Source organism: Miniopterus schreibersii, assembly GCF_964146895.1.
Source record: "Miniopterus schreibersii genome assembly, chromosome: 4".
NCBI classification, from domain to species: Eukaryota; Metazoa; Chordata; class Mammalia; order Chiroptera; family Miniopteridae; genus Miniopterus; species Miniopterus schreibersii.
The window spans coordinates 56,324,246-56,468,424 of record NC_138105.1 but is presented as its reverse complement, the minus strand read 5'-3'; the positions used below and the strand labels follow the sequence as shown (position 1 = coordinate 56,468,424).

At 37.9% G+C, this 144,179-nt stretch overlaps 2 protein-coding genes across 8 annotated transcripts; one reads left to right on the top strand and one right to left on the bottom strand.

Moving 5' to 3' along the window:
• The first annotated feature begins 50,944 nt into the window (after positions 1 to 50,944).
• HPF1 (histone PARylation factor 1) lies at positions 50,945 to 72,186 on the top strand. The gene is made up of 8 exons (XM_081134560.1): positions 50,945 to 51,080; positions 54,374 to 54,533; positions 56,455 to 56,644; positions 58,009 to 58,107; positions 63,614 to 63,764; positions 67,358 to 67,445; positions 70,212 to 70,384; positions 71,913 to 72,186. The coding sequence occupies exons 1-8, from the start codon at positions 51,033 to 51,035 to the stop codon at positions 72,042 to 72,044; spliced, it is 1,041 nt and encodes a 346-aa protein (XP_080990686.1). The 5' UTR covers positions 50,945 to 51,032; the 3' UTR covers positions 72,045 to 72,186.
• A 4,085-nt stretch (positions 72,187 to 76,271) lies between these two features.
• CLCN3 (chloride voltage-gated channel 3) lies at positions 76,272 to 141,861 on the bottom strand. Of its 7 annotated transcripts, none has more exons than XM_081134553.1 (14): positions 141,255 to 141,805; positions 131,331 to 131,506; positions 108,990 to 109,147; positions 103,409 to 103,508; positions 101,623 to 101,810; positions 100,661 to 100,783; positions 99,337 to 99,543; positions 96,071 to 96,151; positions 94,630 to 95,175; positions 91,838 to 92,024; positions 88,257 to 88,655; positions 85,632 to 85,848; positions 80,869 to 80,944; positions 76,278 to 79,185 (listed from the first exon to the last, which is right to left on the bottom strand). In XM_081134553.1, exons 2-14 carry the CDS (start codon positions 131,488 to 131,490, stop codon positions 79,030 to 79,032), a joined length of 2,598 nt encoding a protein of 865 aa, XP_080990679.1. In that variant the 5' UTR covers positions 131,491 to 131,506; positions 141,255 to 141,805; the 3' UTR covers positions 76,278 to 79,029. The 7 variants fall into 7 exon arrangements, with proteins under 7 accessions (XP_080990683.1, XP_080990684.1, XP_080990679.1 ...); XM_081134554.1 differs by lacking the exon at positions 141,255 to 141,805 and adding an exon at positions 139,466 to 139,556; XM_081134557.1 differs by lacking the exon at positions 80,869 to 80,944 and having other exon boundaries at positions 76,272 to 79,185; positions 141,255 to 141,861.
• Between the last annotated feature and the right edge of the window lie 2,318 nt (positions 141,862 to 144,179).

Sequence of the window (144,179 nt, the reverse complement as noted above, 5' to 3'; positions counted from 1 at the left end):
ATTTATGAGAACACTGTCTCTTAACATAACGAATTCTTAATATGCACACAATATCTTTCACAGGCTTCAGGAACATAATGAGATGAGTCACTGAAGTATAAAAAGGACTGCAGTTTATAAATGACCTATAGCACAGGGGCAATGAGAAGTAGTGCAAAGAGGCCATAGGTTAGGGACAGAACAGAGAACAAGCCAAAAATCGTAAGAGAAAAATTAAGATTTCAGGAAAGTGAATAAGAATCTTTTTTTTTTTTTTAAGAACTAAATTTTTAAAAGCAAGGGATTTACCTCAATGAGCATCTTAAGATGGACAGACTTGACCTGTTAGTGATTTTTATCAGCCCCTGGAATCCTAATGTAAACTCCTTAAAAATGCAATCTTGTGAGAGGAAAGAAGAATATCACTTCGGGGTATTCAGTAAATTGCATGTGATTTCCCAAGGACAATGGACTTGGGAAAGTTGTGTTCTGAGCTATGGAGGTGGAGCTGTGTTGCCAGGGAAACGAGGTGGTATCAGGGATGAGTCCCTCATAATCAGCCTCCATAAAAGCCTCTTGTGATGAGGAGCTGCCCTGCCAGCACCAGCTATTCCAGGAAGGCAATCTGGGTATAAATCACTCTGGTTGAGGATTTTTCATAGCAAATTTTTAAGCTGGCTAGTCCCTCTTACATATAAGGAAGCACCTGCCATCTATAATCAGCACTGCTAAGGGGAAATATTTTGCCCTCTCCTGGTCTTCACAGGAGAGATTTTCCCCAAGCCTCTCTCCACGAAACTGGGCCATATGGTCAAGGACATGATGATGAAGTTCCTGGAGGAGATCTCTCTTGTTTCCTTCCTTGATTTCTTCCTGGGGCCATTTCTTGAGGATAAGGTATTCAAGATGACACCCTTTCAGAGACAAAAAAGGGGAGACCGGCATACCAGTTCTAAGGTATCCTTGGCTAGTGGGGATCACAATAACTCATTGATCTAGGTGTTGAATGTTCCAAGGAAGTGGCAGCTTCCTTCATGGGTGTCATCATCATCAGGGCAAGGCATCCATTATGAGCCAAGACTACTTAGGAAACAAATCAGCAGACTCTAGTCTCTCCTGGCAAGGTGGCTGAGCACTGTGACTCTGAGATTGTGCAACTGATCCCTTCCTCCCACAGTGGCAATTTCTCTGCCCATCTTCCCAACAGGCTTCTGCTAATCAATGGCATTTTGCCACCACTCTGGGTAACTTGGCTAAAGCCATCTTTAATGCCATCTCCAAAGCACAGCCCAATATTTTCACTCTGACCTGGGAAGAGACAGCACCCAGTCTCCTGACCAGGAATTCCTTGATTCTCTTAAAAATCCACACCTGGTGTCATTGCAGAGCACTTGGGATTCTGCTATGGCCACCAAAATGCTTTTTATACCAGCAAAATAAAATGAGTTAAATCTAAGGGGGGGGGGGGGAACTACATATACCAGGGAAGTGTTAAACAACATAGACTTTTGGGGGAATAAACCAGCTGGAAAGGAAAGATTAATAACAATAATAAAAAGGAAAACTTCACCAAGAAGGTGAAACAGTCCCGAACCTGTATGCGCCTAAGATAAAGTCTCAAATTTTTCAAAGCGAATATTGACAGAATTACAAAGAAAAACTGACAAACCTAGCCTCATAGAAATTTTATACACCTGTCAGCAATAGACAATATAAACAGTCAGTAAAATAAATAATATATAAGAATTGAAAAACATTAAACTAGCAACTCTCAAATAATCCCCTATGGAGAATAGATTAAGTCCTCTCCCTTCCTTATGAGGAATTGTCCTGAGAGAGAACTGAAAAAACCACAAGACTCCACAAGGACCAGCCAAATGAGGCCAGTTTCCCCTTGTGCCCAGGAAAAAGTCAGGACTATAAACCCTATTGTGGTTTAAGAAACAGCCCTAAAAGGAAAGCTAAGAGCTCAGCTTGACACGGTAGAGAAAAAAACAGCGACCACAGCACTTAAAAGGGGGGTAGGGGGTGTCTCAAGCTAGGTACCCACAGACTCCAGGGAACTAAGTTTCCAGACTCTCTGCGGAACAGACAGCTGCAGGTAAAGGCAATGGGCCTCAGGTTGACCAGCTGCATCTGGCAGAAGTTTGATTAGGCCCTATTGAGTGATTTCTTCACTCAAGCTAGTCCTGTTTGGTCATCTGAGTAAAGGAGATACTTCTGAAAAAGGAGAGTCTTGAACTTCTGAAGATCAGACTGAAGATTCCCTTCCCATTTCTTTTCCCTAACCAGGCCTACAGGAAACGACAGACTTTGGCAAGGCAGAGACTTCAGTTCTTAACACAGCATAGCCTCCCTCTTTCCTGGTTCACCCCAACTAACTTCCTAGAATATCTCACTTTATATCCAGGAAGAAGCTGATATGCTTTTAGAACATTCTCTAAATAGATGTTGAAATTAATAATTCAACTGGGTTAATTCTGTTGTTAAGAGTCCCAAAGATATGGGGAGTTACAATGGGTTTTTCAGACAGAAGGCAGATTGGAGTAAAGCTTGAAGGTCCTAGTCCCTTCACAAGTTGTGTGTCTCCAAACTCAAGTTATAGGAAATAAAGGCAGAGAGAGATTAAAGGTCTGGTTTAGCCAGTGAGCTGCACAGCCAAGATTAGAACTCCAGGCTCCCCGAGCCACTTCCTCTGTGTCACGATGTTGCCTTATTTCCTGTTTTTCCACTCAAGCTAAACATTGCATGAAATTTGAAAACTAGTCACCAGGCTGAGAAAGGTAAGTTTTTGGATAATTAAGGATTTTGTTTATAAAGAGTCAAGAAAATGTAATTATTAAATATTAAAATATCTCTCCATGTATCAAATAAATGTGAACTCCAACTATTAGACTCAATATTCTCCTTCATTTTGCATTGGGCTGTTAGTTTCATCAAAACTAGACATGTTTTGAGTGGGGCACATTGAAGGTGGGTTTTTTAAATCTGTTTGGGGGTTTTAACTTTTCAACAAAGTTAACAACTTGGAATGGCAAGAAAGGAGTCCATCAACAAACAAACCCATCCAGCAACTATGTGTTTTTTCCAGGATCTTAAAATATGTATTTATTTATAACTTTAATAACATCTCATGAAAAGAAGATACCTTTTGTAAGAACTAAGGCATTCATTCTTTAAGGCTAAACATTCTCTAAGGCTAAACTAAAGACATATTCATTATAGCAGATGGCTTGTTCTGTTGTATACTCATTTATTATACGTTCATTTCTGCTATTTGTCCATTTTATGCTCTACAACAGAGACAGGTAAACTTCTTCTGTAAAGGGCCAGATAGTAAATATTTCCAGCTTGATGAACCACATAATCAACTCTGTTGCAATTACTCACCTCTGCCACTGTAACAGGAGAGCAGCCATGGAAGGTGTGTAAATAAATGAGCATAGAGATTTGGCCTCAGTCTGTAGTTAGCCAGAGCTCTGCTCTCTAGTACAAACCATATTGTGTGGCAGGATAGGATAGTTTGCCAAGTGAACTATATAGTCTAAGCCACTTGACATTTTTGTGTTTAATTAAACTTACTTGATCTCTTCTCCTTATAATTTATTTGTATGACTTGTTTCACCCAGGAAATTACAAGTTTTGATGACAATAACAATATTTTATTAATTTAATATTCTCCTTGAATTTCACATCAGACACATGTCCCAGATAAAGATAATTGGCTTAACTGTCAAACCAATCAGAATTCAAATCCTGGTCTTGCCATCAATTTGCTATATAACATTGGGCAGGTTATTGACTCTGAGCCTCCATTTCTTCATCTGTGAAAATGGAGATTAGATCTACTTTATACTGAGGGTTTGTTTAATATGATATAGACTAAACATGTTTATAAAATTTCAAAATATCAAGAATCATCAAACCAGTGACTCAACCAATGGAAGGCCTTATGCTTTTCTCCGCAAGGCTCTCCTTAGGATGATGCTTGAGAAAGAACACCAGAACCTAGTCATAGACGAATGGCAGTACAAGCTCCCCTGGCTCCTTCAGTTTAGGATATGATACCATATATGGTGGTGGTAACTGTTTCTACTCACATCCATACATGGCAATTGTTTGCTATGTAAGATGATGCAATAGGTACCACTTGCCATTTTTGTGAAAATATTTATTCAACATGGGCTGGAAGGGCTAATATGAACTTAAAACCAATTAATTTTGGGTGCAACTGCTTAACAATCCAGTGATGGGGAAAGTTTGTTCAATGGTAAATACTGTGATTTACAGGGCATCTCAAGTGTACAGTATTGTAGAGTTTACGACCTAGTATTATAAAGTCAGAAACAAACAATGGACAGTGTCAAGGCAGTGTTCTTGGCTCTGTTTGCTTGCTGATTATTAGACATTAAGATTAAAAGGAATTATGTAGCTAGTATTCCTTTCAATTAAAATGAAAATAAACTAGGTTCCTTTAATATCTAAAGCACTGCTAGTTTGGTTAGCACAATGATGACTGAAACCCTGAGGGCCACGTGGCCGAGATCAGAGATCACATCTCTATGAAGCAAAAAGGAAGACATAAAAAGGATGCTTGATCGATGAGAACACTCTGCCATGGTTTTATTTTCCCCCTGAATGTTATAGATGAGATAAAGTGAAATCTGAGAAAATGAATCTCCTGGTGTCGATGGGAAAGATACAATATGCTATATAACATCAAAGACAAAATCATATTGCAATTTGTGAGCAGTCAGAGGGAGAAAATTCATTTTGGTCCTGCTAAGATTACAGAGCACATGAGAAGTAAGGGAAAGACTAAAAATAAGCAATGCACACCTAAGGGAAAAAGTTCCAAAGGATTTCTTCCTTATAGATAATCAATTGGGGTGTGGGGATGAGATCACTCTCACCGAAGCTAAGTTCCCTGAACACATTTGTTCCCAAACTCCTCAGAAAGCTTCTGGGCCACTGTCCCTACCAAATAAGCCATCAGAGATTGCTGAGAAAAGCAAGCTAATTCCAATATTAGCCAGAGTGGCAGGTAATTGGCAAGGTACATAGGCTTGAGGGAAGATATGCAATGCATCCTACATCCACTATAAATGATTTTTAGAATATCCATGCCCTGTTTCCTTTTGCTAGATCTAGGCAGAAAGCTTCAATCTATATATAAAAATATTGTTCCTGTCAGAGATCTGCTCACTGATAACAGTACCTACTGTTTATTGAACACCTTGCACTTCTGCTCATCTCATTTTATCTCTGTCACAATTGCTCAAGGTAGATTGTATGTCCGTTTAAAAAATGAAGAAAGTGAGCCTCTGAGAGATTTGTTTGTTTTTTAAGAAAAATCAGGACAATAACCTGATTTCCTTCCCAGTCATCTTCCATCACTTCCTCCACCCAGAGCAGAGCCTTCTCCCACCGTCTGGTCACAGAAGAGTCTCCAGCCCAGGTTGACCAGCTGCCTTCATAAAACCAGTTTTACTGAGTTTATGTAAGTCCTCAGTGTTCCCAGAATTTCCTCACCCCATGTCTGGGGCAGGATTTTTATTCCTAAAGGGCTTATCTGAAAGAGACAGTTGAACCTCCAACATTACAGCACTCTATATAAATGGGAAAAGTGTCATTGTCTATATCACAAAGGACAGTTAACAACCCCCAGACGTCCTTCGTGGGAAGGCCTCAGCTCTCATCTCTGCTCAGTTCCTTCACTTGTACCTTCCTATCCTCCACTTGGACCTGGACCTTGTTTTTCTTGTTCAACTATTTACATTCCCAGACTTGTTAAGATGTCGAAAGAAAATGAGGGCAAATTTTATATAGCAGGCTCCAGGTCCCGCCCTAACCCCAGCTTTCTGTTTTTTCTCAAGAACAGCTAGCTAGCTCAGCCGGCAGTGATTTACAAAACCTAAAGAAAGGGTCAGTCCTCGCTTTGCTTCTCCTACAACTCTGCAGGGTTATTTTAAATTTTGACTATCGCTGATCTGCATATTTTATTATCAGACAGTTATTTGCACAGACTAAGGCCATGGAGACTGTTCTCCCAGATCAATGTGTTAAAAGACCAAAGTCATCTTCTCTTCCGGCCACCACCACCCTCACCGTCTGCCATCTCTCTCCAGCTTATGCATGATAAGGTAAAGGGCTGTGATTCAGGACTCCCCTCCACCATACATACTACAGGGCTGAGTGTGGGGCTCTGCAGCCAGCCTGTCTGCTTAGCAGCCATGCGACCTTGTAAAAGCTCCTGAACTTCTCTAGGCCTCAGTGGCTCTACCCATCAAATGAGAATATTAATAGTACCCATCTCATAGAGGTGTTGTGAGGATGACATTAAAGTATCCATGTAAGTTGCTTAGCTCAGTAACTGCATTTGTATGTGCTCAATAAATGCTGTATCCTTACTTCCAAATGTCCTTTTCTTAAAGTCTCTGCTTGTAAGAGGCCTGAGAGTCATGGTATTTTGATTTTAATAAATGTTCAGTAATAACATAACTTCTATGAAAGAGTTCGAGCATTAGCTTGGTTCCAATACAATGCTGCTTTCTACTGCTGGCTTTTGCTGGGACCCCACAGAGATATGCTCTCCTCCAGAGTCAGTCTCACACATAGATGAATGCCATTAACTCTTTCAAGATTGCCCAGCTCTGTGAAGGAAACCTTCCACCTACTTTGATCCCAGAAATCCGCTTATATGAGGGCAAAGTTCTCCACCACTTAAGTGAAGATAATGCGTAAATTGTAAAAATTCCCTTTTTATGCACACCCTCTGCCCTGGCACTAGGACCACTATGAACACAGGTGATCCTCTGTTTCCTTTTAAAATTCATCTCAGTACCACTGTAGTAAATGAAGAGGAGGCAGAAGCTTAAAGGGGAAAAAGATTATATACTAACATTCTTTTTTGTTATTACTATTTCAGAGTGAGGAAGGGAGAGGGAGAAAGAGAGACAGAAACATCGATGAGAGAGAGTCACTGATCGGCTGCCTCCTGCATGCCCCCCACTGGGAATCGAGCCTGAAACACCAGGCATGTGCCCTGACCAGGAATCGAACCTGGATCTCCTGGATCACAGGTCAATGCTCAACTACTGACGCCAGCCAGACTATACTACACATTTTTATCTGACTATTTAGACAAAGATGGTAGCATCTCTCTTCCCTGTTGCCCCTTCCACAAGTAAGAGTGGTGGGGAAAGGTCCTTCTCTTCTCCTTCTCATGGTTAAACCCCAATAAACAGAAACAAGGAGAACCAGCCAAGTCTGCTCTTAAGAGAAAGCTCAGAGGAGAGACTGACAATTCTATGCAGGCAGTACAAGGAGGAAGCACTGTCTCTGTAAAAGTTCTGAGATACTCTCCAGGCCAGCCCTGTGTGAGTGAGCCATTATTGATCAAAGCAGAAAGAGCCCGAGGCTGACAGATGGAGTGAGCAGGCCAGGGCAGGCAGGCTGGATGGGGCAACTAAGGACAGAGGAAACACGAGGGAAATGGGAGAAAGAGACTGCTGGGACTAGATGAACTCTGCACCATTTGGCTTGTCACATAATCCAATTCATGTGAGTACACAAGATTTACAAGTATTTCCAACTTTTGACAGGACACCTTCATGGGGTCTAAAGAAGCTCCTCATAAAAGTAGCTCAACTATAGAATCTTAATTTCCCCAGAGAAGCCAAGGAAGCTGGAGACTAGGAGTGAACAGTTTAAAGACATTTGCCAAACAGAACAACTGAGGAAAATATGTATTTTTCTGAAATGTGTTGGATGAGGGTTTTTCCCAGTGGTATAACTCTAGATGCCATCTGGATAGAGCAATGAGGCTATAAAGAAATGCATCCTGCACAGATGGAGGAATGTCCAATGTTAAATAACAGGAAAAAGTAACAATTCAGGAGCATTTACAGGTACAGTACAAATTTAATTACCAGGCCCTAGAACAGTACAACCTCTAATTTTAGCTACTTCCTTTGGTTCCTTTCCTGCTGCCCCTTGCCCTGCCCTTTACCAATTTTTTCCCCATAATAAAGATTGTAAGTCACAGCTGTTTTGGAATTAGAAACCCTCTACTCTACTTATTAGATCTACTTTGCCATTGGTTAAGAATAATACATGTGACACCAAGGTTTATCTTTTAATAAAAAGTACATTTAAATTCACTTTTTCTTCAGGTTTTAATAATACCCTTTGAGGTGACTTCTGTTCAACAAAGCCGTATTGGGAATCGCTGACGGAGTGTACATTTGTTGGATATCTTTCTAAATTTCTTCTTCTGGAGGAAATTCTTTCAGAGGAACATTGCTACAGTTCAACCATCCCTTATCTACCATTCCAAAACCCCAAAAGCCCTGAAAATGGAAAGTTTTTCGTAACACAGTTGCCAGCAAAACTCCATCTGACCTGAACTCATTTGATGTCAAAATATGACCTGAACTGGCATAACCTGTTTACAGTTTTCATTTATTTCACAATGTATTATAAATATATTTTTCTGCAGAAATATTAATGTGCTTTATTACCTAATGCTGCCCTAGACCCCATGTTACATACTATATGGTATATCACCATTCTAAGATCTGAAAAAAATCTGAATTCTGAAACACATTTGGCCTTGCAAGTTTCAGATTAGAAATCTTGATTCAATAAATATTTGTCAAATCAATACATGAATGAACTAAGGACTTCATGAGTGCATGTTTCACTGTGCTAAACAGCTTTTGAGCAATGGCTATGAGCCCCTTTGCCATCTCATTAGACAGTTTTCTAAGAGAGAGGAGCTCTGCGTCTTTGGCATGGCCAACGGCTCCCTCGGTTTTGGGGTGTGTGTTTTTTGTCATATATAGTGATGGATGAAGGTTGAGGCCTGGCATCCATTGGATTGTTATACCTCATTGTCCACTTAACCACTCACTTCTTCATTCATCCACCAAATATCTATTAAGTGTTACCGCAGGCACTATGCTAGCATAAGAAATACAAAGATAAATGAGACTTACTTCCTGCCCTCTATTTGTGTACAGAGAATAGATTGGTGGTTGCCGGGGGTGGGGGTGGGTGAAATGGGTAAAGGGGTTCAAAATGTACAAACGTCCATTATAAAATAAATAAGTCTTGGGGATGTAACGTATAGCATGGTGACTATAGTTAATACTGTATTGCATATTTGAAAGCTGCTAAGAGTAGATCTTAAAAATTCTCATCATGCCTGGCCAGGCGTGGCTCAGCGGTTGAGCATCGACCTAGGATCCAGGCGATCGGGGTTCGATTCCCAGTCAGGGTACATGCCCGGGTTGCGGGCTGCAGCCCATCAATGACTCTCTCATCACTGATGTTTCTACCTCTCTCTCTCCCTCTCCTTTCTTGTCTCTGAAATCAATAAAGATATCTTTAAAAAAAAAAAAAGTTCTCATCACAAGAAAAAAAATTTGTAAGTATGTATGGTGACAGATGTTAACTAGACCTACTGTGGTGATTATTTCACAATTATACAAATCAAATCATTTTGTTATACACCTGAAACTAATAGAATATTACATGTCAATTATACCTCAATAAAACAAATTAAAAATTTTTAAGTGGAACTAAAATCATGAGAAAAAAATAAAAACTCCTATTTGTAATATTAATACTATAAAAGATGTTAGAAATCTAAAATTATCTTCTCTTATATAAAATAGTCATCCATTGTTTCTAAAAAATATATATATATATTAAATTCTACACTGTGCCAGTCTTAAGGATACAAAAGAGAACAGACTTTGTTGGGGGCAGTAAGGGTAGTGGGGAAGGCTGACACTTAGGAAAATTTGTCCTTTTGCAGCCGTCCTTACATAGGGGGCCGGGGAATGCCAATCTCTAAGAAGGTCAAATGCTTTCCCAAAGGTGGTGATACCTGAGCCAGAGTGGGTGCTTATTTAAGGTATTTGTATAGCCAGAGGAAAGATATTCTCAGGAGAAGGTGCAGCATATGCAAAGGCATTGCGTCTAGAAAAAGCTCGGCCCATAGAGCTAGAATCTGTTTGGAATGGATGTGGTTCAAGATGCATGTGGAAACAGAACATTTTTTACAGTGAAGGAGAGACAGATCATGAGAGGACTATGTTTGAAGCTAAAGAGTATCTGCCAGTTCCTCTAGGCAATGAGGAACACCTGAAGGATTTTAAAGACGCCGAATGACATGATCAGATCCGCACATGAGGATGATTCCTCAGATAGGGAATAGTTTGGAAAAGAACAAAGATAATGAATCTGTTTCTAGCAAGATGCCCTTAGAATATTAAAGTAAGAAATATTTGTCTTGCAGGACTGTCCCTAAGTAAAAGCTATGAGGCCCTAGGTGAAATCACAAAGAAAGTGGATTTTCACCACCCTTTGCCACTCTCCTTCCCTGTGTCTCACTTCCTCATGGGAGACCTCAGGGACACTGTCATGCCCAAGCTGACCAAGCTGCATTAAGAAAAAACGTGACTGCATTTCTTTTAAATAGAAGGGTAATGGACTTTCTCCTTAAAATAGTTTTTGCAGCAAGGAAAGAGTAGATAACTTACACAATAAAAACATCACTTTCTCCTTTCTTTTTCTTGAGTGCTACATTTTACACACTTTAAAAATAACAGGGCATCCCAAGAACAAAAAAACCCTACGGATTGTTCACACGCAGCCCTCAGCTGTGAATTCTGGTTCAATTTTAAAAATCTAAGTAAAGGCAATATGGCAACCACTCAACCAATTACCTGTCAATTCCTTTTCATAAATATGGAACAAATGAATATTATTAATTCTTGGGTAGAACTCAGAAGCACTGAGAAGGAAATGTATATTTGCACCTTTGATAGGACAGTACTTAACAACAACTACTTTTATTTCTCAATCTGAAAACTCTCTAGCCTGTTAATTGGCTTCAAAAAGATGGGATGTGATTGACAAGGCCTCTCATGTCTCTTAGTGTGGCTACAGTCACATGGGTCTAAACAAGGTAAGGACAGGGATATAGTTTGATCTAACATGGTCTTCTGAATTAGCTCCTTCATCCATGTACCTTTTGGCGCCACCAAAAATAAAGTTAGAATGTTGCCTTCTTTAGGTGCCCTCTTTTAAAATTAAGATACCTTGGAATGAATCCCATGTGAAGCCTCATCCAGTTAGTGACTTTGATTCACATAGATAACTTGGAAGAGACTAGAATCTAAACCTTGATTTCTGATTTTCTATTCATCTGCACACTTCCTATTGCCTGATTATAATCTCATCAAGAAGCCTGAATAGGAAGGTGCTTCAAAACGAAGTTATACAAAAATGCTCAGATGAGAAAATGTTTATTGAGTGCCTTGTTGAATGATAAGCACTACTTGACATGGCCCTCACCCTCACAGACCTTAAAGGAAAAAAAATATATCAATGGCATGAACATAATTCTTTATCTGAGCTCCAGTTGGAAATCACTCACTACTCCATGGGTAACGTGAAAAGCTCATGCAGCTCACCAAACCTCAGTCCCCTTATCTGCAAAAACAAAACAATAAAATAAACTCTTCCTCATTAACTTTTCAGGATGATTGCACAGTTTAAACCAGGGTTGGCTCACCTGATCTGGCCCACAACCTGATTTTGTAAATAAAGCTTTATTGGAACACCACCTAACTCATTTGTTTATGTACTGCCTATGGCTGCTTTCATGAAGAATCAAGATCAGATATCCAGTAAAGCATAAAATATTCACTATCTGCTCCTCTATAGAAAAAGTTTGCCAACATCTCATTTAGATAATTGCTATATATGTGCAGAAATTTGCAGTATTGGTCATATATTTTATATCTGGTGCAGGAATAGACCTCAGGCTTGGTAGAGGACCTGCCCTACTAGAATATGAAACACCTAGAATATTAACCTTAGATTGGCCCAGTTGCATGATTAAACACTCAGGCACAGTCAGTGTCATTACCCTCTACCTGCTGAGTCTCCAAATCATCTGAGAGGGACCAAGAAGGCATCATAAGTAAATAGTTAAGTTGGAAACAGTAGGGTATTATAGAATCTGATGAGACCTTTCCCATAGGCTGTGTATCCTATGGGACCAAAGGGGCAAATACTTTAGATTAGACTGAGAACATGCTTCTAAGGTGTTTGTCCTGAGAAGTCCTCTGTGTGCATCTATGTCCAGATAAATGTTTTCTTTTAAAACTGAGATATAATAAAGTACACAATTTTAAGTATATACCTCAGTACATGTTTATCTATGTATATAACTGAGTAACAAATACCTAGATCCAGGTATAGAGCATTTCCGACACCCAGAAGGCTGCTTGGAGCCTCATTCCGTTGATAACTCCCCCCAAAAAAACAAACATTCTGATATTCTGTATCATCATAAATTAGTTATGTATGGTTTTTGAACATCATATAAATGGAATCAGACAGTATATACCCTGGTTTATTTTGCTGTGGACAAGGCACATGAATTAAAGATCAGTCATCCCTTTTCTTGGCTGGGAAGGCAGTCAAAACAACACAAGAACAGAACAAGAGTTGGGGTAGCCATCCCATGCCTACCTAGACCTGGTACGTATTGGTTAAAGGTAGAATCCCACCAGCGCTCCTAAGCCCATGTAAAGATCAGCTAGTCGCAGTTTTCAAAGGGCAAATATTGTTTTGCTCCCTCATAGCTAAAGGCCATAGGAGAAGACTCTCCCCTATAATCCAATGTTTGCAGCACCCTAAGCAGTCTGCCCTCTAAGATCCCCACAGATTTGCCAAAGGCCTGCGCCTCAGCTTAGACCCTGGTGCCTGCACCTCTGCCTCTAGAAAAACATAATCACCTGTATAAAAGCAGCTTCTTGCCTATGGACAAAGATGCCAAAAGTTGCAGCAGCTCACCAACAATGAAAATTGAGCATGTTTAGTATCTTGCACAGAATCACCCCCACTAAAGGCTCCTGTCAGGCCAGAACCTCAAGCCTCACTCTCACAAGCTGCACTTCTTGTTAACGTCCTAAGACTAAACCCATTGGCTCAGGGATGTGTGGGTCTATAAGGTGGTCTGATAACTGGAACCCTCCTCCACACTGAGTTCTAAACCAATTGGGAAATGAGACGAAAGAGTTCGCTGAAGGAGAGCCAAAATATCCTGTATTCCTGATAAGGTCTAGGTTGATGGACATAGATCACATCTGCAGGCAAATAGACTTCATAATACCAAACCCCAGAAAGAGACATTCACCAATCCAGTCACACAAAACTTCATCATCTCCAGCCTGTCCTGACAGCACAGAAAAGCTGAGGAGAATCTTGGCTCCCTGTGGGCAGCTTTCTTCCCTGAGGCAGGGGAGAGGAAGAAGCTGAGTTACACGTGCCCCATTTCTCCTTCCAAATGCCCAAAGAGATTAAATCATTCTTCTTCCCTGGGAGAAGTGAATAAGAGAGTGGAAAGAAGCTACAAGTTTTATAATGAGTGGAGTTTCCTCCACAGAGCAGGAAACATCAGAAAAGGGAAATAAGTATTCCTTCAACAGAAATGTGAACTATCAAGCAATAAGATAATACACTATTAATAAATATTAACAGTTTAGAATATTGACCCATACTTAAAACATAGAGTAAATATTAATCAGAATATTTTACTAACTAATTGAAAACCCCTTTTACTGACCATAAGCAATAAGAAGTTTTTAATTTTTACAAATGGCTTTAGGGGTCAGAACAACAATATAGCTTACAAACGGCGTCTGTATTTTAAATAGGATAAACTCATTTTCTGGATCCACTTTAAAAACAAGTATTTTTTTTTAAAGAAACTAACTACTATAAAACAGTAGGTAGAGATCTCTTCATGGGAGAAGTCAAAGAGTCAAACTTTACTATTTAAATCTTTTCATCACCAACTATTATTTATTACCTTCTCTTTAGATATTTTCATCACCAATTATTATGGGCCACAAATAGAACAAGCTATATCTAATCAAAATGTCCTTTGGGCTTTGGCCAGTGTTCTCAGTGGTTAGAGCATCAGCCCTTGCACTGAAGGGTCCAGAGTCAATTCCTGGTCAAGTGCTTGTACCTGGGTTGCAGCCTCTATCCTGGCCCCAGGTCAGGGCACATGCCTGAGGCAAACAATGGACGTGTCTCTCTCATATCAATGTTTCTCTCTCTCTCTCTCCAACCCTCACTTCCACGCTCTCTAAAAAATCATGGAAAAAATATCCCTGGGTGAGAATTAACAACAACAACAACAAAAATATCCTTTGGAGCAGAGAGCTATTTCGACAAGTCTGCACTCTTTATTACAGTCTAGCCAAAGCAGATTTAACCGTCCCTAGCCGTGATTATACAGTCCCTAGGACATTACTTCACATCATGGATAATGATTATTCAAACGATATTTATAAGACACAAATTACCTTTGTTCAAGAGCAATCTCAAAAAGCAGATTTTTAAGAACAAACAAGAGGGGAAAAAATGCCAAAATATTTTAAATGATGAATAAAATATGTTGTTGTTTTTTTCAAAACTGAAAACTAGAAAATTGCTTTCTCCATGTGAGGTACTACATAAAAATGATATAATGATCACATTTTAAATTTCACAGCTAAGTTAGCAAAGTCAATTAAATCTTGCATGTTATAAACTGCATTTTCTAAACTAGGAGCAAAAATATAAATAGCAGTTGTGGTGAAGTTTTGTTCTACCACCATGAACAAAATAAGCCAGTCAGAGAAAGACAAGTATCACATGATCTCACTCATATGTGGAATCTAATGAACAAAATAAACTAATGAACAAAATAGACCCAGAGACATAGAAGCATGGAATAGACTGAGGGATCTCAGAGGGAAGGGGAGGGGAGTGGGTGGGGAGAGATTAACCAAATTTATATGCCTATATGCATAACCCATGGACACGGACAATAGTGTGGGGAAGGCCTGGGGCAGGGGTGGGGTGGAGGGGAGCAATGGGAGAAAAAAGGGGGAAATCTGTAACACTTTCAACAATAAAAATAAATTTAAAAAACAAAAGAATCTTAAAAGGTATTATAACTCACTACCAACAGAGAAACTGGAAGTGGCTCTTCACCTCTCCTCAAGTAAACCGCAGAGGCTCCCACAGGGTTGATGTCTCACTTGCTGTCGGTGAACAAGGCGCCCCTCTAGCTGGGGCCCAGATTTATAGCTGGGCACCAGGGCATTAGCGAGATTATCACAACACCTTTCTAGTGTTCTGCCCACAGCCGTCTCGCAGATGCTCTTGGGTTTAATTCATTGCAGGGTTCCTGGGGGGTACAAACCACCATGTTTCAGAATCTAAAATCTCTTAAGGCCAGGCTATGCTGGTTCAAACCTGGCTTTGCTCAGGTGTCTCAGGAGCATTATTTAATTTATCTTTGCCTCAGTTGTTTGTTTTTTTGTGTGTGTTTTTTTTAATCTGTAATAGGCAGGTGGTGCCAACTGCGGCAGCCTCAGGCTCCCCCCCACACACACACCATTTACCTGCAGTTTCAAAAATACTAAATGGAAATTCCAGAAATAAACATCTCAAGTTTTAAATTGTTGGCCATTCTGAGCAGCGTGATGAAATCTCTCGAGTGCTGCTCCTTCCCGCAGCGGTGACTCATCCCCTTGCAAGCCTCTTTACGCTCTATAGCTCCCCAACCCACAGTCACTTAGTAGTCGCCTTGGTTACCAGACCCATGCAGGGTATCTCAGTGCCTGTGTTCAAGTCACCCTTAAAGTAGCCTAACACAGTCACAATGCCCACGTCATTCGCCCCGCTCCGTCTCATCCGAAGGCGGTGAGTCATCACAAGAAGAAAGGTGGGCACAGCACAGCACGGTAAGATATTTTGAGAGACCACATTCACAGAACTTTCATTACAGTATATTGTTATAATTGTGAATCTCTTTTTATTATTAGTTATTTTTAATATCTTACTATACTTAATTTATAAATTAAATTTCATCATAGGTAGGCATGCATAGGAAAAAATATAATATATTTAGGGTTCTGTATTATCCACAGTTCCAGGCATCCACTGGGGTCTTGGAACGTATCCCCCACAGATAAAGGGGGACTACTGTACCAAAAACATCTCATTAGTCCATCCCTTTTACCTTTGCCCTATGCCACTACCTTAGGGCATGCCCTCGTCATGTCTTAGCTATTTTCTCCTCTCAAGTTCGTTCTATACACCATGCTAGAGAGATATTTCTAAAATGTAAATCTGCCCGCAATTTCTTTGCTGCTAATACTTCAGTAAATACAACGTGGGGTATTTTCCCACATCATTTCTGGCCTCCAAATTACCATTTCCTTAGTTCTTGACCCATTCAATTTTGTGAGACATTAATGTTCCATGGTCAGGAGACCGCAAACTCTGGCTCCAACTCTGCCACTAACCAGCTGTGTGTGACTCAGAGTGGCGTCACAGTCCCCCTGGCCCCAGGGTCCTCCTCAGTAACATGAAGTCATGCGATTAAGTCATCTTCAAATCCCTTTCAGCTCTTTGACTTGGCAGAACCAGTAGAGCAGAGAACGTCAGATTTAGTTTTGAGTCCTGGCTTTGCCAATTCTCAGCTGTGTGGCTTTGTGTCTGTGATTAAACCTCTCTGTACCATTAGTGTCGTCACAAATAATATGGTGGTATATAACCATATTTATATAAAATATGGAGAAATATAATGGAGTTCTTCCAGTATAGAATGTGGAAAGATAACAATATCTTCTAAATTGAGTTCTTTAACAAAATAAACTGGTGAACAAAAGAGATCCAGAGACATAGAAGCATGGAACAAGCTGACAAATCTCAGAGGGAAGGTGGGGGTGGGAAGAGATTAATCAAAGAACTTATATGTATACAGTATATGCATAACCCATGGACACGGACAATACTGTGGGGAAGGCCTGGCTTGGGGGGTTAGGGGGGGCAGAAGGGGTCAGTGGGGGGAAAAAGAGGACATCTGTAATACTTTTAGCAATAAAGATAACATTTTAAAATATATAAATAAATAAATAGAGTTCTTTAGAAGATGAAATTAGTTATATGATAATAATTATTTATACTCTGATTTCTCTTTTCAGTCAAACCTTGTTTGCTGTAAAATTGATTTTCTGCCTTGTGGATTATCTGAGAAAATTCGGGGCTTTATAGTCATTCCTACCACACAATTAAGCATCAGTTACCAGCAGAAATATTAAGTTAATAACATAGTGTGGAAAACATGAAGTGCTGTGAAAGAGTATATGCTTATTTGTGGGGGTGGTACTCTTACTAATTCCCTAAACCTGATAAAAATCATTTTTGATTTTCTGTTATTTTAGATTACCCATGCCTTTATCTCTTTATTTTGTTGTAAACAATTAAATGTTGACTAGCATGTCTAATTGCCAAAGTTACTATATCAGGAATGATTCATGCTTCCAGCATTTATTGTGGGTGCCAAGCTTCATTCTGGGCATGTAAAATAAATAAGTCTGTGCCCTCAGAGAGCTCATAGCCTAGAATGATGGCAGTCATGGTATATAATTATGAAAAGCATAGTTCTTTTCAAAGACTTGAAAATGGTATTAAAAGCTGAAAATACAATTTTCATATCTATGGGAAAGATGCACAAGGGAGTTTGAACTAAGTAATATCAAAATCCCTTCTAACTTTAAATTTTCATTTTGTAATTCACCCTACCTATCAAAGGTCAAAAAATAACCTCAAAATCTGGAGCAGAGTAAACTGATCTTAAAAGTCACTAACAGGCTTTCCTGAAAGCTGCTATTGGAGAAATACATTTTATTAGCTCTTCTGGGGGAACAAGGAGAGAAAGATATTATGCACATACAACAGGCTTCTAAGCAGAAATGGCCTTCATTTGGAAGGATTGCATTTATTGATTGACATTGGGAGGTTTAAGAGCACTCTGAAGGGCCCATCAACACCTTTCTCCTTGACCTATGTTAATCACAAACTCCAGGGCCTTCTTGAATGCAAGCTTGATTCTTAATTGTTCTTATCCTGCAGGGTTAACACTTTAGGAGGAGGTAACTTTTTTTATGTGGGTTCTGTAAATTTACCTTATTAATACCACTTAGCAAGAAATTAAGTAAGACTGATAAGGACTCTGTTTCATGATAGAAAATTATCCCTTAAGGAATTGAGAGTTTAGTCATTCTGAGCAATAATACATATGTGTGTATGCATATCCATATCTCTATTTATATCTACATATATATACTATCTATATATAGATATCTACACATAGATATGTATACATGTATTTATTATTTGCTATAATGCTATGTTATTCATAAGTTATAAATACAAATTCTTCTAATATCAGTTAAACTTGAATTCTAAAAATGTTACTGAAAAATTCTAGCAGCAGGGATAATTATTACTATTTTACAGATCACAAAACTGAGGTCAGAAAGGATAGAAAATTTGTCCAAGGTCACCACCTTACAGAGTAAAGTCTCATAACTTAAGTCTGTCTAGCTCCAGAGCTCCTCCCTTCTCCACTCTACCAAACTGCTCTGCCCACAGAGAGTACAGATTACATAACATGTCATTCTATCTGTTTGCATAAAAAGCCAGGCCCTGGTGCAAAGGTCATGCATAGAGTGGGCCAATCATTCATTCATTTATTCATTCATTGAAAATTAGTTTTAATGAGTGCCTGCCATAAGCTAGGCACTAGGTAAAAGGGTGAATAAAAGAGAAAGAAAGACCTTATCCTCTGGAGTGTACATTGCAGAGGGGTCGTTAGGCACTGAACCAGAAAACAGTGAACACAATATTTTCAATTAGTGGTGAGTGCCTTGAAGAAACCCGAAGGAGATGATGTGATGGAAATTACTTAGGTTGGTCAGGAAAGGCCTTTCTGAGAGGGTGGCATCTGAGCTAACACCTAAATAATGAGTCAAACACTTGAAGATGTGAGGGACAGAAAACTGACAGTGTAAAAACCCCAAGGTTGGAGATGGCCTGGTCTGGCCCATGTGGCAGGACTGTAGTGACCTGGAGGGAGAGAGAGGGAGTAGATGTAATCAGAGGAGGGTCAGGGGCCTGCCTTGTAGGCATAGTAAGGAGTTTACGATGGGAAGCCACTGGAGAGTTGGGAGGGAAGCCATGGAAGCCATGATCTGATTTCTATGTTTAAAAGATCACTCTTTTATTAGAGAATGAATTGTGGGGCAAGAGTGAAAACACAAGAGCAGTTAGTAGGTTGTTGCAAAAATCTAAGCTGGAGCTGACAGTGTACAGATGTGAAATGTATTTTGAAGATGGAACTAATAGGGCTTGATTGACACTGAGGAATGGGAGAGAGAGAACAAGGACTCCTTGGTTTGAGGCTAAAGTAATTGGATGGACGGTGGGGCCATCTGAAGTGGGGTAGAGTGGGGGTGGGGAAGCAGAGATTCTATATAGGAAATACTAAGTTTGAAATGTCTTTTAGCTCTCCAAGCAGACATGTTAAAAGCTCAGTGAAGGGGTTCCACTAAGAGGTCTTGACGTCATTGGCTTTTAATGGGTTTTTTAATTGCAAAATTTCTTGGAGTGTGTACAGAGAGAAGAGATGAGAGAATCAGGCCCAAGATCTTCAGGTTTTGTTAGGTTTACCACCTTCCTCAAGGAATTTCCTGTTTGTTTCTGACTCATACTAAGTTCTTCACATTTGAAAGCCACAGAGCATACCATTTGTCATTTAACATTAAACACGTTTCTTCTACATCTCGATCCAATAATAGCATAGAATTCCATTGCAATTCCAATGCCTCAGTGTTTTCACCATTTCACATTCTTTAAATAATTCTGTAACATTATATTAGTTGAGGAAAAGTAAAACCCATACCTGAAAGTGTATTCCTCCTAGTTTTCTCTTCTCAAGTAAGTGAGCTCATCATCTGTCAAACACACTGTCTTTATCTCTGTATGTGCTCTATTTACATTTTGTGGCCGAGCCTCCTGGCCAGATGCTAGCGCCTCTCACCTCTTTCTCCACATTCAGATGCAAACATGAAGAAGCATGATGTCATTTTGAGTATACGGGTGTAGTAAAATAAATTAGACTTATGGTAGCTATGCCATTTTCTTGGAAGATGTGTTGTGATCAAGAGGAAATTTAGAATGTGCATTCAACACACTTTGGGATTTTTAAAAATAACTAGATGGTAATAGGCAAAGGATTTTATATTATACTCTGGACAACTATGTACACTAGGACTTATCTCCTTGATACTGTCCTTTACTTCACCATTATATTATAAGCAACTTGAGATCAGGGCAGGGACATACCTGTCTTTTTATCCCTTGCTTTCATTCATTCATTCTTTCATTTACTATACTGACAACTACTGAAGACCTACCATGTGATGGATACATAAGACTGGTCCCTGAGGAGTTTACTGTCTAATGTGGAGCCCAGGGAAATGAAAAGATCTTGTGTTCAATGCCATCTGATAGGTGTTGTGATGGTGCCGTGGCCAGGGTATTGTGAAGCTCTTAGACAGGGAGGTCAAGGCAGACTCACAGATGCAGCTTAAGCTGCAGGGCTCCTCAACTGTACCAAACACTTCCAAGCCTGTGGTAATGTGTTCACATGGTCATAAGTCTTTGTAAATTGGGGGGGGGGGGGCCGTAACAGATACTTTTGTATTCTTTGTCATAAAGAGGAGTGCTAACATTGCATATGTTTCATGCCCCACAAAACCTGAATCTTCCCCAAAGAACAGCTCATGGAACTCTTCTAGAAGGAATGACGCAAGGCTGGATCATGATGAAGATGGGTCCCAGAGAGGAGGAGTCAGGGTGGATGGAGGCAAAGTAGGGAGGGGCATTGACATATGGAGGAATTCCTGGCATAGGAATATTCCTGGTGTAGAATACAGCATATGCAAAGGCCTGGAGATGAGAGCACAAGATCAGAGAGCTGATATATGCCAGTATTTGACTGTGGCTGTGGCATAGGCTTCAGGATGACAACTTGATGTAAGGCTACAAAGGTAAGGGCTTAGATGGTGAAGGGCTTTGCATACTAAGGAGTTTGGATTTTATTCTGAGGCTTCAGTGAAGATCTTAAACAGGAGAGGAACATAATTATGCTATGTGTTAGAAGGATGACTCTGGCAGCAGATTGGAAATAGGTTGAAAGGGAGTAAAAATGGAGAGCTGTCGTGAATTGAAGGAGAAGGTTTTTGAGTTAGACTGAAAGGAATGACACAGTTCTCTGTTTGGACTAAGTCGTGAGAGAGTGATTCATTGTGAATTTTTAAAAATTATACATGTTGTTTTCTTGATGGGTGTGAGGGAGACAGATATGTGTTCCAAACTAAAAATGGGGGTTTCCAAATTCAGATATCTAGTAAGAAGCAGTACATAGAATTGTGGAGGTTAGAAGATAACTGTGCTAGGGGAAATATAATATGGGAGCCATGGTCACATGGATGGCTTTGAAATCATAGGAGTAGATATCTTAGCAAGGGGACAGTGTAAATCTGGGGCCATCAAACTTGGACCTTCAGATCAGGTCTCGCTCACTGCCTGTTTTGTGAATAAAGTTTTATAAGAACACAGCCATGCCTGTTTGTTTACATAGTGTCTCTGATTGCTTTCATACTACAACAACAAAGTTGAGTTGTCACAACAGAGACCCAAAAGACCCTGGGTTTGATCCCCAATCAGGGCGCATGTGGGGAGCAGCCAATAGATGTATCTCTGAAAGGGAAAGTTACATCAGCTTCTTGAGCAGTTGTTGCTAAAATAGCTTTCCCATTACATTCACTTACATGTTAAACACTAGTGCTTAATAGTGACCCAGGGAACTTTACTTTCTGTTGCTGAAAGTTCTTTCAACTCTGTAGGTTTCCAGCACTTGGGCTGAAATGAAATATGTTTTAATGTAGCCAAAAAACATAAACAAAGTTTAAAACAATTTAAACTGAAGTGTGACCCAGAGAAATGAGTCTTTTACTATTCCCAAAGATCTGACACAAGATATAAACTATTTCTAGAACATCGTTTCCTATAAAGCAGCCCACTCAAAAACACATACTATTAGCAGAAGTGTTAAATAAAGTTCTTGTGGCAAGAGGGAAACATGAAGTGTGGCCTTCCTATGTCACTAGAACAAAGGTTCTATTACTAGAACCTAGTAAATATGTGGAAAAGTTATCAGTCAATGTATTCATTCATACCTTGATCTGAGTTGCCCAAAATATAATGTGTCAGGGTATGGGTTTTTAATTTGTTTCTATTGTGGCATAAAACACATAAAATAAAACTTACCATCTTAACCATTTTTAAGTGTTCAATAGAACTTTTTCATCTTGCAAAACGGAAACTCTATTCACATTAAACAACAACTGCCCATTTTCCCCTCCCCTACTCCTTGGCAACCACCACTTTACTCTGTTACCTTGTCTTTGACTGCATTAGATACCCCATGAAAGTGGAATCATATATTTGTCTTTTTGTAACTGGCTTATTTCACTTAGCATATGTCCTTAAGGTTCATTCAGGGTATAGTATGTCAGAATTTTCTTCCTTTTTAAGGCTGAATAATATTAATGCTTATGCTTTGGTGGACATTTAGGTTTCCATATCTTGACTATTGTGAATAGAGCTGCAATGAATATGGGAAGTGCTAATATTTTTTCAAAATCCTGCTTTCAATTCTCTTAGTTAAATACCCAGGAATGGGATTGCTGGATCATGTTAGTTCTATTTTTAATCTTTTAAGGAACTTCCACACTGTCTTCCATAGGGTATGGGTTTTAATACTTTTTTCCAATCATCCCTCTAAAGAACTGAGATCTACAATTTTCATTGAATGAAGAAGAATTAGATCCAATTCTGAAAGGAAACATGGTAAGAGAACCAAAAAAATAAATCTAAGAAAGTGACCCTCAAATTCCTAGCCCCACTCCCAAAGATTCTGATTCATGATATTCATGACTCTGATGCAGACCAGGTTTGGGAACCATGGGTCTAGGATGTTACTAAGACCTTTGTCACAGCAGACAGTTTCACAGCTACAACAGGCACAGGCCAGGTGAGGCAGAGGTTAGGCAAGGTGAGGTCAGGAATAGGTCTGACATGCAGAACAGGATTTTGTTCAAAGGTAGTAGTCATTGGCTCGTTTTTTGACAAAATGGCAAGCAGAGCAGCAAAACCACTAGGATCAGATCTACGTGGTCAGCAAGTCCAGCACCCTGGATAGCTCCCTGTTGGCAAAATTGATTGGAGCCCAAGGTCTTTTTTCAGAATAAGAGAATTTACAAAATAGCCTCCACCTGGTAAAAGTCCCCCACACAATGCCAGATACAGTTCCTGTAGCAAGAGAGAATTGTGCTTACTCCACTGCCACTGTAGATCTCTCTACGAAACGGGAAGGACTCATAGGATCCCCGTGGGTGGCCATGCCTCTGGGAATTAAACGGGCTAGTTTAGGTGGCAGAGTGCATGGGAAATTTATCTTCGCAGGGTGTATCGGTCCTAGGTGAATGCCAGATTCTGCCAGGTTGTCCCTCTGATTACTTTTAACACTGTCAGTAATATTGAAAACAGCTGCTAACTGAAGAATGAGTATAGATAAATTGATACCTAGATACTTCAACTGAAGATAGCGATTGATTATGTCCAAAGAAAACTTCATTTTAAAGGCAGGCCTCTAACTAAATGAAGGCGACCGTGGTGTTGAAAAGACTCAATGAAATATAAAGGCTATTTCACTATCCTTTCACACACACACACACGCACACACACACACACACACACGTTACTATTTTAAAGGGTCATTGATACAAAAATCCAAGAAGCAGCAATGGTTTTCTAAACAAATGGGTTATCTCAGAATCCAAAGCCTTAAATACAAATGTGTTATAGAGCAAAGATATTCACAATAATGAGTCAGACATGACTTTTTGTGTCATTTTTGTTCTTCTGACAAATTTTAACTCAACCTGCAACCAGCAGGCTCTGTGTTAAGTCCTGGAATGGGATCATTCGTAGTAAGCGCTGATAAACCTGGAAGTTTTCATGAAGTCTCTCAAGTAATAATTGCTATATAGACTTTAACTTGGGGAGAGTGAATTGATCCCTTTAAGGGTGTTTAGTTTAAACAGAGTGGCAACTTTCCCAGATAATTACGGTGTAAAACAAGTCTCAAAAAGACGTGGGAGAAAAAGATGCATTTCTTTCATCTCTAACAAAAAATGTGATGAATAGACGGACCAGTCAGAAGCAGCTTATTCTTAGTCATGCCTTCATGTTCTTCCCCTTCCCTTGTCCCATTAAAGCAAAAGCCCGGAGTATCCAATTGCCTTGGGGTTTGCTCCAAGTGGAACAAATTAAAATAAACAGGGGAAAACATAATCTTTTGCCTCTGTTTTTTTGTTTGTTTGTTTATATTGACCCAGAATGACCATCACCTGGTGTGATTAGATGAAACTGAGTGGTCATACTGGTGGGAACTGTCCCCACCCTGCCTGAAACACACACCGATATACATGCCAACAGTGACAGTAGAGGCGCTGAGCTACAGTTGCCAAGGAGAACCACGTCTTTCTCTGCTGCCCAGGAAGTTGTGGGCGAGGGGTGGAAAGGACTCAGGTTTGCTGTAAAGGAATAACTTGGAAAAGGTCGTCTTTTGTCATCATAACTGATTCATATATTCTATCATATATATCAGCACTCATTGATTTACTCACTCGAACAGCATTGGGGCCGTTGGTTTATTTACTATTTAGATATGGCATTTAAAGCCAATTTTATAATTAACTTCCTCAATTACTTACACATCTCAATGACTACTCAGTGATGAGACTTATTTTTAAATGTTCTTTAGGGTTGCAAAGCTGTTTCCAAGGTAGTTATGTTGAATTTGATCACCGTATCCAAACCGTTTCCATGAATGCGGTTGTTAACATAACTATGGGCTGGTTTTAAGCGAAAACCATCATCTCACAGCAGAGTGGTCCTCGAACACTTGCATCAAAATCACCCAGGATGCTCATTACACATGCAGACTCATGGCTGTAGCTCCAAATGTAAGAAATCAGTGTTCCTGAGGATGGAGCCTGAGAAGCCGCATATTTGGAGAGCTCCCCAGGTGATGATATGCACAGTAATGTTTGAGACCCACAGGTATGCAGGCTGGAATCCACTGTGCTCCTCCTCATTTCACTACTTGACCGATTCAATAGCGCTAACTGAAGAAAAATGTTTTTATTTAAATTTAAAGTTATGGTAGACTTGATTCTTTCTTTACTTATTCAACACTTAGGTCATTGCACAAACACTATGAACAAGGCACTCGACTGGTCTCTGGAGAAACATCGGTGCACAAGACAGAACTGTTCCCTCAAAGCATGGAGCTGATTCCATCAGGGAAGACAACTGACAAATAATTTCATAAGTAATTGCTCAGTTACAATTTTGACAGGTGCTACTAAGGAGAAATGAAAGCTATTAATACCAAGGTAAGCTGACTCAGTCTGAGGGCTCAGAGTGGTCGCCTTGGGGAAGGGATGCTCAAACAGGGGTCTGAAGGCTCAGTGGCGCAGAGTGGTCTAGAAGGAGCATCCCAGGTGCAGGAACCGTGTCGGGGCTCTAAGGAAGGAAGGACTAGAGGGAAGAACTAGAGCAGTAACAGTGCAGCTGCCAGAGCAGGCAAGGGCCAGGTGAGTCCAGCCTTTTTAGTCCTGTTGAGGATTTGGGATTTTAATCTAAGATCAATAGGAGAATTTTTTTTTGGTAATCTTCACCTGAGGATATTTTTTCCATTGATTTTTTTAGAGCAAATGGAAGGGGGGGAGAGAGAGAGACATTGATGTGAGAGAGACACATCTATTGGTTGCCTCCCACATGTGCCCTGACCCAGGTTGGGGTTCGAACCTGCAACACAGGTATGTGCCCTTGACAGTGAATTGAAAGCATGACCTTTCAGTGATCAGGAGGATGCTCTAACCACTGAACCACACCAGCCAGGGCGAGAATTTTAACTACTCCTGATTTATCGGTGAATCCTGCAGCTGTATACTGAGGAAGGAGAACTGTAACAACACGGTATTAAAACACGGTGAAGGCTCAGGCAGGGTTTCGCCCAGTGACAATGGGGCAGGAATAGAAGCTATGCAGAGGAAATAAAGCTTACAAATGAAGGTGTTCAAATTATGTCCAGGGAAGGCAGGGCCCTGGAACATGATAAGGACCTTAAAATCTTGGCAACCTAATTTTACTAACTTTAAAATAGCTCTGGCAACATAAAATTGCCCTTTATAACCAGTGATAGTCATTCATGAGGAAAAAAAAAAACTGAAAACACAAATGGGCATCCAACTTGTTCATTCCATCCCATGTCCCTGGACCTTATGTGGTTTGTAGCTGTAGTCCTTTGTCTCTGAAAGAGAAGTTAGATTTGGTTGGGGCGCTTTCCCTGGCTGGGAGCACAACCCCTGTTAACACGCAAACTGTCATCACCGTGGAGTTGAGGAAGACAGCACTCAAATCCTAGAAGCTATTATTCTGCAAAGTTAAACACAGGTTTAAGTTAAAAGAAATTGTGTTATTTTAAAAGAATCATCAACCACTATTTTAGTCAAAAGCACACAGTGAGTTGTTGGAGTAACTAGAAAGAAGCTTCAAAGGAAACATGGAATGAAATCATTTTGAAACTTCTAATCTGTAATGGGTCAGTCTCTCTTTTTATCCTGGGCTATAATAAACAACAAAGCCCTTTACTCCCCTCCCTCAGCACAGCAATAATGTGGTTTGAAACTTTGATTTGGATTACATGCTGTACTAGTTGTACTCTGAAAACCCGGCCAGCTATTATTGAGATTCTCTACTGTGTGAAAAGTATTTACAGAAATCAGACTTCAGAAACAAACTTTATTTATTTGAACACCACTAAATCAAAATCTGTGAGATCAATCTGATCTGAGATTTACATTTAATGTGAGGATAATCAAAAGTTTAGTGAGCAAATTTCTAACATAAACAAGATTAAAAGAAAAAAATGTGCAAAAAATTTCTTAAAACATAGACAGGTTCAAGAGAAGTCACTGTAAAAACAGTTAATATACTATTTGTGCCCAGCTAGAATGGCTCACTTGGTTGAGCGTCAACCTATGATCCAGGAGATCACAGGTTCAATTCCCGGTCAGGGCACATGCCCAGGTTTCGGACTCGATTCCCAGTAGGGGGTGTGCAGGAGGCAGTCAATCAATGACTCTCTCTCATTATTGATGTTTCTATCTCTCTCTCCCTCTCCTTTCCTCTCTCTGAAATAAAAAAAAAACAGATTTTAAAAATATATATATACATATACTATTCATGAGTGTCATCTATTTACAATAGGGCCAATGAAACCTCTAATCAAGTTCCTCAGTATATAGCAAGTTTTTTTCTGAGAAAATATAGCAAGTTTATCTTATAGCCATAGTTAGGTAATTAATTATTCTGATTAATTAAATATATATTAATTAGTATGTAAATATACATTGCTGTATATGTATTAACTATATAAAATATATTGCTATATAAAAATTATTTACATATTAATTATATGTTACTATATAATTAATTGTGTATTAATTAAATACATCTGTATAGACCTGCTATGTATTCTACAAATTGCCAGTTCTTAAAAACTGGATAGCAGAAATATATTATTTCCAGAAAACTAGCTAAATATAATTGAACCTTTTTTTGGTTTATGTTTTAAATTTACATGCAGTACAATTTTTGATGTTCATTTATTTCCATGAGCTATAACATGCATAGATTCTTGTAATCACCATCACACACAGGATGCAGAACCACTCCAACGCCTCAAAGAATTCCTTCCTGTTGACCCTTTGCAGTCAGGCAGTCTCCCTACCCCCAACTTCTGGTGACTATTGATCTGTTCCATACCTGAATAGCCTTGCCTTTTTTCAGAATGTTATATAAATGTTATATAAATATAGTATATAATCTTTTGAACCTGGCTTTTTTCACTTAGCACAATTCCTTTGTGACTCATCCTTCTTTTGATGATTGGTTCAAATGCCTTCTTTTGACGATTCCCTAAGGAGTACTTCACAGCCCTCATGCCATTGATGCAAACAACATTCTTATATACAAAGAGACAAACATGTAGAAACTGCAGGATATTGTGTAGTTAGTCGTGCGGTACAACTTTCGTGTTCTTTATGTGAATAACATCTCCATATCAACTAGCTTGTTTACTATTTGTTTCTTTCTAATAAAAGTGCCACACAGAAAAACAATGGTAGTTATTTGACTGGGTATCACTCCTCTGCTCAACAATCTTCAAGGCTTTTCCATTGCCTATCAACTTAAGTCCAAACTCCTCCTGAACCAAGGCTCTCTCAGGGCATTTTTTCCATCTTATCTCCACCAACGCCCTCAAGTCACTTACTTTCCAGCCAGTCTGGGCTCTTCATCCATCTCTGATACACTCCTCAGGTTTGCAACATTGTGCCTACTCACCCTTCAAGGGCAAGTTCAAATGCCACTTGCCATGCAGTCTTTCCTAATTCCTCTCTTTCTTTCCTCAAGTATCACCCCAAAGGGTGTTTAATCTCCCTTTCATACAGCATGTTTGAATACCTCTCTACATCCTGCCTTGGGGTGAAGGAATCCGTACCTGTCTTATCCCTTCCTACTTCCTTTCCCTCGCCTGCCCACTGGACTGTGTGCTCCGTCAGGGAAAGACACATCTTTCTCATCTTTGTAAAAACATAGGGCGCCCAGCACAACATCTTCAACTCTTACTAAAGGGTCATATAGCAAATAAAAGTCTGGCCTTGGAAGACACAAGAGAGAAAAGAGCAGACGTCTGAGAACTGACTGAAAAAGTGACAGTGTGACTATCCTGCCACTGGAAAAACAGTCTGCAGCATATTCCCAATGCAAACATGTGACGGCAATTTCTGGACAAAAATTTTACACTTGTAAAAATTTGTTTGTAGCCTACTGTTATTATATCTTATATTGAATAGGAGGATTGTATATTTAAGATTCCTAATCTCCTTACAAGCCACCTGTGCCATATTAATGAAACAAAACAGTTTTTCTCACCTGAGAATCAAAACAATGGGCTACACTTTAGCTTCAAAAACATCACTTAAGAGTTGGTTGCCTATAAGGCAGTGAGTCATCACCCTCTCATGGTTACTCATGTGATTGCTCTGCCTCCCTGAAGTGGTTTATAAATACTGTGTGTATAAGCAGGAATCGAGTCTTAGGCATATATATACACACACATATATACACATATATACATATACAAAAATATACACATACACAGACACATACACATACATATACATATTCTATGGTGTCCATCAAAACCTTTCCTGTCCCACCCTCCTATCATGCCCATCACCCACACATATACACTTCCTACAGGAGATAAACTAAATGTAAAAACCACCCTGACTCTTAAAACATCTGGGCATTTGAAATGAATCCCAACCATTTCCCACTCCCTAAAGTTACATAGCCTGGCAAGGGTGCCGCGTCCTTCCTCCAGCTTCTCTTCCCTAACAGGTTCACGCTACAGCGCATACCAGCTTGGCACTTGTGAAGGATGGCAGGAGTCATCTCACAGAATGAACGGCCAGAGAGAGGAAAGAAGTAGGTTCTGATTCTGTTCCACCACCAACTGGATATATGGACTCGTGGAAGCCTCCAGTTGAGTATTTACTTGATTATCAAGTGCTTTGATGCATTAATTCATTTAATCCTGACAACAGAACTCTGAAGTAGGGGATACCATTATGATCCCCATTTTACAGATGAGAAAACTAAGTACAGAGAAGCTAAGTAATTTGCTGAAGTTTACATAAGTACAAATCATCCCAGTCGTCTTATTGCAGGGCCTGTACTCTTAAACACTAAGCTCCACTGATAAGGGAGTCAGGGAGAAAAAAAGTAGGGCTGTCATACTTAGCAAAAACAAATACAAGACACCCAGTGAAATATAAATTTCAGGTAAGCAATGAATAATTTTTAATACAAATATCTCCCATGTAATATTTGGGATATACTTATGCTAAAAAAATTATTCCTTGTTTATTCAAAATTCTAATTTAACTGAATAGCCTATATTTAAACTGGCAGCTCTGTGGGGAAGGAATGCCTGAGACTTGAGCCTAAGCCTGTCTATTTCCCAAAGAACCTTCTCATATCTGCTGCCATACTTGAATACAAGTTTCTAAGGTCAAAATCATGCCCCAGTTCCAGTCAAGCAAGCTTGACCCTGCATTAACAGCAGAAAGAAGCATTTTTACCCAGAGGCCCAATGATTTTACTCACAATTGGATAGGACAAATGAGTAGAATCCTATTTAGGGAGACTTACCCTGAAAAGGGATTTAAACTGTGGCTCCCCAACCGAACAGCTTTGTGATCTTATACAAGTCACTTAACTTTTCTCTCTAAGCCTGCTCTCTCCCTCTAAAGTGGAAACAGTGATAATGGCTTAGCTCACGGGGTTGTGAGCTATTAACGAGCTAGTCCACGGGAAATGCTTTGCACAGTGCCTGACCTATATTAACACCATGTGAATGTTACAGTGTTGTTACTACTACTGGGTGTCTGACTCCAAACAGTGCACCCGTGGGCCCTCTCACGAGACTCTCAGTAGAAAAACATACTTCTGCCCAGGGTCAGGTCCCTTCCCAAAATTCAACTATCTCCTCAGGGTGACCAGGAAGGCTGGCAGGTGTAAGCTACTGTATAACTGAATTCTTGGTATGTAAGTATGTCTATAATTAAATCTCAGTGTTCTTATAAAATAAGTTCTCAAGCCACAATTTATACATTTCTTTTAAAAATCTGGTGCTTACCCAGCCAGGTATGGCTCAGAGATTGAGCATCAACCTAGGATCCAGGAGATTGCAGTTCAATTCCCCGTGAGGGCACACGCCCAGGCTGTGGGCTCGATTCCCAGTAGGGGATGTGCAGGAGGCAGCCGGTCAATGATGACTCGCTCATCATTGATGTTTCTACCTCTCTTTCCTTCTCCCTTCCTCTCTGAAATCAATAAAGATATATTTTTAAAATAATAATAATTAAATAAATAAATAAATAAATAAATAAAAATAAAAATCTGGTGCTCTCCACAAATAAATATTTAAAATCTTCTAGACTAATTATTGAAAGAAACAGTAATTTTTAAAAGAAAAGCTATTTCCTTCCTGGTGCTGATTAACTGTTTAGAAAATAGAGTAATTTTGGAAGTGATTTTTATCTCCTTTGTCACTTAGTCAAATGCTTATACTTTTTCACACTAGTTAAGTTAGACTTAAAATTAGATTTTAAGGCAAAAACAATTCTCTGCCTTTAATAACACTATTTTAAATGCAAATTCGATTGCAGATGAAAAGAATTCGAATTTTTGTAGCTTAAAAATAAATGGAATTCCAAAGTCAATATCATATAAATAGGTGTCCATCTGGCCAACCTTAAGATAGCCAGATTTCTTCTCTTTCAATTGTTTGTATTTAACAAGAATTTAAACAGCTCCCTCTTGTGGCCTAAAGAGGCCTTGGCAATCCAGAGTTTGGTCAACTTACGTCATTTTAGTCACTGCACATTCTCTTAATAAATTACATATTGTCTGTTTGCTGCGGTGATGGAGGAGAGCAGAAACAGGGGGCTGGGATGAATGCTGGTGCCTGAAGATGTAGCTTGTATGGTATAGTCAGCTTTATTTATTTATTTAGAATTTTTTTTAATTTTTTAAGTTGATTTGACAGAGAGAGAGAGATGAAGGGGGAGAGAGAGAGACCAACAGAGAGATTTGTGGTTCCACTTATTTATGCATTCATTGTTTGATTCTTGTATGTGCTCTGACCCAAGACTGAACCCAAAACCTTCGCATTTGGGGACAATGCTCTAGGCAACTGAGCTGCCTGGCCAGAGCAGATGTAGTCAGCTTTAAAATTTCAAATTGGAATCCTGGAGTAGTGTTTGTGCTACTTCTAATTCAGAGGCTGTATTTCCCTAAAGTGCAGGATTGAGCTTTGACCAGAGTGGCTTATTGAGTGAATGGCTGCCTACATTGACTGGCTGAACTGCAAGGAGCTCAGAAATCCTGATATCCAATTTACCTATTTTCAGCTGAACAGCTTCAGATCCAAAAGGTGTAAATCAAAAGTACCATTAATACATTTTCTGTTAAACTTTTCTATAATCCCTGAAACTCCACTTTAACCAGTTGTTCATACCGGAAATATTTGGGGGCTACCATTTTGTTCCAGACACTGTGCTAGACACTGCAGACACAACAGTAAACAAAACAGATATGGTTCAATGGTGCCCACAGGCTAGTGAGAGACAAGCTTTAAACAGTCACACTGTGCCCAGCTGGGCATGGCTCAGTAGTTGAGCATCAACCTAGGATCCAGGAGATCTCGGTTCGATTCCCAGTCAGGGCACATGCCTGGGTTGTGGGCTCAATCCCCAGGGGGTATGTGCAGGAGGCAGCCGATCAGTGATGACTCTCTCATCATTGATGTTTCTACCTCTCTCTCTCCCTCTCCCTTCCTCTCTCTGAAATCAATAAAGATATTTTAAAAAACAAACAAACAGTCACACTATAACATATTGGTTGTGGCAATCACTGCAAAGGAAAATAACAGGGAGTGCCAGCAGGGGGTGGGGGATGGATAGAAAAGGTGAAGGGATTGAGAAGTACAGATTGGTAGTTACAAAATAGTCATGAGGATGTGAAATACAGCAAACAATATATAGTCAGTTAGATTGTATTAACTGTATGGTGCCAGGCGGGTACTGGTAATATCAGGGCGAACACTTTGTAAAGTATGTGATTGGCCACTATGCTGTATACCTGAAATACTGAATGTAAACTGTAATTGAAAAATAAATAAATAAAATTTTAAATAGAAAAAAAAATGACAGGGAGATTGAATATAGGAGGGTATCTCGGAGAAGGCGGCCTCTCTGAGAAATGACTGAGTAGGAGTTTGCCAGATTAAGGAAGGGTGAAAAATTAGTTCAAGTAGGAAAAAGAACATATGCCAAAGTTGAGGACAGGGAAGAGTTTGACTCTTTGGAGGAACTAGAAGCACCTAATGGGCTGGAAAGGGTGGTAGGAGAGGGTAGGAGGAGGTGTTAGGCAGAAGCCAGTTCACAAAAGGCCCTACAGGACACATGTGGGCTTTGGGCATTATCCTGAATGCACTGGGACTCCAGGAAATGTTTCAGGTGACTAATAAGCATTAATCTGCTTTTGTTTAAAAGTCACATAGCATGCATGTGAGACAGGATTGGAGAGAAGCAGGAATGGACAATTGCCATATATAAATGTCTAATCACTGTGTTATACACTTGAAACTAATATTATATTGTATGACAACTATAATTTAAACATAATTTTTTTAAAAAAAGACAATTGCAGCAATCAAGCAAGAAGTACTGCTGGCTGGAACCTGGATGGTGTTTGAGGGGACGGCAGGAGGGGACAGGATTTTAGATATATTTGAAGATTACATTTGACAGGATTTGGTGATGAAATAAAAAGGAGGGCATGAGAATAAAGGAGGTTTAAAGATGACCCCTGATTCAGCAAAGACAATGAATGATCTACAACAATCTGCAAAAATATTAATGAATCTCACATATATTGTAAAGCCAGGCCAAAAAACAAAAAACAAAAAACAACACAGAAGAATAGTTCCCTGCACCTCCCACCACCTCCCTTCTCTGAGGCTGCTGGGTACCCACCAGAGCCTGCTCAGGTCATCTGCCTTCTAAAGTCACGTGGAGAGAACCAACATGGAAAAACCAAAGCCTAAGATTTAAATAGTAGGAGACAACCAACCAATAAAGAAATTTATGTTAAACACCTTAGATGTTGAAGAAACTGCTTATTAAGCTCTGAGTAAGACACAAATGGGACATGCATTTTTGAGCATTATGTTCAATAATGTAACATAATCTGAACATTCTAGTGGACAAATTAAGGGAAGTAAAAACAGACTTCATTTCTTTTTCTGTAAGGATAAAAATGCTTAGTGTGAATATATGGTAAAAGACGCCCTATGCCACGGAAAACTGTGAGCAATATTACTTTGAATTTTCTGCTTATTTTTATGCCATTTGTCTCACAAATTTTTCAGTTGTTGGTATGAAGCTAAAATAGATTTTTCTAGCCCCAAAGTAGAAAGCTTCTCCTAGTCAAGAAAAGAAAACAGCAGCCTTTCCAATTGTCTGAGAGAATTAGCTTGACTAAAGAGCCCAAGTGTTTCAGCTGAGGAATTTGAATGTGGGGGATCATCTGAGGACAGTATTTAAGAATTTCTGATAGAAGTATCTGACAAGAAGCGGGGCGAAAACAAAATTTCCATTTAAAACAAGAAACAAAATATGATGTGAAGAGAACAAGGAGCTGAGTGTGTACTTTAGAGGCTTAATTTGGTGTTTCATTCCAAAGATAGTTGACAGGAAAGTGTTTAAGCAAAATTGTTTTATTTATTCTGACAGTTCCAACACTGAATCAGAAACTTCATCACCTTAATCCTACAAAGGGGAAAATTATCTTTATTATGGAAGGAAAAAAAATGTTCCGTCTGCTTTAGATGGAGCATCAAATTGACTATTTTCAGATTTTGATACATTGCTCTAATTCTTTATATCAGTTTTCAGGAAAAAAGAAAGAGCAACACTATGAATCCTCAAAGAGAAGATAAGGAGATTCCACGAGCCAGACGGAGGCTAACCACATCAGGACCCCATTTGGCTTATACCATTTAATATCACAAGCATGAATCTGCAGTGCGCTTGCTGTACCAGAAAAGCAGATTTGGATGCGGCTGGGCTGTAACGAGCCACCCTAATCCCCCTTCAGACTTCAGCCCCCACACCCTGGGGGCTGGGAGTGCTGGCAGCTCACAGCTCTCGTCTGAGTCCCTTTTGGGGAAGCATTGTCAGTGGATTTTAAAAGCCAGCTTATTCAAGGTCATGCTCTCTTTCTGGGATCAGCCTGTCCCCAGGGACTGGTTAATGTGGGGTCTAAAAGTCTAACCCTCACCCCTAAAACTTGGGAAATTCAAAAAGTGCTCCTTGTGGGGTCAGCTGAGGACTTTATCAAGCAAGATTCCATTATAGTCTGGAGGACATTCCTTCACCAACTTTCCACCTGCCGACCTCAGATTTGGCTTCCCAGGAAACATGACTGCCACACTGACATTGCCAAATGGGTATTTTCTATTTGTTTGTTTTCCTAGGTGTAGGGGTGAGGAGTGGGAGGTCCTTAAGTGTGGCTCCTAATCACTTTTCATGTTTCTCTTCTTTGGGGAGTTTGAAGGGATGGGATTACAAGAGGTTCCATTCAGGAACACATTCAGAATCAGCTTCATGGGATTATAAAGCAAGGCAATCCTCAATCTATAGGTTAATCTGTAATGACAAGGAATCCAGGCATCTGGTATTGCCCTCCTTCCGGACCTTCTGCCTCTGGCCACCAGGGCGTGAACTATTCTGTTTCTCCTCCCTCCTCTATGGCCAATCAGTCTCGTGTGCCTTTTATTCTCATTTATTAGTGAATAGTAAATTACTCAAAGACATGCAGAAATCAGTGAAAATGCTAATTGTGATTCAGAGCTGTTAAGATTTCTCCTTCTCCAAAGATTTCTCCTTCTCTAGCATTCCCCCAATGGTAGAAATAAAAGAATATCTAAGTGAAGCATTCACTTAATTAACAGCTATATGTTGAATACAATCTATATATCACAGATGGTTTAGAGTTTGGGGGGAAAAAATGAATAAGGAATATTCCTGCCATTAAGAAGTTCTAGCATCTAGTGTAGATAGTCTCGGCCCTATCAAACCCAACACCTCTTTTTAAAACAAATATTTTGTAATGCCACCATTAATGATTATGATATAAAATTCATAGGTAATTAATCTATAAATTCATAAAACCAATATAATGCCCTAATTGTAACACAAATTATAAACTTTAATAAAATCATGATATATTTTATAATTGTAAACTATAAACAAAAAGAAAGCAAATTGTAATTTTTAAAAATGTAGTTTAATATGTAGGTCCTATAGAAACAATCAGATACTGTGCCTTACTTAGTAGCACCCTCCAATCATTGTGACGACTACAGACTTCCAGAAAATTTCTAAAAATGCTACTAGGAGCTGCTCTGCCTTCACTGAAAAACACTTCTCTTAATTTAATCATTTAAGAAAAGAGAAGAGAGCTATTTGCTATGTATTTGAAAGGTGGCAACTACTTTTAGTATCTGAAGAATAATGTGTGGTACTTAACATATCTTTATTCTAATTAGAACAAGACAAGACAGAAACAACATTTTCAAATAACACCCTGTTCTGGGCTGAATATATCCCTGCAAAATTTATACTGTGAAGCCCTAACCCCTGTACTTCAGAATGTGACTATATTTGGAAATAGTATCTTTAAAAAAGTGATTAAGTTAAAGTGAGGTCATAAAGGTGGGTCATAATCCAGTATGACCAAAGTCCTTATAAAAAGAGATTAGGGCACAGAAAACACAGGTAGAAAGATGACCATGTGAGGACACATGAGAAGGCAACCATCTGCAAGCCAAGGAGAGAGGGCTCAGAATAAACCAGACCTGCTGACAGCTTGAACCCAGACCTCTAGCCTCCCAAATTGGAGAAAATAAATATTAGTTGTTTAAGCCATTCCATTTGTGTATTTTGTTATGGCAGCCTTGGCAAACTAAGACACTCGCCTAGGTGGGAGTTGGGAGGTTCAGACAGTCTTAGGTCTCCTGCCCAGAACTGGTAAAGTGAGAAGGAAAATGAAGGAAATAGGCAGAGAAGGAGCATTTGAGTAGAAGTAGCCGAGTAGGAGGCTGAATAGCTTTTGTGTTTAAGGAGTTGTGTTGCCTGCTCACTAAATTTAGTATTGTATTCAACATTTGGAAAAAGAAAGACACAATTCTCATAGAGAAGTCTGTTAACAACAATTTCCATTGATGTCAAAGCAGTAAAAGAGAGCAATTGTGAACAAAAATCTAATTCTCAATCGTGTTCTCAAAATGTAGTGTGTGTAAAAAAACACACAAGGGAATTACGCAAGTAAAGGTCTGATGATTGCATGGTTAGCAGAAGTTTGCGCCAACAAAGGGGGGACAAAACAAGGTATGCTTATTGTATAAATTAATAAGGATTCATCTTTAAAGACTTGTTTTCCACTCCTGCATTGTGTTCTACCACATGTTCATTTTGATGCGTTAGTCTAATGTCACTCAGACCCATCAGACCGTGATTGCTTTCTGTGCATTTTACTGCTGATTCACCAGAGATCTGAGCTTAAAAACTGTAAGTCCTCACCCCTTGTTTCAGTATTATTAACATGGCAGCAATGTCTTCCCCAGTAGGTCCCTACCAGTCATGAGCCCATGGAAGGCGTGGAGAAGTGAGGGGACTAGATGAGACTAATCCCTTCTTACAGTGGAAACAGCACACGAGCAAGAAGGATACAAATGCTACAGGAACTGAAAGAAGAAAATGTTTGCTCCATTGCACTAATTTTTTTTTTTTTACAGAAGCAATTAAATATTTATTAAGCCTTTATTATGTTCTGGATTCTACTAAGTACTGCAGAAATACCCCAGAAGTAGTAAGGATGATTGCCCATAAGAATGATCGTCTATCAGGAAACACAACACTAGCACATATGAAGCATTTGTTTATACAACAATCAAGTGCTCAATTCCTAGACCCTGATCACAGGTCTACCCTGACTGGGGCAGCAGAGCCTAGGGCAGTCCAAGCACTAAGAGCCAGCACCTTCATTCAGTAAGGAACATGTGACAGAAGCACACCCGGGTCTTTCATGTCTACCTAGCATGGAGGTGACACCTGGTAAAGTAAATTACATCATCAGCAAGCACAGAGGCACCCAACACTGCTCCATTATTATCTCAGCATTCTGTGTCAGCATTTCCAGTGATTATTTTATTAATGAGTAATATTAAATGCAGAGGGCAAGGGCAATAGATTTAAGGCAGCATCCACGAGAAAGATCCCTGAACCCTGAGTAGACACAATAAGTCAATGTCTTCCCAGCCTGGTTTCTGGTTCCCATAGATAAGACCAATAATATGTTTAAAACTCAAACATTCAGGGAACAACTGTGTGGTCTAGGAAGGAGGTAAGAAAAGGTAACAAGAAAAGAAGTAGAAGAGTCTCCAAGAGTCAGTAGATCTCTGACATCTCTTTTATTGGTATAACTGGAGTTTCCCAAGGGTTTGCCAGCTTCAAACCAAGTAATAGCTCAAATTAAACTGATTCCTACCTTCCCCTTATAATACAAGGCTTTGGCCTCCTGAAAACTTCCGCTTAAGTATTTCTGAGGGTGCTAAGGGATGGCTTCTATGTGCACAAATGGGCCTCCCAGGTTCATCTCAGCTGCCTTCCCAGTGTTGTTGCTGGTCCCTCCATGAACTCTGTGTTGTCTCTGATGCTCCTAAAGAGAGAAATCCTCGAGGTTCTGCAGCCTAGGGTTGTTGCTGCACCAAAGTCCTGTCATGTTTCTTAAGGTAACAGGCAGATAGTTCTTTTATCCTGTCTGGGTCACACTTTTTCAACTGGAAATAAATGCAATGTTGCCCATGTCCCTGTGTCTCACAGAGCTCCTCTCCTCACACAGCTCAGAAAGCAGCCCTCCAAAGAGGGCTGGAAAAACATAATATTAATAGCTGTCACATAAAAACACATAATAGATGCCATGCACTGCTCGAAGGATTTAACACAAATTAACTCAAAGCACCCCTGAGAGGCATGTTTCTAATAATATCCCCATTTTACAAATGGGGTCAATGAGATTAAGAACCTTGTCCAAAACTGTCACTGGACCATAAGTCATAGAACTGGGACAGGACCCCAGGCGCTCAGGCTACAGAACCTATGCTCTGAAAAGTTACTGCTTGACAAATATCAAGCTGTCCTTGGCATTCCTATCTCAGGTACCACAGACACCACTCTCCTCCAGCCAAATCCCCAATGAGAATAAATTCCTTAAGGCATTGCCTCAAGCTGAGACTCATGCTACACTAGCATCTTCCAAAGTTTTCTTTCCCATCACAATTTTAAAACCGTTCTCTCAAGCCCCAAATGTCATGCATTCGGCCATTGATGCTCACTAGTAGCATGAGCTTGATTTATGTGTACTTTTTCCTTACTGTTCTCTTAGCATTTGTAAGCTATGGCAGAAGGACAGAAAAATCTGAAATAGGGGCCACTAACCATAAATGACAAACTCTAGCAGGGCTCTAAAGTGGGAAATAATGGGAGGCAATGAGGACTGGAGAGGCAAGAATGAGGCGCAGATGAAATGGAAATTGAAGAAATGACAAAGCAAACATTCTTAACTTACTTTCTACCTTTTGCCACTGAAACGGTGATTGTTATGATGCTACAGTCAAACGTGGCTTCTGTAATTGTTACTCAAATTCCTACGCATTAAAAGACAACAAATCTACCTAGTTCCTATTTGTCAGCTCTCAAAATACACCTCTTCTGCCCCAAGATAATCCCAATGAGCCCTTAAGTGAGAGTTCACAATTTCACATGTAATAATTTGTGAGCACTGGTCTCAGGTGCAGCTAATATAAATGACAAACTCTCAAGGGCTTGACAGCTAGAGGTGCAACCTGTAAACAAACTGGTTATAATAGCAATTCATTCTGTGACAGACACTGCATGATGACTTCTCCAAAAGCATCCCACAGAATAAAAGAGCTTCTGTTTACACAGAATACCATGGCAACTGACAATTATGTCCCAATAGAAACATTTTTTTTAATATAATAGAGATTTGGAAGAATCAGAACTTCCCAAGAGCCTGGGAAATTGTAGTACTTGCTCCTGGCTTGTACTGTGGGGCCTAAGGAGCAAAAGCTTGGCAGTAACTCAGGGTGGTAGCTGCAGGAGGAGATGAGAGGGATCTTGTTGACCTTAAACAAATAGACAGACAGATATTCCTCCTGCAAAATGGGTTGATTTGGAACAATAAAGAACTGCAATTTGGGATGTGCACCATGGTGAACCATGAGGAAGCCCAGAGAAACAAAAAAGAGGAAGCTCTTTTATAGACTTGGGAGAAGCTGTTGTAAAAGAAGAGTCCATTGGAGAAAACTAAAAGTTTGGAGTATAGTGACTTTTCTTTGATTGTGTTATGGCAGCCCCCCATTGGGGTGAGGGGTTACTGGGCCATTACTGGGCAAGGAGGGTCTTTTCTTCCTCCTGCTGAGGTAGTAAAGTACTGTTACTTCCTGTGGAGGTCAGTTGTGTGTGTGTGAGTTCTTTCTTCTAGCCTCCCAACTCCAATTAAATGAGGCTACTGTTTATTAAGTTTTCACAGTTCTATCACTATTTTGGGCAGGCTCTTTCTCTTGCATTTGGGTAAAAACTCTTCTACTCTCTCTCAAATAACAAGAAGTCTTCCAGCAATGTCATGTCATTAAAAATTAGTCTTGGTTCAGTGATGCATATGTTCAGTCTGGTGCAATAAGTTAAAATTTCAATCTTCATTAAAAGTTAAAGTTTTGCCTCTCAGCTAAGACGTGCCTGGGAAATTGGAGCTGTAGCTTCTCCCTTCTTTCTGGCCTCCCACTTCCACACCTAGGCAGCCACTCACTCAGATGTTGGGGTCCCCAGGAACTGAATTTTCCAGAAATCCTCTTTACTCCTTCGGGCATTTTTATGCCTTCCATGTGAGTAATGGATTAAGAGTAGCAAAACTGGTTTTTGACCACCCAAATCAACCAATTCATTAAACTATCCATTGGATGTTTTGATTTAATAATAATTGATGGGATGTCTGCTACATACAGAGCACTGTGCTAGATACTACATAAGACACACCCCAGCCATCGAGAAAATTTCCCTCTAGCTCAGATGAGAAGACATGCACACAAATGAGTAGAACACGAGGCCATGTATACTATGGTCATAGGTCCTGCAAGAAATTAGCAAAGAAAAGCACCCCTTCCAACATGGAGTATCAGAGAGGATGTTATGAGGAAGTGTGAAGTGAATTTGAAACTTGATGGCTGTGTAATACCAATAGCTCAATATGATGTTTTATATGCATATTATTATTTAATCTCTTCAACAACCTTGTGAAGTGGGCCCTATTGTTATTTGTAGCTACAAATGAGAAAATCAAAGCCTAGTGATATCGAGTCGTTTGTCCAATTACATAGCTGGGAAGCAAAGGACTAGAGATGCAAACCAACACTGTCTACTTCAGAGCCCTGGGAAGAACTTTCCAAAGTGGGAGATGGAGGCAGAAAATAACATAAACAAAGAAGGAAGGCGAGAGAAGCTAAAGGATGGTCCAAGTATAAGCTACTATAACATCTCATTTTGACTGAAGGGAATAATCTCAGTAGGAGGAACTGGAAGGTGGCGTCAGAGTTAGATGGGGCAGAGAATTCAATCATCTCCGTATCTCAACAGCCCTTAAGAAGAACCTCTAACAGAAGAGCATGTCTGGCGGATACATGTCCCAGTGCATTCTCCCACCTCCCTAGTGCTAACCACACAGCAAGTTTTTCCTGATTTCAAGCCTGCATTTATTTTACCTCTTCTTTTTAAAAATATATCTTTATTGATTTCAGAGAGAGAAACATCAACGATGAGTCACTGATCAGTTGCCTCCTGGGAGCCCACTACTGGGGATTGAGCCCGAAATGTGACCTGACCAGGAATCAAACTGTGATCTCCTGGATCCTAGGTCAATGCTCAATCGCTGAGCCACACCCAGCTGGGCTATTTCACCTCTTTATTTCTTTACCATGGCAGCAGGATTTGATCTGACATAACCTTACAAGAGGAGGGTCTCTATTTGTATAGTCCTGTGTTTTAATCTTTTGGTGTGTTTAAAGGGTGTGAGGTGTGAGGGAAGAAACATGTGAAAGAGGAGAAACAAGAGTCAATAGAATCATACTAAGGAATAAAGTAGTGGGAGGACCTAGAGGGTAGACCTGTCAAAACTAAGAAAAATAGATTTGTCTGCTCAGAGAAAGGCAGTCACTTTTGATTTTCAGTGAGTTGTTAGGAAATGTGATATAAACTGCTATTTAGCCACACAGATGCCTTTTTATTTTTTTAAGTGTATATTACCTATTGTTATGTTTGTTGATTTATAGAGTGATATCCTTGTGAAATGATGAAGATTAGTAATTTCTCTTCAAAACCAGCAGTTCAGCCCTGGCTGGTGTGGCTCAGTTTGTTGGAGCACCATCACATATGCCAAAATGTAGCAGGTTCAATTCATGGTCAAGGCACATACCCAGCTTACAGGTTTGATCCCCAGTCAAGGTGCATGCAGGGAGGCAGCTGATGGATGTTTATCTCCCTCTCTCTCTCTCTCTCTCTCTCTCTCTCTCTCTTTCTCTGTCTCTCTCAAATCAATAGAAGTATATCCTCAGGTGAGGATTGAAAAAAACCCCAGCAGTTCAAAGTGCTCCTCCTTCATCTCTTCTATGTAACCATTTCCCCCCCTAGAGCTAATGTCTCTCTCCTCATGGGCTTTTAATCTTCAAACATGGTCATATACATCACTGAGATTTTATATTTACTGGACTTCCTGGCTACTACTTTTTTTCCAAATGAAAAAGAAACAAAATAGTAAATTCAATCACTGATAGCTGCAAGCAAATGAGTTAGAACTTCAAAACTCTAGTGTCCAAATCATGGCTGGGTCTGGCCCTATAGGTATTATAATTTCTATAGGAGTGGCTATGACTTCTCCTGTGAGAAACAAGTAGAAATACCAAAAGTATCTGGCATAGAATAATTTCTATTTTCCATGTGTTTTTCACCATTTTTCAGAAGGTCTGGTCTCAGATTTTAGATTCTCTTTTCAGGCATTTATTTTTATATAGTAACTTTTGAAAACTTGCTTTTAGTCCCTAAAGAAGAGCTGCAAATGTGCATGAAACGTCTCTAAGAGATTCTGAGTGAGGCACTGAGTTCTATAGTAAGGAATTGCCTTCTATTTTGTTTCGCCTGGGAGTCCCATCCTTTTCTTCTTATATCTATTATAATCCTGTAGACATATGTTAGGAAGCACTGTTACAGATGAAAATAAAGATATGCGGCTTCTGGCCTGTCAGGCTGGATTATAATAAAAGCCTTTTTGGTTGACAGGAAAAAAAATAATAGATCATGCATAATGGTAAGTGTATTTTTCATGCATTAGACACCCATAAATTGCATAGCCTGAACATAAACTGTTGCTGTGAATTTTCAAATGCTTAAGAAAAAAATAAAATAAGTAAATTAGAGCTTAATCATTTCAAGTCTCATTTTTGTGCTATTTCCCACAAAAAGAATATACTCTAGTTTTCCAGAAAACTATCTGGAATTTTGTAATGAACATTCTAAGTGTCCCTGAGCTACAAGCCCTGTCTTGTTATTTTACCTTTATAAATAGTTATGAGTTATTGAAAACTGCAGAGATAAAATTGTGTGCTAGGACAGTAAAACTGCAGAATTTTTTCCCCCCAAGAAACTGCAATGGAGCCCTCCTGTGGCTAATTTAATCCAACAAATTTTCCCAATCTAAGCAGAAAAGCATATAAAGAAACAGTTTTACTGCAGCGATAGCCATGACAATGTGCTTTGCATCTAAGAGCCTTGGGAATAAACAGTCCGATGAAAAATATATATTTCCTTAGAAAAAGAAAATAAAGCCTAAGGAAAGAGGAAACAGAGTTTACCTCTTTATTTTGTAGTCAGCATCTAAAGCCATTCTCATCAATTTCATGGCGGTGGCTTACCAAAAGGAAAGGCCTAGAATTTAGAAGCTATGTCAGCACTGAGAAAATATATGTACCTATAAAGAGGAAAACCAACTATTTTCATGAGTCAAATTTACCAGGTGTTAAATGAAAAAAGAATTCTCCATTTATCCAAAAATAATTTCTCTGGCAGGCTCTATAGATTGAATGTTTGTGCCCCACCCCACCCCCCACCCCCCACCAATTCATATGTTGAAAACCTAATGCCCAGTGTGGTGGTTTTAGCAGGTGGGGCCTCTGGGAAGTGATTAGGAACCAGTGTCGTTATAAAAGCTCCCTTGCCTCTTGTGCCATTTGAGATTACAGTGAGGAGACTGCTGTCAATGAGAAAGAGGATCTGGAGCAACATGGTCGGAAGATTGGGGTGTGATAATGACTTTCATAATTCTTATGCCTCTTTATCTGAATAACAGGAATACTGACTATACTATGTCTACAGGACTCTTCAGTAGACCGTGAGCTCCAGGAATATAGCAACTGCATCATCTTGGTTTCTCCAGCGCCCAACATATTTCTGTTACATGGTTGGCACTTATATATCAATCAACTTTGAACAAGGACTGCAAAGCAAATCAAAGTTATATTTGCAAATCCAGGAGACAGAGATCTGGGTAGAAATCCAAGTGTGTTCCCAGGGAGAAAGGGCAGAGTTTATAAAGACAGAAAAAGAGGGGCTTCCAAAGGGGTTACAAGTTGCTTTCAAAGAGCTATGATTGGTGCTGGCAGGCGGACTTACATTCATGATTAATGTCTGTTGCTAGGTGAAAACTGTATTTTTTAACAGAGAGTTCAGTGATGCAGTGCCAGCCCAGGAACTGTATCAGAATGTGAGCCCTTTGGTTTAGCTCAGTTCAAAAGTTCAGTTTCACATTGAGGGTGTGTGTTAGCTCAGCCTCCTGGAAGCCTCCTGGCTCCATTTTAGATTGCTCTCTTGACAATACCAACTCCATTTTGCTGTTTTCCTTTTACATAATAAATGTTTCAAATAAATAAATGACTGACTGGATGAAAGGAAGGGTGAGTAATTATTTAATAATAATGATCACAATTCACTAGTGAAAATCAGTCAATCAATGAATATTTATTATTTATTGCATACATTATGTGACAGTTTGTATTTGAAGCTACATTCCAAGAAATTGTGGTAGAAAAATGTGGATTGGTGGATCAGCTGGACTTCTCATCCAGTGTAAATGTGAAGATTTGGGTCCCTTTGGAGACTTTTTAAGATGTCTTTGGATCATCTAGCCAGTACTAACTATAGGCTACATGATCCCAGGGCTACTGATAGGGATTAAGCATAGTTGGGCAGACCAAGCATAGTTTGGTCACTGTTAACTGAGCAGTTTGCCAGGGTCAAGTGGTCACAGATAGGGTCAGCGTGTGGTGTCAAAGGTTAATGCAACAGCTCACCCACAGCCAGCAGTGTAGCAACCTCTGAGATCAGCTCTGCCTGAAGATCCTGCTGACTTTCAATCGTGCAGTTTAGGCAAAAATTGACCCTTCCAGCAAATCCATTTCCTCTGGACTTAACACAACCACCTGATCTCCCTAATTAGATCCTTCATGATCAATCATCCTCCAGAGGAGTCCTTTTTGCAGGGTAAACTGAGACTCTGAATGCCCTAGGGGCTCTGGGCCTCCTCTAGGGGTGGGCAATGGCCTGAGACATGGGGACTCATTTCATTCCCAGTTGCTAAGATGAATGGTTTCCACTATTTAGAGCTTTATGAAATGGCTTGTTAAAGCTGTAATTCCTTACACATATGACAGTTTATGTGGTTATCATGCCTGGAACACTGCTTCAATGCTAAGAGTCTGGCTGCACCCCAAGACCTGGAATCCTGAGTGGCATCCTGTCTGGACTTTAATTTGCAGCAGCTCTCATAACAAATACAGAAAGAAATGTTTATTCAAGAAGCTAGAAGCAACATCTACGGTCTTGGAAGCATACAAAAGATTGGAAATAAATACTCCTTTTAATAATTTTTCTCATTAATCAGGAGCTTGAAGTTAGCTGACTACTAGAATCAGTCGCTCTTTTAAAGAATACATAGTAATGCTTGATTCCATTTTCTATGTCTTTTATTAATCCCTGTTTCCCTAACACCCTACCACTTAAATAGCGAATAGTAACTTTTAGCTCTAAAAGAAATATATATATTTCATAGCTACTCTTGTTGCAGTATTTTCTCCACCTGTATTGTGGTCAGGATCCTCTTAAAATTTCATTTATTTTGGGAGAGGAAACAAGACGGCGGCGTAGGTAACAGGTGTACCCGCCGCCTCCCGCAACCACATCAAAATTACAACTAAAATCCAGAACCACCATCACTCAGAGCCTCCTGAAACCTGGCTGAACAGAAGCCCCACAGTCAGGGAACTGAAGAAGCACCGAGACCAGTAGGAGGGGCGGAGACGCGGCTGGGGGCCCACAGCCGGTGCTGGGGTTTAAACCCGGGAGGGAATCTCGGGGTGGAGGTTTCCCGGAGGAGGGAGGGGTCCCAGCCCCACAGCAGGCCCCCAGCCCAGGGCTCCAGGGCCGGAAAGAGATGTACCCACAACTCCGGGCCGTGAACCCAGCGGGGACTGTCCCTGAGGGTCGCGGAGGCTGCGGGAGCCCCAGCAGCTCCTCCTAAAGGGCCCGCGCACGGACTCACTGAGATGCGCTCCCTCTGAGCCCAGCGCCGGGCAGCAGCCTGAAAGGACCCGGGACACTCGGGGAGGAACTAACCTGCCTGAGATCCGGGCGAGAACTGGAGGGGCGGCTTCCTCCCAGGCAGAAGGGCTGGCAGAGGCCATGGCTCCTTTGGCGAGTCCTCCCCGCACACAGCCGGCAGGCAGGCGCCATGTTTGAATCGCCAGCACCTGACTCACACCTTTGGCCCCGCCCCGTGATTCCCGGAGGCCCCGCCCCTCCCCACCTGCAGCTCATCCGGGCCATTTCCAGGGGCTTTTCTGTGCAAGTGGCCTCTCGAGCCCCATGCTTAGGACTTTCCTAAAATCTCTCAAACAAGCAGCATCATGCCCCATACGGCTTGATAAGCGGCCCCAGGCCTGGCACTAGTGGCAGCTGCATTGGCTCATAGCTTGGCCTCTCCTGGGCACCTCCAAGCCCAGCACAAGTAGCAGCCAACTACGGTTTGCTGTGTAGCTCATGCCGGGTGGCCCTGGGCAGAGGCTGACTTTGCACCTCCCAGGAGGCCCCAGAGACAGTGCACCTGGTGGTCAGACTTGGCCACGCTGGATTACAACCCTACCACATCCACGAGTGACACACTCAAGGGGCTCACTTGGTGAACACCAAGCCCCACTGAAGTAAATCCTGCTCCATAGGGGTGTCTCCAGCACAGCAGCTCTCTGGCTATAGCTGCAGCTGGTCCTCACAGCTGATTGGCCTGGGGGTCAATTCCTCCCAGGGACGCCAACAGCAACCAAGGCTCAACTACAACAGGACAGTGCACACAGCCCACACAGGGGAGCACCTAGAAGGCCCAGCTCAGGTGGCTGGGGAGGCTGAGCCACTGGGCCCTACAGGACACCTACTACACAAAGCCACTCTTCAAATTCCAGGAGACATAGCAGCTCCACCTAATACATAGAAACAAACACCTGGGAGCAGCCAAAATGTGGAGGCAAAGAAACATGTCACAAAGGAAAGAACAGAAGAAATCTCTAGAAGAGGAACTAAATGAAATAGATTCAAGCAAGCTAACAGATACAGAGTTCAGAATTTTGTTTATAAGGATGCTCAAGCATATTAGTAAGAATTTTACGAAAATAACTGAGAAAATCAATGACATAATAAAGTACCAATTTGAAATGGAGGTTACACGAAATGAAGAATAATTTACAGGGAATCAACAGTAGAGTAGAGGACACTGAGAATCAAATCAGCAATTTGGAACATGAGGAAACAAAAAACACCCCAACCAGAGGAGTAAAAACAAAAAAGAATCCAGAAATATGAAGGTAGCATAAGGAGCCTCTGGGACAACTTCAAGAGGCCCAACATTCATATTATTGGGGTTCCAGAAGGAGAAGAGCAAGAAATTCAAAAACCTATTTGAAAAAATAATTACAGAAAACTTCCCCTACCTGGGGAAAGAAATAGACTTACAAGTCCAGGAAGCACAGAGGGTCCCAAACAAGAGGAACCCAAAGAGGCCCACAGCAAGACTCATCATAATTAAAATGCCAAAGGTTAAAGAGAAGGAGACAATCTTAAAAGCAGCAAGAGAAAAGCAATTAGTTACCTACAAGGGAGCACCCATACGACTGTCAGCTGATTTCTCAACAGAAACTTTGCAGGCCAGTAGGGAGTGGCAAGACATATTCAAAGTGATGAAAAACATGGAACTACAACCAAGATTGCTCTACCCAGCAAAGCTATCATTTAGAACTGAAGGTCAAATAAAGAGCTTCACAGATAAGGAAAAGCTAAAAGAGTTCATCACCACCAGACCAGCATTACAGGAAATGTTGAAGGGTCTTTAAGAAGAAGCTAATGAACAAAAGGACCTGATGAACTAAATAGATCCAGAGACACTGATGCAAGCAGTAGACGATCATATTTCAAAGGAAAGACGGAAGGTGGGTGGAGGGTAGGAAGAGATTAACCAAAGAAGTTATATGCATATATGTATAACCCATGGACACAGACAATGACCAGGTGAAGGCCTGGGGAGGGGTGGGAGCGAGGTGGAGGGGTCAATTGGGGGGGGGGAAATGGGACACCTGTAATACTCTCAACAATAAAGATAAATTAAAAAAATAATTAAAAAAAATTTTTTTCATTTGTTTTACTTGTCACTATATAGTTCTGATAGTGCATGTCTGAATTCTTAGTCTTCAGAATGCTACGGAATTATGTCCATGTACTTCCTTTTACATACAGTTTTATGAAAACATATTTAAAACATTGTATCATTCTTTAATGGAAAGTCAATGGCCCTGACAATCACCCATGACTTCTCCTGTTTTCATACATGAGAGAATTTTTCTATAGAAGCCCACCAGCATCATCACTAACAGAAACAGCTATCTTAAGGTATGTTGGCAATAATAATGTTACCCCATATTTGACAAAAAGAAAATAATAACCCAAATAAATATAATTTTCTCCACCAGCAAGGTTATTCTAGATAACCCCAGTGTGTGTGTGTGTGTGTGTGTACTTTCAAAGACAAATCTCAAGAGGATCTTATGTAAGGTCAGTTGATGAGAGAAAAACAAAGGACTGGAAGGATAAAAATTTTGTAATCTCAGCTCGGCTAGTCGTGGCTCAGCAGTTGAGCGTTGACCTAGGATCCTAGGCGATTGGGGTTCAATTCCCAGTCTGGGCACATGCCTGGGTTGCGGGTTAGGCAGCCAATCAATCACTCTCTCATCATTGATGTTTCTCTCTCCCTCTCCTTTCCTCTCTCTGAAATCAATAAAGATATATTTTTTTAAAAAATTTGTAATTTCAAACCATTCCCTCTGAATTTTGAGAACTTCCTGGAAATCACATAGACATAGGAAAAGCACCAGCCCACCCTTGTAGGCAAGAAGGTAGGTTATTTTCCCCCAAAGAAACCCCCAACCAACTTAAGGCAGCAGAAAAAAATTAATTGTTTCATATCCTTATTTTCTCTCTTACTGACCATTTGGAAAACAAGGGACCCAAAGCTCTGTCCACACACCCCACCCCCATTAAAAGGAGGTTCAGAAGATAGAGTAAAAAAGATGTATCCTTTAGATATGGATTTTCTAAGTTATTTCAAATACAGTAAAAAAAAATGCAAGTGACTTTCTGAACTATAGACCTTATTCAGTGCCATTATATAATTCTATAAACTCCACTGATTGTTAGAAAGACTATGTCACATAGTGTTGAGAATACTCTGGATTATTAGACTTTTTGGGTTTGAATACCACCTCCTGTGCTTGCTGTGTGACCTTGAACAATTCATTTAACCTGTCTGAGTCTTAGCCACCTTACCTATAAAATGGAGATACAAATAATAGTTACCTTAAGAATTATTGAGGATTAAATGAGTCAATATGTGTAAAGCACCAAGAACAGTACTCCTGCATAGTAAATACTATATTATTCTATAGCAATACTGATGCGCTAAATTTCATTGAATTCTGTAAAAAATTGCTATGCCTGTGCCTGCCTATATATCCAACACACTTAATGATAAATGAAAATGTTTAGCAATAATTACTTTGTGTCAGTATGGTGCACACTGATACCCTGAAGAAGTATACCAAATTTGATGAAATGTATCAGTTTCTTCAAAAACACTGTGGAATACATATATGACTAGAATGAGACATTAAATGTCAAATGTCGAGTTAAAATATAAAATTTTATCCACATCAACAAAAACGGTTAAAGTCAAGAAAAAGGAAGATATACATTCAGGAAAGAATCCATCTCAGGAATGGGGCACAGGACCTTCCCAGGATGGCGGTGAGGGAGGCACCAGCTGAACGTAAACTTTGTTGTGCATGGGAATCCCCGGAGGGATCTGGTTAAAATGCAAATTCTGATTCAATAAGTGTGCGTAGGGCTTAAGATTCAGAATTTTTACCGGGCTCTCCACAGGATGCTGATGCCGCTGGTCGGGGACTACGCTCGGCACAGCAGGGTGTGGAGAACTAACAGTCCAGACGGTAACAAGCAGACCGCAGAAAGAATGAGGGCGAGAAACTGACTTGCTTCTGGGAGACATCTGAGGATGAACTAGTGTTCGGCCGTAATATTCCGGTATAGGAGAGGAAGACGGATGAAACCCAGGGAAAGATGACTCTTTCAAACAAATACAAATCAAAGAAGAGCACGCGCTGGGGGTGAGGCCAGCGCCACACAGCCAGGTGTCACTGGGCCCGAGGACACACCTGAGGAGGAAGGCGGGACCCCTTGAACGGACGCACACGCGGGGGCGCGGGGTCTCAGGAGCGTCCCCGGGACAGGCTCCGCATAGGGGGTTAGCCGCGCGCGCACGCAGCCCGCAGAGCGGACGCTGAGCCACCCTGCAGCCGGCCGGGCAGTGGGCGGAGCCTCAGCCGACCCGCCTCCCTGCTGGGGGCGGGGCATGGGCGGAGCCTTCTCTCTAAACTGTCGCCCCGCTGGCGGCGCAGGGAGTCGGAGGGGCGGCCCTTGAACCCGGAAGCAGTCGGCGGCGCTCGGAAGCCGCGGCGGGACGCGGGAGTCCGCGGGCGCTGCGGCTGCAGAATGGTCCGCGGCGGCGGGAAGCGCAGGCCCGGCGGGCAGGGGCAGCAGGTACCGCCGCCGAGGCAGTGCGGGCGCCGCGGGCCGTCGGGTGGTAGCCGGGGCCCCGCTGGGCAGCGCCTCGCATCGCCTCTACCCAGTAATCCCTGAGCGTGCGGCGCGCCTGCGACCGGGCTGCGCCGCGACCCTGGGCGGGCTCGCTCTTTCCCGCGGGGCAGCTGGGTTTGGGACCAGAGAGGTGGCGCCCCTGCCTCTGCTCCGCGCCCCGCGAGGTTCATGGGAGCCGCTGAGGACAGCCAGCGGCTCAGTCGTTCCGCCCCCCGAATTGACTGGAGACGGAGAGCCAGGCGGGCGCTGTGCGGGGCGCCGCGGGCTCGACGCGGGTCCTGTGGCGCCCGCCCGACAACTGCCCCCGGCCCAGGGAGGCGGGCGCGAGGGAATTGAACGCGTGGCCGTAACTTTTTTGTTTGGCTTTGTGACAGAAATGTGTAGAAAGTGCTGTGGAAATCGTGAAGGGGGGTTCATAAGCCCCTGGGGGCTGTTGAGGAGGTCTTTCAGGGCAGCGCACGCGTTTCACGGGGCTCTTGAAGGCAGAGAAGAGGAATAAGGGGTAAGAAGTGTGTGTCGAGGATGTGGGGGCGCAGCGCGGAGTTCCGCCAGGTGGAGCCTGCGACCTGGGAAAGTCAGGGGGACCTGATCGGAGGCGCGAGTGAGCTAATGAGGGAGGGGCATGAAGTGTGTGCATTTCTCTCACACTTTTAAATGATTTGAGAGGTTCTGTAACCACTACAGTACCAATAGGGAGAGTCAGGCTGGAAAGAACTGTTGCTGTGATAGGTAGAGTTTTAGAAAAATCACTGTGGCTATGTTGTAACTGAATAGGGTGAGAGTGTTAAAGGGTCTGAGTAATTGAGGGCCTGGTTCTGGGCATTCATTGTATTGGGTCATGCATTCTAGGAAGTGCAGCCTCTGAAGGGAACAGCTGCACAAAATTCTAGTTATTTGGGACTTGGAGAGATGCTGAACTGGTGTGTGAGGTAAGGCAGAGCTGAAAACAATCCATATCTCCTTTTGGTGCTGTGAACTGCTTTGACAGTGATAGAAACAAAATATCAAAAATAAAGATGATCCTGTAGAGACTGTAGCTAACAATAATTGCCAGCATCTATATGTGATGTGTGCTGGGACTGTTCTGTGTATTTTTACAAATAACCCTCATAAAAACCCTGTGATGAGAAAACAAGGCACAGACAGGTTAAGTAACTTGCCCAAGGTGACAGCTGGAAATCAGAGAAGTCAGGAGTCAACCCAGGTACTCTCACCATTTTGCAAAAGTGCCTTTCAGCAAGATGGATTGCGGCTTTTCTTTCTAACGTCTTAAGTCTGAGCCAGTCTTTGAAATTTAACCAAAGGTGGTTATTGAAACAGAAGAGAGGATAGGTCAGAACCTGATGTATTCCAACTGTTGTATATTTGTAGCTGGAGAAGCAGCATGAAGTGGTTGAATCTGTGCTCAGGAGCCGGCCCACCTGGGTTTAAATTAATCCCTGTTCTTTCACTTTATAGTTAGGGCCCTTCAGTTTCCTCATCTGTAAAATGTGGATAATATTAACTTGCTCATAAGGTAGTTGTAAAGATTAAATGAGTTAATCCATGGAAAATCCTTAGAACTGTGGCCTGGCACATAGTGTGTAACAACTACTTTTTTATTATGTATTGTTTTTACTGTTGTTATCTTTAGTACTGTTGTTTGCTATTATCAGCATCCATTTTTGGGTCCATATTTCAGCACCTTTTTTGTTATATTTAATTTTTTATGACCTCAGATAGACATAATCCCTGGCATAATAAACTGTTATCATTGGCCAATGCATGGTCCTCTTTTACCTTGTTTATTAATAATATAACAAACACCTGTAAGCCCGCTGCCCAACCTGAGAACTAAAACACTGACAATCCCTCTATATCTACTTGTGTTCCTCACCTATCCTCTGCCTAACTTCCTGTCACCCACATTTGATGTAGCTGCCATTCTGGATTTTATGTTTTCCTTTGCCCTCTTTTTATAGATAAGTATGCCTGAAACAATATTTATTTGTTGCTTTTGAACTTCATAAAAAGGCTATGATGCTGCATATAATCTTCAAGGGCTTTTCCCTTCATTCAACATTCTATTATGAAGACTGATTCATATTGTGTGTAGCTATATTTCCTTTTCACTAAGTGTAATATTACATTGTTTGAAAGTCCTGTAACTATCCATTCTCCTGTCATATGACATTTTTATTCTGTTTTCTGCTCTTAGTGCTGTCAAGAACATTCTCGTACGTGTCATCTTTGTAGACTTCGCTGCCTAAAGTAGCATCAATAAACTTGAGTCTACTGGGAAAATGGAAGAATATAAATATGAGAAACATTTAGGTTAGAAATTTTCAGCCTTGGCACTGTGGACATTTTCGGCTAGATAAGTGTTTGTTAAAGGGGCCTGTCCTGTGCATGGTAGAATATTTGGCAGTGTCCCTGGCCTCTATCCTACTGAATGCCAGTAGTACCTGTCTGCTGAATTTGTGATAACCAAAAAGCTCTCCAGACATTACTAAACGTTTCCCCGCGCGGGGGGGGGGGGGGGGGGATCTCCCTGGTTGAGAAGCACTGACTGATGTAGGTGGAAAGGAAGGAATAAGAAGAAAGAACTTGATTCACAAGAAAGATTCTAGAAAGAAAAACAGATTGCTGTTTATAAAACTAAAGCTAAGTAGCCTTCAACTAAATACTTTAGCATTATAGAAATTTATCAAATATCTAATGTGCAGTATAAAACCTGGTGTACTTATATAATGAACCTACGTTGCACACATGTTGGAGATAAGTTTTATAATCTAGTCCTGGCATTATAGGGCCTTTTGAAATAATTGTTCAACTGGTAAATTCCCTTATATCCAGTTATTCTGACAGTTTGCATTTGATCTGGTGACAATCTATTTAAACAAAAGGTATGATGACATCCCACTTATCAAAAAAAGGCAAAACTTGCCTTTTCCTTATTTCTCTTTCCCCACTTTTTACCTCTTTTTTTACTTTTGTTTTTTGTTTGTTTTCTGCTTCCATTATCTTAGAGGAATACTTTTAAAGACTTGCTGTGTGAGTCTCTCTTGACCACTATATATTATAAACTGTCCTTTTTTGCCCCAAAAGAATCCCCAGATTTTACTCAAATACCATTTATAGAGTTTTAAAGAAAACATATGTATCTCATAGAGTTGGGTAAACAGAAATGAATAATGTTTTTTAAGGAAAGTTATTTCCATTTTTGGAGACAAAACATTTCGCATGCCAATTTTCAGTGTGAAAAAACAGTTGATGTGAAGAAGACTAAATCCTGTGACGCAGATGTCTCCAGTGACCTTCGAAAAGAAGTAGAAAGTCATTATAAACTTCCTCTTCCTGAAGATTTCTATCACTTCTGGAAGTTCTGTGAAGAACTTGATCCTGAAAAACCAGCTGGTGAGTTGCTCCAGAACCATTCTCCTGCTTCTACCAATAGAAAAGACGGTGGGAAACTGAACCAAGGATCTAAGCGTTTCATAGAAAAGGAACCTTTTCAAACATGTTTCTAATAGAAATATAAAATTATGCTATAATAATAATACGTAACTATCATCTGCTATCCTGGCAAAGGTAAATAATTTCATGACATGCTTTGATGAGGGTTTGAAAGAAAACAAGTACTTTGATACGTTGCAGGAGTTTTAGTATGATTTAGCAGTTCTACTTCTAGGAACTTGGTCTTACGGATTAGGTGAGCCAAAAGTTATGTTCAGTGATATTTATTGAAACAAAAAATAAGAAATGGTTTAAATGCCCACCAGTAATGCATCTATTCAATGAGTATTCATAGTTTTAAAAGAATGAATCACATTTTTTAGGCAATGATAAATTATTATGCCTGAAAGATTTTAAGTGAAAAAGAAAAGCATGTATAGAGTATGCAGCTGCCATTAGTATTAAAAAGAAAAAAAAGTTAAGGATACATACACACATCCCTATATACTTTCTCTGTACTTATACTGTCTCTGAAAGGATACACAAAAGACGTAATGGTTGTGACGGAGTTACTTTTCACTCTTACCATTTTGTGCTGTTTAAATTTTTTGCATGAGGTGGGAGGAGAGAAACACTCATATATTATTGACGGAAATGAATTATATTGGTAGATGACTGAATTATGGCAGTGTATCAAAATACTTAAACTGCAGCAACTTCTCTAAAAATATGGCTGTGTACAAATATGTATTAGCAAGATGTTCACTGAAGCATTGTTTAGAATAGTAAAAAAGTTAACCAGTAAATATCAATAGAATAATTATCTATAATGGAACACTGTGCAGGTATTAAAAATTATGTTAAAAAATTTAATAGCATGGGGAAATAATCAGAAAGTTTAAGTAAGAACAAGGTGGAGAACAAATTTAAAAAACATTAAAAAACAACATGATCTCCCTTTAAAATGTCTCTGTGTTTATATTTGTTCATCAGACTGTTATATACCAAACTATTAAACTTGTTACCAGTGGCTAGTAAGATGGGTGGTTTTAGTTTTTATATTGCTATCCTAACTTCCAGCTAAGCTGAACGATTTCCCCCCCCTCCAAGGAAACTGTACCTTTATTCACGTTGTTACCTCTTCCAAGAATTTTCTTCCTCTCTCCATTCCCACCTCTTACATATCAGATTCTGCCTGGAGTGCTTACCTCCCTCTTAGAGGAACAACGAGGACGCATCTGATGTTGTAAGAATGTACATTTGAGCAGACTTCATGACTCTGGTATTATTTAACATTCTCCCTCTGTGATCTGGGAATGGAGAAAGAAGGAATCATCCAGGATTTGGGTTGGCCAGATAGACTGTCAAGGAGGCAAAGGAATCCCACAGTGATAATTAGCTGAAGTCGAGGGAAGGGGAAAGAAATTTTTCATTAAATACATTTTTTTTAATAATAAGTTATTTATCTTCATGCACACTCATTTGTTATCTGTTGTGCCTTTCCCTTAATCTGGGTGTGCTACAATTATTTTAGGCTCACAAGAACCTAGTAATGAGACAAGGTAAGTGTTGCAGCTCTAATGTGCCCATAGGAAAACAAAACAGTTGTGCTTTGGCCAAATTAACAGACAGCAGGAATGTCTGAAATGCATTCAGTGGTAAATTTAAGAAGAAATCCTAAATATAAGTGCCACATTTTTTTGCTCTGATTTCTTTTCCATCGAGTGTTTATAACTAACATCTTCCCATGTAACTAAAGATTTTTCTTTTTCTTTAAAAGGTTTTTTAAGACAATTGCTTAGAAATAGTTTACTGATAGAAGGCATTATGTCCTATCTGCCTCCAGAAAGTTATTGTCTAAATAAACTTATTTAATTTATAGATTCACTTTCTGCAAGCCTTGGACTTCGATTAGTGGGTCCGTATGATATCCTTGCCGGGAAACATAAAATGGGGAAAAAATCAGGAAGCCTGAATTTTAACCTTCACTGGCGATTTTACTATGATCCTCCTGAGTTCCAGACAATAATTATTGGAGATAATAAAACTCAGTTCCACATGGGGTATTTCAGGTAAAGGATCTTTTCCTCTAAAATATAGTTACTATCCTTCTGACAAGCATAAATAAATATTCACTGGTGTCACCCAAGATGAAGGGCATATTTTCCCCTTATTTGTGGATACACGGGCCATCTGTTGTTCTGTTGCCATTCTAACCTACTCTAGGTTTAACCTCACTGGTTTTTCCTTTTTGGTTATAAACTTTTTTTTTCTTTTGGATTCAGGAGATCTCTTTTAGCTCAAGGAAGATAATTTAGAGCAGGGGCCATACAGGCAACCTGTAGTTAAGAATGTGCTGTGGAGTCACGTCCTACTGACTGGTCCTACTGTTTATTATTTGAGTGACCCTGTGCCTGTCATTAGTGACTGAATTTCTGTGACTCAGTTTCTTCTCTTATAAAAATGAGGATAATGTACATACCTACTAGAATATTAAGGGGATTAAATGGATATGTGCAAGGTGCTTAGAATGTTAAAGAAATAGAAGTAATTGAGGGGTAAAATATGTTGTGCACTTGTACCAGTAGAGATGCTGTCATTTAAAGTAAAGATTAACTGTAAGATAATAGAGTGGAGGAAGTAGAGGAACCGTACCCAGAGAGAAGTGTTGTGGTACAGTGGAATGCACATAGTGCTGGGAATTGGGTAGCGTGGACTCTGCCTACGGCTTTGCCACTAACTTACCAGGACCTTAGCTGACTACTTCATCTCTCTGTATTGGTATCCTCAATTTGTAAAATAAAAGAATTTGGTTATATGTATATAAATCACATCCTTTCACCTCTAATGTTTTATAATCCTGTCGGTCCTGTTTCTTTTGTTTTTCTACCTTATTTTTTCCACAGACCATAAAACTGGGGGTGGGTTGAGATGATGGTGTATAATCTTTTCTACTTCTTTTTGATAGGCTGTAATCCCCCTTTTCTTATATTTAGTTATACAAGTAACTAGGTCCTAAGAATTTTTTTTTAAATATGTTTTTATTGATTTTAGAGAGAGGGAGAAGAGGAGGGAGAAGGAGAGAGAAACATTGATCAGCTTCCTCCTACGTGCCCCCCGTACTGGGGATTGAGCCCGCAACCTGGGCATGTGCCCACACTGGGAATCAATCCTGCAATCTCTTCGTGCATGGGACAGCACTCAGCCAACTGAGCCAAACTGGCCAGGGCCTAAGAATCTTAATTTCAGGGCCTGTTATATAAGTATGATTTGTTGTAGCTATTCCTAAGAAACTTAGAGCTTAAACCTGGCATATTCCAATTTAAAAAAAAAAAAGCATGCAGATATAAATTGTTGTCTATAGACCTAAAAGTACTACTTGCCTAATAATGTATATTATGGGCAGCTAAATTTTTAATATCTTTTACTTAAACAGGGATTCTCCTGATGAACTTCCAGTATATGTTGGTACAAATGAAGCAAAGAAAAACTGTATAATTGTTCAAAATGGAGATAATGTGTTTGCTGCAGTTAGGTAAGGAAATATTTAATCCCTTTCTAATTATAATATTTGTTTATAATTTTTGTGCTATATGGGGAATTGAGGTAACCTAAAAATTCTAGATTTCTAGAGATAATCTCTGACTTTTGCAGGTAGTCTTATCCATACCCCTATTCTACTTTTCACCAAAACTGTATGTCTCATATAACTACTTTATTTAATGAAACTATTACTTCATTTTCACCTCAGTTTTCCCATGGCAAAATCAAAAGATTTTTTTTTTTAGTAAAAAAGGATGGTATTTTATTTTTTAATTTTTACTTTAAATATGTCTTTATTGATTTCAGAGAGAGGAAGGGAGAGGAGGAGAGAGAGAGATAGAAACATCAATGATGAGAGAGTCCTCATTGATCGGCTGCCTCATGCACACCCCCTGCTGGGGATCAAGCCCAAAACCCAGGCATGTGCCCTGACTGGGAATCGAACCTCTATCTCCTGGATCCTAGGTCATTGCTCAGCCACTGAGCCATGCCGGCCAGGACAAAAAGATGATGGTATTTTAAACACCATCATTATGAATTCATTGTAATAACCCACTGTATCTAGTTCAAACAGAAAGATTTAATACAGTAAAGCGGGTGCTCATAACATCTTTGGAAGGGCTGGTGGAGCAGCCTGAACCTCCTGAACATGACAGATGTGGATCACCAATGGAGTTTGTCTCTGCCACCATCAGGAAACTGGAAAACAGACAGCTGCTGCCACAGCAAGTGGCTTTGATATAATCTGTGCCAGTAAAATGGATGCCCTGCCCTCTGCCTCTCAGCCCTCATACAACTGAAGACCAGGTACTGAGATCTCAGCTGCAGCTGCTCTGTAACAGTCAGATGCCTCTACAGCTGTGCTCACTGATGGACACAGCAGAAGCACAGCCTCAGTCAACCCAGTACACCCACTAGACTGTTATGTATGTGTCACACATACCAGTGTATTTAAAGGGCAACTCATTGTAGACATCCAAAAAAGGTTCTTTCTCTTCTGATGCCTCTGAGTTTTATAAAATGTTGCTTGTCTCCGTTATATAGTTCTTATAGTGTCTGTTCTTATAGTAACTGTTATAATTCATATAGAATTTATAGTTTTTTTAAGCCCTTCACATTTATAGTTCAATTGAAATTGGTGCCATCTTTATTAGAAACTATAGTTGTTTACTTGCCTATTGTTTGTCTCTTGCCCTAACAAGTCAGTTCCATGAGGGCAGAGGCTTTCTTGTGTACAGTGCCTGCCCCATAGTAGATGCTCCATAATTAATTTATTCATTCTACAGGTACTTTGACATGCAAAAACACCTAATTTTTCACTAGTCTTATTAAAAATATTTTTTAAAAAGAAATTTATAGTGGTTATATAAAATAATCCAAGACTTATTTGGTATTTTTTTAGCTTTTTGGAGAACACAGAAAAGAAAAAGAAAAAAAAAATTGGTGATAAATTTATAATTTAGGTGAAGACCAGCAAGTAAGTACTTGAGTATCTATTTCACTCAGATGTTTTCTATCTCCAATAATTTGTCTCAAACATAAAGGCAAAAATATATTACAACTGTTTTAGTTTTTAAGACATTCCTTTTCTTAAAAAGCTACTCAGAACATTTAATTTAGTTTATTTCTGTATCAGCCTGAGTAAGGTATTTTAAGGTAGAACATTTATTACAAACGATTTTTTTTTTTTTCCTTTTCAAAGAAATTTATTTAAAAGATGAGCAACCCAGTAGAAAAACATGAGTAAATGACACGTACTCCCAGCTCACCAAAACAAACAAAAACAGCAAATGGCCAATAAAATATAAAAAGGTAGTAAAAATTATTGTCAATGTCTGTTTATAGTTAAATCATTCTATCTTAATTATAAGAATAAAGGATGGAAAATTTTAAATTCCCCAGATCTCATATTTTCATTGGTTTTTCTTATTTTATTTTATTGATTTTAGAGAGGGGAGAGAGAGAAACATAAATGAGAGAGAAAGATTGATTGGCTGCCCCCTGCACATCTCCCCACCAGGGATTGTGCCCGCAGCCCGGGCATGTGACCCAGCCTGGAACTGAACTGGCTACCTGTCAGTGCATGGGATGATGATGTTCAGCTAACTGAGCTACGCCATTTGTCCATCACTGTTTATCCTAAACAAATTATTCTTATGCCCAGGTAACTGAGTTCGCTCTGTGCAAGAGTAGTCTACAAATTCAGCCAGCAAAGATTACTAAAGATAAAAGAATGATAATACCCAACTAGATTGTAAGAAACTTGACTGGTCTAAGTGTTAATTGGTAAAATTTTTATAGAGAGCAGTTTGAACAACCTTATTCCAAGATGTTGTGACAGATTTTTAACACTGCCGGGTACTGTGCTAACTAAAGAAAACATTTGTACCCTTAAGTCAGCAATTTCATTTCTAGCTATTTGTCTAAAGAAATTTTGGACAGGTACACAGATATGTATGTATATTACAGGTAATTGATAAAAATCAAAAAACTGGAAACAACATATCCAGCAATAGGAAATATTAGGTCAATAAATAGAATGTCCGTACACTATATTGCCAGGTTACTGATATGCTGATTTGGAAAGATGTTTGATATATGAAGAGGGCAAATAATAAAATAGTGTAGAATGATTCCATTTTCATACTGTTTAATGCACATAGAAAAAACTCTGCATATATTCAAAGTTTTCATTTATCTTTGGGCAACAAAATTAGAAGTGAATTTTCTTCCATTCCTTTTTTCCTCCCTTCAAATAACTTTAACAATACTGTTGACTTCAGGGACCCCCAAGGTTCCACCAAATACCTGCTATTTAGTTAATGATTTCAAATGTGACTTTATATCAGAACCTCCTGGGTTACTGGCTAAAAGTGCTCCACAGGTCCTACCTCTAGAGATTCCACTTCAGTACATCTAGAACAAGACTCAGTTTTGTTTTGTTTTTTTAAATACACATTCTAAGTATGTCTAAATGTAACACAAAATTATACTTCTCTAATTTTGATACTTAAGTTTTTAAAATTCATTTATCCTACATTTAATGAACACTTATTTTGTGCAGGGCCCAAAAACTATTAAAAACTATTGAAATTGATTTGGTACTTATTAAAAGAAAAAATGTAGTTTATTTTATCTAATATATCAGACCTTAGATGGTCTTGTTAAGTAATCTTTTTTCCTCTTGCCTGCTGCCCCAACTTTTTCTGCCACCCTACCCCGCTGTACTGGGTAATGTGCATTTACTGCCATAGACAATGATTTTCAAGCACTAGCTCAACGTAAAGTACTTTTAACTAGTAACCCAGGAGGTTCTGATATAGTCAGGTTTGAAACCATTAACTAAATAGCAATTATCAAAGGACCGTGTGTGTACCCTTAGAGGGTCCCTGACACCTTTTTAAGAGGCCTGTGAGGTCAGAACTATTCATGATGATAAGATGTCATTTTTGCACCAATGACACAGAGGTAATGAATGGTGGGTAATACTGTTGATACTTTGGCAGGAATCAGGGCAGCGCCGCCAAATTTGCAGTCACTATATTATTGACGACAGTAATATAATGCATGTCATTGAAGAACGTCAGTGATGAAGCAGTGACAGTATTAGAGCTCCGTCATTGAGTACGCATCTCTAACAGTCTGTGTGGTGAAATGGGACATACGTAGAAAGAAAGCACTGCTGCGTACAAGTATTAGTTTGCCTCAGGGAAAAAGCTCTTGTGTGATCAAGTTGTGAGCTGAACTTTTTCCCCTTTTACTGGAGAGAGTGACTGACACACTCGGGCTATTCAGACGTGGGTATTTGGTAGACATTTTTCTCAAATGAACCAAAGAAAACAACTATTTGTTGCCAGTGGTTAAAATTCAGTGTTTCAAAAATAAAAATTAGAGTTGGGGGAAAATGATCACCATTGTGAGCTTCACAGCTTCTCACTACCTAACAACATTTCTAATCTGACTAGTGGTAATAATAATGAATGATTTTTTCATATTGTGATGTATTGGAATGAATATGATCCAATGAAAAAATTTGAAAGATCTGCATAATTTAGTAAACCCGTATTTTCTAAATGATCACTGTAGTATTCAAAGTTCAAGGCACCCCAATGGATTTTAATGCAACAGAGTACAAAATGTTCACAGCTATTATTTCAGTTTGTACTTGGCAACTGTAAGCATCAGAAAGCAAAGTATTAGAGAGTAAGTTTAAGCTGAGAGACAAAAGCTTCATACGTTGCTACCGAGATAGTCATAATAATGTGATAAATGTGGGAGATGGCAATTAAGTGCCTTAAGTAGCAATAGAAGTCTTCACAGAGACATTTTATCTAGGCCTTGAATGCTCAGAACTTACTAGAAAAAAATGGGAAGAAGGATGTTCTAGGCGAGGTGGGAGTATATGAGTGAAAGTATGAAAACAAGAGGCACATAGTATTTGAAGGCAAATATGCCATGCCAGAGAGGCTGAGAAGGACTATGAAGATTGATTTACCTAGACCTCACATGTTTAATTTGATTTTTATGGTTAATATAAACATATTCTCCTGATACACAGCTGGTTATGGCTGAAGGTAGTTAGTGTGTGTGCTGTCATCGGAAGACAGTGATTTGGTTGTCTTGGTTTCTGTGGCACTTTAATCCGCCCTTACTAGCTCTGTGAACTTGGCTAAATGGATTGTCCTCTGTGCCCCAGTTTCCTGGCATATAAAACGGAGATAAGAATAGCACCCACTATAAATGTTCTAAGTCTTTTACAATGCCCAGTCCATAGCGAACTGTCCAGTGTCAGTAGTGAATAGAAGTGCCTTTCTGCCTGGAAGTCTGGTCACGGCTACAGAGGAAGGGGGCTGACTGCCTTCCCCTGAGCGTTGCTTCTGCCTCTCCCTTTTACTCTTGACCTCTCATTCTGCTTGTGAAAGGCTTAACCTGCTTACGATAAAACAAAATTATTTCCATAATCTGCAGTAACTGTTTTGTATTGTGCTTCTGTATAAGCTTATAAAGTAGCTTTATTTCCCTTTACGGTTTCCAGGTTTATCTTAAAACAAATTTGAAGGTAACATTTTTTAAAATCTGCTGATCTTCAGTATTATAACAGTGTCCCCTGGCCCTTCAAAAATAAAAATCCTTTTTGGTGTCTACATACTACTCTCTAATTCCAGGCTCCTCCACAGCAGCATGCCATATCTTAATATCAAGTAATGCCACTTAACACTTGGCTTACTTTCAGCTTTGTAAATATCTTTTATATCTTAATGTAGACAGAGGTAATGCAAATTTGCATCATATTTATTGGTTTTGTGGCTGAAAGCTTTTTGTTATACTGCTTTTCCCTTGTTTGAATCTATTAGGGATTATGAGAGCGCTATTGGTAATTATTCTGCAGTCTTTTTCTTGTATGGAATTGGATGTTTAGCTCCCTTTACTTCCCAAGGTCTCTGTACTTAGTACATGGCCTATATATAGTATAATGAGGGCTTTTACTTCTTTTTCAGATTATTTTTGATGAAAAAACTTAAAGAAGTAACAGATAAAAAGAAAACTACTTCCTTGAAAAGCATAGATGAAAAACTCACAGAAGCAGCCAGAGAACTGGGGTACTCACTGGAACAGAGAACCATGAAGATGAAGCAGAGAGATAAGAAAGTATGGTTTTAAATCTCTTAGTCGCTGGCTATTTTGCTCTTTTAATAGGGTTTTCCCCTCTCTTGACTCCTTCCCACGTGCACCTTATCCTCTCCTCACCGGCTGCCCCATCCTAAGGAGGGCTGGACACCCCAGGGGCTCCTTCCAGGGCTGTGCCACACCTTCACTGCCAGGAGGCTACCACTGGATAGGGCTTGGGCGGCTCATGGGTCACTAAACAGCCGAGTTATGTGACATGTCACTACTGCGGTTGCCTAACTCATGCCAGTATTTCCCACTCTTTTAATCTCTTTTACCAGTTACTCATTTCATAGAACTGAGTGAAAGCAGCTTTGTATGTAATTTACTTTAAAATCTTTTTTTAATGGGTAAGGTCTAATGGCTAATGATTTCATGCAAGGTGTCATTTAGAGGTAGTTTTGTAAAGGTATACCTCAGAGTGCTTTACTTAGGGCCTCAAAGGTGGTTTCCTTTTGAGAGACAGTGTATATTAAAGATTTGCTAATTTTCTCCAGTAAATGTGGGTCTTGAAGCAGTCCTCTCTCCTTTCTCTTACTGATCCTGTCAGCATTTCCTGTTTCATCTCTCCCAGTGCCTGCAGAGTAGTAGAGTGTTTTTTACACAGCAAATACTTTGGCAAGGTGTTGGATTCTTTTGGTTTATCATTTACAAGTTTCAGAGTAAGTTAACAGACAAACTAGAATTCTGCTTTGGGGTAAATGAGAATTCTATAGGAGTTTGTCCTTATAACCTCTGGGGAGGAAGGACATTTGTCACTGTGGAATGAGGGCACCCCAGTCTCCTTCAGCCTCTCACCATTGTCGGCAGTGGTTGGTTCATCTGAATGTTCTAGGCCAAATGAAGTACTAGTTACTCTTGAGTACACTAGTATTGGTAACTAAGTACCTTAGTGTACTTAGTTATTGAAAATCCTACTTCAGTTCCTTCTGTGATTGTGACTCAACTGCAGGGTGATGTTCTGGTAAATTAGTCACTAAACTGCAGTGTTAGCAGTTCTTTCTTTATTCCTACAGACCAGAAACAGTTTCTAAAAGTGTGCATTTGAGTGAAACTCATTGCAATAGTGCGTTTTTAAAATTTTAAAGATTTCATGTTGCCATTTTACCTTTCTAATTTTCATAGGGAGCCTCTCTCACCTTGTAAGTAGAAATAGGGGTAGCATTTCTCATCTCCTTATTATATATTCCTAATTTTTGACTAAAGACTGAGCTTATATGTGCAGAACAGCTGTTAGCAAATTCTTTTATTGGAGTCTGTTTTATTTTTTTATCATCAGCTATCATTTATTTCAGAGGGAATTCCTTAATTCTTCACATAACTATAAGTAAGATATGACTGGGGTTTAAACTTCATAAGTATGTTTGTCCAGGCCTACTCCCCCATGGTTTTGTGGGGGGGGTTGTTGTTGTTTTGGGGAGGTAATTGTTTGTGTGTGTGTGTGTGTGTGTGTGTGTGTGTGCGCGTGTGTGCGTTTTATGAAAACAACTGGTAAAAACACAGATACAAAGAAAAGAAATTATAAGACAACCATGATTTTATCCTACCAAAGACATGTTGATTACGCTTTCAAATCCAAGTTTTTTTTGTTATTGTGTAATCTCCATTTAATTAATACTTTTCTAGTCCTGAAAAATTCAGTTCCACTAGCATATGTGACTTAATGACTTTGTCCTTGTGTATGAGAGTAGTAGTATGTCCATTCTAGTACAATAGAGCACTATACTGACAATACCTGACAGTGCTTTGGAGTGCAAAGTCTTTGAGTTACCTCATTTGACTCTCACAGCAAATCTGCAGAGTAGGTAGGAATTATCATCTTATTTTGTAGGTAAGGAAATTGAGGTTTACAGAGGCTTTTTTCCTGGTCCAAAATCACAAGTGAGACAGACCTGAGAGCAAAATTCACATTTTTAATATTAAGCATTCTTTCTGCCCCATCTTATTAATTGCTTATATGCCACTTTGCCCTTTTTTATTCCTAGATTTTATTATTAAAAATGACTTTGATTTAATGATATTTTAAAATGAGGGTATAGCATTCTATCCACCTCTGATCCTAATGCCTTAGAGTACCACCACCCTCGTATAGGGTTTTCCTAAATTTGTATCCCTATTGTTCATAATAAAATTAGGACTCTGATGTTTTGCTAATAATTGATACTTCTTTATAGAGGATTAGTAAAGTTTATCATCTGTGAAAAATGTTAAATTGTTACAGATGATCCTTTTTTCCCCCATTAACCCCATCCACCCTTACCGTTTTTCTGTCAGGGTTAGAAGTAGTCTTTTTCTCTTATGTTTTAATTTGGGTGTTTTGCTTTTCCTTTATTTTTAAGACTCCTTTATAGTTTAAATATATTAAACTTCATTAATTTATTATTTGTATATTGCAGATATTTTTCATCAGTTAATTTTTCTTAATTTTGTTCTTATTCTCAATAGGTTTTTTTTTTTTTATATAGTTGAATCTAAAAGTCTTTTCTTTCTCTAATCCCAAATTATTTTTAAAACTTGCCTTTCTTCTAGTGGTTTTATGGTTTTATTTTTACATTTAACCCTAAAATCCGACTGCAGGTTATTTTGGCATAAAGAATAGGATATAACTGTGACTTCACTTGTTTTTCCCCCAAGTGGTGAGCAATTGTCTGTGAGCTTCTTGAATAATCTGTCCCTTCTGGTGGCTTAATAGAAGATAGTGAAAGAAGCAAGACAGTGGGGACATTACAGGAAAGTAAGATACAGTCTTGGGGGCAGAGTAGTTTATTTGAGGGGTTGTGCCCTTCTTCCCTGTCAGGAATTTCCACTGGACTACACAAAGAAGTGGACTGTGTGGAGCAGATGTCTTGTTAAGGAGAGACCTAAGAATAGTGTCACTAGTGTGAACACAGAGAATATAGACCAGAGCAGGATCAGTCTAGGTTCTATAAGAACATAACCACGATGGTGGTTGTGGTTGGGTCTGTTTTTGTCTTTGGAGATTACCACTTAGTAATAGCTCACTGGTTAGGTTATTTGCCTCCATAAAGGGCACCACAGAACTAGACACTGCCCTGCTTTGGGGAAGTTTGCACACAAGCCTGAATTTTCCAGGTAAAAATCGTGGGTCTGACTTAGGAAAGATGGATGAGAGGAATCCTGTTCTATCTCATCTTCCTGCTAACAAAAACTATTCCTTCGGTCTCTCTTAAGCCCAGTTCCTGCACTTTCTACCTAAAAGATACTCTGACCTTAGAGGAAACTCGTATTCTGGCTTGCCTCCTGTAGTAGTGGGCAGGTGTTGTCCCTCACCAGTCAGGCTGCAGACCTGTCAGTGATGCCACAATTAATAACAGCCAGTCATTTCACTGCTTTATAATTACTTGAAGGTCTTGACTTTTAGCTAATTTGAAAGAAAAGGAATACTGAACTTTTGCCCTGGCATCCAAATTTACTGAAATAAAATGTCATTAAATTATATTTTGACAGAAATGTTGAGGGTTTGTGTGTGTGTTCTGTCAGATTCAGGTGAGTTATTGTTTGTTTTGTTCTGTCTATTTACCATGATTAAATCTTATTTTTTTTCTTTAACTTAGGCTGTGACAAAGACCTTTCATGGTGCAGGCTTGGTTGTTCCAGTAGATAAAAATGATGTTGGGTACAGAGAGCTCCCTGAAACAGATGGTAATGTATTTTTTATATAAACGTATGTGTATGTGAATATTTATGTTAATATAGGCGGAGAAAGGTTTGCCTTATAAGAAACAGTAGGTATTTACATATGCCACCAGACCTTGGTGATAAAGAGTAAGTTCAGGTTTTAGGGTCAGTCAGGCCTGAATTAAAACTAGGTTTGTAGTTGTGTAACCTTAAATTATTTAACTTCACTAAATCTTGTCATTTTTATCTGTAAAATGGTTAATAATGGTGAATACCATTTATAGGGAGGGGTATTTGGGTTGTAAAAAAGTATGTAAGGTCTTAGCACAGTGCTTGCCTTATAGTGCTTAAAATACAGTAGTTAAAGTGTTTAGGGAATTTTAATCTAGTGCCTAGGTTACATTTTCTGAACTTTTGACAGTAGTCAACATACAGTATAGTAATTATTGAAATCGTATGTTTTTATATAGTCCTTTGCAAAATTTTCTTCATCTACATATAAGTTAACTTAACATTCAGAAGCCCAAGATCCTGAACTACTTCATTTGTAAGTCTGAAAACACTTTGAAAATGGACTGTTCATACACAAAATATGTAATTGTTGCTATGTTAAGAAAACAAAATCACTTTTTAACTCTTTGCCCTCCCTTTTATTCCCTTCTTACTTTGAACATCCGTTTGCATTGCCTTATTTTTCATCCTGTTCCAGAGAGAACACAACTTAGAAAGTCAAAATTAGTGTCTCCTCAAGGAAGAACCTAGTATTCCCCCCCAGCTTATGTATTTGGCCGTCCATTTTTTAAACAGAACCAACTGGCCTTGGTTGGTAGAGTATGGGTCTGGGACCTAGAAATCTGAAGTCTTAACCAGTTCCCTATAGTAACTGTTCTCAAACTTCATTGGACTGCAGAGTCTCTAGGCAGTAGATTGAGATGTCTTATATCACAATTATTTAGATGTATTTTTTTGCCAGCTTCATACCACATTAGAGGAATTCCATAGGGAAAATGAGTATGGCTGGGCTATATATATGGTAGCTGCTAGCATATGTGGCTGAGCACTTCAGATGTGGCTACTGTAACTGAGAAGATGAATTTATAATTTTGATTTTAATTCAGTCTATATTACATATGAAAATGATCATTTTGGGTAGCTGGATTAAACATCTTAAAATGTTTCTTTTTTAATATGGACTTGAAAAGAAGTTTAATTACACATGTAACCTGCATTACATTTTTTGGGCAGGATAATCTGTCCCACTGTCCCACATCTCCTCCCTAAATCCAGAAGTACTCAGTCTCTGATGGGGAAGGCGTGTGGGCTCTAGCTTACTGTCCAGTCTGCAGCTTATATTCTTTTCTGCCTCTGTGCACTAGTCCATTTGAAGTTTTAACAAGCAGAATTACTGTCTTGTTTGGGAAAGGTTGGAAACATTTGTTACAGAAATAGCGGTCTCTAAAATCTAAAACTTCAAGGATGGTGTGTTTTAAATTGTAGTGCCTGGAATAAACCCTGTTACTCTTTCTTGGTTGTGGTCCTGGGGTTTTATCAAAGATCTTTTTTCTTTCCCTTTACTTTTTCCTAACATTCTAGACATTAAATCCTTCAGTGATTTAATTATTTTTGAATGAGAAGTGGTGGCAAGACATAAAGGACTTCATATTATCTTGCTCCTGACTACTGTTATTTGCTAGGAGGAATGATTGACTGGCAGTTTGTCAGAGTGTGACAGTGTTCATCAGATCACAGTATGATAATCATATGCCAAAGTTAAAAGCCCTAGTATATCTTTACCACCTTTGATAATCCTTATACCTTGTATTTGTAGTTAGCATCAATAGAATATTGTGCCTCCCTCATACATATAACTTGATAGTCACATATCATTCTTAGGTGTGGTTCTTAAGGTTTAAACTGATCTTGTCTTCCCAGTCTAGTAGCCACTTAATTTAAGGATTTGTTTTGTTGGTTTCAGTAATCTCCATTTTTTTCATTATTGGGTAATCCTCAAGGAGGTAGTTTATCAAAAAGTTCATCTTATTAGCTGTTGTTCAGTACCTTCATTCTCATGTGTCCTGAGAGCTGACACACATTGGCATCCAGCAGATAGTAAGAAAAATGTCAAAAGCCAAAATAGAAATGTTAAACCACTGTTCTTTTTATTCAGATAAACTATAGAAATTTTCCGTGTTCTTCAAATTACACTTCTACCATGGCTGCACTTTCCCGCTTTGGTAAACGTTGAATTCTGCAGTGATTTGCCTGTTGTATTGCTGTCTTTTCCTGTATTTTTTTACATAAGGTAGGAGAGGGCAAAAAAGGGTAAACTTGATTATCTGTTTGGATTTTGTCTAATCCAGTTCTTAATAAAGAGAGCCTGGGGTGGGCTACATATGGTCTCTGTTGCCATATTCTTTTGTTTTTTCCCAACCCTTTAAAAATGGAAAAACATTTTTAGCTTGAGGGCAGATAAAAATGAAGACTGGGCCAGATTTGGCCATAGTTTGCCAATCCCTGGACTGGCCTAGTAAACAGTGTTGAAAGCTTAGTAAAATCACGATTGCAACTAGATATACCGTGAAATACACTCTGCTAATACAGGAAATCATTTTGTTAAGCCACTTTTATGCTTGAATCATAATTAAAAAAATTATAAAATTGCCATTCTAAATTACGGTGCCATCCAAGTTTATATCAGTTGTGTGAAAAGTCCTATGAAGGAAAAATCCCAGCTTTATTTACCTTTGAAGATGGTTATAGATCATTTTTAATATCATTGCTTTCTTTCAGCCAACCTCAAGAGAATTTGCAAGGCAATTGTTGAGGCACCCAGTGATGAGGAGAGACTAAAAGCTTTCGCTCCCATTCAGGAAATGATGACTTTCGTGCAGTTTGCTAATGATGAGTGTGACTATGGCATGGGGCTTGAGTTGGGAATGGACCTCTTTTGTTATGGTTCACACGTGAGTAAAAAAATCACCAGCAAACCTCTCTCCTGTCCCACATCCCTCCCTGCACACACACGCACGCACGCACTCACATTATATCCCCAAGTTCTAGCATAGGCAGGGTATATATTTCAAAGGGAACTTTTTGAAGTGATTTTTAAGCAGATATTTTAAAAGTATCTTTTATTTGAAATTCATCTTTTATTCTTGCAAAGGTGAATTACCAAGATTATTTGCCTCCAGCTTTAAAGCGAATTTACTTTAGACATATTAAAGGGATATGCATGTGTGGGTATGCACACACACCTTTCTAGGGCTCCATTTCATTTCCTGTTGTGATGGGGCGGTGTTTGTTCTTATTCTTGAATTCCTAGATGAAGAATAAATACTATTTTAATATAGGCTTTAAATTATTAAAAATATGAGATGCTAGTTTATCATTAACTGTTTGCTAATTAAATAGGAAAAACTTACCCAACAGTTAAGTTGGTGCTTAGTCAACTGTAGTTGCCTCAAGGTCAAAGAGGCAATAAGGTATAGTGGCTACTACATGTTTCTAGGGCTAACCTGTTTGGTTTTAAATTACATTCCCCCACTTAAAAGCTGTGTAAGATTGGGCAGTTTTTCCAATACCTTTGTATGTTTCCTTACCTATAAAATATGTGTGCACACATGACCATTTAATTCCATGTAACCTGTGAAGCAGAGAGGTAAGCCGTCTTGCACAGGCAATCCGGTTCTAGAGGCAGTGTCTAAGTCAGTAATTCCCAAACTGTAAAGTATATAGGAATCACCCAGAGATACTAAAGTGCAGGCTCTGTTTGGGTAGATCTGGGGTGAGGCCTGAGACACTGCTTTCTGACATGCTCCCAGGTGATGGTAATGCTGCCGCTCCTCACATACTGAGGAGCTGGACTAAGCAGCTCACGTTAGCATGCATCAGTCAGCTAGAGGGCTGTTCAAACACAGTGGGTGCATTTCCCCACCCCCACCCCACAGTTCTCATGAGTTCTTTGGTGGGTCCTGAGAATTTGCATTTCTGACAAGTTACGAGTCGCATTTGGGAACTCTGCTTCCTCTAAATCACATTTCCATCTTTTCTCTGCCCTCCTCATACATGGTTATCAGTAAAAATAATACAGATATTTAATAACAAGAATGACAGTCCTTGACCTGCTAGAAAATGAACCAGTTCAATAAAAAAACGGATTGTTGTGAGAAGTTAAATAACATATAAGAATATATGAAAAAGTTTTATTAGCACAGTACTTAGCACTTAGTAAGTGCTTTATCAACAAGTTAAAAAAGGTTTTTAACTTGGTTTTCTTCTGAATTTCCTTCAAAATATACCATCAGTCTTTTAGATTTACAAGATTGCCTCTTGGACAGAATGCCAGGTTTCTGTCTTAAAATTCAGTCCTAATTAATTAAGTAGCTAAAATGATTTGGGGAGTATGTTTTGTTAAACAATTGCTTTTTTGATGTATTTTCTATTACCAGGGCATCTGCTTCATTCTCTGCTTAATGTTATTTTATTTTTCAGTATTTTCATAAAGTTGCTGGCCAGCTTTTACCTCTTGCATACAATCTGTTGAAGAGGAATCTCTTTGCAGAAATTATTGAAGATCATCTGGCAAACAGAAGTAAAGAGGACATAGACCAGCTTGCAGCATGAGTGAGAGTTGGCTTTCCTTGTCGTACAGTATTTTAAAGCATTAGTATTAAACTTGTGATTTTTTGTTTGTTTTTAAGGGATACAGAAAATAAATTGATGGAAACATTTACCAAAATGTCTATAAATCTCTTCTGCCCTGTTTTGTGTGTGTGTGTGTGTGTTTTAAATTATTGAAAGTATTACAGATGTCTCCCATTTTTCTCCCTTTTGCCCCTTCTATCCAGCCCCCACCCCACCCCACCCCACCCCAGGCCTTCCCCATATAATTGTCTATGAGTTATGCATATATGTTCTTTGGTTAATCTCTTCCCATCCCCTCAGCACCCCCTCCCCCACTGAGATCTGTTACTCTTCCATGCATCCATATATCTGAACCCATTTTGTCATTTTATTTTGTTCATTAGATTCCACATATAAGTGAGATCATGTGACATTTGTCTTTCTCTAACAGGCTTATTTTGCTTAGCATAATACTCTCCAGATCCATGCTGTCAAAAAAGTAAGAGATCCTTTTTTTAGCTGCGTAGTATTCCATGGTATAACTGTAACAGTTTTCTATCCACTCATCTGCTGATGGGCACTTGGGCTGTTTCCAAATCTTAGCTATTGTAACTAATGCTGCTATGAACATCGGGGTACATATATTCTTTCTGATCAGTGTTTCAGGATTCTTAGGATATATTCCCAGAAGTGGTATCGCTGGGTCAAAAGGCAGTTCCATTTTAAATTTTTTGAGGAAACTCCATTCTGTTTTCCATAGTGGCTGCACCAGTCTGCATTCCCACAAGCTCTGCACTAGGGATCCCCTTTCTCCACACCCTTGCCAGCACATGTTGATTTATTGATGGAGCCATTCTGGCAGGTGTGAGGTGATACCTCGTGGCCATTTTAATTTGCATCTCTGATGATTAGTGACATTGAGCATTTTCTCATGTGTCTCTTGGCCATCTGTATGTCCCCTTTGGAGAAGTGTCTATTCAGGTCCTTTGCCCATTTTTTTAATTGGATTGTTTGCTTCCTGGTGTTGAGTTGTATGAGTTCTTTGTACACTTTGGAAATTAACTCTTTATCCAATGTATCATTGGTGAATATGTTCTCTCATACAGTAAGTTCCCTTTTCATTTTGTTATTGTTTTCTCTTTCATGTGCAAATAAATGGGAATCAAATCATCTAAATGGTGAGGCCCTAATCACATGTGAAAGAAAGTTATCCTCTAATGTCACAGGAAGTCACTTCCTAATGCCTATGGATAACCACACCATCCTCTCCCCCCAGAGTCCTGTTTCAGTATTTAACATGGGCAACTAAGAATGTATTTCTGAGGCTTTGGGTAATAACAGCTGTAGCTTGAAGGGTTGGATTTACAGAGGGTGGGAAAGGCTCATGGGAAGGACACCTGTGACACTACCCAGCACTCTCCCAGAGCGCCTGACCCTGACCTGACCTAACAAAACTACATTTTAACAGTATCTCTGGTGACTGTATATTCTCCCTTTGGAAACATTCTTTAAAACAATTCTTTGACTCAGTCTGTATTTACTAATCAATATTGCATAGTATGTTGATGTAGTATATAGTATAATGTATACAAATCAATATACCATTAATTTAGATTTGTTTCCCATTACAAATTCATTGGACTTCCAGTACAGATCTGTGGAGACAGCTGTGTTTTACCAGATTCTGAGCCTCATTAAACCTGACAAAATGTCCTTCACTTGAAAAACAGAGCAAACCACCAAGTGCAAAGTAGCAAACTTTGTGGATTAGGCTAAAGAACCTATAAGCTCTTGCCCATTCACATGAGGTTCAAGAAAAGCCCTCATGTCATATAGTTTAGTCCTCATGTTTTGTAGTCCCCAAAGTTACTTATGCTGTCAGCTGTGTCCTTAAACAGATGTTATGAGATACTTAATGTTTTTGATAAAAGCTACGAGTGGACTATTAAAAGGAAATGCTTCCAGTCAGGGATCTAATTGAGTAGCATGCCTCCTCTCCACGGTTACACTGTAAGCTTTTAGGAACAGATTTTCCGAGTACATAGCTGCCTTAGTAACACGAGCCTTTGTGTATATATGGCAGAGAGAACAGAACCATGAAGACTGGTCTCATTTTAACCTCGTTGGTCATGCTGCTGCCCTCCAATCTTACTACTTTTGCATCTTTCCTCAAACATGCAGCACCTCCTCCAGCCTGTTTATTTCACTAAGAAAATAGAAGCAATCAAAGTAACTTCCATGAAATCTCACCATGCTAACTACCCATTCCTCATCTCTATGAATGCTGCTGGATGTCCAGCTGTGTTCCCAACATGTCGTCCCCTTTAGCTACTCAAAGACCTCTCAGCTCAATTTCCCTCTCATACATTCCCGTCGACAGCAAAAGCTGTAAGGTCCTGCATCTTAAAATACCCTTTATTGCACATCCCTCTTCTGAAAAATTCAGGAAGAACCCTAATAACTGAGTTCCTTCCCATCTCTGGCAAACCTAATCAGACTTTTGCCTGATCCCAGTGAAACTACTTTGGTCAAACGTATGTTACCTCCATATTGGCCATTTTCAGTCCTCACTTACCTGACCTATCAGCAACACGCACCAGGTGGTCCTCCTTAAAACTAGTATTCATTTGGCTTAGGGGACTGCCCTTTTCTTAATGCACCACTACCCACCCTACCACACTGGCTGCTCCTTTTTGCTGGCTCCTCAAATCTAAACACAAATGTATCAATGCTCAGTCCTTTCTGTCCACTTAATCCCATGCTGATCTCTACCCATCCCAGGATACCTCCCACAGTTTTTAGATCACAGGCTAGAATTGAGAGTTTCTCCTGAACTTGAGTCTCATCTATGCAACTGCCTACTTGACATCCCCAGCTGGAAGTCTAAAAGGCACTTAAATGTCCAAAACCAAAACAACTCTGTTCATATCCCCCAATCTGTCCTTCGTGACATCTTTCCCACTTCAGTCAGGTCATTCCATTGTTCCGTACTCAGGCCAAAAACCTTGGTGGCATCCTTTGCTCCTCTCTTATTACTGATGCTCTCTTCCACCTTCAGAATGTCTAGAATCCAGCCACTGGAACTGCCTCCACCAGGTCCGGTCAGGTTTAGGCTCTGTCATAACTGACGCTGATTCTTCTAAGAGCCTTCAAAGCAGGGTGTTGCTCCTGCTTCCACCCCTGCCCCCTCTTAGTCTATTCCAGGCAAAGCAACCAGAGCTTACGTCACTTTCTGCCTTACTGGCTTCCCATTTTATTCAGGATAAAAGCCAAATTCCTACTCATCCAGCCTCTGTCGTCATACTTTTTCCCCTCCAGCCACAGTGACCTACTTAATGTTCCGTGTCTGTCAGGCACGTCCTACACCTGCATGTGCTTCGTCTTCTCACTATCTCATTCCCTCTCTTCCTTTACGTCTCTGCTCAAATGTCTCCCTATCCCTGAGGCCTTCCTTGATCACCCTCTGTAAAAATAGCATCCTCCCCATTACTTTTCTCCATTAGAATGTTGTCTGATTTATGTATGCCTACAACCATATGCAGCACATACATAGGAGTCATTTTTTAAAATCCGCTGAATTCATATTTATCACCATCTGACATATATATCTATAGATACATATATGGATATAGATATGTCTCTTTCCCTACTGGAATGTAAGCTTCAAGAACAGAATAATGCCTAGCACACAGTAAGTTTTAAATAAGTACTTAGTGAATGATCAAATGAAATGAATGATAAAAGATCTATCCTTAAACTTTTTGTAACATGCTTTCCTCTTTTACCAGAAGTTTAATATTAGACTCCTGAAATCTTTTAAGAATTCAAATGTTACCACCTCCTTTTATGCAGTTATTAGTAAATTTCCAAGGTAAAATTTTAAAATGTAAATCATTCACGTTTTCTCTTCATGCAAATAGTATATATTTCTTTTTTAAAATCATGGTTTTGAAAGTAAATGGAAATTAAATCTTTCTGTAAACCTGCAACTTTCACTGACATGGAGGCTCTATACTATTGCTTCTATGTATATATACTGCTGTTAAATCCAGCCTCTACTGTTTTGTTGCTCCTTGCCTGCAAAGTACAGAGATGGCTTTGTAACCTGAGAGAAGCTTTATACCTATCACCCCTTTGAGGCTGCATGTGCCAGGCATATTGGCCTACACTGCAAAGAGCAGTAAAAGTGGGAGGACTGTTACAGATAAAATTGAAGGGCAAACCACACATTGTCATATAGATTTTAATAGAGATTCTGATTAACTCATCACAGTAATCATTTTTACTGTAATGATATGCAGCTTTACTACACTAGTATAAATAAAAACAGATAAATACAGTGCTAGGCAACATCACAGATTAACAAACTAAGCATTCTTCATGAACCAAAACTGAAAACAATTATTAAGAAGAAGAGATGCTGACACCCTTGCCCATTCTCATCATACCTTCTCAAAAAGGGGTACTCAAATAAGGTGCTCCAGTTACTATTTGCCAATCAGCCAGGCACATATATTTATTTCATGGTCTCCTCTATTTCAGTTTGGTTAAAAAGCAGGCACACCTCAACATATCAGAAAGAAAAATGAAACAGAAAGCAATGCCAAAGAAAACCACTGAATGCATAAAAATATGGCACTTTTCCTGTATTTCAGCTATAGTCACATCAGGGATAGAAATATACCAAGAAGAAAATTAACATCCACCTTGAATATTCACCCTGAAATGTCAGTCTCTGAAGCAGGATGGGCAATGAAAGGAGGACCCAGAATCAAAAAGGAAACATGAAAAATGAAATCCCATGTGAAGTTTAAAGTCATGAAGCTATCTGCAAAGAAGCTTATTTCTCCTTCGAAGGCTTGTAACAAGACAAACAATTAAGTTGTTCAGTATCCAGTGCTGAGGAGTCCACGCTCTAGCAGCGCCTTGTATCCTGCAAATACACTTCAGACAAGCTGGAGATAAGATGCACAGACCTATTGTTGAGAAATGATCTCACTCTGGATGGTCAAATAAACTTTGAAGAGGCCATGAAGAAAACTTGAAGTCTGCCAAAGTGGGAAAGTGTCTTGGACAAAAGACCAACTTTAGGCAGATAGAAAAATTAAGAATGTTTCATAAAATTCCTAAAATTTTGTCCAGCTTTCAATTGTCATTCTAATATGGCTTCATGATCATATAAATCTTCAAGCTCTTACCGATCTTATGGGGTCTTACAGATATATTATTAAAAACTAGGAAGTGAAAAATCACTTTCAAAAAAGCAGTGCATTGTCAGTTTCAGAAAATGTCCGCAAAAATTAACTTTCCAACCAAAAATGCATAATCGTAGGATATTTAGGCCAGTCCTTCAAGTAAACTGCCTTTGCTGATACTGAATTAAGACCATGATTGAGACAGATATTTCCAAAAACAAAAATCCCAAATACGTTTTCAATTCATCCTGCAAAAACTTGCACTATGAACAGTCAAAACATCATTGAACACTTCTGGATGTGACATACCCAAAGATTCAAAGGTTACGTTCCGATTACAATTTTATCTGCTACCTTTGCAACTTTATTGTTTTCATTTTATTTTTTTTATAAAGGTAAACACTATTTAACGTTTGATTTTTAATCTGCTAAGTGACTTGTAGTGTTTCAACTTTCCAGTTAATGAGTCAGAATGGACAGGTCAGAAGATATAATCCAGGGCATGGCAGTGAGAGATCAGAAAAAGATTTACGTACACATTAGATCATAGAGAAATAACCACAACCTCTCTTAAACCCTTGTTCCCATTGTAAACTTTGTTCATACCTCCATATTTGTAAGTCTGAATTAGTCTATAAAAATCACATTAAAAAGGTAAAATTATTTAAGTGAGATATTAACTGATCTGTATTTTATAAATTTTAATCCATAAAAATATAAATAAGAATGGTAAATTTTTAGGAAAAGAAATATACATTTAGTGCAAGTTATGAATTACATTTCTTCAGTGTCAGCAGTAAAATATCTTGAGGAAAGAAAAAAATGACTCATCTAATTTCAAGAAGAAAAAAAATTCCAGTGTTTAAACATGCAATTAATACCAGATACAGCTAAACAGAGTATTTCCTTCTCTTTACTGTCCGAGCAGCAGTACTTTGTTTCCTTATGCTGAACAGTACTTATGTTTCATAGGAGTTTCAGACATAGAAAATATGCGTTAAGACCAGGTCACATTATCCATAAAGTCTGAGAGGAAAGAAAACAAAAAGAAAGCTTTATCCTTACAAGTCACGTTTCATTGTAGATTCTGAACCACGCAGCGCACAAGCTGAGAGATTTCATTCACGGTTCAAGATTGTACCAGTTCGATCGGCCTTTGTGGTGGGGCATGTGACGGCTCCAAGCATTCGGTGATGGTACAAACTGCGTGGTTAATGACACAAACAACACTCCCTTCCTGTGATGAAACCTCCGTAAAATCACAGTACATCTCAATATGAGAAAGGACTGCTTCAAAAGGACACACCAGTTTAAAGAGGCCTTGTTACAGAGGGAGGGGTGGGGAGGAGAAAGAAAAGCTCTTCCGGAATGTAGAAAGATAATGTTTAACTATGCGACTCATGAATTAAACAGAACAGTTCTGATAAAAAAGGGCAAGACCTGCAGTCTTACAGATGGCTCAATTCAAAGTCATCCCTCCGGAAACGGGGGCTGATGCCGTCTCCGCGATGTTGGAGGAACAGGCGGCGCTGCGGGGCTCCAGGGTCCTCTCCGGGCTCAAGCCTGCACTTTCCTCAGCTGAGCGCATCCAGTGCAGAGCAGGAGGTGGGCTGCTGGCCTTCGGGGGGAAATACCTCACTCACTTCCTTCTCTCTCCTTTCCCTCCCCAAACAATTCCTCCATTCCACCAGCATTATTTGCAAATCATGTTGCAAAAGCCTGGCTTTTATATTTCCTTTTTTCTCTTTTTTTTGTTTAAAGGAGAAATATAAGTAGATGACTCCCTTGGGTTACAGAGTTGTGCTATTCAACAAATGGACTTCCTCTTCCTCCTCCTCTCTCTCATCTACAGGATTCAGTTGAACATTACCGAAGCGGGGTCTTGGTTTGCCGTCTGGACCATATGACGGAGGATATCTTTTTTTGTTATAATGCCAAGGAGGCGCCTGAAAGGGATAAACAGAAGACTGCCATTAAAATAAAAGGGAAAAGACGACGAGAAGCTCCATTTATTGCTAAATCCTTTTTGTTGACAGGAATAGAGCAAAGCAAGGGCCCGATTTTGTATTTGCAAAAAGTATTTTATTGGTGATCATCATTATGCAGCAACCATCCATTGATATAAAAAGTGTTATGGTCACTAAGGGCACGGTGTCCTTCCCACTGAGACTCTCACTGGAGTAGAGCTATTTGGACTAATGTATGCCAACAAAAAAGTAACCAAAAATGGGAGGGTGCAGGAACAAGAAATGATACTTATCCCATATGAGAAGGAATATGCATTCCCATCACACCAAGAAAGCAGTAAAATGTCTGATGACCAAATCCCACAAGAGTCCACTTTTTTTAAAACCAAAAGTAACTAAAAAATAGAGATTGCCTGGTTGTATGCAGAATCTTCATGAAAGCACATACAGTTGAGATAAAATGGTCAACACAGAACTTCAATTGCAAACTTCAGAACCCAGAATCCATCTATAAGACAACCCAAGTCTCCAGGACACTCATTAAAGTTTTCCTTTTTTGATTTTGGCCAAAAAAGTTAAGATACAGTGCTTTTATGAAAGTCTTAGTTGTTAATGCTTACATTAAAAGACAGATGAAAAGTCAAGAAGCAGCCCTAAAATATTATAAGTGAAGCACAAAGCGGAATGAACGAGTAGCTACTTATTATTCTGGTTAGTAGTTCTTTTTAAAGGATGCATGAAACACTTGTGAAATATTAGCACACGACAGCAATACACAGTCAGTTGTGTATTAAACTGGGACAAGTTTATAAAGTATGACAATTGCAGGGCAAAATAATTTCAGGCATTAATTGCTAAAACCAGACAATTTTTAGGTCATAAGGTAAACTAATAATTCAAAATTTATGAATTCATGAAACCACTGGGACATAGAGCCTGTTAAAACAAATGCATTTAATCCTAAAAGCTGCTTACAGCACTCTAGAAGCATCACACAAAAGGGGCACACACATATTCTAGGTACGATCCACTAATGAAATGGTAGGACACACATTATTGACTTTGAAAGTATGGAGAGTATAGCAGATAAAGAACTAATGCTATGATCACACACATGTATATGCTCATACACATTATGCTCCAGTTAGTGTGCCCATAAAAAAAATCCATTTAATTGTCAGCAATTCTAACATTGCTAAACTCAGTTATAATGATTTATGAGCTTAGGTTTACCACAAGACTACCGCAAGATTAGGATACTTTTTTATTTAAAAAAGGGGGTGGAGGGTTTGGGGTGATGGGATAGATGTTTTTAACCAGTCTGGCATCCACTGAGACTGGTGTAAATGCTAAAGTAGACAGATATATTGTGTTACTTTAAAAATGTCCAGTAATATTTACACAGTCAAGTACCAAACTCTTTACAATTCTTAAATTGCAACTAATGATTTTGATGAGATGTTAACTTTTACGTACTTCCCATGAATAGAATTTTACACACATCTGAATTTATCTTACAGACATATTTTATAAGATAGAAATGTAGTTGGCAGCATGTGTTTGGCAGGTATCTGGGAAAGACAGAACTGAACAGTTCACAAGTTTCATGCCTCCTGACTTCTAAGGTGTCTAATGAGGAGGAGATCTGATATATCTAATCACCAAGGGTTCGACGTGCTGCTTTAGTTGCTCGAGATGTTCTAATATGTTCTTCTTTGTGATGATCCCCAAGACAATCCTGAAACAGATCATGTTATGCTAATAACTGTGAGAATTAAATTAAAAGAGGTTCCAATCATAACGATAATGAGAGAAAAAAATCAAAACATGAACCATAAGAATGCTTTTAATGAACTTTAGAAAAATAAAAACAAAAATGATTTGAAATCCCAGGACCCACTTGCATAAATTCTACTGACTTTCAAAAGTGACATGGTGCGGTGCTATTTTTAAATACTGGTGGGTTATTTCCTTTTTAAATTAAAAATCAAAATGATAAAAGTTCACAATGAAGATAACTACAAAGAAAAGTACAAGAATTATTAACACACAACTATAAAATTCTGAAATTTAGTTTCATTTTCACTATTTCTTTGAGGAAAATATTTTTCTAATATCTAAAATGTCACAATACAGTCACAATACACAGGGTATTTTTTGGATTTACCTCAGCAATGAAAAGGTAGATGCCTTTACTGCCTATGAGGAGACTTAAGAAATCCCTTGGATTTTACTATTATTTGCAATTAAAATGAAAGGCAATGTACCCCAGCCAGTGCGTCTTAGTGGTTGAGCATCAACCTATGATCCAGGAGATCAAGATTCGATTCCTGGTAAGGGTACATGCCCAGGTTGTGGGCTCGATCCCCGAGGGGGGGGGGTGCACGAGGCAGCAGATCAATGACTCATCATTGATGTTTTCTATCTCTCTCTCTCTCTCCCCCTCTCCCTTCCTCTCTCTGAAATCAATAAAGACATATTTTTAAAAAATAAATAAATAAAGGCAATGTGCACCAAATAAGCAACGCCGACCAATACAAACACCCCCTAATTTTCTGGAACTGCCGAATGCTACTTCTTAAGATAAGCAAATAAAACATATTTAAGATTAGGGATCATAATGACTTTTACTTTATACATTTTTTTCTAAGTGATTATTTCTCAGTTAATATATCATTATAATAACATCAAGCAAAATAATGGACATAAATTCTCAGGAGGATGCTTGAAAATAATTAAAATTTTAATTTTTAAAACAAAATTCTGGTTACTGGATTTATAATAAAAGTCAATTAATTCAACTATACCAAATGGCAATAGAGACAGTGAATGTCAAAAACCTTACAAAGCTTTAAATCTTTAAATTCTGGAAGCCCATTCAGAATGCTCTTCAAGGTAATTGAACATATTTCCTTGGTGATCAGGTTAAGTCAATTTGACTATTAAACTGCCTTTGAACATTCTATCTTCTCGAAGGGTGTCACCAGGGGACTTCACTTAGTCAAAGTAGCCTGGTCCTATTGATATGTCAGTCATAATATAGTTACTTAGGGTGATGCCTGGGTGTGGAGGTGGAGAACAGAAAAGGCATAAATAGGTTCTCTGCTAATGTTTTTCATTATTTTTTAAAAATAACGTACTGATCATTGAGAACACAGATCAACTGAAAAGTTCTCAGAGCAGGGAGCACGATCCCCCTGCAAAAAATCTCAGACACTGCATTATATACAACAAGCACTCAGTCACTCAGTAGATGTTCTTCTCTGATTAAATGTCTGAGGTCAAATAAACAACAACAAAAAACTATCAATTCACTTGAATTTATACTTGTCAGGAAATGTGAAAATCTTGACAATTAATTAAAATAATTCCAGTCTAATTCATATTCATTCTTTTCTATCCAATTGTACAGTGATTAATTTCACTTAACATATTAGTAGGCTCTGCCAAATCACAAGGTACACAATGAGAATAAAATCACAAATTTTTAAGGACCAAATGGCAAATTTAGATATTTACAATGTAATGTTTATATTTACAAAGTAATAGCCCTAAAAAGGAGGAAATACCTATGTTTCCTCTCTAGTTAACGGAGAAGAGTGATTTGAGCATAACAAGGCCAGCTCAGAGCTGCTTTGTTAACTTCAGGAAGTGAGGGAAAATCAGTGCAAAATGTGACTGAGGTAAAGACTGATCTGCTATTTCCTTGTGGGCTAACAATGATGTAAGATGACCCAATGTTTTCCCAAAGTATGTTCCAAGAAACACGTCACCAGAGTTCTACCCCTTTCCTCCAACAAAAAAAGGTTTACTATTCAAATAAGTTTGGAAAACTGTTATCTATTATCCCATCTGAAAATCAAATAGTATCAACATTTTATAAATTCTGAGAAGTTCCACAGTAAATAAACCTCAATTGTATTTAATCCAATACTTTCCTAACTTATATGATCACAAAAGTCTTTTGGAGCAACGCATATTAACATACCGCTAGGTTCCACCAAGACTAAATGATTTTGAGAAATTCTGCTAATTAAAATAAAAATGTAGGACATCTATAACTGACATCTTTACAGACACACTTCCCCTAGTCTCTCTGGTCTCATTTTCTCCTTGCATCCAAGGTTCTAGATTTGTTATACCCCTTTCCCCAAATAGTTATTTTCCACCTCTAAGGAACCAGTATAAATTACAAAATGTGAGCAATTGTCCAGAATTTCATAGTCTATACTAAAAACCAGAAGATATAATTTCTGACTTTAAATCATTTAACTGTGAGAATAAAACACTCTACTTTCTTACATACTTTCAAGAAAAAGTCCCAAGAGCCACCACCCCAAATGATTTATTTTCTTTTTATATCTATCAATCTGTTTTCCTTATAGGACAGAAATAAGGAAAATATAATCAAGGCAATTAAACACATTCCTTTAGAAAAAGCCACCCCCAACACACAAGTTTTCTTATAAACAGGCAGTATCAGGTTAGACTTAAATTAACTATCTTCCCTTTTCCCCTACTTCATTACTTTTACACTTTTTTCTAAATATTTTCCTTTTCCATATCGGTGCTGCCAAAACCTGGGAATTAATCAGCAAAGGGAAATACAGTAATTAACCTGTATAGCTTTGTAGTCATGGTTAATCGTGACTAGAGAATGACAGTATATTTATTTGGTACCACGTAACAGGACAAATCACGCCAGGCACAGAAAACAACTCAAGCAAGTAAAGGTTTATAACAACTCAGCTTAGCTTCCAACTGAGCCACTTATAATTAAAAGGGCCCAAGAACCAGGAAAGCTTTATGAAAAGTCACTCCATTTACTATGTACTTACTAAGTTTGGTACCATTATTTTTTACGTTAAACAACATTAAAGAAAAAAGTTATTTAACTACATACATCTCTTCTTCAATCAGTATCTGTGATATTTAATAATTCCGACCTCCCTGCCCTTAATCAAGACCTTTATCTCTTTAATGACTTATTCCATAGCCCCTAGAGTTATTTTAGCTGGTTAGCACAGTGAAGACCACTAAACATGGATCTAACTCTCTAGCTTTATGTTTCTGTTCCTAACACAATATGGTCTAATATATTGTCCAAGAAAACAATAGTAGTTTAAGAAATCACAAAGAAAAAAGATATAGTCTATCAGTCAATTACAGTGTAACAATAGCAAGAGATTGGGTTTTAAAACCGGAAGATTTTGTTCCCTGATCTCTGACTTGCTAACCACGTGACTGGGCAAGTTCTCAAACCTCCTTGATCACTACATCTGTCAGGCTGGGATACTGCACCTACTCTGCAGAGGGGCTGCAGAGTTCAATGAGAAACGTGAGGAAGGTGTTCAATGAACAAATTTACTTTCTTTTTGACCTTTCTTCCTCCTTTCTCTAGACAGGGGTCACGTGTTTTGTACAAAATGGTTTTTTAAAAAAAACCTGCTGTGATTTTCTAAGTGTTTAGTAAAAACCTGCTGTGATTCTCTAAGTGTTTAGTATTTCAGCCAGCTTCACGACACGCATGCAGTTCATGCATAATCCTCTGTTCCTCATTTCTAGCCCTTCCGTCATCAGCCTTCAGGTAAAACAATGTTCTTAGTGTTCCAACTAGGAACAGGAATATAATGGGGGAAAAGGGACAAGAGAGAGAATGGGCAGGAAACTGACCCAGGCCAGGAACAGAGGGAGCGCAGCACTGAGGGAGGAGTATGGTGGCCAAGGCACACTGCGTGTTCCTCTCCAAACCCCTGTGACATCTGCCAAACACAACTTTCCTGTATTCCTGTCCTCAAGGAACACTGGCAGTTTGTGTGGAAAGGGCAAAAAATAATCCATGTATGCATTTTAAATACATGAGTTATTTGTCACTAGCAGTTTATGTAAAAGGTCTGTGAATGGAGAAGGTAGAAAAGAGGAAACATAGCATTTGCTAAAGGCGGTTTTCAGCTAATTTACAAATTTCATTTACTTATACATTATTTTCCTCATCACATGACAAATTAAATAACGGCTGACAGAGTAAATAGCTGAATATCCAGAAAGCTGGTATTGTACTAGAAATATATAGTCTAAAAGTGAAACACAAGAAGAAAGCAGGTGTTTGCAGTACTCCACACAGGTCAGGCCACTTCTCGTCTGAGAAGAGAACACTCCAAGCACCATGTGCCTGCTGGAGATGTCTCAGCACCTTCGCCAACTTTCAAGTGCTCCTGACAAACTACATTTTGGCAAAGACGCAGGAGCTGACACTTTTCTTATTCTTTCCTAAGTGTCAATCTGATTGATCTTGTATTTATTACCACACTAAGTGACAGACTTTCCCCCTTGGGAGCCAATTACGCTCTCTCCTAATAAGTATATGAATTAGGGTGAAAAACTCTGACAAGTGAACGGATTTTTTTTTTTTTGATGAAACTTACCCATTGTGAGTGACAAGGCACTGCCTCAGGCCCAGCTTTCGGAAGATATCCACCACGATCTCCATGGGGGTGTGGTCCGTCACTGTGAACGGGCTCATGTCGAGAATGCTGCGGAGCTTCAAGGGCCGAGGACTTTCTGCTGGAAGAGACGGCGTGTGCTGTGCAAAGCACACACGAGAGCTGCCCACGATACCCTCCTGTTTCTTTCTGGCACTTTCTGAAGAGATAGAGAAGACCAAAAATTAAAATTCGATAGGTTTTATCTTAAGGGCACCATGCTTATTCAGAGGTTAAACAAGTAAAGAAAATGTATCCCATGACTTCTGGTCCCTTTATTTTTTCCTCTCTTTCTAATCAAAAAAGGAATCAACTGAAAAGTCATTTAACAATTTCTTATACTTGACAGAATCAGAATCCACCACCAACAAATCATCTTCATGTAAGTAAATATTTTTGGCATATCATGGTACAATTTTCTTCACTGGGGCTGAAGCCGTTTTCTAACTTTGGGGGATAAGGAAGCATGTTTGGAATATGAGATTTAAAACCTACACAAATTACAGGAATCCATCATCGAATGAACAACACCTGCCTGTGCTAACAGTCACTCATCCTGCACGGAGTCATTCATCCTTGCTTTGACAATGGTGTGTACTTCACCACTGTGAACTAGTTCGCTCTTTCTCTTTTCTAATGTTAAAGTTTAATTTTTTAGGAGAGTCATGAGCATGAACAGGTGGGATGAAACTACAATTATGCACATAATGGGCACAGACTGTCCTTTTAGGTTTTATCTGTAAAGGCTAAGGTGACTGCCCCCTCCAGTGTGCTCAGCTTCACACGCTCCTGTCCAGCTGCCTACTTCACTCCCACCTCTGAGTGTTAGACAGGAAGTGGTAAAGAGGCAGTAAACTGCAGAGGCAGAACAGAGACCATGGGAACCAGAATGAAATCTATGAAATGGAGAAAATACAAAAAGAAAGTAGCTTTATGTGTCTATTTTGAGTTAGTGTGTATTCAAAACTCCTTTAATAAGGTATTTGACATATTGTACATTAATAAGGTATTTTACGTATTAAACTTAGTGTATAGGTCTCCTTTCCCATTCAGAAACTTAAACTTTACCAAAATATATGTGGGTAAAAATGTAAGGTGTGTTCAAAATGTCATCACATGACTAACATTTCTGATGATGTGACTTGATCTCACATATCTAAAGTACCTCTATTCCTTTAAATGAACACTATCTGCTAACCCAACATTCTATTTCTCAAGACAATAACAAAACTAAAAAATATATCCACTGAATCAGTGGGAATGTGAGTAATACTTAACTTTACACTTTCTTCATTCTTTTAAAAACCTAGCCTTTTTAAAAATTTCAATGTAAATTCCAAAATTCTGATCTTTTCCATTTCTTTGCCTGGCTACCATTAAAACCTAAAGAACGGGAATCTAAGCAATTAAATTATCGTCTGACTGTAGGTTTGGCCATGACTTAGAAGCTAAAACACTCAAACAGAGCCAAGTCTGACCACATACTTTGCTCACTCTGGCAACTACTACTGTATTACTTAAGGCAAACCTTGGAATGATGAGATTGCCAGTTTCTGAAAAAGTCTTCCAAAGATGTCTTTCCCTGAACTGAAAGGAATTCTCTATAGGCTCCCTCCGTCTCCTTCTCCTCCCCCTTTTTCCCCCCTACTTTAATAGCTCTTGTAAACTGAGAGTTTCAGTTTGATTTCAGAAATACTCCCCATCTACACGGTCTAGTCTTGCCTCTTCAAATGGCACAAGAACTGAAATATTTTACAATCCTTTTGCAATGGCCACAGGGATAAGTTGAAAGGCTCACAGGAGTGACCTCTGGAAACAGGCCAAATGCTTGACATTTTCAGCTCAGGGTCCTCTACTAAAAACTGCAGAGTCAAAGCACTGGATTGATGAAAACATTATCACCTAAGGGGTGTGGGAGAGGAGATAGCTTGTGTAGAAAAGGACTGGAAGCCTTACTGGTCTCATAAAGACTGAAGCACTACTGGGTAAGAGAGAAATTAATTTTGGAGGAACACAATTCTTCCTCCTCAGGAAAAAAGTTTAATTTATCTCCCAGAAATAACATAGTATGGCTAATTCGGTTAGGTGATATTTTCAGGAATATCAGCCCAAAATACAACAGCGCTTATGTACTTTTTCAACCTGATATTTAACCAAAAATAAAATCGCAATGATTTTTTTCACCTTAAACTAGATATACAAGTTAATATTGTAAACCTAAATCCAAAAACTAAAAAAGTAAAATCTTGTGAATATGAAACAGATCAGTGAAGATGGGATTTTCAATAACTTGCATTCCAATAAGCCAACTTTATTAAATATAAGAATGTATTTAGCTGGATGCCCTGGCACTTGCTAAGGCCTTATGTTACATGTTAATAAAGAATAATACTAACTTAACAAGGCTTATCTGAGTGGGGGAAAAAGAATCTGACTCCAAACTGATAACAATGTCAGATCAAAGATAAAAGTCTATTATATGTCCATATCTATCTACCTAGATATCTAGATACCAATACAAATAAATATATGTGTGTGTATGTGTGTGTGTATTTTTTAAAAAGGTACCTATTGCAATCGTCAGGTCTCTTCTGAGGGCAAATCCCACTAATCTCTGAGATTCTTTTGACATTATGACAGGAAAGCCATTGTAGCTGGTTTCATTAATCATGTTTTCTATATCATCCACTGTCATGTTGTCCTGTGTCAGGACAGCTAAGGGAGGATCGTTCCTTCGCGGTCTCATGACATCAGCAGCCAGGGTGGTATGAGTGAATTCTTCTTTTGCATCCAAGAAAGGGTATCCATTTAACCGGATGTGCGCTTCATAAATGCCCTCCCTGCCAAAAGCGTCTCCAACCCATTTACTGGTCATTACTGCAGCCATAAGGGGGACAATATATTCCAGGCCTCCAGTAAGCTCAAAAACAATAACCACCAGGGAGACAGTCATCCTTGTCACTCCACCTGAAAAAAGTAAGCATCACTAGTCAGGATGGGCAGGATCCTCATCAATACATGCTAGTAGAATTTTTGCACTAGGCAGCTGAACATAAATTATAAACAGAACTTAGTGAAAAGGATTATTATAAAAAACTACTATTAGGACAATTATCACTACTTTAATAAGATCTACAAGAACACCAATCATCTTTGTTTATAACATCTCTGTTTATAACACAGAAGACTTAAAGTAACATTTCAAAACCTGTTTGCTTCATATAAAAAAAAAAATCACAGCTGTCCAACCAAGACAAGTTTGCCATTTTGGTTCACTGCTATAGCAAAGACATAATTTCACATAAAAGATTATTATTAATTATTAAGGAGTTTGATGAAGCACATCACAGCTTTCTTTTTTACTACCAATTAGCAAATTAAATTATATGTGGGTAGAATATTAATTCAATACATTTCCCTCCTCTAAATCTCTTCCAAATGAGTCAAGTCCCCTCCCTCAGACAACTCGTCTCTTCATTCACCCAGACCACCGTTCTGAACTGTCCTCTATGCCGACGCCGCCCCCACACCTCTCCCTCTACTGCTGCAGCTGTCCATGTCTCCAGATATGCACGCCTTATCCTGTGGTGCTTGTCTCGTTTCCCTGTAAGACGACAGTGTAAAACCAGTCACATAAAACACCACACACTTAAAACTAAACTCCTCTTCCCAAAGAACGCCCATTCCCATTCCCCTGACTCCCCAGCGGGCACCACCTTCTTCCTGACAACCTAGTAATCATTCTCGGTTCATCCCCTTACTTTATTCCAACATCTCGACTCTTACCTAGTCCTATTTTATTTGCTCTGCAAAACATCTATGGATACCTTTCTCAGTATTCTCACTGTTACCAATCTAGTCCAGACCCTCAAGACTTTGTTCCTTAATTTTAATACTATTTTGTGTTACCTCCTTAACTCCAGACCTATTACATTCAATCCACTCTCTAAGCCACATTCCCAGGTTAATCCTTCCTAAGTAATACCTTCACCACACTGCTTCTTTACTCAAAAACCTACCAAAGCTCGCCAGTTCATACAACATTAAGCTTAATCTCTTCCTTCTTGTTTTTTAACCTAAAAAGAGAAGGGAGAAAGGACCCACTATATATTACATATCTACACTATGCCAGACATGTCCTAGTCAGTTTACAAAGGCCTTTTTAAAAATTATTTTTTAACTAAGCACTTATTTTACCAGGCACTATGTTAACAGCTTTATATACATTTTATCTCATATAATCCTCAAAAGAACTATAGGAGAGTAGCAGTTATTATTTCCGTTTTAAATATTTTTTTTTAAAGGAAGTAAAGGAACTTTCCTAAAGTCATCAAGCTACGTGTGGCAAAGCCATGACTATCACAGATCTAACCAATTCCAAATACAAATTCATCCTAACATAAGTCATGGCCGTCTTATAGTCTGACTCCTCACCAATCCAACTTTGTGTTTCAAAGTATCCAAACTGCAATCTCTACTTCAATACTGTTGGTTTCTTCAGAGCCCCATGAATACTAAATCTATTCCTATTCTAATTTCTTTGTCTTCGCATCATCGTATTCTTCAACAAATTCCTCTCCTTTAAATTCCATTAATCCTTTAAAATAAAGCTCATGGAGATTAAAGACGGCGGTGGACTGAGTGGAAGCTACACTGACACTCTCCTGGGACCAATTGAAATTACAACTAAAATATGGAAAAACCATCCTGAACAATCAATTGCAACTAAAGGCGAGCTGGAGAGCACCCTCATAGCCAAGGAGGAAAAGGGGATTCCATCAGTTGTTATTACCTATCCAGGTTTTCTGATTCTTCCTGATTCAGTTTTACATAATCTCACTCATAGGTGGACTCTAATAAACAAAATAGACTGAGGAACAAAGTAGATCCAGAGACATAGAAGCATGGAACAGGCTGAGGGATCTTGGTGGGAAAGGGGGGTGGGGGAGTGGGTGGGAAGAGATTAATCGAAGAGCTTATATGCCTATATGCATAACCCATGGACACAGATGATAGTGTGGTAAAGGCCTGGGGGGGGAGCGAATGCGGAGTGGAGGGGAAAAAAGGGGGATATCTGTAATGCTTTCAACAATAAAGATAAATTAAAATAAATAAATAAAAATAAAGCTCATGTTCTACCCTACCTGAATTACTTCAGCTCTTTTTCCCTCTAGATTCCTACACTTTTCATAGACTCTCTCAGTACTACATATAATCATTATCTACTGCTCACTATTGTTTTCTCAGAGTGGGACTTGTCTCCCCAACTTGATTGCAGCTGAGGTTGGTCCATGGTTTATACTTCTTTTCCTATCACTCACTGCGCCTAGCACAGTGCTAAACAGAAAGTGGACACTTAATAAATACTCGCTACGATAGTGAAAATGATTCTGCCCTTCACTTTCATTTGATATTACACTTTTGAGATCAATAATTAAACAATTTTGATGCATTGAACAAAAAATAAGTCAAAATACCAACTATTATTAAATATTATAACCAAAGTTTAGCTGACATTTTAAATATAAAATAACTATTTTTCATGCCAAGAGGACAATAAATAGACTCATAAGTATTTAATGCAAATGTTTTGCTTTTCTTTTCTTTAAAGCAGTAGTTACCTTTCTGATTTAGTTATAAATATACCTTAGATGAAGGAGAGCTGGTAAAGAAATCTTTTACTGAGGCAAAAAAACCCCCACTGCAGAGCCCAAGTAAAGCTACTCGTCAGCTTTGCTAGCATGCTTACCTTAGGAACCAGGCTCTACAGTTGGTATAGGTAAGTCAAAACATGAAAAATCTTGACAAAACCAAACAAATCCTTGACAAAACCAAAAATCTCCTTGGACAGAATTCAAATTGAGCCTATGCTGGATCGAGATGTTTTCTGGCATAAAGCATTACATGATATTGAAAAGATGCTCTTATAAAACTTTTGCATTAACCAGTTTCAAAGACAGGTAAAATAAAACCTAGCACTATATAATGCATATAACAGCAATGCTGTGTCATTTCTGTAAAGCACCCTCCTCCTCTGCCCTGTGCCCCCCCCCCCCGCACCCTCCCAATTAAGCAGGAGCAAACGCTTGCTCATTTTCTCTCCCAGACTCACGAGCGTCCAGACACAGACACAGACACAGCGATGTTACCTAAGCATGCAGCAGCGCCGACCATGGCATAAAGGCCGGGAGTGATGCAGTCAGCCCCAACCTCACACCACTCCTTGAAGATAAACCAGTCGTGGTGGTAATACGCAAGCTGCTCCACCGCAATCCCCACGATCCTCCCCGCAATCGCTCCGATGGCCATGCTGGGGATGAACAAGCCTGACGGAACCTACAACAAAAGAGAGTGCTTGATAAGGCGGAGGTCCTCTACTGACACACCTGAAACCTACGTCCTGTGGATCTCTTTCTAACATGTTGGATTCTTTTCACATTTACATAGCAAAATCCTAGTATAAATTAAGACTTAGAGCAAAATCTTCTTATACAGTATCTTAACAATTCCATGAATTTAGTTACAAAGTAACACATCACATTCTCTAGTCCAAAGAGAAAATAATCCAAGGGTTATTTCTCCTTCTGCTCAAGGGTACCTTAATGCAAGTCCCAAACAAAATTTTCTTTCATCCACAGTAAAATGTGGAAGGAAAAGAACAGTATGAAGCACTTTTCATAACTCTAAATCAATTTAGTCTGAAGTACTGCCCTTTACTCTAAAATTATGTCCTTCCTATATATTAGTTGTTTATCAAATGATAGAAACATTAGATGCTATTCCTCTTAAGTGGTACAATGTAAAGCAGGCAATGTTATCAATATTTTTTTAGTGAATTATATATATATGTATATATATATACATATATATGCATATGTGTGTACATATATATAGTCAATAAATATTTTTCTCCTTTTAATTAATTCATACATACGAATCTAATGAGGATAATAGAAATAGTAAACACCTTAAGCAAGATCATTTAACTACTAAAAGGCTAATATAGCTCTAAACTGTTCTGGATATGAAATAAGCTGAAAATAAAGTGATGGCAAGTTGAAGAGCACATCGGGACCATTAAATGGATATCCAAATAGAAGCGATCAAAATATGTTTTACACTCTCCTGTCAGTCAGAATTCTTAGGCCAAAGCAGAGGGTAATGTGGGACTCAACAAAGGCCTGCCAACTGCCTCTGGTTTCCTGTAGCTCAACTGAGGGGGAGAAAGTTGGGATTTAGAGAAAATCAAATTAATACAGAAATAGCTTTAACAACTTCTTTAATTTGATTCTCTAAGGGGAAAAAAGGGAAAATTTCAAGGTTTTTCTGTTATTTAACTTTTCTATTTAATCAATTATATTTAACTAATATAATGTGAACTAAACACAGAGGACAAAACAAGAGAGACCACACTGCAAAAACAGTACTCCGACTTTATTAAAATCAAACTGTTATTCCCTATAATGTACAGCTGGGAAAGAACACTACCACTAGAGGACATTAATTGTTATAGGAACTATAGGAACAGTAGTTTAAGGAACAGGGATTAGCTGGCATCTAATTCCCCATACATATCACCAACAGCCATATAAGAGAATTATATTTACTGACAATCACTAACTACCAAAAGTTATTCTCCCTTCTGTAAGTGGAAAGCAGCAATGTCCCAGGGGTAAGGCCTAAGTCTTTGATGGAAAAAGGGGCAGTGCTCACGGGCCTACTAATTTAGCTCGAGTCTGCAGTGCCACGTCAAGGTAACACCCCATTGGGATACGGTGAGGCAGGAAAGTGGCTCCCCGAAGATCCGGATATCCTGACTCTTGAGTTCATTACATTATGTGGCAAGGAGGCATTAAGGTTGCAGATAGAACCAAGATTGTTAATCAGCTGACCTTCAAACAAGAGATTCTCCTAGATCATCTAGTTGGACCCAAAGTAGTAACAAAGGTGTTTTAAATGTGAAAAAGGACTTAGAAGAGTGAATCTCAGGGTGATGACATAAAAGAAAGACTTGACCATCCACTGCTGGCTTTGAAAATGGAAGAGGACTTTGAGCCAAGGCACGTGGGTAGCCTCCAAAAGGCTGGAAAAAACAAAAAAACAAAGGACTCTCCCCTAGAATCTCCATAAATCCCTGTGAACACCTTAATGGTAGCCCAGTGACACCCATTTTGGATTTCTAATCTCCAGAACTATAATCGATTTGGGTCATTTTTAAGCCACTAATTTGTGCTAATTTATTATAGTAGCAATAGAAAACTAATAAATGGTTTAGAAATATAATCATGAATTTTCTGATACTCCTCCCACTAAATGGTAGAGTGTATGTCCCTCCCTCTGATTCTAGGCGGGCCTTTGTGGCTATCTAGACAAACAGAATACAACAGAAGGCATGTTGTGTGACTTCTTTGGCTAGGTTAGAAATGGTCCTCTCGGGACACCTGCTTTTGGAAACCTGAGCTACTATGTAGGAAATCTAACTAGCCTAAGGCCACCATGCTGGAAAAACCACAGAGGAAATGATGTTCCAGGAGGCCAGATGTTCCAGCTCCAGTTGTCTGAATCTTCTCTGACCAGGTAACAGACAAATGAATGCCTATGAGATGAGCAGCCTTAGCCATGTCTGATGACAACTGTATGAGACCAAAACATGCCCAGCTGAGTCCTTCCCAAATTGCTGACCAATATCAATAGCAAAATAAGTTATCTTAAACTGCCAGGCTTGGAGGTAATTTGTTACAAATTAACAGATACCATGGCTCAACAATATATCCTAAGGAATTCTTTTTTTCATTTCTTAAAATTAAACCCAAAAGATAAGAACTTTTTCAGGCCACAGTTATGAAATAACCACCTTTAGATAAAAATGTCCTATCTCACTTCACATACAAGTTTTGATCATGCCAAGATTACTTCAACATCACCCCACACTGGCACTTACCTTGATACCAAAGGTGAATACTGTCATTATGATTTTAAATATGAGTGCTAAGCATAACTGCCATATAGCTGAATATACTCCGAGGCCTGCTGGACGATCAGGAATATCATCAACAATTTTGCTGGCATTCATGTCATTTCTGTAGTCACAAAGAGAAGAGGATTCCAGGGGCCCACAGTCTGTAAAAAGCTCTCTAATCAGCTCACTGGTGTTGAGCCTGGTATATGGATTAGGGAAGGCTATCACAGCAGTGATGGCTGCAACAATAATGACTTCAAGAACAGGGTACTTTCCAAACTTGGTGGATTTGCGTCGACGACACCAAGCTATATTTGCCCTAATGAAAAAGGCTCCCCAAAGCCCTCCAAATACCCCAAGGAGAATAAAAGGAAACAGTTCAAAAAGGTACCATGGTGTATGGTACTCCACATAAAAAAGGACCAGACGGCTATTACCAAATGGATTAATGGATCTCAAGACAAATGCAGCAACTAGAGCAGCAAAAAATGATCTCCATAAAGTTTTAAGAGGAAAATAATAGCTAACCTAAAAAAAAAGAAAAAGAAAGAAAAATTAATGGTATAATTTTATAAAATGTTTCCGATATAACTTGAATGGTAACTATCATAGCTCTGAATTTTGCTGCAGCTGGAATTTACATAGAATGTAAATTTACTTGGACTATAACCTCATTACAAATTCACAATATCAACTAGTCATAAATGCCTAATAATTATATAAAATACCTAGCACTGTTTTATTTTCAAAATGAATTTAATTTTCAATTATAGTAGTTAGCAATAAATGTACTGCTACCAACTCATGTTAGCTCATAAGGAAGTATTTGATTTACCTCTTCTATATTAAATTTTAAAAAAAGGAAAAGAATACAAATTACTAGAAAAGTACATTTTAAAACATTCCTAGTTCTATTTTTCTGCAAATGTGTAAAAAGTCTTAAGCACCAAAGAGAAAACAAAAACAAAATATTCCACTAGAGTAACTACAATTATCTCCTTAAACATCAATAACTAAAACAGAAATAATCACAAAAGAAAAACTTACAAAGATGATTTAGGAATTGATTTAAAAATTTTAAATAAAAAGATAGGCTGTATTTCAGCCAATAGGGACAGACTGCTTTAAATATTTTCTTATTAAGTCAAATTCATATCTGCTTACTTTAATATGTCAACAAAATTAAATTTTAAATAACTAATGTTTATAAATAAATCATATTTTAAAAAAGGTTTTTATCAAGGTAAAGAACATATATAGTATGCCACTTTTTATGTACGAGTGAAAATTTCATGGAAATTTGAAAACTTAAAAAAAGTCTGTATCTATTACACTAAATATAAAACTGAAAGTGTGCCAAAATATACTTGTAATGGTACTTACATATTTTAATTGCTGTATTTTTTATTTTTTTTTTACCTACCTCTTCCAGGCTAAAAAGAACTCCTCCAATTGGTGCACCAAAAGCTACAGAAACACCTGCAGCTGAGGCAGCTGACAGCACCTAAAAAAACAGATGTGGTTTATTTCACGCTTTTATAATTCAAATATATGCCAAATAAAAATTCTTCATGTTACTCAAATTTTCTAAATGACTCTTTTGAATTTAACTCATGTCTCCCTCCTTCCCAAACAAAGGCAAATATGTATTTCCTCTAAAGAGATTTCTCTTCTGCCCGGCCGGGCGTGGCTCAGCGGTTGAGCATTGACCTAGGATCCAGGCGATCGGGGTTCGATTCCCGGTCAGGGCACATGCCCGGGTTGTGGGCTGCAGCCAATCAATGGCTCTCTCATCATTGATGTTTCTATCTCCTTCTCTCCCTCTCCTTCCCTCTCTCTGGAATCAATAAAGATATATTTAAAAAAATAATAAAAATAAAAAAAAATAAAGAGATTTCTCTTCTGCTTTAATTGAAAGGTCATTCATATATTCAATATTCAGTCAAAAAAAACTTATGTGAAATATACTAATGTAAATGGGATGTAAAGAAGAGGCAATACATACAGCCAACTTTCAAGGTGTGTGTTTGTGAAGACCACTGGAGACAGCAGTAACTGGTTTTAGGAAAGAGTTGCTTATTTATTTTTAAATAGTATATAATTTCTTCAGATTTTAGAGCTAACTACGTCATCATTAATTACTCTATTCCAAATCCTAGTAAAATACCCAGGGACGTTAAAAGCTATTGAGTTTCCCTATATTTTCACTACCCTAAGTCTTCTGAAAATACTGCCACTGCCAGTATGGAGAGCCTTGCTGAAAGCACAAACAATGGCTGCCCTTTATGATATAGTCCCACCATCCAGAAGCCACACAATAAACTCTCTTTTGGATCTTCTCTCCAACTTCCTGGTCTGTCACTTGGACACTGTCCATACCCCACCAGTGTGAAGCCAACTACATACACACTGGGCATTTATTTGTAATTGCTTTTCTAAGAGTCTTTTTCTTTTGACTATTTCAGTAAATATTTGAGGCTACCAAAGCATTTCCTCAAATGGTATATTTTCACATTTCAAAAAAAGAAATTAGAAATCATCTAAATTAAATTGTAGATTTAATATTAAGAATACGAACTACATAGTCAGGCTTCTGTTTGCAGACTTTGCTTATTTGGGGAAGAAGTAAAAGAAAATTTAACTTACTTTTTCTTTTGTTTTCCCCACTAATTGAACTTCAGACAACATATTTAACTAAATTCTGTACTTCTACATTTAATAAAATAGAATTTTACAATCAAGCTAACACCTATGCACCTATAACTCACATATGTTTTAATCTCTTTAATAAGTATTTAAGAATCATTTAATTTAAAAATGTCAAGGAAGTGGGTATAGGAAGAAAGACAAAATATGGGGTTTTAATGCTTTCACTAACAAGTACACTCTAGACATTTATATACTAAGGTGACAGAATAAAATTAATGTCATAAACATTACTAATCCTCAGTATATACATTAAAATTTAGATTAAATTCTATAACATTTTCTAATAAATTACATTCTGCACTTATAATGAATAAATAAAAATAAAAATATTACCCCCAGAATGTCAAGATAGAATAGCAAGTAAAGAAACTGAACCAGGGAGACAAATGCTATAGTTCCCTTTAGCCACTAACTTGCCCTGCTACAGTATAGTTTAGGTTTTGTTTTGAACACACACAGACATATGTCCACACAGTTGCAGTAGTAGTACTGGTAGAAGAAGAGTAGCTAAAAGGATAGGCTTTAGAGTGGGAGAAAAATTAATTTTAATCCACACTCTGACACTCTGCTATGTAATCTTGGGCAAGTTAGTCAAGATTTAGTTTAGTTTCCTATCTATAAATGAGAATAATAGTGGCAAGTTAACAGGATTATTATAAAATTAAATTTTAAAATGCAAGTAAAGAATTTGCCTCAGAACCAGATACATAGTAACTAATCAATAATGCTAGTTATTTTTGTTATATAACAGCAATTTTCAGCCAGTGTGCTGCAAGTATTTTTAAAACATGTAATACCTAACTATTTAGTCAGGGGCACTGAGCTCTTTCCCTTAGCTCATCAGATAAAATAATGGCAAAAGCCAGCATAATAGCCTTCCAGTGTGAATGAATCAAAATTATACCTATATTTTTGTCAGATCAGCAAAAAATATATTTTTTGGTGTGCCACAGAATTTTAGTAATTAAGTTTATGTGTGCCATTAGATGAAAAGGGGTGAAAATCGCTGGTATATAGGATAATATTGAAATCACAATTATCATCCAGAGATGGAGCAATGGTACTCTGAAATGTTCTATTTTTATACTGCCAATGCAAGGACAATGTCTTAGTGCTAACATTAAAATGAACTAAAATTATTTCAATTGCAGAATTAAATAGTTTAATTTAAAAATGTTCTACTTTTTTCATTATAGTATAAAAAAAAACACTGGATGAAAGCTCCTCCTGTGCCAGGGCCAGAGATCCCCGAGTTCTCAATATTTAATGAGATATAAAAATACTGTACCATAAAAACCCAAAGGACTCTGTACCATCTAGGGATGCAGATTAGATTGGGAAAATGGGAAGGGACTGGGCTTCCCAAGTCTAGAGCTAACGCAGAAGATATCAGGGGCCCACTTTCCTTCTAGAAATATCCAGAGCAATCTAAAAACCTCAGGGAAACTCTATAATATATAAATTTTAAAGATCTTCTAGACAATCTCAGGCTGACCTAAAAAATCAGTCAAAGAAACTGCCCTAAACAGCTGAATCAAGAGGAATTCCTACATCCCCTTTAATGTAAGTCTCTGACTTAAACCTCAGGCAGTCCTAGAAGTCCTCAGGACTTCCCCATGGTACCAGATAGCTCTCTGCAGATGACACACAACTCCCACTGGCATCAGACACTCCTCCCAGAGGAAAACACAATGGTTAAGACTTCCCAACCCTGGAGAAATACTGACAGTGAGAAATGAGTAAAAATAACATTACATTTGAGAAACACTTCAGAGGAAGGGAGGTGTAAGGCAAAGCAATTAGCGATTATTCACAAAAAGGGAAAGAAGCAAACAATTTTCACATTAAATTTTTTGTCTGAATCAAAATTGATCCAAAAAGGAGAGAGTAAAATGTGATCCTCACACTAGAAAATTCTTCACTGAATTAAGTCTATATGACAGATATTTATATGTCAAATGAACTACAAAAGGCACTTACCTCCCTTTTTTTAGCTTCATTTGTGCTATACTTTGGAAAGAGGTAGGAAAAGATATTTCCACAGCAACAGGCAACGTGTACCAGAGGACCTTCTTTTCCTAAACTCAAACCTGATGCCACAGCCAGTACTAATGTGATGGTTTTAATCATTAAAGTCCATTTTCCCAAGTAACCTCTGATGATGAATCCACTCAAAATAGTTTTAATCTACAAAGGAAAGATTAAGGCAGCTTAATATCCTTTTTAAAAAACATGAGAACTTAACTAACTTAAGTCACTCTCTTGTTTTACTCAGAAAATCCCCTCGAAAAGTGTGGTGAACTATGAACAATTCACAATTTTCAAAAGCTTTAACTAATATGCTACATATAAATTTATATCACATTCTAACACTGTTCCCAAGCAAGGACAGAAGGCAACCCTATCTCATGAACAAAACTAAAATATCAGGCCACATTAAAGGGAATACAGATCTTAATACAAGGATTATAATTACATAACAAGAAAAAGGCAAATATGAATATTTGTTATAGAAATATAATATAGTTAGATACATTTCAGACATTCTGTGTCAAAAATAAAGATATTATGCCTTCTCAGAGTCCTGTAATTATATGTAATATTTACCTACATGTCAAGAAGAATGAGCGACAACTGTTAACTACTGCATGATATTGCTCCTTATTCAAGATATTCTTAATAGACTTTGAAAATCACTACAATTTAGTTTTTAAAAGAAATGCACTAGAAAAAGCTGCATGAAACAGAAAAATACAAAGGGGGAAAGAAGTGAGTTGACATCATGTTCAATCCTAACTATAGCCTCCTTTACAGCTGATAAACAATAAAACACAAAAGTTTGTGCTGTTGACTCACTATGATCCAATGTTTAAAGTATAAAATGGTTATAAATACTATCTGCCAAATTCAAGAATTAAGTTATCTAGTTAAAATATAGTTATCTAGAGAGAATGAATGTATTTAAATCAGGTTCATAACCACAAAGCATCACCTACTCCCTTAAATAACTTTAGGCAACAAGATATTTTTTAGGTTCTTGGGGTTATGTCTTATGATATTTGTTCAGCCACGTGATAAACTACTGGTAAGAGGGAAAAAAATCAGCCTCCATAGTAAATGATGAAATGACTATAGGGACGAATTTCTTTCAATGATGTCAACAATCAGCTTATATTTTTTTTAACTTTTCATATTACAAACAAACCATTTCCCCAGAAAAACTACTTTTCCCCCAAGAAGCAAAAGAGATAAGCATCATAACAATTACTAAATGTTTAATGATACTAAATATTGCATGGCTTACTTCTGGAATTCCAGAGCCACAGGCATATGGAGCAAATACCTTTACCAGGGAAACAGCAAGAAAGGCAAAACTCAAGGCCCAGAAGATGTACATTATGTAGTTCATGATGTAAGAACCAGGACCCTAAAAAGCAAATAGTTTAATAGTATGAATTTATAGTACACCTCTAACGCAAGTGCTTGCCTCATAAGAAACTTGGGTAAAACTTGTTAAGGCTCCTGGTTTACTTCCACAATAATAAAAGCTTTACATGAACAAACATTTAAGTAGAATACAAAAACATATCTGTATCCATCCCAAGGAGCCTTAATCTATGTAATGTTTTTCCCAACTTTTTCCTAAAGTCTTATTGCGCAGAGTCTCAGCTATACTTCAATCTCTTAAACTCAGCTATGACAAAATTCTAAAAACATATCCATATATGACCCTAAAATAATATATATATATAATGTACTATTCTAACTCCTAAAATGTTCATTATAGAATATCAAGAATGGTAAAATAATCACTTCAATACTATAATGCCATGAAGAAAAATCTATGGATTTCTCCAAGATATCTCATTAGAAGGCTTATTGTACTCAATTTTTGATAATTCATACTTCCCAAATAATACTGATATAATGTTAAGCAGTTTTAGTAACTCGACTTCATGAAAACTTTTTATGGTTATACAGATCTTACTGCACTTCTTTTCTACAATAAGAAATACATTTCACATCACAGCCCAGTAGACTCGTATGTGACTGTGTAATTAATACAAGAGTTTCTTGAAACAATACTTCTATTTTACTTGCTGCAAAGTATTCTCATATTTTTGATTCTATCCTCTTATATTCCTCTTTTTTCCTTTAATGCAGGTTGCAATCATCTAACATGCGATTAATTCTATAATTAAATGATTTTGGAGACTCATTTCTCTACAGCAATTATTAATTCATCTTGAGACAAAGAAGACTTACCTCTGCTTGACCTATGATTAATTCTGCCCAAGTTTTCCACTGTGGACATTTATCCCTCTCCTCAAATGTTGTTTCACTAGATCCCCAACAACACTGTTCATGGTTGTACCACAATGCATTAAGGCAAATGCCCTCCTTTAGGTCAGTCATCCAATCAGCAGCAATGTCTATTAATCCAGCCAATGCCCCTATAAAAACAAGTCGGAAGTGGTAAAAAATTAAGTTCATTTTTGGGAGTTAAGAACTATCAAGTTAGAAAAGCCAAGGAAAACAGGGGACTTCCTATAAAGGGTCACACAGGGAATATCATGTGAATTTAAGATTTTCGAATCTTATCATACATTTATACTACTTTTTAAAAACTGTAAATTCCTATCCTTTAAAACTGTTATTTTTTTGTTTGAAATTAAAACTAGTTACATCATTCAATTTAATTGTGATTTTTTAAAAAGGTGTTTAAAGGTACTAAAACATCTTCAAAAGACAGTACCTGGCAGGAGGTTCACAAATCTGGTTATAATGAAGTCAAGAGTTTTCACTAGTTTGTTTCAATCCAAAACTTAATTAAGAGACTTACAAATGATCTTAATCTCATTAAAAGTTAATGTCCATTAGAAGTAACTAGTGAAACTCCTAGCATTAATGAATTGCTGTGATAGATTTTCATTTTTTTCTTAAGTAACAAAAGATCAAATATATCAAGATCATTTACTGACAGAATACAAAAAAATACACAGATTTATGGTCAAAACCTAGGTCCTTCTCATCATATAAAAAGATCAATGAGTCACATACACAGGGGCCACAAAATCTTGTGCATGTCAATTAGAGATATCAATACTTCTCTCTATTCTCCACACAAATTTTAATTTTTTCTCATTTTCTTCTGGACACAATCTTCCACAGTGGAAGCTGAAAGCCATTAAAACAGTCCTTACTATCTGTTTTCAAATCTTCAATGCTATTCTTATAATCTCACACATAGGGACTTTGTGGTTACTCTAACATGGTGGTTAAAAGTATAGGCTCTTGAACTGAACTGCCTGAATTTAAATCTTTGCTTGGGCACTTACCAGCTATATGACCTTAGTCAAGTTAATTAATCTCTCTGTGCCTCAGTTCCCTCGTCTGCAAAACGGTGATAATAATAACACATATACCAGCAATTTTCAACCAATGTGCTACAAGAATTTTTAAAACATGCAATATCTAACTATTTAGTAAGGGGCACTGACCTCTTTTCCCTCACACTGTCAAATACAAAAATGACAACAGCAACACAACAATAGCTGTCTGGTGTGAATGAGTCTAAATTATACCTATTTTTTTGGTCAGATCAGCAAAAAATACATTTTTGGTGTGCTGCAGAATTTTAGTAATCAGTTCATGTGCACCATGAGATGAAAAAGGTTGAAAATCACTGACATATACCATAGGATTGCCTCATAAAGTTTTTAGAGCAGTGCATGACACACAGGAAGCACTCAATAAATATTACCTATTTGTTATGAAGTTAACATTAAAAGATGCTTTAGTGATCATCTGGTCCAAACCAGGTACTTTATAGATACAGAAACTGAGTCCAGAAAGATTTAAAAAATTGAATAGAGCCAAGACTAGACTCAGAAGCCTCCTGCCTTCTAGTCTTATATTTAAGAAGAGTTTTGAAGAAACAAAAAAAATGTTTTTAAAAATCCAACAGTACCTGAAAAAAAATTGTGGAAAGGACAGAGAACTATTTATTGTTCTGTTAACCAGAAAAGGACTGCATAAAAACTTTCCTTACCAGATGCCAGCCCTGTGAGTGTTACCACTAGCCATCCTGACCACGCATCATACAAACTTTTCGTCATTTCCCATGCTGATTCTTTCTTTTTGCTGTTGATCTGAAATTAGAAATGTTTATGCTTCATTTTTCAAACTATGAATGGAAGCCACAATTCTAGAATCTAACCATTTTCTCAGTTATTATACACAGGACAGTACTTTCTACACTAAATAATTGGAAAGGTGAGTTTGGGGCAGAACCACTATCAGTTGCTATACCTGTAAACCATACGACAATTGTTTACCCAGAGATCTGTATTTTAACAAGAACCTCAGAATTTGAGAGCAATGAGTCCACAAACCACATAAAGTCTGACTCAGACAGGTCTAAACCGTATCAAATTTAGCTGGTATGTGCCTTTTACATTATCAGAAATAAGACATTAAAGCTTGAAATATTTATCATTCCCTAGTCAATCTCTGCTCCTAGAAGTTAAGTGGATTATTATATTCTCTAAAAGGTAAGGTCAGTGAATAACAGTCCCATGCCCATTAATGTAGTATAGAACAGTCATGTGAATAATAAAGGGGGTATAAAAATAAATTTACAAATAAATTTGTAGGTCTGTAAATATGTAGGTATGAGCTCCATTCTTACTGGGAGGGTCCAGAGGTTCTCTTTTATCACTGTGTAAGGCAGAAATACCCTCTACTGAATATTGTAGACGAGGTGAGATTGGCAGGATGTTAACAGATTTGATTTCCAGATCTCACTCTACTAAAACACAAGAAGCCAAGTCTTCCCTCTTAGTAAGAATGTACTTCTAAACCTAAAACTCTAACTTTTCTGTTTTACTAGGATTGCTGCTTTAAAAGGACATTTTTAGAAAGACAAGTACCAAACGATTCCACTAATATACACAGGACAGTACTTTCTACACTAAATAATTGGAAAGGTGAGTTTGGGGCAAACTAATATGTAAATCTAATGAAAAAAATGAACTAACATGCGAAAAAGAGACAGACTCATAGATAGAGAGCAGGCTGACAACTGAGGGGCTGGGGCTGAAGAGGGATGGAGAGATTGAGCAAAAAAGAAATAAAAGGGGAAAAACTCACAGACACAGACAACAGTGTGGTGACTGCTGGGGGCAGGGCCTAGTTGGGGGTGGTTACAGGACAGTATAGGAAGGATAAATGGTGACAGATGCAGACTTGACCTGGGGTAGTGAACACACAATACAGTGTGCAGATCATTTGTGGTGGAATTTTGCACCTGAAACCAGTATCATTTTGTTAACCAGTGTCACCCCAATAAATTCAATAAAAAGGGGGGAAAAGCCATGTTCTAGGAACTACACTACTACCACCATAGAGATAAAGTTGGCTAAGAAAAAGGGGAAAAAAGCAATATCCTCCACCTAGGACTTCAGTGCTTAACTGTCCCATAGGAGGGCTACAGCGGGAAGTCAATGACCTGGTCTATTTCAAATGCCTGGTCTATTTTAAGCAACAAGGTCCCATTCAAAAGACCAAGTAAGTTCAAAGTTGAAGGAGGCAATTTTACTCTAATAACCATTCTTTAGAAATGAAGATGGATCATTTCTTTCAAAAATAATCATTAAGCCCATGTGGCCTTTTCTCAAAAATAACTGTAATGTTTAATAAAATAGGATAATATTAGGTAAAAACTTGGAAATTGTCTATATGCTATTCATCAATAAAGCAGTGGTTAAGTAAAGTGCAGCACATCTATGTAATAATAAATTCTGCAGCCAATAAAAAGGAATAAGATAGATGCAATGGGATTCAGGGGGAAAAGCAGGGTAGGTAAGTGTGCATAGTATGCTACAGTTTATATAAGGAAGGTCAGTACATAAGTGTATATGCTTGTATTTTTAAAAATAAACAGATAAACCATAAAATTTTAAATGTAAATCATTACTTACAAGAATAGGAAGGCAACAGGTTGGAAGGGACAGGGGCTTTAAAACAAAGTCATTAGTACGTACAACCCTAGTGGGATAAACACTAAGGATGAAAAGTATCATAAAAAAGAAACACTAAAACTTTTCAGTAAGCATATTGCTGGTGACAGTGCTGGTAATATTATCCTGAAACTGTTTTATATGTATTCTGATGTTGAGATTTCTGGCATGGCTGAAAGGAGATGCAGATTTAAGAACTAGAGGTTAAATAAAAGCCCTATAGTATTGAATTTAAATGAGAAGGTTACTATAAACTTAAGAGGCTAGCAATGACCACCTCTAGTATCTCTAGTGCCCAGACAGCCTATACACCATTTCTGTCCAAAGGAACCAGAGCTCCTTGGAGGAATGGCTGACTCCAGGTTGGTGCAGCAAATGTGTAAGATGAGCTAAAGATCATCTTGTTTTCCCAGAATACATCAAAGTCTCCTAAGGATGTGTCAAAGGACACAAGCTCCCACTTGTCAAAATGGAATAACAGACATCAATAAATGTAGTAACTGTGATGATTAAAACACATCAAACAAGTTTAAATCCATGAATGCATGAACACACAAAAACAAAAAACAAGCAAACAAAAACTTAATCTATCAACTTTGGGGATAAGCACTGACATAGTTTTGTTGTATTTTTTTTTAATATGTTTCTATTGATTTTTTTTTTTTTTAACAGAGAGAGAGAAGCATCAACCAGTTGCCTCCCGCATGAACCCTGGCCGGGAAGATGCTCAACCAACTGAGCCACACCAGCCAGGGCAATTTTTGGTTTTAATTTAATGTTTTAAGAACAATAGTAAGAACATTTGTGTGTAAAATTTTCCAGTTTTAAAAAATTTTATGTTAATATATATGAGCATAGATGAAAATATTGAAAACATTTGACTTACCTAGAAAGAGAGGATTGATGTGATTAGTAAGGACACTTACTATTTCATATATTGTTAGATTATTTGAAATGTTTTCAAGGACTGTAGAATACTTTTATAATCAGAAAAAAAGGGGTGTGCTGCAGTTTCTTTTAGTTTCAGTTTTCTCTAAAATTTTATGAATATCAAGGTGTTTTATGGAGACTTTCACACCATTTCACTTTAAAACACATTTAAACCCCAACCTGAGTATGTTAATGACTCTGTTAATGTATATACTTCTAGGTACAAGTGTATTTACCTAACAATCAGATAAGATACAGAATATATAGTGTGTCTGATTCAGGTACATTGGATTAAAATAGTGGTTTTCATAGTGTGGGCCACAGACAACCTGAGTGTCCCTGGGACCTTTCTCAATGGGTCTTCAAGGTCAAAACTAGTGTCATAATAATACTAAAACATGATGTGCCTTTTGCATTGTGTTAACATTTTCACAGATAATGCAAAAGTATTAACAAAACTGCTGGCTCCTCAGCATTAATCAGGCAGTAGCATTTAAATGTACTGGTAATCCTCATATTCTTCACTGCCACGTAACCCAGGAAAAAAATAAGTGCAAGTTTCACTTAAGAACATCTCTGATGAAGTAGTAAAATTATTATGCCTCGATCACTGAGTCTTTTTAATATTAACATGTGATGACATAAATGTTGTGTCTCAGGAAAAAGCATCTGTATAATTTCTTTGAGTTGCAAATAAACTAGACACTTACATGGAACACCGTCCTTACCTGAAAAAAAGACACCAAACTATATGGTTTTTTCAGACTTGGGAATTTGACAGGTATTTTCTCAAACAAAAAACAAGTAAACCTGTCATTTCAAGTAAAATAAATGTGCATTTGTTTCCAATGATAGAATCTGAGCTTTCAAGTAAAAATTAAAATTTTGGAAACTTGTACCATCACTATAAGGATGATAGATTCCAAATACTTCTTTTCTGAAGAGTACTGAAATTAACAAATATGGTGGTTTTTTTATATTATATAATGAAAAATGTCAATACTTGAAAAAAATGCATAAATCAGTGAATCAACATTCCCCAAATGATCAATCACTATATGACGTTAAAAATCATCCACTCGCCTAGCTGATGTGGCTCAGTGGTTGAGCATCAACCTATGATCCAGGAGATCAAGGTTTAATTCCTGGTCTGGGCTCGATCCCCAGCAGGGGGCATGCAGGAAGCAATGACTCTCATTGATATTTTTATCTCTCTCTCCCTATCCCTTTCTCTCTCTGAAATCAATAAAAATATATTTAAAAAAAAATCATCCACTCAAAGTTCAAGATGAACTAATGGATTTTAATATAACTGAAGATAGAAAGGTCATCGATAGTTTCAGATTACATATAGCAACTTGTCACTTTGGTGCAGTACCAAAGAATATCCACAATGATCTACAAGGTTAGTAAAATATGCCTAGCTTTTCCAACTGTGAGGTTGGATTTTCTTCATCCATTTTAATTAAAACAACATATGACAACAGACTGAATGCTGAAGATACGAGAACTTAGCATTCTTTTATTAAACCATACAATAATAAGATTGATAAAAATATAACACGTCACTCACTAAATATTTTTATTTTGGAAAACAGTTATTTTTCATAAAAATGTGTTTTTATGTTAACATGAAATGGGTTTTTTACTGTTATTTTTAAATGAATTAATATTTTTAAAGTTTCTCAGTTTTTGTATCTAATATGGTAAATATCAATTAATGTAACCACATATACTAAAGCTCCTTAGGCATCCCCAATAATTGTTTATAGTTTAAAAAGGATCAGAGACAAAAACATTTGAAAATCACTGGATTAGAACACTGATTTCATGTATTGCGTCTTATTTTCAGTAACACCCTATTTATAATGTTTCCAGAAAAGGTAAATACTGACTGATGAATCTCAGAAGCTGTACTTTTCATAAATAATATAATGTAGTATAATTTCAATTTCAGGTTTAAAATTCATGTATACATTAATATGAAAGGTTATCACTAACTTGTATAAGTAGTTGTTTTCATTTACAAGTAAACTGCAGGCTCCAAAGTTACTAAGGGCTTTTGGGATTTGAAATTTTACTGTCAAAAAGATTTTTCTCTCTTTTTTTAACTGTATTTCTGGATTACATTCTACCAGAAAGTCACAATCAATAACAAGATATATCCATAACTTGTACTCTTTTTAGTAAAAGCCACATTTTTTGAATAGTGATTCATTATAACACACAATATTAACTTGAGAAATATCTCAGAATTTAAAAACCAAGAAAAGAGATAAAAGAGCAAAGCCCCATAAAACTATCTGCCCAGAAAGTTTCTTCTTTTTGAATAATGAGAATTATGTAACAAGCTTCCTGTTTTGCCATAGCTGCTATGCTGATCAAAGCCAAAAATCATGCTGACTTCCAAATCTTGAACTTGGCTTAATCTTCCCCCTAACTCATGGGCCATGTTTTCCTTTTCCTTCCTATTTTGTCTTACTACACACTTTTTATTTTATTTTAAGCTACCTCAAATCCTTTCTGGAAAGATATGGGGTATAAATAAACTAAAAATTTTTTAAATGCTTAAATGTGCTTTAATGTATAACATATTTTGGCAATCTGAGATGACTGGCAGAAATATATTCCTAAATGATCTAATTATGTACTATATTTTTTAAAATGACTGAAAACACTTACGCGTCTATGCCTTTCTCTGTCTTTACATTTCTCTCGCACCCAATCAATAGTATGGAAATCATCATATGTACCAACTCCTGGAATTGGTTCATCCAAAAGATCCAGCAAGTGTGTAGAGCTGTTAATGCTGCCTCCATTTGTCATTGTGTAATGAGTTCCTATAAAGCAAGAAGAGAAACGATGATTGTTTTATGAGAAACAATGGTGAACCATGTAACCTTCTTAGAACTTCATTAGTAATAGTATCACTAGAAATAATTAAAATAGAGAAAATGAAATTATCCAAATTAAGAAAAATTATCCAAAATTTGGAAATAAGGCAAAGTGCTATATCCTTTCAAACTCACACTAGAGTATCAAAAATACGCCTGCCTCATACATTTTAGTCCTAGACAACTAAGTAACTTTGGACAAATCATCTTAAATGTTAAATATCTTTATGATATATGTGACACCTTACAATAAAGACATATAAGACACATTTGAAATTTTTCTAAAGCGCTATAAACTTAGAAAAGCTGGTACTTAATTTCAGATAGGTGATTTTAGCATAAGTGATTACAAATTACATCTTTAAATTATGTAGCAGTAATATAGATCTTATGCCAAAAATAATAATCTAGAAGTGTGTCATTTCAATGGAAATGTAACTAATTGATAGAGAATATAGAGTGGCACTATACTAACGTTTAAGAAATATTATAAAAATAAAACTCAAGAAACCTGCTTATTTTATTCTATGACTTTAAGACTTGCAGCTTGATGGTTAAAATGACTCATTCTCTTTTATTTACAGATAAACTACCATAATTGTTAAGTCACTTCACAAACTATCATCTAGCAAAGCTAGAACCTGAACTTTCTCAGTCACAATAAACTGTGTCTATATTATAGCAAGAGATTATCATAAATCAATTGGGGGGGGGGGTGAATGGGAAGAGAGAGTTTCACCAAGAGCCACATGTCAATACTAAAAACTAATTTTATTGCTGGTAAGATAGAAGCCAAATAAACTATACTGCAGGCTGCAAGTTCTGTTTCTTGATCATTCAAATATAGAAAGGGTTAATATTTTAAACATTATAATAAATACTGAATATTGTACTAATAATCTTAAATGTCTATTTACCTCTACCAGAAAAAACAAGGTTCTCTCTTATTTCCCTATTCAATACACTGGAATGTTTGCCTTGGAAAGGTGTAAAACTTCTAAAGAGAGAATAATATATTGATTTCAGCGTTTTGGCAGACGTACTCCAGGAATAAATAATTTATCATTCTTGACCAAGGGTTTAAAGGCCCAATCCCTGCAATGGCCCTTGTCCATTCACATAAAACATATACGCTAAACCTTACATTTAAAGCTCAAGTACACCAGCTCTTTCTTTCTCCCTCTACCCTGATTTTATCCAGCAATTTCCACCTTATAAAAGCTAACTAAAAAGCCACAAATTTTCTTAAGAGAAAGCAACTGAAGAATAAATATAATAAGAGTGTATAATATCTTGACAAATTTGAGAATCTGATTCTGCTTCCCATGTAATATTAAAACTGGTAATTTAAAAAAAAATGATTTTGGAGGGAAGTGTCAAAGGCCTCTATGGACTTCTGGTATGATGACATCACTTCTGTGGTACTTTGACCAAAAATGCATAAACTGAATCTTTTAAGGAAAAACAAGATAAACTCAAATTGGGGGCAATTCTACAAAATAAATGGCTTGCATTATTCAAAAATGTCAGTCATGAAAAACAAAGTTTGACAGAGAAACTGTTTAGATTAAAGGAGACTTCTGGATTATTAGATCCTGGACCAGAAAAAAATGTTTTTTCTTTTATGTTAAAGAATATAGTGGGACAACTGGTTAACTGAAAATAGCCTATAGCTCAAAGAACAGTACTGACCAATGACAATTTTCTGATTTTGAAAACTGTACCGTGGCTATGTGTAAGGGAATGTCTTCTCATAAGGAAATACACACTAAAGTACTTAGAAAAGTGCATTATGTCTGCTCTTACAGGGGTCGGGGGAAAAATGTGGTACGTGTGGATATATATTATTATGTATTATATATTACACAGATAATAGTATATATAACAGCAAGAGAAAGAATAGACAGAATGAACAAATGTGGTAAAATGTTAACATTTCAGGAATCTGGGTAAAGGGTACACTATTTTTCAACATCTGTAAGTCTGAAATGAAAAGAAGATATTATTTTAAGTGTACTATGAAAAAAATACTTTTAAAATGCATACTATGATATATTTTACAAACTTCAAACTTTCCCCACTATGTGCCCTTACCTGGGTACAGTTTAACAGACACAGACTACTGATCTTATTACTCTTCCATGTAAAAAATGCAAAAGCAAAATTTCTATATTACTTAAAATGCATCCAATACAATGTCATCAGCCCCAATGATAATAAGAGTTTCCAAGCTGTTAGCACCAATGTAGATAAATAGCAAATAAGACGTGTATTCTTTCGACAGACTTAAGAACTAGGAAGTAGAAAAGTAGAGACTATTATTGTCATTTTTATGAGGTAGCAAAAGGTACAGCACCATAATAAACATTTACATTAGCCATGTGTCTTGCCTTCAGTGATGTTCAAATAATTCCTCTGTAGAAATTCTGACATCTAAACTATGTACAATCAAGAGTTCTGATTTAATGTATGATTTTGATTTAGTATGTAGCCCTAGCACTCAATTCAGTTTCTTCACAACATGCCCCATTAACTTCCTGAGGCAGCAAGAAACAATGGCCAAGCCCTAACTAATGGCCACAAGGTATAGCTTTCCTTAAGCTGAAGATAATATCATGCCCTAAACTGTGTTTCTGCACTTGAGCCCTAAAGTGAAACGACCCCCTGGCCACGTCCCCATGAAACCAGACTGAGACACCACGAAGCTCACCTCAAGGCCTGACATCAAATTTACTTCCCTTCCCTTACTCTTCACCAGTCAGTTTCACCCATAACCTCAAACCCCTTACTCATGATGGCATGATTTTTGCTCTATAAAGCCTCCTGTCTGTAAACCAACGGGGAGTCAGGTATTTTGGAAAAGGAGCTCATCCGTTCTCCACACTTGCACCAGTCCTAATCACTGAATTCTTTCCTCCACTGAAAACTCCTGCTTGTACATTTCTTTCAGTCTGTGTGAGCCAGCAGATGCACTCGCATTCAGCTCGGTAACATATATATGCAGTAATTCTAAACATAAATTCCAGAAATAAAGGACTCACACTTTTTAAACCAGAGGACCCTGTCTCTCAATGTATTATGTTTTGGATCTTGTATGTTGTGTCCCTTAGAATTTCTAAGGCTGCCAATGCACACATTAAGGTGGAAATAAGCCAGAGTAGTTTGTGTTCCCAACAGACTGTTTGAAGGTCAATCTGTCCCCTCATGCCTATTTGCTTCCACCTGACACAGCAAAGGTGCTTGAAACAGTAAAGTATAGAAGGAAATACTGCTTGACCTTCTTGGTTTTGGGGGAGCCCATAGAAACAGATTTCCCCTTTAAATTATTTCTAAAAGAGGTTTGTGTCCTTCTTATGACTGTTGCTGTCAAATTAGCTTGGATAGTAAACAAGATAGATTTGGGTGTGAAAATAAAAACTTTGTGCTGAGGTAGAGCTGATTAGAGTATTTCTTGGGCTCTGATAAATATAATTAAATGAAATCTCCAGGAAGAGGAAGGTACCTTTCTCCTGTTTCTTGCTCACTGTACTGGGTTATTACTGACAATTAAAAGGTATCATATTGACTGTGGAATCAATAAAAAAAATTTTAATTTAAAGTCTGTTATTGTAAAAAAAATGCTAAATAAAATTTAAGAATTGGCTGGCCATTAAAAAAATATTCAGACTTTTACTTTAGTATATGTGTGACACTTCATATATTTTCTTTTATAGCTTATTCTGCCAAACATGGAAATCTGAGTAGCACAAAGGAGAATAGGAGATTTTTTATGCTACTCTGAACTGGGTAGGGAGCATTCATTTCTAATGGGGTCACAGGAGTACCTACACATCCCACATTAGGAGTAATTTTAAAGGTATTATGTTTCCTAGCAATAACAATGGTTTTTAAATATTCCCAACCTATCATTTCTTTGTGTATAGTTCACTGCAACCTAGATTTGTATAGAGTTTAACTTACATATATTAAAATGAGATGAATACAAATAAATTACATATGTGTGTTAATAAAATTTTTATAAGCAACAGTATAAATTAACTAACTTCACCTTTCAACTTCATCTTATGCATGAATGAAGCATAGAACCTGTACGTTATCCAACAATCAGAAATTAAAGTTCTCTCATATCTAAAGTACATATCTCTTTCTTTCTCAAAATAATATTTCAAGGGTTGGTTAGTTAGGAAATTATAATCTGGCTTTCCCACAGCAGATATCGGGAAGGGAGCTCTAGATTGTAGTAGCCATATGCCGGAATACCTTTTGGCACTGCTAATCAAGGCTCTGCACCCAACAAGACTTCCTTGTCCTCTCCACCTATCTTCCCCAAACCAATTCGGTGAGACATTCACTTGCCAGGGGAACAGAAATACTGCTGATCATGGAGAGCAAGGTTCAGTATCATGGCTTCTGAGTTTCAAATTTAGGCTTTTGAAACCCATGTAAAAAGCAAAATCTTAAAAGCCAATACCTTTGAATTGTAAGTGATAGGTTTCTGTGTTTTAAAAGGCTTCGAGTAAAAAGGCTTATTAGAGTTTGTAAACTAAGCCATGGATTGAAAAAAGAACAGATGAAAACCCAATTCTATATAGCTACACAGGGTTTGCTGGGGAAACAAGGAGAGGGAATTGAGTAAACAAGAAAGTAATAATAGACTGGCAACTGGCTTCAGCCTTTAACATTTCCTATAAACCAAAAATATAAATATCATACTAGCCACATTGATTTATAAGCTTTTCATTACTTAGCATATTTTTATTACTAGGCAGACATTCTAAAACCACTTCAAATCATTAAATATATATGCATATCATTTTCAGTGTACTTCAGATTACTATATATAACTGTTGTGACATACTATAAACCTTTGGGTTCGTTTGCATTACGAACAGTACATGGAATGAACATGTGTAGTGTATACTTACTTAGTTATCCTCTCTTCCAATTAATTTTTTAAATTTTTAACTTTTTTCTTGTTCTTAATTTTTTTCCCAAGTCCAAACACAGATATTCAATATTAATAACCAGGTAAATCTCCAAACTTCAAATAAACACATTATCCAGTAATGGTCCTCAGATTAGGATTATTATTTGTGTAATAAACTCTTTTTTTTTAATGCTTTATTGATTCCAGAGAAAGGGAGAGAGGGAGGGAGACAGAGAGAAACATCATTGATAAGAGAGCCATTGATAAGCTGCCTCCTGTAAGCCCCCCTACTGAGGACCAAGCCTGCAACCTGGGCATGTGTCCTGACCAGGAATTGAACCTCGATCTCTTGGATCACAGGTCAATGCTCAACCTCTGAGTGACGCTAGCTGGGCGTGTAATGGACTCTTGCTTCTGCTCACCTGGTAACCTCTTCCCTTCTTTCTGTAACAGAACCCAATTATTTTTAGGAAACTTCTATCCCTCGTTGGGTGCAGTCCTGGTGAGGGCCTTAATCAAGGTATCCTCCCTTCCCCGGCTAAGAAAAAGGCATATGATCCAAGTTAAACTAATCAAACTCTATCTCTTAGAAATGTAAACCTTGAGCAGAGTGCTACAAAGACAGTAGGAGTCTATTAATTTTAACAACTGAATTTCAAAAAGATAAAGGATAGTTCCTGCTACCTAGATCCCTGGATGGTGGGTTATAAGAAAGTGCGATCTTGAAAGTAGTACTACCCAAATTTAAGACAAGAAAAAATTAAAAACAAACTTTTCTGGAGGTCTGACTACCAGATGTCACTGACTACTCCCTATATTACCTAATGGCTGAAAAACAGCAAAAAGACTGGAGAAAATCACTTTGCTGTGCCTAGTAGAGAAATTCCATGACCTTAATGCACTTTCAGGTCAGAAAGCCCTAGATTCAAATTTCAGCTCTGCCACCTATTAACTGTGTGATCCAGCACGAGTTATACACTAACCTCTTAGAGGTACCTGGGTTTTCTCACCCACTTTTAGAATATGGTATGTGGACTGGAGATAAATCAAATTATAATCTGACAAACAGTAGGAAATCAGTAAACACAAGCTATTGTTTCTGCTCAAATATTCTGGCATTTAAAACTTCATTAGGGCCCTGGCCAGGGAGCTCAACTGGTTAGAGCATCATCCCAATATTCTTAAGGTTGCAGGTTTGACCCCTGGTCAGGGCATATACAAGAATCAACCAATGAATGTATAAATAAGTGGAACAACAAATTCATGTTTCTCTCTCTCCCTTCCTCCTTTCTCTAAAATCAATAAATTAATCAGAAACAACAACATCTCATTAGGCTGTATTATATTACCCATAAGATATTAATCTTAAAAGACTGAAAATATTACAAAGGGGGGGCTGAATCTTACAAATTTGATTAATGAGTTCTGCTACAACTGTATATTGAGCAAAAGTCCTGCAGATTTTTAATAGATAACGTAATTCATTACACCTGACATGGACACAAACAAATTTTCAAAAAGTATGGTAAATGACCAACCTTTCCATAACTGAACATTTTAGAAGTCAAATATCACCAACAATATTTCATAGTTCAAGTATCACCAACACTAAAATACCTCAGCAGGCAGGAAGTCTACCTTTACCCCAGAAAGAGTTAACTGCCTTCCTGGGTATATACTTAAGAAACTGGTTTTCAAACTTGTTTGACTGCCTCATGGCAAGAAACGTTTTTCACCGACATAGTATACAGATATGCACCTAAGTAAAACCAAAGTTTAGTATACTTACTATTTGGCATATACTCTCACACTTTTACTTTTTATTTTCTTTCTTTTTTTTTAATACTGGTCACAACCCAATTGATTTCATGACCAACATGTTAAAACCTTAAATTTGATAAGCACTTAACCAGAGAATACAACATTAATGAAATTATCTGCTTTCTCATAAATAAAAACCTTTTTTTAATACTGGTCACAACCCAATTGATTTCATGACCAACATGTTAAAACCTTAAATTTGATAAGCACTTAAGCAGAGAATACAACATTAATGAAATTATCTGCTTTCTCATAAATAAAAACCTTTACATTCCCACCCACTAGGCCTTAACATACATTTGGTGAACTTAGCTTAAAAAAAAACAACTTCATGGTTACACCTTATTAGTAAATTTAAAACCACACATCAGCAGCAGCCTAAGTCTTTTTTCAAAGGGGAATATCCAAGTAATAATTTTACATGAAAAAAATAGGTATATATTTATTTCCTAAGACTATTACTCATTACCTCTAGGGATGATCTCAAAAGATGCGACAGTACTGATTCTTACCATTTAAGCTTATAATGCAGATTACTGTCCCATCACACACACATAAAACATATTCAATTTTTTTTTAATTATGGAAGAAGGCAGACAGAAATCCCAAACTCTACATATTCCCCGACTACCCAGTTTCTTTTGTACATTAAGAGCAGGAAATCTAGTCCCCAGTGTATTTTTCCCCTCCCTCTGTGACCTTACTGATAAGAAATGGTCATCCTGGTGAGGAAGGGGAAAGTAAATGTTGTAAGTTGAGAGTGGGACGTTCCAGAATGTTAGCAGACTCCCAAATGAAAAATTAAAAGGGTAATGGCAAGCACCATGCCTAGTACTTAGTAGTTGGTCAATTAAATATCTGTTGGATAAATGAATAGGATAAATGAAGTATATGCTCTTTCATTCTGCCATCCTGTCATATTTAAACGGCCATCTATTTAAATTGTAAAGACTTGGAAATTAAAACCAAATCCCAAAGAAGTTGACCAAACACACAAAACCACTCAGTACCAATGTTGAGCTTATTGCCCAATTCACTGTTTCTTCTCTATTCTATTGCCGCCCCAAAATCAAAAGACACATCCTTAGGTAGAGATAATAAAGTGGATATTAAAACATGTGTATAATTGAAAAGAATTTCCATGTTCATTTATTATCTCTGCATATAAGATGATTTATATATTACATGAATTTAAAAAATTATGAAATTTGTTCTCTGAAATGGAACAAGAAATACATTAACAGAAACGAAAGTAAATCCATTTTTATCTAATTATGGTTGTAAAGGACTACAAAAAAATTACAAATTAAACATGTGTTTATTAAAAAACAAAAACAAAACTTTAAAATACAACTTAAGCCACCAGTCTCCAGTGACTCTGTGTAGACACAAAGAAGAGACCTCAGTGCTGGAAAAAACAGTCAAATTTACAAACCTAATCTGTGGCAGATCTGCTCACATTATGAAATCTTGATACCCGAAGCATTTCTGACTTGCAGCAAGCCGTGAGAGGGATTAAAATTAATCAGAGTAAAGTGTAGGTTATTTTTAGGAAATGGAGCTAGAGATAGTAATATGAACCAGATTTTATTGAAGAATTTAAAATCAGATACTGTGGGTAAATAAAATTAAAGACAGGCTTTGTTTTATACTACTGTTTTAGAATTCAAAGAGTTACTAATATCAAATAAAGAGTCTTCATTTGTTCTTTTAATTTACAGACACATAGATGAATTAATTTGTGAGAAGAGATTTAATTTTCCAGTTGGCTAAAAGATTAGAGGTAATATAAGTACAATAATGACCTGATTCTTAAAATCATTTTACAAAAGCCTACAAAATGTCCCTATGGCAATAAGAATATCATCTAGCACCAGGATTTCCAAATCATGTGCAAAAAATACTAACTACCTGATACTTTTAAGAGGAAATAAAAATGAATTCATCTATTATAATAAGAATAAAAAAACTTTACTTAAATACATCTCTAAGCTAATGAATGTCACGAAATTATTTCAGGTACAAACTTCAAAAATAAAAGCCCTCAAACTTTTATTCCAATAGGAAGGTAACACTTTCTGTGGTTTAAGACTATTATTAGTCTGGCATTCAAGCTGCCTCTAGGATCCGGCACTCTACCTTCCACCTTTCTATATTACCCCTTTTATGACCCACTGATCCAACAGAACTAACCAGGGAACAGCACAGAAGGCATTTACTCCTCCCAGAGCACGTACTCACTCTCCCCTCTCCCTAATGGACATCATATCAAATTCCCTTGTGTACTTGAAGACTTGGCCTACTTTGAAAACACTTGTCAAAAGGAGCCTGATCTCTTCCTCCCCTAACGTCCCAGAATACATGCAGTCTATAGTATTCACCAGAAATTTATTAACTTAGTTGGGGTTTTGCTTGTTTTTAAATTTGGGAAGCCTTCTTATGTCCCTTACAGACTCAAAATGTCAAGTTATTACAGGGATATATAGTAAGAAGCAGTATATATTCATGATTAGAGTATGAGCCAAGTCATCTGGATCAAATCCTGACTTTTAACATTTGCTTACCTCAGTTTTGTCAACAGAGAAATGGGGATTAAAACAGTACCTACTTGACAAGTCTGCAATGAGGATTAAAATGATTTGTTACACATAAATTAATTGATACACCTAAAGCACTTAAAACAGTATCTGGTGAACAGTAAATTCTACACTAAGTATGAGCTATTATTAATATTACTATTAATCTTCCTCCACAGCACCGAGTAATGCTTTATATATATATACACAAGAGCTCAACTAAATTCTTTAAATGAAACAATTAATATTCAAATAATTTTTAAAGATACCTCAGGGAATAAATGGAGGCTCAAGGCCCAAAAGATCAAATCCATGATAGGGCCTGGTAGAAGAATTCAGCCTCCCCAAACTAATTAAACTTCATGAATAAATTAAGAAGAAAGTCAAAGTATAAAACTGACAATCTATATAAAGCAAGTTTTTTTCCACTGATAAAAATGAGACATTTCATGAACGAACTTGATAGCTTCTGTATAGGAATTTTGCCCCTATGGCTCTTTCTAAAATGTCATAATTTCTAATCTGTCATCAATATGTTAACTAATTCTAGTTTTAATCCACTGACATTTCCAGTCTCTGTATTACTCACTTAAGTAGGAAAGCTACATCATTTAACAACTCACAGAGAAAACTATATTAAATTTAATTTACTCCACAAAAGTAATCCCAACTCTAACACTCCAGGTTTCATGTTTACTTTCTTGGTATCCTTTACAGTTTCATACCTCCATTATCTATCTGCCTCTTCACCTTTCATCCACCTGAAGAGATATTTCTAGTCATTGTTTTGTCCTGATTCAGTTTTCTTGGTTTATGTTAGCTGCTTATGCTTATCTCCACATTTCTAGTTCCTTTGTGCTGACCTATGGCTACAATAACTTATAAATTATAGAAAACAAATAACCTCTCACCCACAGATACTAGGATACTACAGTACAGTCAAGCAAGCCTAATAACTGACTAATCGGTACTACAAAAACACCATTTTACTTTCAAATAACATTAGCTTATATTAATTGAGTCTCATCAAGGGACAAGAAACCTATTTGGGCTGTCAAGAGAAAGACTAATGATTTAGACTTAAGCAAGATTCCTAACGGATTATTTGTGAAAATATAATAGACACAAAAAGCTTACATTTTAGTAATAACCATATCAGTAACCATGCCTACTCTCACATATGCTTTGGCTTATTTCTTATTATTTGCATATCTTAAACAGAGATGAACTCCGTAAGTTCGTTCTGCCAGAGATTGTTAAGCTTAACATTGATAATTTAAATTTCCCAAGCCTAGGTCTTCTGGTTTATTATCATCAAGATGTTGTAATAGCTCAAAGAAAACACAATTTGTCTTGTTTTACAGTGTAATTAATTACAAATACTGTGACATCTGAACAGTCACCATTCATCCAAGTTGCTTCCTGCTTAAAGAAATCCTTGCCAGAAAAGGGATGATGGTAACATAGGAAAAAGTAGAGTTAATAAACACACATTTGGGAGGGGCAACAGCTCTGGGTGGTAAGATTATGAAAAATTTTTATTTTCTTCTTTATGCTTTTAGGTTATTTTCCCAAATATTCTAAAATTATATATATTATTTTATATATAATTATATACAAATTTTATTAAGAAGGGAACTCAGTAAGAGAAGCACAATACTGTATATGTAACATCATCTTTTCATACTCTTTCTCAAAATCTGAAAAGCAAGCTTTTACTGACAACAGAATACTATGGATATATAATGTTATAGCTGTTCAGAGCCTAAAATAGTATCCAGTAGACAATGCAATCAATAAATATTTGTTGACTATATTTTCTTAATTCTAATGGAACTTAACAGTAAAAAAAAAAAAGTGTTATCAGAATGCAAACTATACTTTAAATAAAACGGGCTAAATATGGTCAGGAAAATCATGACTTCTTTATTTCATAAATAAAAGTTTGGGCTAAACCATAAAATGAGTATATAGCCATGCAGTAATTCAAACTAATGTGGCTCATAAAAGTCACCTAAGATAGTTTTCTTTAGGTTCAATTTTTTTTCTAGAACAATTGCCAACAGCCTAGTTTTAGTATAACCATTTAAGAAAAATGAACAAAAAGCAGTTTAATTAACATGTAATCAGTTTTAAGGAGACCCTGAAAGTACCTGCCAAAAGATTTATATGAATGCTCGGTGCTTTTCTGGTTTTTACAAACTACTCACTATTATTTTTTCTGAGGTGTAAAAATTCCCCTAAATGTTTTTATCATATCAATTTTTAAAAGCTACCTGTGCAAGACAATGTAGTTAATGTTAATCAGTTGAAATGTATATTAAATGGAAAATATTAATATAAAAATGTGTTCATTTTTATTGCCATTTCCCACTGTTCTAAAATGCTGGTAAGCTTTTACTATAAATTTACTTTGTGGCATGAAAGCTACATGGTAATTGGCAGCAGCTGAAATATAATGGTACACAGACACACACTTGATTTCTCTGTGTAAATTAAAGGAAACACGTTTTCCGAAGGAAGAAAAACATTTTTTAGGTGCCAACCAGCACTACATTAGTTAGCTGTAAAAGAGGATTAATTCATTTTCCCAGTTAAATAGAAAGAGGATTTCACACAGAAGATGGAGTCGGAGTCCGATGTGATCTGAAGCAGTACTAATCTGCACAGAGAAAACAATCAGAGAGAACTACAGAACATTCAGAAGGTTGCATTTGCCTTTTCCTAACAACCCAGGCCAACTAAACAACACACTGCAGTATTTAAAGGACGATCGAGAACCTGTTTAAATTAGAGAACCGCCCAGCCGCATGCAAAATATACCAACAGAGGATTCATAGCAAGGGGATGGTATTACCTCTTTTATGTAATTCCCTCAGGGGAATATAGTCTCCTCCCCCGTCATAAGGCAAATAAGGATCAGAAGAAGCATCCATGATTAGAATTTTAAAAAAGAAGAAGAAAAAGAAAAGCTTGCTAGCTTAAAAAGACAGTGGCATTTCCTTCACCCCTGCTGCAGCAGGCAAGGGAGATGCCATATTTGATGAGGGTTAGGACTGTATGTAGTTGGATTCGCTGAAGCCACTGTGTTCTTCCACAGTGGATGATGTCATCAAAGGGAAATTATTGCAGCCCGGTTGCTAGTGGCTACAATCTGGCAAGGCTTGGAGGCGGAACAGCCTCCTTAATCAGGTCCTGCTACGTATGATGATGACTAAGCTCCAAGAATAACAGACAAAACTGGTTTGAGAATTTTAAAGCACTCACAATACAGCTTCTACAGCATCAGTGGCAACTACAGTAAGACAACAGACCTTATTTCATTTTGATTTTAAGATAAATACACAGGGGAACAAAGCATTTAATATAGAGATGTGAAGAGGAAATTCTGGAGGTAAACAATGCCCCTTTTCATTTCTAATGTAGAAAAATGGGAGCAACACTAATAAGGTGGTGTGACTTTATAATATACGTGTACTAATTTTTATATAGTAATGTCATGTGAGTCATAAATAACTATCAAAGACTTCAAGGGACTTGGTTTTAAAAGTCAATTTTTAATGACCTAAAATATACTTCAGACTTCTGTGAGTTCAGAAAATTTAGTATTTTATCTCCCTAATCCCCTCCAGCAGCCTCTCGTTTCCTTCTTTCAAGAACTAACTAGTAACACATTCTGCCTTTTGAGGAGAAAGAAAACTTATCAACATAATAAGTAACTTGGCTATTGTTTGTGAAACAATGCAAAAAGAGATTTACTAGGTAGGAGATTTTACTATCCTACCTTCCTATTTGTCCTATCTCACAAATATTTTGTGCTTTAAAAAAAAGGCTTTTAGCAAAATATGTCTCAAAAGGTAACTTCCAATTGGGTCTTTGCTGGAAATTTTTATGAAATTCATAAATAAAGCAATTATTTTTGTTTCAAACTGTAATTCAAAAAAAAGAGCTGATACTCATAATTTTTACAGCTACCCTTGAGGTGATTCTTCTAGACTAGGAGACTCTCCTTCCAAAACAGCAATCTTATTGCTGTGCCACTAAATAAAAATGTGCTATTCATTAGAAGCAATTCCGTAAGACTCGGGGGTTCTGTAAAATTTGTTTCCTAAGTATTAAATGAGCCAACTTCTGAGGTCCGCTCCAATTCAAGGCATTTATATGAGAATTGGGATAATTAAAAAAGAGAGGACACACATGGCAGTAAAGAGAAGAAATTCTACTCAGTTTGTCTAGTACATTTTAGTTATTTGGGGTATCTTTTTACAGAGGTTAAATAAAGTTTTTTTATATATCAAAAAGTGTGAACATCAGAAAAAAAGACCTCACAAAATCCCACCTGGGATTTAAGGAAAAGGGTTTAGGAAAGAACAGACTCGAATTAATACCATAAAATCTAATTCTGATTCTAGCTATTAAACATTTATGATATGACTCTGATTTTTTGTTTTTTGTATTTTTAAAATTTTCTTGGAAATACTTTTTTTAAAGGATAGCTTTGACAAAGAACTAACTTTATTACATTAAATTTGGTCCTTTGCAGTCCTTTGATAAGTAAAGTTCTACTATTATAAAACTTCAAAACTATGTATGACAATCATAAATAATTTTTATATTTACATTCTTTCATGCCGTTATATAAAATGAAAAAACTACAAGGTTTCCTGGTATTTGTAGGTACTCTCTTAACCTGTTTTTCCTGATTTACAACTTGGTCACAAAAGAAAAATGGAAGTGATAGCTAGCTAGTACTAACCAGAAGGGGAAGAATACCTTCTCTATAAAATATACTGACAGTGTTGCATAAATAAAAGTTTTGTATCATAAGTAAATAATTTTGAATTATTTTTAGTTAACAAAAATTTTGTGTATGTGTGCATGCATATACAATATATAAATTGTACATATTTTTATAGAATTCAGTTTAGAATGAGACACACCAAATTCAACAATTGTTATCACCAAGGAAGGCATGAGGTAAAGTAGTGACGATGATGGCACATTTAGTTTTTACTTAATATAGTTCCACATTCTTTAAAATTTTTAAACAAACATATTACATATTTACTTTTTTACATAAATGTATTACTTTTGTAATAAGAAATCTGAAAATTTTTTAAATTTCAAAGTAAATCTCTTACGCTTATGGGGTCCATAGCTGCCACTTTCTCTTATACGAATTATTACTCAGGCTACAGTGCTTTATAATTAGACTTTAGAAAAAGATAAAGTAGACTGGAAGGTGTGGCAAAAAGAGGACTTTGACACAGATTAGGTATTACCAGATTAACAAACTAAATTACAATTTTGAGTGGGGCTGAAGTGGAAAGAGAACAGGACAAATTTGAGAATTCCGAGGTACAGCTGCGGGGGTTGGGGGGCTCAGGATGGAACTTCTGAAGAACAAAAACACTAAAGCAGCAGCACAAAAAAAGCCTTAAAATTTAGAAGGGGAAGATATTTCTACTTTCAAATGTACCCTAGATTTGAATATCAACTTGATGTGGGATATTGGGTAAATCACAACCTCTACAAAGTATTAAATCACGGAGGCAGAACAGATGACTACAGATGACTAAGGTATTATAACTATGTATATATATATACAACATATGACTATAGTATTATAATGTTCAAACTTTAAGCCCTTCGTAACACACATGATCCAAGAAGCCTACAACATTAGAATTACTTAAAAAAATGTTTTTTGCCTTTAGATCTAACTACCAATTTACAGGAAATAGGGAAAAAACAGAAAAATGTGAAATGACAGCTCAGGAACACAATCAGGAAAACCCAAATTAGGAAACAAATGACCTGATTTCTTCAATAAATAAATAGTAAGAAAAAAGGAAGGGAAGGGCTATAGAATAAAAACAAAACAAGTCCTAGCCAGTTTAGCTCAGAGGGTAGAAGGTCAGCCTGCAGACTGAAGGGTCCTGGGTTCGATTCCAGCCAAGCCCACATACTTTGGTTGCTGGCTCAATCCCTGGCCCCCGTAGGGGTGAGTGCAGAAGGCAACCAATCAATGTGTCTCTCTCACATCGATGTTTCTCTCTCTCTCCCTTCTAATCTCTCTGAAAAGCAGCGGAAAAAATATCCTCAGGTGAGGATTAACAAAAATAAACAAATAAACAAATAAAAACAAAAAGACTTAAAATATATATCAATTTCAATGTACAAGTTTTTTATGAAACAAATGGGGAAATGTGAAATTGACAAAATATTTTATTTTAAGGATAATTCAGTTTTAGATGTGATAATAACCTTAAAGGAATTCTTGTAACTTAGAGATACAAAATGAAATATATAGTCAGCAAAAAACCAGAGCTGGATTGTAGTTAAAACAGTAAAAATATATTTTATTCAGGACTATTGCAATGGGGGAAATGCGACCTCAATATAGACCTCGGCTCAATTCCCAACACAACAAGGAAATGGGAATTTATAGCCAACGAGGGGGTTAGAAGGTTTCTCAATAAAAAATTACTAAAAGGATTAGGATTTAGGATAATGCTAAGCTTCTAAAATTAGCTTGGGAGTCTTCCACCTCTTGAACCTTTTGGAATACTTTGAGACACATAGGTGTTAGTACTTTGAATGTTCGGTAAAATTCACCTGTGAAGCCATCCAGTCTAGGACTTTAGTTTGTTGAGAGTTTTTTTAAATTACTGCTTCAATTTCATTAGCTGTAATTGATCTTTTCAGATTTTCTGATTCTTCCTGATTCAGTTTTGAAAGATTATATGTTTCTAAGAAGTTATCCATTTTGATCAAATAAAGACACTACAAAGAAAGAAAATTATAGACTAATATCCTTGATGAACATAGACGCTAAAATCCTTAACACAATATTAGCAAACTTGATCCAGCAATACATTAAAAAGATCATACACCATAATCAAGTGGGATTTATTCCAGGGATGCAAGGATGATTCAATATCCACAAATCAATAAACATGATACACAACATAAACAAAATGAAGGATAAAAACCACATGGTCATATCAACAGATACAGAAAAAGTATTTGATAAAATCTAGCATCCATTTAAATTTTTTAAAAAACTCTCAGAAAAGTGGGCATAGAGGGAACATACCTCAATATAATAAAGGCCATATATGACAAACCCATAGCCAACATTATACTCAATGGGCAAAAACTACAAGTGTTTCCCTTAAGATTGAAAACAAGACAGGAATGTCTGCTTTCACCACTCTTATTCAACATAGTATTGGAAATCCTAGCCACAGCAATCAGACAAGAAAAAGAAATAAAAACCATTCAAAATGGAAAGGAAGAAGTAAAACTGTCATTATTATAGATGGTGTGGAGAACCCTAAAGATTCCACCAAAAAACTAACAGAACTGAAAAAATGAATTCCGTAAAGTAGAAGGCGACAAAATAAATGTCCAGAAATCAGGTGCATTTTTATACACTAATAATGAACTATTAAAAGGGGAAACTAAGAAAATAATCCCTTTCACAACTGCATCGAAAAAATAAAACACCTAGGAATAAATTTAACCAAGGATGTAAAAGACCTGTACTCGGTAAATTATAAGACACTGAAGAAAGAAGTTGAAGATACAAACAAATGAAAGCATATATTGTGCTCATGGGTAGAAAGAATTAGCATCATTAAAATGTTTATACTACCTCAAAGGAATCTACAGATTCAATGCAATTCCTATCAAGATACCAATGGCATATTTCACAGAACAGGAACAAATATTCCAAAAATTTATATGGAACCAAAAAGACCCCGAATAGCCACAGCAATCTTGAGAAAGAAGAATAAAGTTGAAAGAATGATTCCATATGGTATCAAACTATACTACAAAGCCATAGTAATCAACAGCATGGTACTGGCATAAAAACAAACATATAGCTCAATGGAACAGAATAGAGAGCCCAGAAATAAACCCACACCTTTATGGTCAATTAATATTTGACAAAGGAGGCAAGAACATACAATGGGTTAAAGAAAGTCTATTCAGTAAATGGTGCTGGGAAAAGTGGACAGATACATGAAAAAAATGAAATTAAACCATCTTCTTACACCATACATGAGAATAAACTCAAAATGGATTAGACTTAAATGTACAACTTGAAACCATAAAAATCCTAGAAGAACGCATAGGCAGTAAAATCTCAAACATTTTTCATGGCAATGTATTTTTTCTTTTTTTAATTAAATTTATTGGGGTGACACTGGTTAATAAGATTACAAAGGTTTCTATTGTACGTCTCCATGATGCATGATCTCTATATTGCATTGTGTGCCCACTACCCAAATGATACTTTTTCTGATATATCTCCTCAGGCAAGGGAAACAAAAGAAAAAAATGTGAACAAATGGACTATATCAAGCTAAAGTTTTTGTACAGCAAAGGAAACTATCAACAAAATGAAAAGACAACCCACTAAATGGGAGAACATATTTGTCAATGATACATCTAATAAGGGGTTAATACCCAAAATTTATAAAGAACTTATAAAACCCAACACCAAAAAAAAAAAATCCAATTTAAAAAATGGGCAAAGTACCTAAACAGACACTTCTCCAGAGAGGGCATACAGATGGCCAATAGACATATGAAAAGATATGCAAAGTCACTAATCATCAGAAAAATGCAAATTAAAACCACAATGAGATATCACCTCACACCTGTCAGAATGGCTATCATCAATAAATCAACAAACAACAAGTATTGGTGAGAATGTAGAGAAAATGAAACCCTTGTGTACTGTTGGAGGGAATGCAGATTGGTACAGCCACTATGGAAAACAGTATGAAGTTTCCTCAAAAAAATTAAAAACAGAACTGCTGAATGACTCCTTGATTCTACTTCTGGTAATGTATCCAAAGAAACCCAAAACACTAATTTGAAAGAATATATGCATCCCTATGTTCACTGCAGCATTATTTACAATAGCCAAGATTTGGAAGTAGGCCCCAGTGTCCATTAGTAGATGAGTGGATAAAAAAGCTGTGGTACAGCATGGCCAGGCATGGCTCAGAGGTTGAGCATCGACCTAGAATCCAGGAGATCACGGTTTGATTCCCAGTCAGAGCACACGCCCACATTGTAGGCTCAAACCCCAGTCAGGGGCGTGCAGGAGGAAGCCGATCAATGACTCTCTCATCACTGATGTTTCTATCTCTCTCTCCCTCTCCCTTCCTCTCTCTGAAATCAATAAAGACATATTAAAAAAAAAAAAAAAAAGCTGTGGTACATTTACACAATGGACTACTACTGGGCCATAAAAAAAGAAGGAAATCTTGCCCTTTACCACAGCATGGATAGAACTGGGAAGCATTATGCTAAGTGAAATAAGCCAGTCAGAGAAAGATAAGTGCCATATAATTTCACTCATGTACAGAATCTAATGAATAAAGTGAACCAACAAGCAAAACAATGACAGATTGATAGAGAGCAGGCTAATGCTAGGAGAGGGGACTTGGGAAGGAGGGAGTGGGGGGGATTGAGCAAAATATTTTTTAAAGAAGAGAGAAAATACTCATGGACACAAACAACTGTGGTGATTGCTGGGGGACAAGAGGGGTGGAGGAAGGTGGAGGAAGGTGAGGAGAGTGGGGGATTCAGGCTGAACCAACTTTACAGGATTCTTGCCAAAACTGAGCAATACTAAAACAAGTCCAAAGTGAGACACCTAATTGGGAAGAGAATTCAGAGAAGCCTGACTGAAGTTTGATCAAGGAGAGATACTTTATCAGTATATTCATCTATCTATCTAGCTATCTAAAATGATGCAATGTTTCAGATTTATTTCAAAATAACTGGGAGAAGGAAGTAGAGATGAAACAAAATTGATCATGAGTTGATAATTATTTAACCTAAGTGATTAGAACATGAAGGTACATAATACTTTTTCCTATACATATGTTTAACATTTTCTATAACATTTTTTTAAAGAAATGCTAATAAATATAATCACTTGTATGAGATAAACATTAACAAAAATTGCATCCTTTACTCCTCAAACTAAATATATTACTCCTAAAAGTGTCAGATTAATGGTAGCTTACCCATTAAGTATAGGTGCTTTACATTTGTATCTGGACACAATATATGACATTGAGCTTTAACTTGAGTTGTCAGTTCTCCTCCCTAAGCAAAAGCATCAAAGGAAAAAAAAAAAAAGAAATAGCACAGCTTTCAAGAAGGACAATCAAATCATACTAGTTACTGCAGCACAAAAGAGAGAGGACCTAGTAATTCTCAGAAATGACAAGCTAGAAAATAAATATAAAAAACAGAATGGTTTTGCAATGTTCATCCCTCACAAACGAAAGACATTTTAGCTCTCAACATGATTACAAGAATCTCAACTAAAACACATGGATACAGAAAGGCTGAAAGTAAAATGATTAAAAAAATGGTGCATGCAAACCCTAAACCCAAAGAAAATTTGGAAGCTATACTGATATCCAAGGAGGCTTGAAAGAAAGTATAACTGAAAAATAGAGTCACTTCACAGTAAAAGTAAGGTGGTTCGAGGTTCGATTCCCAGTCAGGGCACATGCCCGGGTTTTGGGCTCGATCCTCGGTGGGGTGTGTGCAGGAGGCAGCCGATCGATGACGCTCTCATCATTGATGTGTATCTCTCTCTCCCTCTCCCTCTCCCTCTCCCTCTCCCTCTCTATCAAACCAATAAAGACATATTGAAGAGAAAAAAAGTTAATTGCAGGAAGATGATAAATCTAAGTGTGAAAGACACAAAAAATAAAACTTCTAAAAGAAAATGGGAAAAGACCTTCATGACCTTGAGGTGTGGGAAGTTATCTCAAAACAAAAACACAAGAGGAAAAGATTAACTGGATTTCATTAGAATTGATGACATATTCATCAAAAGATGCCAGTAAGAGAGCAAAAGGGTATACAACAAGCGGAAAAATTTGCAATGCATATATTTGACAAAGGACTCATAATCAGAGTGCATAAAGAACTCTTACAAAGTAGGCAAACATACCAAAGCACTTCAAAAGAAGCAATCTAAAAAGCCAATGGCATACAAAAGGCACTTCAACCCATAAGCCATCAGGCAAATGTAAATTAAAATCAAAATTCAACTACTGCACCCACACGATAATAGTCAAAATTTTTAAAACTCATATCAAGTATTGGTGAAGATGTGGAACCAGAACTCTCACACATGACTGGTAGAATGTACATGCTACAACCACTTTGGAACTATTTCTGACAGTACCTGGTAGCACTGAGATTCACATACCCTGTCATCTAAGAATTCCATTCCAAGACATAAATCTGACAGAACTGTGTACATAATGTGCACTAAAACACATGTAAATGAAAATTCACAGCAGCATTATTTTATTAACAGCCAAAATCTGAAAGGAAAAAACCCTAAATATCCATCAACAATATAGAATGAATAAAATAGACAAATTGCAGCATATTTACACAATGGGACACTTCATGGCAGTGAAAATAAATTACCTACTACTATAGTCAACAACACAGATGAATCTCTAAACATAAGTAAATGTCACCAGACCCAAAAATGTGTATATATACACTCATATATATAATTCCATTTAAATAAAGTTAAATACCTGAAAAATTCATCTACAGTGATAGAAATCAAAATAGTAGTTACCTTTGAAACTGGAAGGGGGAATGAGGGAGGATTCTGGTAATGTTTTATTTCTTTTTATTTATTTTTTTATTTTTTTAGAGAGAGAGAGAGGAAGGGAGGGGGAGAGAGAAACAGAAACATCAATGATGAGTCAATCATCGGCTGCCTCCTGCACACTCCCCACTGGGGATCGAGCCCCCAACCCAGGCACGCAACCGACCAGGAACTGAACCATGACCTCTTGGCTCCTGGGTTGATACTCAACCGAGCCACGCCAGCCAGGCTGTTTCATTTCTTCATAGAGAAGTAGTTAGTTATATGAGGTATTCATTGTAGAAATTCATCAATTTCCACACTTAGAATTTGATGATTGTTGTGATGATTAATTTTATGTGTGAAGTTGACCAGGCTAAGGGATGCCCAGATAGCTGGTAAAACATTATTTCTGTGTATGTGTCTGTGAGGGTCTTGCTAGAAGAGATTAGCATTTGAATTGGGAGACTGAAAAAAGAAGATGCTCACACCAATGAAAGTAAGCATCCTCTAATCAGCTAGGGATCTAAATAGAAAAAAAAGGCAAAGGAAAGGTAAAATTGCTCTCTGCTTGAGATGGGACATAACCTATCTCCTTGGACAACATCAGCACTCCTGGCCCTGGGGCATTCAGATCAAACTGGGACTTCTCCACTGGTTCCCCCGGTTCTCAGGCCTTTGGGTTTGTACTAGGATTACACCAGCAACATTCCTGGGCCTCCAATTTATCAGATGTCAGGTCATGGGACTTCTCCGCCTCCATAATCATGTGAGCCAATAAATAGCTCATAATAAATCTGTTCCTACCTATCAGTATATATCCTTTCAGTTCTGTTTTTCTAAGAACCCCAATTACAATTGTATACATCTCTGCATTATGTAGTATTTAAATTTTAAAGTTTATCCAAATAGAATTTTGTTTGGGGGTAATGAAAATATTTGGAACTAGAAAGAAGCAGTAGTTGCTTCACAACATTATGAATGTGCTAACTGCCACTGAACTGCACACTTTAAAAGTGGTTTCATGTTACATGAATCACCTCAATTTAAAAAGTTACCCCAAAATGCAACCTCAGTAAAACAAGCATATACTGATTAGTAGATATTCATGACTACAAATATTAAGAGTTGCAATGCCAAACTTACCAACTACTGTGTCACTATCTAACAAATTGTCATCTTCAGAAGTTTGAAAGTCCATAAAGACACCTGCTCCATCTAAAAGTTCCTCATCGCTACTTGCACTTGTTATACTGTTGTAGCTGTTTCTATAGTAGCCTCTATGGAACAGCTGCTCAGACTCCATTGAGCTGTCCGGTTATCTGAAAAAAAGGGGGAAAAATTGTTTTAAAATCTTCCCAACATATAATAAAAATAATCTAGTTTAACATGACAAAAGGAAACTTCTGATCTCTGTATTGAAAAAAATACTAAGTTCATTCACTATAACAACAGCTAAACATCTATCAAGTGAAGTCTTTTAGAATGATGTAATAATTCTATTCTCACTATGCAGCTATAAAAAAGAATGAAGAATTTCTTCAAGTAGGGGTATCAAATAATCTCCAAGGTCAATTCTTAAGTTAAAGAACAAAGTACAGAGAAGTGTTTACAGTATACTACAGTACATGTGGGGGCAGGGTGAATACAGTATATACTTGCTTGTGCATGTACAGACTATCTCTAGAGGGATTTCCAAGAAAGTTGCCCACAGGAGAAAGGAACAAGATGGCTGAAGTAGAAACTGTCCCTTCTGTATATTTTAGCAGAGACAAGCATTAATTTTAAATACTATAATTTAAATTCTTTTAATATTAATTTCATTCTCCTTTCATCATTTTAAAATTTAAATCTTCAGAGCCCATAGTCAAATATCAGTCATGGAAAATATGATAATATGTAACAATTTTCATCTTTTCAAAGCAGATTAATACCAAACAAGCATATGTTTTCATTGTTCTTACTCTCTACACTTTAAAAATAGTATTACTTCTAATTTAATTTTTTTTTTAATTACATCTACCTACTTGCTCAACATCAAATTGGTAGACATTAGCAACAGACTTGGAAGGTTCATGTGTGGGAATTGCAAGGTAGTTATAAAAATTGTGTAACTGTTATTGTTGCAACTACCTAGTTTATATAATAGGAAGAAAGCAAAGGGGAGGCCAGATATTATTAGCATGGTCATCTGGTAATCATTATAAGCTACAGCTTCACACTCCTTAGGGAACCACCGGTCCACTCACTGCAGATCCCTGGGGGAAAGGATCAAACAAAGGGGGAGATGAGAGCATGTGCAGTGAAGTTGGAGTGATATAGGGAAGGTACTTGCTTGTCAGTCTAGCCTGGGAAACAATGGATTGGCTAGGAGGTTGGCGCCAACGCAAGCCTGCAAAATCTCGGAATAGTTAAAATCTCCAGACAGCCCTGGCCTTGTGGTTCAGTTGGCTGGGTGTCATCCTGTGCACCAAAAGGTTGCTGGTTCTATTCTGTCAGGGCACATGCCCAGGTTGCAGTCCCCAGTACAGGATGTGCAGGAGGCAGCTGATCGATGTTTCCCTCTCACATCAATGTTTCTCTAAACTCTCTCTCTCTCCCTTCCTCTCTCTCAAAAAATCAATTTTAAAAAAAATCCCCATACAAAGAGTTCCCTCTCACTTGCTTGTCCCCTGTTCTCTCTTGCTCCATGGCCAGCGATCGCCTGAGTGCTCGCCTGTTCCCTCTTCACAGTCATGTGGCCTTAAGTAGCTGCATGGTCCATGGTCCATGGCCACGCTGACCCCACACAATGGAATGCAGCTGGGAACACAAGCTGAGCTAGTCAGATGCTGGACTGTATTGGACTTTAATGTGGAGCAAAAATTCTGGGCAATGGCCTTAATCTTGGCCCTGCTGAAGACATGATTGGACTTTTTCCATAGCAGGATAAAAGGAGATAGGACCTTGGAGCAGAACCCCCTTAATTTTAAATCAATAAAACTTCCACAGAAGTCTACCCTCCCATGGGGCCTCAGTAAATTATTTTCCCCACAGCACTCTAAGAACTCCACTTCCACCAATAACAAAACCAGTAAGCCTTATAAAACAACTTACTACATGTCATAATAAGTACACACAGAAAATAAAAGATAAAAGGAACTAAGCATACTCCAATTCTAGTGCTGAATTCTAGTACTGAAGACTTGAAGTGTTTTAAGACAGTCTCTTGTCCTCAATAAATTCTCCTTCTGCACATGGAAAACAACCTCAAAGAGCTATAACAATTAAAAAATATTTGTAAAGCTTTTATACATTTTTTAGTAAAAATAAAATATTGCTTTTTTTAAACAGATTTATTACATAAATTTCCTAGTTTAGAGAAGGTGAAGTTTTGAGATGCTTTTTATTCTTAGCATCTGGTAGTGACTGGTACATAATATATGGATAATAAATGTCAAATTGTTTATTCAAGCAATGAGGTAAAAAATATAAATGTATTGATTTTTCGATAAACAAATATTCTCTATAACAGCATTAATCTGGTCTTGGGAGAACAACCAAAAACTAGCACATAAATTACAAAGAAAAATTTAAATACATAATGCTTTACAACTTTATTATTGCTTTATGGTTACCTCTACCAAAGATGACCTATTATTACATACTGAAATTTGTTAGAACATACTAATTAAAGCAAGAGTTTTTATATTTAAGGTAAATGTTAAAATAGAATAGTATAAAAATAGCTGTTCATACTAAGAATGTTGCAGTGTCCATAGAGGCAATCAAATTAAATACTGTGGCTCTTGAGTAAATAACCAAAGGCTTTTTAAAAAAGCATTAATAGTTCAAGAATCATTTTAATATTGATGTACCAAAACATTTAGACTAAGATTTTGCAAAGAACACAAACATTCTATTCTTCACTTCTTTATGGGATAATCAGACCAGAAGGGCTTAATACATATAGCATACAAATAAACATTAGTTACAGGCTTTCTGTATACTGGGATCTCAATCAGCAACTTCAAACATAGCTCCTCCATTTTATCCCTAAAAATCCTTCAAGAACCGTAAGTATTAACTGGCAACTTAACTCTTTTTTTATTTTAAATATACCTTTATTGATTTCAGAGAGAGAAAGGGAGAGAGAGAGAGAGAAACATCAATGATGAGTCATTGATCGGCTGCAGCCCGCAACCCGGGCATGTGCCCTGACCAGGAATCGAACCCTGATCTCCTGGATCCTAGGTCGATGCTCAACTGCTTGCCATGCCCGGCCGGGCTGGCAACTTAACTCTTTCAAAATGTTTTAAAAAGTTAATTTCACTAACAACTCTGAAGCATCTAGAACTCCACACCTTTCTTTATAACAAGAGCAACCAACTCTATTCCAAAAGTTTAAAAAAACTCAGGCCTGCATGGGTTACTATTTCTATAAATTTGATAACTTAAAAAAAAAAAACTAACCTAATTAGATAAGGCTCACTCAGTGTAATCTCTCTACTTAAGGTCAGCTGATTTGGGACTTTAATTACATCTGCAAAATCACTTCACAGCAGCATTTCATGTTTGAATAACTGGAAAGAGACATCTGTATTCCAGGGGATACAGATCTTGGAGACCATCTTGGAATTCTGCCTTCCACAATATCCTCCAATTGTTAATTTTTTTTAAAAAACCTACTCTTATTAACCAGAAACCTACAGAGCTGTTTAGCAGCCACTAGCCTTGAAACATGGCTAGTCCAAATTGAGGTGTGCTCTAAGGTAAAACATCTACTGGATTTCTAAGACTTTATAAGAAAAAAATCAAATACTTCATTAATAATTTTATATTGATCCCATGTTGAAATAATACTTTAGATATATTGGGTTAAATAAAATAAATTATTAAAATTAATTTCATCATTTCCTTTTTTTTACCTTTTAATGTGGCTCCTAAGAAATTTAAAATTACATATGTGGTTTGCAGTTACAGCACAAATATTTTTATAGAACAGCACTGCTATAAAGGATTCAAATCTATGATAGCATGAAGGAAATATAAAGATGCGATATGGGCCCGGCCGGGCGTGGCTCAGCGGTTGAGCGTCGACCTAGGATCCAGGCGATCGGGGTTCGATTCCCGGTCAGGGCACATGCCTGGGTTGCGGGCTTGATCAATGACTCTCTCATCGTTTGATGTTTCTATCTGTCTTTCCCTCTCTCTTCCTTTCTCTGAAATCAATAAAGATATATTTAAAAAAAAAAAAGATGTGATATGGATACCAGTGTTATAGGTTCTAAACTCGATTCCCAGGCTTGCCCACAAGCTGCTATTTAAATCATAATACAGTAACTGAAATTCTGCATATTAAAAAAAGATAAAAACGATATTATAGTCCCCTTTCCTTTTTGAATTGTCAGAGATATATTCAAAACATTATGATAGACACACACAGCTTGCAAATATATTTCTGCAGATTTACGAAGATTATAGCGATAACCAATGAAAATCTTCAGAGATAAAGCCTGGTTTACTACTAAGTTCCTAAATGATCTACATAAAATCACCTTGACCTCTTCTAATCTCTTCTAATCTGATCTCCACCTGGCAGCCGGAAAGGTCTTTTCTAAAAGCAAGTCGGACAGTAATCTCTCCCCACTCCATGAATTAGATTAGTCGTAATCGTTCTCACCACCCTTAGCAGACAAACTCAAACATAGCAGACAGCCCTATGTAGTCTGGCCTCTGCCTAGTTCTCCAGCTTCATTTTTTAGTGTATACTTCTTATAAGTGCTCTTGACTCACTAATCTTCTTCCTCTCAGTCCTACCAGGCTCTTTCCTGTCTCCAGCCTCAGTGCCTTTATTGCTCCTTCTGCTAGGAACATGCACTTCTCCTTAAGTCCTGAAAATTGGATAGGTTGATTTCTCATACTTTATTCTTATTTTTCAAAACTGTATTAGTTATTCTAGTTCCTTTGCCTTTCTATATAAATTTTAGAATAATATTGTCCATAGCTACAAAATCTTTCTGGGTCAATTAAATATTTATAGTATGAATTGAATAACAAATGTGTAACAAGTGAATGGCTCATCTCTACTTAGATGTATGAGAACTCAAATTCAACAAGACCCAAACTGAATAAATAATTTGCCCCAAACTTGCCTGTCCTTCTACTTTCCCTATATGAGTTTACAGGATCACCATGTACCTAGTAGCCAGAGTTAGTTTTCAGAGTCTTTTTATTTTCAAAGAATAGTTTATTGATTTTTAGAGAGGGGGGAGAAGAGAGAAACATCAATGTAAGAGCACAACATCAATCAGCTGCCTCCTCAGGTTCCTTACTGGGGATAGAGCCTGAAATCCAGGCCTGTGCCCTGACCGGGAATTGAACTAGCAGCTTTTGGTGCACAGGATGATGCCCAACCAACTGAGCCACACTGGCCAGGGCTCAGAGTCATTTTTTAATTCATTAGCAACCATTTACTCAGCAGCTAGCATATACCAGGCACAAAGCCAGGTGCTGGGGTAATAAGATATGGTCCCTATTCCCAAGGCAGTGCAGGTGAAAGACATACAAATAACTACAGTATGGTACTATCGTACCACAGGAGAGGTATATACAAGGCATTTAATACTGAAAAGGAATAAGCATGCTGCCTGGGAAAATCTGTGAACACTTAGTAAGAGAGGGAAGGTTTCCACTGAGTATTAAATTATTAGGATGAGTTAACTAGGCTAAGTATGTAAGATGAAAAGTCAATACAGGCGCGCACACACAAAAAAAGTGCAAAAACACAGCAGCATAGTAACAAAATCTGCTCGGGTAGTTTGTAGAAGTGAAGAGAAAGGGCACTAAAGAGCTGGAGAGGTGAGCACAGGCCAGATCAAGAAGGAAGGGGCTCGTGTCACGCTAAGGAACTTACTTACTCATTCACACACGCGGGAAATAAAGGGAAAAAAGAATTTTAAAAGAGAAACCACATGATCAGATACAAATTTTAGCACACCAATGCTAGCAGCAGTGTGGAAGGCAGATTAGAAGGGCAAGAGGCTGAAGGACTAAAGATAGGGAGAAAAGTTAGGTGGCCCTTATTCTAGCAGACCTTTGCACAAGTCTAAATATAAGATAGTGAGGGCATACTGAAATAAGGCATAGCAATATGGAGGAGCAGAAAGAGTTTTGAGGAATATTTAAGAGGATGTGGTAACTAATAAAATGTGGGGGATGGTGAAGAAATTTAAGGTATCTGCTAACTCTCTGACTTGACTTACTCAAAACAGTTGAAAGAAACAAGATTTTGTCTCCTGCCGCTTGCAGGACTCAAGGCCAGAGCGTTCTTTCCAACTGTAGGATTATACATGCTCTTCAAGGCCAGACTACAATGAAGGGAATGTAGCCTAGCCCCCAAACTGCAAACACGAAGCAGTACACCACAAGGGGGGAGGGGAGCAGAAACAGGAAGACCCTGCAAACCAGTGGCTAGAGAGCCCGAGGTGGTACACTAATTTTTCAGAGCTTCCAACAACGTTTCACCTCGCTCATAAAGAAGACCGGCTAGGGCTGAAGACCACAGCTGGGTGTCAAAGGTGTGTCAGTTGGCTATCTAGCTGGCTAGTAAGCTGACAAAAGTATGCACAATCTGAGTGAACGAAATGAAAATCCACCACCCCCACTCCAAAAAAAGAAATGAAAATCCCAAATGTTAGCAACTAAAGAGATGGATAAAAGTCTCAAGAGCAATGATGGCAGGGAAGTGAAACTGATTGATCTAGCCATTTGTATGTAAGAAGCATTTTCATATAAGTATTTTAAGAACTGTATGTGCTGAGTACAGGTCAAATATTAAAATGTAACAGTAAATTTAAAGAATAATTTATTCAGTCTCTAATGTTTATAGAACAGCTACTAATGTACAAGAAATTGTGCACAATATAAACACAATTTTTATTGATTAATGGCATCATATTTGTATAGGGCTTACACCTTTCAGTAACTTTCACAATAAATTACTTTATACACTGTCCTCAAAATGGATGTTGTAATCTTTCCCTATAAATTACTATATATCCACATAATAGAAAGCAATACAGGATAGATGTCACAGAAGACAGAACTGTTACAAGAGGTCAGAGAAAAGACCACTGTACTTGACAATAAGAGAAGGCTTCTTTGGAAGAGACACAAGTAAGTTGGACCTTAAAAGGTAAATGGGATTTTATGGGGCAGAGATGGGAGAAGAGGTTAACTGAAGCAAAAGTACTGGCATGAATTAAGCTATGGAGCCAAAAAGGCAGCAAATATATCTGGAGATGAGTATGTGCACAGAACACACAAGTCCAGTAAAAGGTTCATAGTCAAATACGCATGGGTAATAAAGCATATCCTGAGTAAGGTTCTTGAAAAAACCTGCAGTAGAAATTAACTTCATAAACAAAATTTATGCAAAGCTTCTCAAATTTATTTTACCAAGGAATGACCCCTCCATCTCATATAACATCATGAAACTCAGGTTGTAACATTACTGTAGCAAGAATTTATTCTGATACAAATTATCAACCCATACAACATATGACAAGAAACTGAGTTATCCCAAAAGTAATACTACTTGATATTTTATCCTTACTGTTAATTAAGTTAGCTGGATGTCCAAATTGCTATGCCTTATGTATTTTTCTTCAAAAAAATATGCAATGGAAAAACTGCTAAAGGAAATAGCTATCTACTCTGAAGAAAACTTCCTAGATTCATAAAAATTTTAGTGCCACCCAAAAGTTAAATGCTAGAGATTTTAAAAGGAAAAACACATACAAATATTAGGCTGAGGCTATAACAAGGAAGAGAGGTAAACAAAAATCAAACAAAACATGCTGTGGAAGGCTTACACTTTGAAAACCAAATAATTTTCATGACTTTTCAAGGCAAACTGTTCAACTGCTTTCTATAAGGTCAAGAAATACATTTATTTAACTAGGTTCAAGTCAAAGTCGCCAATTAAATCTCTCCATACTTCAGCAATGCAAATGGGCAGTTTCCCCACATGGGTTCACCCTCCATTTTATACTTAACTAAGGAACATTTATCTTTAAGAATCAAAATGAATCACAGCTACAATGTTTACATACACATGTGACTGTGCATATGAAAAAATGCGAAAGCAGGGTTTATTATAGTAGAATGAGAGTTTTAAAGAAATCTTTTTTCCCAGAGTTTCTGTAATTTGACATTACTTTTAGAATTGAAAAATAAATGAAACTATCTTGCCATCTCTCTCATGCTATCTTTTCTTCTAGCATTTTAATCAGTCTTACCTGCAATATAGTGCAGCCATTGAGAGCAAGAGCTTTAAATCATACTGCCAGGCTTCAGTCTCAGTTCTGACATTTACTGAGACCTTGGGGAAATTAATTAAATCCTCTATGCCTCAGTTTCCACACCTGCATAATGGGAACACTGGAAAGTACCTACTTCATGGAGTTGGTGTAAGAATTGAGATAATCCACAAAAACCACTTAGGAAAGATCCTGAATCATAGAATTCTCTCAATAGATATTAACACTTTTTATGTCATATATTTTAGGTCACCGCTGACAAGTTTGACTAGAAACTTAGTAAAAGTTCTACAAAGCAATCATAGTGGCCAAAACCCACAGAATACTGCTTTGATATCTGACCTACCATAGAGATGAAATCTGGCTTCCTGAGCAGTCTGAAAATTATTACCAACATGTCACAACAGAAAATGGAAAGCCTATCGCCAACATGACCTGGAAAATAGCCAATTTACTAACAAAATCATAACCTCAGCATAACCTGTTTCCTTGAACTATATATATCCAAAACCTGGTTAAATATTTACATTCCTAAAGAGGAACATATGATTGAAAACACGTGCTACAACAGTTTCCAAGTAACAATGTACGTACTAAACATTCATCTTGACTTCTTAAAATCACTTGACCCATTTTTCAAGTAAAGAATCAAAGCCTTTGAGTTATTAGACATGTGGTGACCGCATAAGGTATGTAAATGTATAATCACCACGCTGTACGCCTGAAAGTAATATAATATTGTATGTAAGCTATACCATAAAAAATAAGTCTCTGAAGAGTGTGGAAGATAGAACATGGGATTGGGGTGAAATGTCTCATGTATTCTGCCAACAGTGTCTGTTCCTATTAACCAGAGGTCATAAAAGCATATTCAATTTGAGAAATTCTGTGTAGATCACACCTGATTTTTTTAGCTATTCTATGCACTCAGCAACAGCATCTTTTACGATGAGAATCAACAATATATATTAGTATTTTAACTCCTATATGTACTCTTAAGCTATACAGACAGTATTTTCTAGTTATTCAGAAAGGCACATAAAGTTGACATCAGGTAAGTTACTGTCATACAGACCTCATCAAGAAAAAAATCTTCTAAATTAACACTTTATAGATGAAAACAAAAAGCATTTCTGGGAAGATTCAACAATCAATGGCACAAGCCACAGTGATGGTGCAGGAACTGAATTGCATCGAAAGTTTACAGTCTGCAGAACTGAACTTTTGAATTACAAAAAAAAAAAAAAAAAATTGGTATGCTCACTGTTGATTCAATTCTAACAAATACACAAAATGTCCCTGTATATCCCCTTCTACGTGCTCCAGTTTTAAAATACTATACAAATAACGCATATTATATGAAACACTGATTCCTGAGATTCTCGCGAAGCTTTCGGTCCAAGTTTAAGATCAAAACACAAACGTTTTATATATACACATAAACCTAAAGAAAGAAAAAAAAAATCAACATTTACTTTAAATTTGGGCAAATTTAGCTAAAGTAAATCCCACTCTCTGAGCTCAAATGTAATCTTTTCCTGGAACCTACTTCCATTCTATTCAAAGGTCCTTCCACGCTTCCTGGACAAAACGGGTGAAAACTGAAAGAACGCTCGCGGGTATACATCTAATCAGGGTGGGTTTAACATCACGCAGGTGAACCTATTATACTATAAGGTAAACCAAGATGACAGCCCTGGCGTCAAAGCTGACCCCACACCCGTGAACAGGACAGCTAACGAATTTTCACTCACAGAAGGCGACTCACCTTGCAGCTCAGAGGCATAGCAGAATCGGTGGCTGTGTTCTGCGCTGCCTTTGGACTCTGCATCTGTTTCAAACCTAAAGCCTAGCTAAAGCTGGGGCCCCGCCGAAGCCGCTCTGACACAAACAAGAACTACCGCAACTGGAAAGACACCTGGAGTTTCCTACCGAAGAGGTTACGGAAATTTTGCCAGGTGGGACTTTTCTTTTGGTCGTCCTTCCAACACGGGAGCAGCATTAAGGGAAATCCGCTTGCTCTGGGCCCTAGGACCAACCTGTTTCTACCCAAAACTAGAAATAAAAACCTCCAACATCACTTCCCTCTTAAGGGATTAAAACGGAATCCATGGTCTAACTCGGGAATGAAGTCGAACGGCTTTCAACCCACCACACCCTCCACCAACACGCAGCCGGATTCGGGCCGGCGCGGGCCAACTTGGACTCCGAAAAGGGAGCCGCAGGTTCCGGAGCAGACGGGCCCCGACCCACGGAAGGGGAAGGGAAGCGGCAAGCATCCGGATCCCGACAGGTGCGTCGGCGCGTGACGTCAGCGCGTAGACGTGAACGGCTGTTCCGCGTCCGGCCGCCCCGACACCTCCTCCTCCGGCCACGGTCGGAGCCGCGTCGGCGCCTATTGGGCAATGCGGCGCAGTGGGCGGGGCGGGGCGCCGGGAGGAGGAGCCTGGTGAGCCGGCGAGCGCCCAGGGTGCGCGTGGGCTGTGAAAGCCTCCCTGGGGTCAGCTCGCGCCGCTCTGGCCTTGCTGTCTGCCCCGCGGGTGACCTCGTCTCAGAAGGCCGCGGACGCGCGCCTGCCCCAGCGTCCTGCGAAGCTCCGTGTCCGCGCCGGCGAGCGAAGACGGTGCAACCCCGGAGCGGCGCGTGAAACGCCCGCGAGCGCGGGTCCCCAAACTGAAAAGCAAAAGCAGCCGTCGGCGAGCGCTCGTAACTACCGCGTAGGCCTGGGTTTAGACCGGCAGGCCCGTGCCGCCCGTGTTTGGAGGTCGCAGCCGGGAATGCAGTGGGTCACCTCGCCCGCTGTGTGCCTGACGTACAAGTAAAGAAAACCGATAACCCGAATTTAGCCCAACCGTATTTTCAGAAATAATGCTTGCAAGTTACGTATTTTGGAGGAAATATGTAATATAAAAACCGTTTCACAGTATAAGTTCAACGTATAACAACAATAGGATATTGAAGGGTTTTCATCGTGGGCATGACAGGATCAGTCGCCTAGATTTAAAAATTCTGCTACATCTGGGTCATCTATATTGGTCTATTTTCCCCCTGAATCATGTGAAAGCAGGATGCTGACATTATGATACCTTACCCCTAGGTACTTTCACATGCATCTACCAAGAACGATCTCTTAAGCACAATGAAAATACCATTATCACCTGTGAAACTAAAGGGCCAAGTCCTCCGACCCCAACACGCCTAAAATACAGGAGTTGGACCGGCCTCACAGTGCACAGCCACCTGCCACAGGTGATGAAAGAGCCCCTTTCTTCCCCATTACAGCAGGTGGTTTGGGGGGGGGGGGGTGTTTTGTGGGGTTTTTTGTTTGTTTTTTGAGAAAAGGAAATGCCCTTTGTAATACCCTCACCCAGGAGGGTTTTATGCCTTAAGAGGCTTGAGCACTAGTTTTTTCAGCTCAGATCTCTCCACCAGCTGACAACCTCGCAGATTGAAGTCACTCATTCATTCACATTCACTTTCTGATTCAGGGCCAGCACCAACCCATGAACCAGGTTTTCTCACTGTAACTTTATTTCAGAACCCCCTTTGGCCTTCCCTACATAAAAGTACAGGAGTTTATACAGTAGGTTTCTTAGCTCTGAATCTCAGGTTAGGCCTCTTAAACAAACAGACAAAAAAACACTAAAAGTCCTTGCTACCTAATCCTGAAACAATGAGATCTAGTCACTCAATATGTACAGTAATCAGAGGGCCATTCAAGTGACCTTTTCAGGATCAAGAAATTAAGCCTCTTGCAATTAAAATAAACTATACCCCACTATAATGAATATTCTAAAAATTGTTAATCTGGTTTATTTGGAAAGCCTAAAGATTAAAAGTTCTTCTAAGGGCATATCTTAGAACCTGCCAAAATTAGGAGTTCTCTCTCTTGTTGCCAGGAAAATCTACACTCAAAGAGAGGCATACTTTTGAGTGCAAAGAGTTGAAAATTATAGGCTATCAAGCAAAAGAGTTTTATTCTTTTTAAATCTTTTATAATGTACAGTGCTGAGTATCACCCAGATATTACCTGCTTCATGTTGTATAAGAAATTACCTTGATGCCATGATATCTTCCAAATATACTACCAGATGAGCTATCCTCGAGGTCATGGAAAGAAAAGCTCAGACATCCTGAGAAGCAAGGGGGAAAGAAAACACACAGAATAGGGTACAAATGAGATGGAAAGACTCTTGAATTGAAACCTGTGGTTATGCAATGTTCATTTGTCCTGTCTCTTTTGTTGGCACATACAGCCTTCCAGTTAATGGTATCTTAATTGGACCAGAGTTGAGGTTTGAGCAAGGGACCAACGATGGGAGGCACCAATGACACGCTCTGACTCTACTGGAGAGATGCAGGGGCAGGAATGTCTGGCCACAGCAGTAGCTTGCAGATTAACCTGCTGAGCAAGTACAGGTTTTGCACTTTTTCAGCAGGACAAGTGGGACACAGTATGATTTGACCACTAGGTGGCATAACTAAGACCTGTGAATGTTGAATGTCTCATGTATATTTAGTGTCAGGAATATATCATGTTTAATGAGTATTAGTACCTCTTGTATGTTTAGTGCCTCATGAATATTAGGTACCTCTTGATCATTTCAGCCTTTTTTATGTACACAAGTATATGCCCTACTAAATGTATCTATCCACTGTGTCTCACAGGTTAGTAACTTAACACATGAGTTTT

What these genes read in the sequence shown, in the direction of transcription:
- CLCN3 (XM_081134553.1), bottom strand. Translation starts at nt 131,490, where the DNA reads ATGGAGTCTGAGCAGCTGTTCCATAGAGGCTACTATAGAAACAGCTAC. An exon ending in GTGGCTCTGGAATTCCAGAA is followed by an intron (nt 99,544 to 100,660) that starts GTAAGCCATGCA and finishes TTTCCTTTGTAG; the next exon opens with ATTAAAACTATTTTGAGTGG. An exon ending in CGGCGCTGCTGCATGCTTAG is followed by an intron (nt 88,656 to 91,837) that starts GTAACATCGCTG and finishes TACTTTTTTCAG; the next exon opens with GTGGAGTGACAAGGATGACT.
- HPF1 (XM_081134560.1), top strand. Translation starts at nt 51,033, where the DNA reads ATGGTCCGCGGCGGCGGGAAGCGCAGGCCCGGCGGGCAGGGGCAGCAG. An exon ending in CCGGCGGGCAGGGGCAGCAG is followed by an intron (nt 51,081 to 54,373) that starts GTACCGCCGCCG and finishes GCCAATTTTCAG; the next exon opens with TGTGAAAAAACAGTTGATGT. An exon ending in TTCCACATGGGGTATTTCAG is followed by an intron (nt 56,645 to 58,008) that starts GTAAAGGATCTT and finishes TTACTTAAACAG; the next exon opens with GGATTCTCCTGATGAACTTC.